The following is a 127625-nucleotide window of genomic DNA, read 5'->3' on the forward strand; positions in this document are numbered from 1 at the left end:
CCCTATCGATGGGGGACCCACCCTGCCGTGTCTGGGGTCTAATTGCGGGCGTGCCCTTTCCGAGGGGCCTTGCCTCTGAAGTGCACCCTGGAGGGCTGGGGGCCGATGGATGCAGCTGTTTGCTCCCACCCCCGCGGCTCCGGGTGGGGGGTCCCCTGAGGTTTTTATTAAGCCCAAGTGTTTAATGAAGCGCTGAAGAGACGTTTGCAGCCAGCCGCGCTCCAAGAATCTGATGGATGGAAGAAGAGAGCTCCTGCCCGGGCTGTGGGACACCCCAAACCTGGGAAGAAGGACGGGAGCGCAGAGCTCGGCCCGGCCACTGTGCAGACGGGCACCGGCCTGCAAGCCTGCGGGAGCCACGCGGCCATGGGGGCTGAGCCCGGGCCCCCCCGGAGCAGGCCCTCAGCCTCGGCTCTCTGAGCCCGGGTCCTGGATATGCTTCTGCTCAGGAAGGTGGCTGCCAGAGGACCCCCAGGACCCCGCCCTAGGTTGGTGGGAGGGGAGGGGACAGTGCCCTTTGGTACTTGGCTGCTTCTGGTCCCTAACATCACGCTGCCATCCGGGCCACTGCCCCCACCAGGATGGGCCACCCTGATCACCACGGCTGCCCAATCCCAGGCCCACCCCCCCAGAGCTAAGGATCCCCAACCTGCAGGCCCAGGGGCCCGGGCCTCCACATTAACATTGTTCAGTTTATCTGGTTGTTGAATAGGTAGTGTATTCACAAAGTTTAAGACTTTAAAAGTAGAGAAGGGCCTAGGTATGTGTCCCACAGAAGCAAATGGCTGTGTACGAGCTTCTTCACAATAGTCAGAGACTGGAAACAGTCAGATACCCACCCACAGGAGAGTGGATAGATGAGCAGTAGTGTATTCACACAGCGGAATACTACACAGCCATGAAAAAGACTGCCCCCCCAAGATCGGCCGGGGACCCCCCACAGCTGCCCGCTATATAGTGATTCATGGGCTGTCTCCATTAGGGGCTTTTGCACATCAACAAAGGCTTATAAAAACATACAGAAACACAGGTGTTGCACAATTAGCTTTTTGGAACAAAAGTACAAAGCTGAGCAAACATTTTCACTTTGTCAGATTTGGCCAACTCTAGTTTGATGTACTAACGGCCCCAAAGGGAGACAGCAGCCACCAGTTAAGGGGCCTGGGAAATGCATATTTTAATAAAACCACATTTTAATAAAAACCACAAGATACTACTTCCCCATCACTAGGATGGCTAAAATCAAAAAGATAATAACAAGTGTTGGCGAGGACGTGGAGAAAGCAGAGCCTCAAACACGGCCGGAGAGGCTGTGAAACGCTCTGAGACACAGCCTGGCGGGTCCTCAAAAGGTTCAACACATTATTCTCAACAGCCAAGAAGTGGAAACAACCCAGACGCCCATCAACGGAGGAACGGATAACCATGATGCGGTCCATCCACACAACGGAATACTATTCAGCCATCAAAAGGAGTGGAGCCCTGACACCTGCTGCAACGTGGATGAACCTTAAAATCGTCATGCGAGTGAAAGAAGCCAGACACAAAAGGCCACACAGTGTGTGAGTCCATTTATATGGAACATCCAGAATAGGTAAATCCATAGAAAGAGAGAGCAGATTAATGGTTGCCAGGGACTGGGGTGGGGCTAGGGGTGGCTGTCAGGGCAAATGGGCAGTGATTGCTAATGGGTACAACGATCTAATTTTGAAATCAGATAGTGGTGATGGTTGCACAACTCTGTGAATGTACCAAAAGCCACTGAATTGTACACTTTAAAGGCGAGTGGCACGGTGTGTGAATTACATCTCAATAAGCTGTTAAGAGCAGGCCCCAGCCGGATGGGTGGCACAGCAGTTAAGTTCACACATTCTGCTTCAGCGGCCTGGGGATAAGTTTGCCAATTCAGATCCCGGGCACGGACCTACGCACCGCTCATCAGGCCATGCTGTGGGGGCGTCCCACATGCAAAATAGACTGGCACAGATGTTAGCTCAGTGACAATCTTCTTCACCAAAAAAAAAAAAAGAAGAAGAAGGAAAGAAAAGAAAGTCCCAGGTCGTGGGGCTGCAGGAACCAGGTCGGGTGAAGGATCTGCCTCTGTAGCAAGTGTTGGTGACCGCCCAGAACTGGGACAACTGCGGCCATGGGCTCAGTCCTCAAGCCCCAGCAACAAACACCCCAGGAGGCGAGGCCTCATAGGGGGTCTCCCTGTACAGACGATGCTGCAGTGGGGTCTGAGGCCACAGGAGCCGGGGCCAGTCCAGACGCACAGCCTCTGCCGCCCAGGGCTCCCCGCATCCCCCCGCTTGTCCCAGCCCCTCCTGCCCGGTCCTAAGACAGCCAGCCTCTGACTGTGCCAAGAATAACCCCGTGGCATTCCGTCACCTGTAGCTCTCACATGTGAGGGGGTCAGCTGGTAAACTGAGTCAAGGAACAACGGCGCAAATGGGATTTAGGAGAGAGGCGGGCGAGAGGGGAGACGCTCCCGCGGGCCCTCAGGGGGCTGTCGGGCGGGTTGTCCCTGAGCCGGCCGACTAAGAAACATTGTCCGTGGCTTGTGGATTTTCCGGAAAACCTCGGAAGTTCCGCTGGGGCTCACGCATGCACGCTGTCTCCAGAAACGTCTTCTAGGATCCAGGGCCGGCCCCCCGCCCCCGTGAGGCCCGGGGCGGAATGAACACGGAGCGTCTCCTCCTTCCCCGGCGTCTCTCCCAAGTTGTCAGAAACTCTCCCCACGATACCAAGAGACTAGAAATAATTTTTTTATTGTGGTAAGAGAGACATAACCTAAAAGTTACTGTTTTAACCATTTCCATGTGCACAGTTCAGAGGCGTTGGGCACATTCACACTGTCGTGCAGCCGTCCCCACCGTCCATCTCCAGGACTTGTCCATCTTCCCAAACTGAAACTCAGTCCCCATTGAACACCAACTCCCAGCCCCGGGCGCCCACCGTCGACTTTCTGTCTCTGAATTTGACAACTCAAAGGACCTCGTATAAGTGGAATCACGCAGTATTGGCCCTTCTGTGTCTGGCTTATCTCACTCAGTCCAGCATCCTCAAGGTCCATCCATGTGGTAGCAGGTGTCAGAATGTCCTTCCTTTTCATGGCTGAGTAATATTCCCTTATGTGGATGGATCACATGTGTTTATCTATTCACTGCTGATGGACATTTGGGTCACTAGCCGAAATATTGGTCCTTTATTCATTCAACAAACATTTATGAAGCCCCTACTGTGTGCAGGCCCCTGTGTCAAGTGCTGGGGCACAGGGATGAACACAATTCTCAGGTGCTCACAGCTTCCTGGGACGACCTGCTCTTCAAGACCCTGCTTTCCAATCTTTTGGGTCTACACCCTGGAGTGGAACGGCTGCATCATCTGGTCATTCTATGTTGAATTTTTGGTGGAAACACCACACTGCTTTCCACAGTGGCTGCACACTTTTACGTTCCCACCGACACATGTTCACATTTCTCCACGTCCTCGCCAACGCCTGTCATTTTCCACTTTGTTTGTTTGCTTGTTTTGATGACGGCCGTCCCAACGGGCCCGAGCTGGTGTCTCACCGTCGGCTTCACCTGCGTTTCCCCAATGATCAGCGACGTGGGGCAGCTTTTCCTGTGCTCATTGTCCATTTGTACGTCGTCTTCGGAGAAATGTCTATTCATGTCCTTCACCCGTTTTCGAATTGGGTTGCTCTTTTTTGTTGTGGTTGAGTTGCCGTTCCCTATATATCCTAGATATTAACCGCTCATCAGATTCATGACTTTCAAATATTTTCTCCAATTCTGTGGGTTACCTTCCCGCTCTGTTGTGTGAACTTCGATGCACAGAAGATTTCGTTTTGATGAAGTCCAATTTATCTGTTTTTTTCTTTCGTTGCCTGTGCTTTCGGCGTCATCTCCGAGAAACCATGACCAAATCTAGTGTCACAGAGTTTTCCTCCTATATTTTCTTCTAAAATTTTTATAGTTTTCGCTGTTGTAGTCAGACCTTTGATCCATTTGGAGTTAATGTTTGTGTACGGGGTGAGGTAGGGGCCCAACTTCATTCTTTCGCACGTGGATGGCCCGGTTTTTCCAGCATCATTTGTTGAAAAGACTGTCCTTTCTCGGTTGAACGGTCTCGGCACCACAGTGGTTTTTACTTGCTGTCGAACGTCATCCTGAGTAAAATCTGATTTCAATTATTAGCACGAATTTTACCATTCCCCTTGACATTGTGCAGGTATCAGTTTGAATCGCAAATATAACGACATTTAACTCACACGCAGAGCCACCCAATCACACAATTCATAGTTCCTCGCTTATACGTCGTGTGTGTTTCCTTACGGGAACAGCGGACTGCATTTCCCAAGGACGGCTGCCATCCCACATGCTCTTCCAGAACCTTCCTCATCAAGAAGCAGAGTCCATGTCCCCTCCCCTCGAACCCGGGTGGACCTCAGTGACGCCTCGACCAGCAGCAGAAGTGACTTCCGAGGGTGGGTCACAAAAATGCCGGACGCTGCCACCATCTCTCGGGACACTTGCTCTCGGGCCCCGGCCGCCATGCTGTGCAGAAGCTCCAGCAGCCGTGGGGAGGCCGACGTGGGGAAGAACCAGGAGCCCCAGCCCACCGCCCAGCTGGGCCCCGGCCACAGCCAGGTGGACAAGCTGACCCAAAGGTGGACCGCCCGGCTCCCCGCAGAGCCACCCCACAGGGCTCTGCTCGGGCCGCACATTCGAGGCAAAGCTAATATCTGCCGTCCTCTGAAGCCGCTAAGTTTTGGGTGATTGGTTATCCAGCCACTAAGAACGGATCCACTGAGGGCTGGGCCCCTGGGACGCCTCAGCCCTGCAGCCATCGCTGCGGCTCTGTGCAGACAGACCGGGGACCGGGAAACTGATACAGGCCAGTCTCCCATCTGTCCACTGGGGACAGGGGACACAGCTGCCCAGTGGAGGCAGGTGGGGTGGGGAGGCCCTTTAACCTCGGACCTGGAGGACAGCTGTGTGTCCCCGCAGTGTCCTCCCCCTGCACCCGGCAGGCGGCACACAGCCTTGCTGAGCGCCAGCACGGCTTCCAGGGGCTGACCGCCATTGCTTGAGCAGCTGCTGTGTGCTTCCCACGTGATGACAAACTTCTCTTCATCCTTCAAAGCCCGGCTCAGGAGTCCCCTCCTCCCTGAAGACTTCCCTGCGACAACTTCCAAAGAGAGGGTAAGACCCCCACCCTCGTGCCACAGGTCCCGTGGGTGTCCTCTTATTTCCCACCGTAGGCCCGTAAATGAAAGGGACAGAGCGACGTGAGGTCGTCCCAGGAAGCTGTGAGCACCTGAGAATTGTGTTCATCCCTGTGCCCCAGCACTTGACACAGGGGCCTGCACACAGTAGGGGGCTTCATAAATGTTTGTTGAATGAATAAAGGACCAACATTTGCGCTAGTGAATTTGGTCCGGGGGGGTCCAGCGGAGTCTCTGAGTTTGCTCTTATGGAGACGAACAAGTCTTCACTTTGCTAAACACAAGGAGAACGTGGCCCATTCATACCCCGCCATGGGCACCTGCTGGACCCCAGAGTCTAAGGGGAAACCCAGGAGGTCTCCCTGGAGGAGGTGATGCCTGCAAACACTCTTTGAAGCACAGAGAGGTTTACCCTGCCCAAGATAAGGAAAAGGAGGCTTTGCAGAAGGGAGCGAGGCGGTGGGGTACAAGCCTGGGTTGGGGGGCTGCCCACCCTGCCAGCTATCAAGCTCAGAACTGGCTCACCCCACCACCTTGAGGTCACTGCCCTCCCACAGGCCCCCATCCTACCTAGTCTAAAGGCTCATTGGGTCCCCACCTTCGTGTGCACCTCACAGGGGGGCCACGGGAGACGGAGGGGTGTGAGTGTGGGCCCTCTGGGCCACCCACCAATGACGCAGCCTGTGGCTGCTCCCCAGCATGCACCTGGGCTGTCCCTGCTCTCAACTGGATGTCCCCAATCTCCCCGGTGACCTCCGGAGACCCTGCTCCAGGCTCTGGACCTCAGCTCCCCATCTGTTCAATAAGGGGTCACACCTGTGCCCTCTGCACCCCTCCCCCCCAGCTCAGGCCCCAGGGGGCAGGTCTGCCTTTCCCCTTGCTCCTCGCCCCCAGGCCCCGCAGCCTCTGTTCAAGCCCACCTGACATTGGCCCGGCGGAGCTGGGATGGGCCGGGGGGCTGGACCGGGGGGCTGGACCGGGGGGCTGGCCTGGGCCGGGGTGGGGGCGCGCAGCAGCCTGTCCCGGCGAACATCCTCGCTCCTCCGCGGGCTGTGTTTGTTTTCATAACCGATTCAATATTTAAGACCCGGCCAGCCGCCGCCGGGGCTCGCGGGCTCCCCCTTCCTTTGTCTCGACTCCCTCCGCCCGCGCGCCTCCTGCACAAACCGCGCGATTCCGCTGGAAAATTCATTAGTCTGGTCTCTCCCTCCCCTGCCCAGCGTTCCCAGGCAGCTCCGCGCCTCATGTGTCAGCCTCTCCATCCTGATTATCTGGAGACGCCAATTTCAAAGAGACATCTTAATAGTGATGTCAACGAATTAATTAGATGTGTTAATGAGCTAAAAGCAACCCAAATTAAATTAATGCAGTAATAAGCGCAGACAGCAAAATTAGCTCCAATTTCTCTAAATGATTCTGAACTGTACACAACACCTCATCTCGCTAGAACATTACCATCCCCCAAAGCTAATGAAGAACCCGGCGCAATTAACTGCTTAATTACAAGCGGGTGCGCGCGCGCGCGGGCGGACGCGCACACGCGCGAGCGCGCGCACGGCGGCGAGAAATTCGGTGGCGCCGAGGATTGAGCCTGGGCCAGCCTGGGGGGGAGCGGGGGGCTGCAGGGCCCCCCCAATAGCACAGATCCCCATCCACACCGCCACCCCTCGCTGTTCTAAACCCGCGATGGAGGGCAGGCAAGGGGGTCGCTGGAGGCTCAGCCCCCGTCCAGTGCAGGATCTGTGTGGCGCAAAGGATGTCAGGTGGCTGGACCGGACCAGGCCAGGCAGCGAGGAAGGACGGCTGGAGTGCTCCCCCAGCGCCCCTGGGCACCTGCTTGGTCAGGGGGTGGGCCAAGGTGGAGAGGAAGGCAGGGAGGAGGAGCGGGAGGAGGGAGCAGCCAGCGCAGAGTTGTTTATTGCTTGCATCAGAATCTGAGTTGCAACTAAAAAGCTAATTGTCCAGCCCGGCTGATTTCCCACCGGGGCAGGGAGAGCCGCTAATAGCTTCGCGAGCGGCTCAGGTATCTGATTAGCTGTAATTGCAGCTAGACACGGGGAGGGGTGAGGACGGAAGTGGAGAATTGGAGGTTGGGGGGGAGCCTGGAGCCAGAGTGTGGCCAGATGGAAGGCGGGGCGGCTCAGGGTACCAGGCAGGTGCAGGGAAGGAGGGGGCTGTGACCAGAGGTGGTGAGGGAGGGAGTGGAGGGGACCTGGAAGGGGCCAGCCACCCCCCCCAACACACACGCACACACACACCAGTGGTGGCAGGATCCCAAAAGTGACTCCACCGCCAGGCCAGGCCATCTCAGGGGAGGCCTGTGCCTCTGCAGGCCGGTCTATGAAATGGGGGCGTAGTCGGCCTAGCTGGGCCGGGCCCGTGACCCAGAGCCCAGGTTCTAGGAGCAGGCCCGGAGCTGTACACAGTCGGTGCCAGCAGACAGGGGCTGGAGCAGCTGCCCCGAGGGCGGTGAGCCCAGCAGCCGCGCGTCTCCCACCCTCCCACCTTGTACAGCCGTGAGTTCGGTCTCCCAAGTCAAGGATGCTTTTTGTTCCTTTCCGATCCCGGTGATTGATTGCGGAGAGAAGGAAAGCACTGATCGATTCGGGCCCCCCTGCCCCCGTGGGGAATGGCTCTCCCCAGAGCAGGGCCAGAGCGGGGACTCCAGGACCAACAGAGACCGGGGCGGGCAGGAGGTGCTGAGCAGCCCCATCAGCCTGCAGCCCCCACTCTTGCCGTCCTGCAGAGCCACCCGCCCCCCGCCTCCTCCTTTCCTCTGGGTCTTCCTTTCTTCCTCATTTCTTTCGGTGTATTTTTTTGCTCACACATATGTTTCTTCGTCCATGTGTTTGCTTTTCAACTTATTGATTCATTTAAAATACATCCATTTCCATCCTCGCTCCAAACAGGAGGCAAGGCAGCGCCACCTCATTAACCCACTGGCCACAAGCTGCGCCCCTCGTGGTGGACGGCAAGCCCCCGGGGGGCCCCGGACCACCGGCCAGGATCCCCGTCCTTGCAGGCGCCCGGGCGCGGTGACACGAAGAAACAGTTGCACCCCGTGACATGTGCGCTAATGGTGTAAGCACAGGGCGCTGGGGACCCCGAGACCCTGGGGGCAGAGGAGAGCCCTGGGGAGGTGGCTTTGGAGGGAAGTAGGATGGAGATTAATGGGCGGGGGAACTGGGGTGCCGGTCATTCTGTGTCAGGAAAGCCAGGGGCTGCCTGAGGAGCCATGGCGGGGTCTGGCAGGACCCTAAGGGACAAGGTTCGTCCTGCTACCAGAGCCACGCCCCTACGGCCCCGGCCGGCACCCCAAGTGCGTGCGAGCACACAGAGCATGGAACCCTGTGCGGGCGGTGGGGGGGGGGCTGCTGACCCCCCCAGCCCACTTCAGGGCCTGCCCCACCCCACCCCGAATGCTGGAGCCCGTCCTCAGCCCCACGGGCCTGTCCTCAAACCGGCAAATGGAGGGGGGGCGGGTCACAGCCAGGCTTTTAAAGAAAGGAAAGGCCTGGGTCTTCAAGGCCCACGGATGGGGCGTCCCACAGCGCCCACCTCGGGTCGGAGCATGTGCCCCCACGGGTCCAAATGCCCAGGCTGGGGCCTCACTCCCTTTCGCAGGTGGGGAGAGTGAGGCTGGGGGACCCAGGATGTGGGTGGGGGACAAGTGCTCAGGGTCGCCGGGGCCCTCTGCTCTCCTCCAAGCCCGGGAGGCCACCTCTCCATGTTGGTACAGGAGTTTATTCCCCAGCAGGAAAAAAAGATTGTTTTGCTCAAGCAAGTGCTCCGGGGAGCCTTCCACTCCCGGAGCAGCACGAGTCCCAGAGGCCCCGGGGCGGGGCGGGGACAGCAGGGCGGGAGGGGCCGTGGGGCCGGCAGCCTTGGAGCTGTGCGCGCCCTGGGGCTGCCAGCCCTGGACACCAGGCGTCCTGGACAATCGGGTGGCTGGAAGTGGCAGCCACACAAGCCACCCCTCGTCTTCCATCCTCTGACACGGGCGGGGGCCAGCGAGTGAGCCGGTGCGGGTGTGCACGGGGAGGGCCCTGTCGAGTGGCGCATGCGCCCCCGTGCACGCGCTGACAGGTGCGTGCGCGCGCACCTGGAGGCCTCCCGGCTCCCGCAGCCCGTGCCAATTAGGAGCTCACTTTACATTATTTTAATTTGTCTCTGGGGCCCTGGAAGGAAAGTCATGCGATTATTATTATTATTTTTTTTTTGGCTGGAAACTCCAGCAGCCATTATATAAATTACGTATAATTGAATCCATCGGAGGCAGTTTCTTTTAAACAATCATGTTTTCCCCTTCCCAACGCTGGGGCCGCCCTCTCCTCACAGCTGGTCCCCGTGCCCCTGATGTGAGAAGCTTCTGTTCCCGGGAGGAGGAGGGGGGCCTCGGGACCACCCAGGCCACCTCACCCATGGGGGACGGACGAGGGACTTCCAGATCTGTTCGTGGTGGAGTCCAGCCCCTGCTGCACCACTGGCTCGCTGTGTGACCTGAAGCAAGTAGGCTAGCCTCTCTGAGCCTCAGTTTCCTCATCTGTGACAGCCTCTGCCTCCAAGGGCTGGCATGAGGCTTAAAGGAGGTAACACCTGGAAAGCCCTCAGCGTGGTGCCCACATGGAGCATCCTGCTTGGAGAACTCGGGCTCCAGCCCCGCCCAAGTGTCCTCTCAGCCCACAGCGCACGGGCCCAGTACTGCCGTCTGCTTTGATCAGGAAGGAGAAGACACACAGACACAGAGATGGGTGTCAGGAAAGAAGTTCGCGTTATCCCCCAGGAGACAGGAGGCCGCACACACGCAGGGCCACACGGGGAGGGACCAGGGTGGCTCACGAGGCAGAGGGCGGGGAGGACGTGGGACAGAGCCTTATTGTGGTTTCCGTGGAAGGAACAGGCGAGGCGGGTGAGGAGACTCTGGGTGGGGTAATTTGGATAATGTCGCCAGCCCTGGGGCGGAGGGGCCGTCCCCAGTTACTGGGGTGCTGAGGGCAGGCAGACAGTGGCCGGAGTGTGGGAGCCCCGGAGAGCAGGGCTTGGGGTGCGGGCTCTGCCCTGGCTGGTTTGTGTTTCGAAATCATGCCCTTGCGGGCAAGTCTGTGCCACCGCTAGGACGTGGTCACTCTGGGAGGGGCAGTCCATCCACAGTCAGCGAGGCCCCAGAGGTCAGAGCACCAAACCAAAGAAAACGTGAAAACATCCTTCATACAGTGGGAATCAATGGATGGCAGCAACCCGTGGGAGCACCGAGGCCTGCCTGGGGGTGCTCAGCCCTCTGGGCCGGCTCTGCGCACATCACAGTCACCAAGAGGCGAGATCCCACCCCTGGAGGATAGGTGAGGACACTGAGGCCCAGAGAGGGAAGCCCCTTGCTTGAGGTCACACAGGGAATAGGGCAGAACCAGGGTGAAGACCAGCCTAGGGCAACCTCAGCCTCCTTGGGGCCGGCCTGGGGCTTCCGGCTGCTGGGAGAGAAAAGAAGGAGCTTGCTGGTGGGCTGCATGCGAGGGTGGATGCTGGCCCAGCCTGGACCGTTTCAGGGTCCTGTCAGGCTGCATCTGTGGCTCAGTTTCCCGATCTGATGCAGTGGTGAGGCTGAGGGCTCAGGTCTAAGATGGCGCACACCCTTCACCTGGCACCCTGGCTTCTGGGCACGTACCCCATCGATAACAGGAGCCAAAAAGTGGAAACAACCCAAATGCCCATCACGGGATGAATGGATCCACACGGTGTGGTCCATCCCTACGATGGAATACTATTCAGCCATATAAAGGAGTGGAGCAGTGACGCCTGCTACTGTGTGGATGGACGTTGAAGACATGATGCTCAGCGAGAGAAGCCAGACACAAAAGGACGCATATTCATTCCATCTCTGTGAATGTCCAGAACAGGCAAATCTGCACAGACAGAGAGCACCGTGGTTTGGGAGGAAGCGGGGAGTGACCGCCAACAGGGGCAGGGTTTTTTGGGAGGTGATGACAATGTTCTCGAAGTAGAATGGTGATGGCTGCCCAGCTCTGTGAATCCACCAACAGGGAATAACGCGCCTCGGCAGGGGGGCTGTAAGGTGTGTGGGATGGCTCTCCTGGGCCTGCCATGACAAAGAACCATGACCTATGGGACCTGGAACATTAGAAATGGATCGTCTCCCAGCTGTGGAGGCCAGAAGCCTGAGGTTGAGGTGTCAGCAGGGCCAGCTCCCTCCAAACACTCTGGGAGGATCCTTCCTGCCCGTCCCAGCCCCCAGGGCGGCCGGCACTCCTGGGCGTTCCCGGACTGGTGGCGGCCTCACTCCCATCTCAGCCTCCGTCCGCACGTGGCCTTCTCCTCTTCTCCTCTTCTCATGAGGACACCGGGCATCCTGGATCAGGGTCCCCCCCAGTGACCTCATCTTAGTTTTATGGCCTCTGTCAAGACCTTATTTCCAAATCAGGTCACAGCCACAGGGACCCAGGGCTAGGACCTCAGCATATCTTCCGGGGGGCACAGCACAACCCATAGCATAGGTGAATTATATCTCAATAAAGCTGTTTTTTTTTTTAAAGTAATAAAATATAAAAGAGAGAGAAGGAATATACCCCATGGCAGGGAGCCCCGAGCCTGCATCACCTCTCAGAGTGACCCGCAGAGTGGACACGAGCTTCCACCCGGGGAGGTCTCCACCCTCCTTGGTTTGCAAGATTCGCTCCAACACTGTTCTGGAGAACAGCGGCAGTAATAACGACATCCCTGGCCTGCATCTCTGTCCCTCCCTCCCTGACCCAGCCGGGCCTTCCTCTACAGCCGGCCCCAGGCCTGGCCCTCCCGGTCCCTTCCTCCCAACCCCCTCCCCGGGCTCCCCCAACCACCCAGGCGGGCCTGTCACGCACCCACGTCCCCAACTTGTAAAGTAACAACCTGTCACATGCACAACCTCTTTGCACCCAAAATGTTCTCTGATCTGTGTAAACTGCAATTGACGCCGCGCCGCTTGATATTAATATCTTTTGTTTGTGTGTCAAGGTTCTGCAGAATCTAATTAATGCGTGTTCGCGGCGCATCCGGGGTGTTCGAACAATTCCGCGGAGCAGACAATGCAAGTTGTTGACCTGCACAGATAAACTGTGCTTACGGAGGATTCGGGCCCCGGGGGCGGGCGGCATCAGCATCCTTTTTGGGGTATGTGTCCTGGCAGAGATGATCTGTATGTACTTCTGTGTATTCACACGTGTACATGCATGTGCACATGTACGCATGAGCCAGGCCTCGCTGGGTAAGCGACTCCTGTCTCAAGAGCCGTTTCCTTGCCGTGTGTGGGGGGTGGGCATCTCCCCGTTGCACAGACAGGGAGCTGAGGCCTTTGGTGCCCCGGGAGGAGGCCTGTGTTAAGGCGGAAGCTTAGGCTGCGTCTGAGCAGCCATCAGGTACCAGATAAACCCTCATCTGGGAGATCGCACCTGCGCTTGGCCCCGGTCAGATAAGGACACACAGAGCCTGAGGTCCCTCCTCCAGGGCAGGCCCGGGTGTAAACTTTCATTCTTCCTGGACAGGTAGGGAAACCGAGGCCCAGAGAGGTTAGGAGCTTGTCCATGACACACACTGGGCTGGTGGCATTGCTGGGCGCTCCCTGACCCTATAGATTACGGCCTTGACTCCCTTTTAAGGGAGTCACCTAAGCTCAGACAGATGAGAGGCCAAGGCAGGAAATAAGTCTGAAGGCAGCTTTGGGATCCCCGGACCGGGGGCCCTGGTCCCACATGCAGGTGGCCTTGGCAAGTGCCCATCCCTGTGGGACCCCACCTACTCCCCTGGGAGGCAGCAGAAACCAGTGGGTTGATGAAAGCATTGCAGCAAGGAGGTCCGCCTGGCAGCTTCCGCCCCAAGCAGTACCCAATAGGGGCACTCTCTTGGAGCTGCCATGACCCCTGCTGCACTTGTCACAGCTCCAGGGTCACAACCCCACGGCCCTGCGCGTGCACGTGCTGTGCAGTGTGCACAGGCATCAGACAGTGCCCTTTCGAGCCCCGGCCCGTGCCCAGGGCCTGCCTGCCAGCTGGTGCTGCCAAAGAGAAATGCTCAGTCCAGGCTGAGGGATGTGTCCCGGGCTTTGCTCCCCATCTGTGAGTTGGGGAGGGGGCTGGACCCTGACGCTGATGTCCCCCAGGCTCTGAGTGCTCTGAAAAGCGGAGGCCACCTCTGCTGCTGAGAGCCAGGTGGGGAAGGCTCCAGGCCCCGGGCTGGCTGCGGGGTGGAGGAGGCCTGCCAGGCGGGAACGCGCAGAGGGCAAAGGCCTCCAGGTAAGCTGAACCCGGGGACTCAAGGTGGAGCCGGGATCTGGGTGGGGGAACCAGGGTCACCGAGGGCTGCGCCCGTGTGCGCATGGACGCCCATGTGTGCGTGACGGATGCGCAGGCACGCGGCTTACGTGGGTATGCAGTCGGGTGCACGTGCAATCGGAGCACCCCAAGTCTGGCCGTGCACGCGGAGCACCTGCCCGGCGCACCCAGAGGGGCCTCGCCGCCCGCGCGCCTTAGGAGACGCCGCAGCGCCACCTGCCGGCCGCGCTCCGAGCCGCACGGAGGGCGCGGGGCTGGACCCGAGGCCCCGCCCCCGCAAGGCCCCGCCCCCAGTAGGCTCCGCCCCTCGCGAGGCCCCGCCTCCGCACGAGGTCCCGCCCTTCAAGACTCCGCCCACCGCATGAGGCTCCGCCCCCGCATGACCCGCCCCTTGTTAGACCACGCCCCTTCCCAAGGCCCCGCCTCCGCACGAGGCCCCGCCCCTCCCTCCCATTATGGGGCGCGGCCCGGAAGACAGACCCCGGAGACCCCGATCCTAATGCCTCGCAGAGGCGTCCAGGGGGCCCTCAGCTTTAGGGGTCCCAGCTGAAAAGCGGGGAGAACTGCGAGGACACTCAGCGCACTTGCTGTGTCCGCTAGCCCTGCCCTTATCTGGCCCCCTTTTGCCGAGCAGGAGACCCAGGCGCCCAAGGTCCCACAAGGAGGAGCAGCAGAGCCGCTCAGAGCCCAGCAGCCTGGGTGGGTGTGCACTCAACCCCCAGTAAGTGAGATGTGTCCTTAACGATTACTAGTTATCTACAAGTAGGACCCCACTGACCCTCACGCCGCTGTGCAGCCCAGGTCCTGCCACCGTTCCCAGGGAGGCAGAAGTGGCAGCGTAGGATGCACCCCGCTTTCTGAGCTGGGGCTGGTCCCTGCCGTGCGCCGGAATGGGGGGCAGAGGGCGAGGATGGTCGGGATTTCAGAGCGGAGTCAGCAGGGAGTCAGGAGTGGGGTGACGAAGGGTCACCTCCTGGGCAGGACTGGGAGGCAGGGACCCCGGAGTGCAGCTGCAACCTCACTGAGTGGCCTTCAGCAAGTCCTTGGCCCCCAGTGGGCCTCAGTTTCCCCAGCTGTATAGCACGTGTATGCGGGGGGCTGGGAGCTAGAAGAGGTATTTCTTCTGATTCTGTTGCCGGCTCTGCAGACAGTGCAGGATTCCAGGGACCCGGAAGGACTGAGGCAGTGCAAGGCCTGGGGGTTCGGGTGGCCTGTCGCCACGCCCAGCCCTCCCTTAGGTCCCTCCCAGTCACCCTGTCACTGATGGGAAGTTGTGAGCTGCCCCCATCTCCAGCCACAGCCCTGGCCCTGACCCCACCCCCAGTTCCTCCAGTGTCCCACTCCCAGGGGTCGCATCTTGGAGGGGAAGGGGCTGCCAAGGGCAGATGGCGTCGGCCCGGGTGCCAGCCCAGCTGGAGCCGCCCGACGAGCCGGGCAGACCCCACTGCTGGGGACGGCCTCTGCCAAGCATGTGGCAGGCCCTGCCCTCCGCTGCACCGGGCTTGGGTGGGGGACACTCATGCCGGGGGACCCTGAGTGGGAGGGGCAGCCACCAGCCTGGCTCAGCAATGTCCCCAACAAGTGTGACCTAGGGCAAGTCCCTCTGCCCAACCTTCTCCTCTTCTGGCCCCCAGGCCCCTGCCCTCTGGACTCTGCCAGCACCAGCTACCATGTCACTTCGGGGCCGTCACATACAGCCCCATTCACACCCCAGCTGTGCCACTGACTGGCTGTGTGACCTTGGGCAAGTCGCTTCACCACTCTGAGCCTCAGTATCCTCACCTGGAAAATGGGCTGACACCCTGGGCTGGCTCTGGTCCAGGGGTGGGGCCAGAGCCAGAGCTTGGAGCAGAGGAGGGCAGATCTGCAGCCCCAGATGTGACCACAGCAGGGTCTCGGGAGGCCCTACTGTGTGCCGGGGCAGTGTCGGACACCATGTTGCTGCTACTTCCTTCCATCCTCACAACCAGCCTGAGAGTCAGGCCAGAGGGCTTTCATCGGCCCCATTCTACAGAGGGCAAGACTGAGGCTCAGAGACGCAATGGGATTTTCCCAGAGAAGTAACAAACGGGAACAGGCCAACCTATGAGTCAGACGTAAGCAGGGCTAGAAGTGGGTCCCTGCATCCTGTGCTGAGGCCCAGGGCTCCCCCAGTCTTGTATCTGGCCTGGCCTGGGTGCTGGACTCTGGGGCCCCCGAAGGGAGGGAGCCCAAATGCTTCACAGACACCTGGAAAGGGGCTCCTCCTCCCTGAGGGCGGCACAGCCGGGCCCTTCAGTCCATTTCACAGATAGGCAGCCTGAGGCCGGCCAGAGCTGGGGCAGTCCGAAGTGAGCTTGCCTCTGAAGACACAGCAGGATGGACTCACCCTGCCCAGGAATGACCCACCACCACTCGGCCCATGGCACACGCAGCCCCTTTCTCCCCCAGCCACACCCCTACATTGACGCACACATGCGCCCCTCTGGGCTCACAGATAACAGCAGAAGCAGAGGGGTCAGGGACCTGCTGTCCTCCACCCCTGGGTGGGGAGGAGTGTCAGACCCCCACAGGTCAACTCCCAGCCCTGCTCAGGGCGAGGAGGCCTGCGACCAAGGGGCTCAGACCTGACAGTGATGTTCCTCCAGGCTGTAACCATATGCCTGATCCCCTCCACACACGTGTACGTGCACACACACACGCAGGTGTGCCCGGGCTCACACCTGCCCACCCACGCACCACAGGTGTGTCTGCCAGGCCAAGCTAAGTCCTGTACCTCTTTTTGTCTGTTCAGATGCTGGGCAGCCAAAATAACCCTACAGATGTCCACTGCAAGGGTTGGATGGGGGATGGATAGATGGGGAGGGAGGGAGAGGTGGACAGACGGATAGTGGGTAGGTGGGTAGATAAATAGATAGATAGGAAAGGATGGATGGATGGATAGAGAGATGGATGGGTGGATGGTGGATGGATAGATAGATAGGATGGATGGATGGATGGAAGGATGAACAGATGATGGGTGGGATGGATGGATGGAGAGATGGATGGATGGATGAATGATGAGTGGATGGATGGATGGATGATGGGTGGATGGATGGATGGATGAATGATGGGTGGATGGATGGATGGATGGAGAGATGGGTGGATGGATGGATGGATGATGGGTGGATGGATGGATGGATGATGGGTGGATGGATGGATGGATGAATGATGGGTGGGTGGATGGATGGGAGGATGATGGATGGATGGATGGATGGATGAATGATGGGTGGATGGATGGATGGATGATGGGTGGATGGATGGATGGATGAATGATGGGTGGATGGATGGATGGATGGAGAGATGGGTGGATGGATGGATGGATGATGGGTGGATGGATGGATGGATGATGGGTGGATGGATGGATGGATGAATGATGGGTGGGTGGATGGATGGGAGGATGATGGATGGATGAGTAGAGAAACTGAACTAGAGAGACTGAGCGCCCGGCGAACACCCCCATTGTTTCGTAGTGATGATGGGTTGCTCTAAGGCCTGCTATGAGCCCCATTTTGTAGACCAGGAAACTGAGGCAGGAGGTTGGAAATGGACCACAGGGTGACAGGGTCACACAGCGAGTTCTCAGTGAAGCCCTGTCCTCACAGGGGCACCTGCCTGGCCTGGATGGCACAGGTGGTGTCAGCACACCACGGCCACCCCGACCCTCAGAGCCCCAGCTGGGGCCCTGTGCAGAGAAGGGGTGTTGGGGCACCTGCACCGCCCGCAATCCTGTCCAGGGGGTCCCCCTCCTCCCCTGGGCCTGCCTATCAGGCCTCAGTGGCCTGGGGACCACCTGCCTCCTCCCCGCCCTGGCTCTCCAGAGCTCCCCTCACAGCCTGGGCCGGACACGAGGGGCTCCGAAGCAGGGCCTGGCAAGACGAGGCCCAGCAATCCTCTCCGCCAAGGCAATTAAAGTGCGTCGTTACACAGAAGTTTGTAATTAAACACTTGAGCATCATCAGACATCCCAGCACGGTGCCCGATGAATTAATTACGAGGACGCCAGACCCCCAGGTGCGCGTCCTCACCACCGAGTGTGGAGTGGTGGCCCGAAGCCTTCAGGTGGGGGAGGGGTTCTGGGCCACCAGGGTGTGGGGGCAGCAGACCCAGCTCTCAGCACCCTCCCCCAGTCCCCCTCCGGCCCCAGCTCTGTCAGCAGCCACATCGCCCACCCAAGCATCCAGGCCAGAAAGGGGAGGGCTCACCCTCCCCACCTCGTGAAGTGCTTGGTGAGTTCCAGACCTGACCCCCCGCCCCTCTCCCACTGTCCTCTGGCCACCCCACTCCTCTCCAGCACCGAGTCTCATCCCCTCCCCCTAAAGTCCCCAGATGCCCCCACCCAGCCCCGACTGGCCTCCGGCTGCCTCTCCAGCCACCTCCCCGGGCGGCCAGACACGTATTCTCAAAACCCAGATCCGACGATGGGAATCTTCCTCCCGAAACCCAGAACCTCCATCTAACCACGAGAAGAGCCTCAGGCAACCCAGATCGAGGGGCTTTCTGCAGAGCCCCTCATGAGGCCTCCTCCATCCCGCCAGAGTCATCAAAGCAAGGACAGTCACCCACAGAGGAGCCCAAGGAGATGCGACGGCCGAATGTCACGTGGCTGCTGGAACGGAGACGGAGGATTAGGGGAAAACTGGGGAAATCGGGATAAAGTGTGGGTTGCACCACCAGGAAGGTCCCGGACGAAGGTCGTGGAGCCACGTGCTGTGTGTCCAGGCCGGAAGGTCTGCGGGTGACCTTGTGACTCTAACTGTCCTAAAAATAAAACGTTTACTTTGACAAGAGAGAGAGAGCACGTGCAAGAGATCTGATGAAAACACGGCGAAACCTTCTCGTCGTCGGTTCAGTCCTGGGGGCGGGGAAATGTTGTCTGTTAGGCTGTTTTCTGTATTTTCTGTGCTTGAAATTTTCACAGTTAAGTCTTGAAGAACAAACAAACCCAGATGGGACAGGTCACCCCCACCTGACACCCCCCGCAGGCTCCCCGGAGCCCGTAGGATCAAGTCCAAAATCCTTCACCCAGGCCTTAGGATGGAGAATGAACCCCCCCCCCCTCCCGCCCCCCTGACGTCACACAGGGCCTGGCCAATCCCGAGCTTCCGGCCCCCTGACGTCACACAACTCCTGACCAATCCCTGGGGCTCGGCCCTCTTCCATCACGTGAGTCCCGTGTGCGCTGTTCTGGCCCCTGGACCAGGCCCTGCGTCTGCAGATCTCACAGGTCCCGCCCTGGGAGGGGTCACGGGTCCCAGCCCCCCGTGTGATCACCTCACTGGACATCAGTTGTGGTTCCTGAAGCCCTCCCAGCCCTGGCTTCCCACCTGGAAGATGCGACAGGGACCAGGAATCCGGCCTCCTGGGCAGCCTGGATGGAAGGAATCATCAGACCCCTGTGTCCTGGGCCCTGTTACCTCTCCACCCTGGGGTCCTCCCCTGTCTACACTCGCTCCATCTGTCACACTGGCCTCCTTCCTGTCTTTCCACCACGCCAACCTGCCCCAGGGCCTTTGTACTTGCCAGCCCTGCCCAGCATGCATGCTCTGTCCTAGAGAGGCACTCCCCAATGATGGCCCCGTGCTGCTCCATCCCCGCTCTGCTGGCTGCTCCCGGGGCAGGACCCACAGTCAGGCTCGCTCTATGCAGCCAGGGAAACTGAGGCCCAGAGAGCAGGAGGAGCCTCAGAGGGGCTCGGGGACAGCTCTACTGTCATCGTCTCTCAGTTTGTCTTGTGAAAGCTCAGTATGCACATACATTCACATTCACAAAAACCCACACGTGTGTGTGCGTGTGCACACGTATAATCACGCGTGCGCACACACCAGGGCTGGGAGTGACCCTGGCCCGGAGCCAGGTCCCCATTACTTATAATGCACGTGTGTGATGTGGCAGGTGTGTGACACACATCCCATGGTGTCCCGTGCACAGTAGTACGTGGATGTGACACGCTCCATGCCATGGAGCATGTTGATGGGCAAAGCGTGCGTGCCGTAGGACATGGTGTGCACGCCATGTGTGCAAAGGGCGTGTCCTGGGCTGCGGAGGGCACATCGCATGGGGCCAGCATTTGGGACGGGACCTGAAGTGCCATGTCCTGGGTATGCCTGCCTGTGTCTAAAAGCTTCTAATGGGATAAATACACAATGGAAGGATGCCATATTAATCGACTGATAAATCAATCGATTAATCCAGCAAAATTTTATTGAGTACCTCCTGTGTGCCAGGCCCTGGGGCTCCGGCAGTGAGCACTTCAGGACCCTGTCCTCCTGGGCCTTGCATTCTGGCGGGAGGCTGAGGTGGAATGAGCAAACACATGGGGTACTGAGTGGGGCAGTCGTGTGTGAAGGAGGTGCCAGGAGGGAAGAGGGTGAAGCCACCAGGGGCCTGGGGGGCCCCACTGAAAACCCAGACCTCAAGGAGGTGGGGAAGCCAAGCAACTCTTCCCGGAAGAAAACCCTCCAGGCAAGTACTTGCAAGTGCAAAGGCCCTGGGGTGGGACCAGAGCACATCGGCCCTGTTTGAAACAGCAGAGGGGCCAGCGTGTCTGCAGCTGAGTGAGGGGCAAGAGGAGAGCGGTGGGGGCGGCTGCTAAACCAGAGCCTCCTGGGTGACAAGCCCCCGAATGGGATGCCCGTTGTCCCAGGACACGAGAGGCTGGGCTGCTGGAGTCTGAGGACTGGCCAGGCTGGCGGACCTGGGGTGCCCCGGGCACCAACCGCACCAGGCTCATCCACCAACTTCTGAGGTCCCTCTGGTTTGGTGAATGTCCCTCCCTGTCATGGGACTGGCTGGGAAATTAGGGGAAGGGGAAGTGGCAGGACAGGAGTGACGGCCAGCAGTCCTCAGAGTCCACACAGCCTGACTCTCGTGGTACCAAAGGGAAACTGAGGCCCAGAGAGCATCAGGCCCGGCTCAGATCCTTCAGTAATGGGACAAGCTGCGGGACCCGCTCTTGGGCCCCCGCCTCCCTGGCCAGGTGTGTCCGGGCAGGTGTGTGGCTCACCTGGTAGGCAGGTGTCCCAGGGTGCGGCAGAGAGTTTTGGGGGAAGAACTTGACCAAACAGCTTGGCTGGCCAACCGGACTTCGAGAAAGGGAAACTGAGGCACAGAGAGGCCCTGTCCCTCGTGTAAGATGTTCCAGGACACCTGGGTCAGACGGGTCCCCACGTCTCCCCACCCTGTCCCCCCAGCCTCGGTGACAAAAAGGAACCTGGACCGGGAGCCGTGTCCCACCGTGGACTCACCCCGCCCCAGCCCCTAAGGAACGATTTACCTTCCAGAGCCCGTCCAAGATATTAATTAAGATAAATCTCCCTCAATTTTGAGATTCTCTTATCACGTAATTTATCAAAATTATGTTAATTATTTCTGTAGGGCAGCAAAATTATTACCTCTTTTGTGTCTGATTTGTATTAATATTCATAATTTAATAATTCAGCATCCTGGCCATCTGGTCGGGGAGCACACTGCCTTCCCTCCCTCGGCCCCGCAAAGCATCCCCACGCCCCTCGGTGTCCCCGCCCCGGCCCGTCCCCACGCCGTCCCGCCGGCCCCCCCTCCCCACCGCGGGTGGCTGATGCCCCCGCCCCGGCCACCCGCCCGGCGGCCCCCGCGACACCTGCCACCCGGGGCCCCGCAGGTTCGCGCGCAGGTACGCGCACACGCCTGCCGCCCCCTGCCTGGCAGGTGAGCCAAGCTGAATTGACATTTTCCACACTTTGTGAGTTTTACACTGTAATTTGACATAATTAATGCCTACATTACTGCTGATAATTTAGCTAGTTAATTAAACTCGGAGGAGATAATTAAGGAGAGGCTACTGCTTGGATTGCTAATTGTTTTTGTCATTATTTCAGGGGGCCGACAGCTGCCGGCTGAGTCATCCTGTTCTGTCAGCTGACGGGTCATGTGACACGGGGGGGCTCCCCTGGGGGCCCCCCCTGTTTCCAGGGGAGGGAGGCGCGCAGCCGGCTACCTGGCTGCTGCCTGGAGCCCCGCCAAGCGCCGCGGGCGGGTCCGGCCCCCTCCCCCCAACTCGGTGGCCTCTGGGGCCCTCTGAGCCCCTGGCTGCCAGCTCTGGCCTGGGGTCACGCAAAGGTCAGCCTCAGCCAGCGGGAGGCCGAGGGGACCCCTCCCAGCCCCACGTCAAGCCCAAGGGGGGAAGTGGCCGCTGGCAACACCCCAGCCTCCTGCAGTGGTCAGACATGAGGGAGGACATCCTGGGCCTGCTGGAAGCCAGATGGATCGTCCCACACACGGAGCAAAGAGTGACAGGGACATTGTGGGGGCGGGAGTGGGGCTGCAGAAGTTCTCCCCATGAGCCAGCCGTCCCGAGGCCCCGTGCCTGCCCCCACCTGCGGCAGGTAGACCTCAGACCCGGGGTAGGAGGGGAGCCGCTGGGCCCCCCCGCACACAGCTTGCCCGTGAAGGGGCCGCCAATCCCTCACCCCCCGGGACCGGCCATCAGCTGCTGCCACCGAACCTTCCGCTCACGGAGCCGGCCCCGCACACGGTACAGCACGCACTGTGTCATCATCGCTGCATCCCCATCTTCTTGGTGAGGAAGCCAGGGCCCTGCTGAAGGGCCCATGACAGACCCAGCGCAGGCCCCGTGGGAGGGCCGTGGAGCAGGCCAGACGCCGAGCCCGGGGCCCATATTGTCCTGCACATGGCAGGACGGGGGTCGGAACGTGTGATTCTGTGGTCAGAGTCCAGTCCTCACCTCCAAGGAGCTCACGGTCTGGCTGGAGGCACAGACGAGTGAGGAGAAAGGGCTGTGCCACATGGATGGGCGTCCACGAGGGAGCTCAACTTGGCCGTCAGAGCTTTCAAGTCAAAGAAGCTCAGAGGATCCTGGTTTATTATCCCTCAGAACAAGAAGTCTATATGTAAGAAGGTTCTAGACTGGCTAATTCAGGGCTCAGTGACATCAGCAAAGAGTCAGTCTCTGCTCAGCAGCTGTATCTCCCCTCACGGTCCCAAACTGGCTGCTGTGGCTCCATGAGTCCCAAGTCCCTCCATGGCACCCAGTGAAGATGGGAGTGTTGTCTTTCACAAAATCATATTATTGTCTTAACAGGAGGTTTGCAGGGAGGCCTAGAAACTCACGGTTTTCTCCTGCTAAGTCTTCTACTTCCTGTCCGCTACTGGCCCGAGCTTTAGCTTCGACCGTAGGAACTGGCTTTCCCACCATGGCCAAGCTCCAGCCCGTGGAAGGCCCCGATAGTTTAGACGTCTGGCTGGAGACGCAGCGCTCTCTTGGCAAATCCCTGATCCCCTTCCTCTGGCCTCAGATTGGCTGCCTCCAACCCAAAGTCGTCTCTCTCTCGTAAGACCTCACTGAAGCCACAAGAAGCGGTCAACTCACCCCGCTCTTCCGACTATTTTCCCAGCCTTGATGACCTCGCGGTCTGGGGCCCAAGGCCCTAAGGGGGAACGGCGGGGCCTAATTTCGCATGAGGCCACATGGCGTCCATTCCACATCTGCAGTTCTGTTACTCATCGCACCCCCAGCCCTGGAACCAAATTCCATATCAGTTGGCGTCGTCTCAAATATCAGAAAACCATGGGGCCGGCCCAGTGGCTCAGCAGTTAAGTGCACATGTTCCACTTCAGTGGCCTGGGGTTCGCTGGTTCGGATCCCGGGTGCGGACGTGGCACTGCTTGTCAAGCCATGCTGTGGTAGGCGTCCCACACATAAAGTAGAGGAAGATGGGCACGGATGTTAGCTCAGGGCCAGTCTTCCTCAGCAAAAAGAGGAGGATTGGCAGCAGATGTTAGCTCAGGGCTGATCTTCCTCAAAGAAAAAATAAAATAAAATATCAGAAAACCTGAGTAAAAGTATAAACGAAAAGGGGATTGTGATTCCATATGCAGGGGGCTGAATGGTGTCCCCACCAAACTTCATGTCCACCCAGAACCTCAGAATGTGACTTTGTTTAGAAAGAGGGTGTTTGCAGCTGACCGAGTTGAGATGAGGTCATTAGAGTGGGCCCTAACCCAATACCACCGAGTCCTTATAAAAAAGGGGCATTTGGACACAGACACGCACACGGGAAGACGCCACATGAAGACGGAGGCAGAGATGGGAGTGACGTGGCCACGAGCCCAGGAACGCCCAGGACCGCTGGGGCCCCCGGAGGCTGGGAGCCGGGCCTGGCACAGACTGACCGTCACGGCCGCAGAAGGAACCAGCCCTGCTGACACACTGATTTCCAACTTCCAGCCTCCAGAACTGTGAGAAGATAAAGTTTTGTTGTTTTAAGTTGCCAAGTTCACGGTACTTTCTTACGGCAGCCCTGGGAAACTCATACACCAGGAGACAAGAAATCCACAGAGAGGGAGGTTTGAGGACTGGCTGAGTCAGTGGGTCAGTGTTGTCACCACAGACCCAGGTGTCTTCACTGTTTCTGCCCTGCCATCTTCAACGTTTCAGCCATATCTCTCCCCCCCACCCCCATGGTCACAAAGTGGCTGCTGCAGCACCGTGCGTCCCAGGCAGGTATGATATCCAGCAAAGAAGAGGGAGTGCCCTCCTGGGGATGGGGAGAATTGTGTCCCCAAAAAGACACACTCCAGTCCTGACCCCGGAACCTGTGAGCGGGACCTTTCTTGGAAATGGGGACTGTGTGGATGGAATTGGCTAAGATGAGGTCACAGTGGAACAAGCGGCCGCCACCCAGGGCCGGGTGTCCTCGTGAGAAGAGGGCACGTGGACGCAGACTCGCAGGGAGAAGCCACGCGAGGACCGAGCAGAGGCTGCAGGGACGCGGCCACGGCCGAGGACGCCCAGGGCTGCCGGCCGCTACCAAGAGCTGGAGGAGCAGGAAGGACCCTCCTGGGGGCCCTCGGGGAGAGTGCGGCATGCGACCCCTTGACCTCGGACTTCCGCCCCCAGAGCCCGGGGAGGACAAGCTGTCGTTGCCCCAACCCCCAGCCGTGGTTCTCTGTCCCGCAGCCCCGGGGCGCTCGGAACCTCCGACGTCCACTCTCCCTGCCTCCTCGGGGACCGACACCAGGCCAGGCCGGGAGCCACCTGCCCTGGGGTCCTCTGAGAAGAGAGCAGGCCACGCCTGACGGTTCTTGAACCCAGGGGGTATCATGAGATCAGAGCTGCCGCCTCCTTGGCCCCCGCTTGACTGTTCACACCTCAACCAGAGCAATCAGATCACACGGTCCCCCACCCAGCAGAGTCCATGCCCCACCCAGAACTTGCTGTTCCCCAGGGCCAGGCAAACCTCCATCCTGCCTCAGGGCCTTTGCACGGCTGCTGCCCCCATCTGTCCCTCTTTGGCTAACTCCCACCCACCCTGCACACTCCTCCTTGGACCCCCGCCCTGTCCTTTCCCCACAGAGCCCCCTGTACTTGCCCACCCACCCAGGGCACCAAAGCCCCCTGAGGACAGGAGCTGGTCCCTCCCTGGCTGTTGGAGCTTGGCGTGTGGGACGTGTCCAGTGACCCTTCGCTGAGTGAACGAGGACGTGACTGTGGACAGCATCCATCACACAGAATCTCCCCGTGACCAGCAAAGGTTTCTGCCCCGGGGCCGGGGTCTCAGTGTAAGGAAGACCCCGGAGGGTGTCCACACACTCGGGGTTTGGGGAGGGCGGGGTCTGGGGGGGGGCGGCAGCGGAGAGGATGTCGTAGACTCAGGAGACGCCTCGAGAAAGCAGACACGGAGTGGACAGGGCGCGGCTGGCGGAGGCGCCCACGGCCAGTAGGACAGCGACAGCCCCTGACACGTGGCGGGGAGGGGGCGGGCAGCGCCATCCGCCAGCAACAGCGCGAGAGCCACAACCCCAGGGCTGCTGGGGAATTTTGAATTTCCTAGTAGACGAGTTAAAAAAATGAGTAAAGAGGGGCCGGCCTGGTGGCGCAGCGGTTAAGTGCGCACATCGCGCTTCGGCGGCCCAGGGTTCACCAGTTTGGATCCCGGTGTGGACATGGCACCGCTTGGCAAGCCATACTGTGTCAGGCGTCCCACATATAAAGTAGAGGAAGATGGGCATGGATGTGAGCTCAGCAAAAAGAGAAGGATTGGCGGCAGATGTTAGCTCAGGACTAATCTTCCTCAAAGAAAAAGCCGAAATTTGTTTTAACATTTTACTGAACCCAGTATACCTGAAATATCACCATTTCCGCGCGTGTTCGAGAGAAAACGTTCCCAACGAGTGAGGTCCCGTTCTTGGGCTGGATTTTGGAAACCCCGCGTGTCTCTTACGCAACCGGAGCATCTTCACTCTGACCGGCCACCGGCAGGTGACTGACGGCCACGTGTGGGCGGCTCAGCGCTGGAGGCCACTGTCCCCGTCCGTCACGGCCATCAACTGACAGGCAGGGGCTTCGTCCTAACCCACAGCTTCCAGGCCGCCCCCAGACCTGCCTGACCTGAAAGTCCCCCCCCTGCTACCTGCTCTTTGCCCCAGGGGGCTGCCCTGGTCCCCTCCAGCCCCGAGGGGGCCCCCTGCGGCCACGCTGGCTTTCCGGCTTGTCCGTGGCTTTGCACCCCACTCCCGCTCTGCCCTCGGTCCCAAACACGGCACCAACGTGGACGCCGAGACCCCTCCTGTACCTTGGGGAGCCTCAGACCCGTCCCCAGCCGCCCCGCCGGCCCCGTGCCTGATCCTCACTCACAAATCCAGTCAGCCGTTTCCAGAAAGTTCTCCGTCACACAGAAATGAGAATGGAGATGGCCCGCGTGGAGAAATAATGTTGTTAAAACCACTGATTAAGTTTTACACGACCGCGCGAGAGCCGACGAACAGGTTTTCGCTTTTTAATTTAAGGGAAGAGGAATATGATCTAATTTCAATTTGCGATAAGATAAGATGTTCCCGATACTGCGGCTCCGATCGGATTACGTCCTAATGCGCTCTGTAACGTGTCAGCGCCGCCGACGGAGGTGGGTGCGTGCTGCCTGAGTGACGACGCGATGGGCCGGTGCTCGAGCCATCCGTCTTCATCAGCGGCCCCGGCCCACCCGGGAGACCCCGTTACTGCAGGATCTGAAACTCCGACCCGGGACCGGAGGGCTAGGAGGGGACCTCCGGGTGGACCGGCAGGAAGGGGCCCCCCCCCCCGGGTGCCTCCTTGTGCCTCCACCCTGAAGGGCACGGCCGGCCCTGGGTCAGTGGCCCGGGGGCACCTGGGTGGTGGAGGAAGCTGGCTCAGGCCCTGGGGCGTCGTGGAGGCCCTGGGCAGACCTCCCTTCCCGGGAAGCCCAGAGACGCTGCGACGCGGGCAATGTAAGGTCACACAGTCTGTGGGCGAGTGAGGCTCCCACCCTGGACCCGGCCAGACACAGCCCTCCTCTGGGGAGCCCCAAACGGGCCGGGCCGCCGAGCCCCTGGGAGGAGCCCCTCGCAGGGGGAGGCCCGGCTCCCCACATCCTCCCAGAGGGAGGCTGAGGACCCTGAAACCCAGGCCTCGCCCCTGCCTGACACGTGACCCTGGGCGCTCCTCCATGACTCAGTTTCCATGACTCAAGTCAGAGGGACAGGGTGCGAGGCTGTGCCTGCTTGGTTTTTGTGAAGGGCCTGTGTGGTGGGGGGCTTCCTGGCGGCCACCCCTTCCCCACCACTTTCCGCTGCCCACCCCCAAGTACCCCCCAAACTTGGACATGGCCAGGCCTCAGCCCACGGCCCCACTGCTCTGAACGGCCTCCATGGCAGGCCATGGCCCCAGACCTGCTGGGCCACAGGGACGTGTGTGGACGTGGGTGGGGGTGCAGCCCAGGGACACCCTCCCCGACCCCCCGGCCTCGAGGAGTGCCTCCTGTAAGCACAGGCAGGAGTACTGAGCGCCTCCTGTAAGCACAGGCAAGAGTACTGAGCGCCTCCCATATGTGCAGGCAGGAGAACTGAGCGCTTCCAGTACGTGCAGGCAGGAGTACCGAGTGCCTCCTGTAAGCACAGGCAGGAGTACCGAGTGCCTCCTGTAAGCACAGGCAGGAGTACCGAGCGCCTCCTGTAAGCACAGACAGGAGTACCGAGCGCCTCCTGTAAGCACAGGCAGGAGTGTGCGGCCGGGAGCCACCTGCCCACATGAGCCTTGTCCGCTCGGCTGCACCAGGTGGCTGTGTCCCCTGGAGCCCGCAGGCCCTCTCTCATTTGGGGTGAAGGCCCCTGGGCCTCCTGGCAGGCTGTTGGGGGCCCCTGGGAGGTGGGACCTGGGCCGGGCCTCCTCGGAGCTGTGGGCAGTGAGGCCAGGCCCCCTGTGCCCCTGGAGCCATGCTCTGGTCCCCAAGGCCCCCCGCTCTGCTCCCGGCTGAATGGACATCACAGGACCTGGAACTCCCGTGTCCCCAAGGATGCGCTGGTGCGTGACCTTCCACGGCGGGGTCGTCTGGGGTCGGCAGCGGCTGGGCCCCAGGCCGGCAGCATGACAGTCTGCTGGCGGCTCAGGGCCAGGGGGACTTGGCCTGCCCGGGGGCTCCATTTACCGGGCACCAACCTGTGCCCACCCAGCACCCCCAGGGCAGCCTCTGGGGCCCCGGGGAGCAGCCGTGATGGGGCGGAGCTCCCTCGCTCCGTGGGGACGCCTCTGAGGCGCGTGTCCCCAGCAGGGCCAGTCCCAGTGTCCCAAGGCCCTAACGGGCTGGACAACACATCCTTCTGCGGAATCCGTCTCAAAGACCCCACACTTGCCCCAGGCCAGCAGGGGGTCCCAGGGCCATGTGGAGGGCGCAGCCCAGGGAGCAGTGCAGACGGGTCCCAGGTTCCCATCCCGGGCCGCATGTACTTGCTGTGTGACATCAGGGGGTGGCGTCACCTCTCTGAGCCTCAGTTTCCTTTTCAGTAAAAGGAGCTACTTTGCTGAGTGGCCCTCTGCCTCCCCCTGGTGGTGAAGAGGCCACACTGCGTGGGTCCCCGCGGGGCACGTCTGGGAGGACAGCGTGGGGGCCGCGGCTCAGCCAGAGGGTCAGGCGGCTTGACCCCGCCTGCCACCAGGTGGGGGAGCGTTGGCGTTCAGCCATTGCCGAGGTCCACCGGGACCACATGACGGGCTCCCGAGGCGGCTGGAGACGGGACAGGAAGACGCGGCCACCAGCCGCCCCTCACAGACGGGGAGACCGAGGCCGGAGGGGACGTCACTCTCCCGGGTCTCCGGAGAGGGGCCAGGGCGGCTCGAGGACTCGGGCCTGAGCGGCAGGAAGCCCCTCGGCCTGCTCCCCGCCACCAGAAAGCAGGAAGGGCGCCGGCCCCCGCTCCCGCGCTTGACCTAGGAACCTGGCCACAGGGCCTTGGTCCGGCCGGCCTCGCCCCGAAGACCAAGGTCGCAGACCTCCAGCTCCAGAAATCCCTCGAGGGGCCAGCACCCGAGGGCACCTTGCACAGGCCCCGCCACGTCCCGCCCCGAGAGGCTCCCGTCCAGCCCGTCCACGCGGCCCCAGGCCGGGCGCGGCCACACCGTGCAGACCGGAGCACGGCCGGGCCCCGGAGACGCGCGCAGGAGAGGGACCCAGGCCACGAGCAGAGTCTCTTTATTAGGGCCACTCGGGCCCGCAGAGAGGGTGTGCGGTCCCCACGGCCCGGCCCCGCCCCTCGGTGCGCCCTGCTCAGCCAGGCGGGGGTCCTGCGGCGGCTCACTCGGGGGTCCTGCTTCTGCTCCTCGGGGACCAGATGCTGGACAGACGGAACCTCGGTTTCTTCCTCTGGGACCCGCCGCTTCTCTGCAGGTCTGCGGGCGACGGGCGCTGCGGCTCGGCTCACCCGTCCTCGGCCACGGCCCCCGGGTCCCTCCCTCCCGCCAGCAGAGCCCTCCCGGGGCCCCTGAGCCTGCAGGATGCCCAGACCCTCCGCCCTCCCCCACGGGAGCCATGGGGCGCCGGCCTTCACAGTGGCCACCCAGACCGGGCACCCCTCGCCCCGCCCACACCAGCTACTTCTTGGATCCTCTCAGTGACAGGGAACTCACTCCCACACCCTGACTGTGTGGTCACCATCTGCTTCTCAGATCCCCAAGCAACCGGGAACTCGATCCCTCCAGGTGAGCCCGCCTGTCTCCAGGTGGACGTGCATCCATGTCCCCAGGAGGCCCAGCCTCGCCCGACCGCCAGCCCGACCCCCAGGCCTGCCCTGCCCCCAACTTACCCAGCTTCTGGATCATGTTCTGGAGCACCTCGTCCTCCTCCCGCTCTCTGAAACGGGACCAAGGGGGCCGTGAGGGGCAGCAGGCCCTGGGGGGCACGTGGGCCTGCCTCAGTCCACCCCACCCCTGAGCCCAGAGCCCACCTGACACCAAGGTCACCGCCAACAGGCCACACCTTGGCACTGCCCTCTCCCTCCCTGGCACTTCCTCAGCTTCCCGGGCCCAGACTCTCATCAGGACACGGGGACAGGAGGGGCCCGGGACGACCCAGGACAGTGACATGGGGACAAGAGGGCCCTGAGATGACCTGAGACAGTGACATAGGGACAGAAAGGCCCTGGGATGACCCAAGACAGTGACACGGGGCAAGGGGGCCTGGGACAACCTGGGACAATGACATGGGGACAGCAGGGTCCCGGGACGACCTGGGCCAAGGCCCCGTCAAACTCAGAGAGTAACGTGTTTGAGTCTCCACCTGGGCCTCTAACCCTGGGTGGCCTGGAAAGGTCCCTTGTCTAGACGCGGGGACAGGAAAGCTCTGTGGGGACAGTTGTGAAGCTGGTGGCCCAGTGCAGCACCAGGGGACACACGTGGCTGCATGCATTGAAAATAAAAATAAAAGTGACATTGCATCCTCTACTGCACGGGCCACAGTGCAAGCGCCCGACAGCCATGTGTGACCCGCGGCGGCGCAGCGGACAGCACGGGCCCGAGAGCAGTCCCACAGTCGCAGAAAGTTCTGTCGGCCAGGGCCCTCCTGACCGTCTGGGAACACGGGGGACTGAGGGGCTTTGTAGGGGGGGGGCCTCTGACAGGCTGCCTGGGCAGGGCCCTCGGCCTTGGCCCCACCTGGGGATGTGCACGGAAGGCAGGGAGGTGACCAATCACAGCCTGGTGGGAGGGGCCTGAGTTCCAGCCCCACTACCTGGGCCCCCCTCACCTGGGCCCTTCTCACCTGAGCCTCCCCCACTCACCTGGGCCCCCACTCACCTGGCCCTTCTCCCCTGCCCTGGCCCCCCTCCCCTGGCCCCCTCACCTGAGCCGGTCCTCGTCCAGGGAGTCGATGATGTCGCTGCGGTCATTCACCGTGTCCACGTACTGGTTCAGCAGCTCCTGCTCCCGTCGCCGGTCCTGGGGTGACTTCAGACCCTCTGCAGGGACAGCCTGCCGTCAGCGGGAACCCTCTGTCCCACCTGCTCAGGGGAGGCGTCCCCACCGCCCAAGGGTCAGGCTCCTGCACTGGAGGAGGCCGCTAGGGCCTCGGGGGCCTGCAGGGAGCTCTTGGCAACTGTGACCGAAGGACCGAATGAGCGAAGGGATGAATTAATGAATGCACGAGTGAACGAGCAAATCAATGAACGACTTGAGTGAACGAATGAATGAGCCAGCGAGTGAGCGACGGAGTGAATAACCGAATCAGAGACCGAGGGTGGCTGGCCCTTCTGGGGGTCGTCTCACCCACTCTCACGAAATCTGCCCACTGCAGAGATGCGGAAACTGAGGCTCGGGGCCTCACCCCCACGGAAGAGGGCAGGGGGGACTGCCAGGACGCGAGCCCCCACCCAGGGGCGCTCTGCCGCGGCCCACGCTTGTCAACACTTGCTTCCTGCACGTTGCGCGCATTAACTCACTTCCTCCTCCAGGCAGCTCAAGGAGGTGGGAGCTAGGCTCCTCCCCACTTTGCAGGGGCTGAAACCCAGGCACAGAGAGGTCAAGTGACCTGGCCAAGGACACACAGCCAGGAAGTGGAGGAGCTGAGATGACTCTGGGCTCCAGGATGTGCCATAACCACGACCCACTGGCCTCTCCAAAGAGTGACCACCCCAGGGAGCCCACTGGAGGGGGCTTGGGAAGCCCATACCCATGCCCACCTCCCGGGGCTGAGCCCCCCACCCCCCGGCTGGCCCGGCTCGGCTGCTCTCCAGGCTGAGGGGACACACCGGGCTTGGCCATCAGCCGGCGCAGCTCCCCCTCGATGTCCAGCTGCTGCTCCTCCAGGCGCTGCTCCCTGGCCCTGCCGAGGGGACGCAGCCGTGAGGCCCGGCCTGCCTGGCCTCCCCACGCCCGCGCCCAGAGGAGGCGGCCGTCTTGGAGGGGGCGGCGCTCAGGGAGGTGGAGGGGGCCTCACTTGTACATCAGCTCCGACTCCAGCCGCAGCAGCAGCTGCTTCTCGTGAATGAGCCGGAACCAGTCCACCATGAGCGCGTCCTCCGAGGCGTCTGCGGAGAGAGCCAGGCTGGGCGCGGGGCGGGCGGGGGCCGCGCGGGGGTGGGCATGGGCGCAGGGGCCGGGGTGTCCCCGGGTCAGGCTGGCGGAGGCGGGGCGGGCGTGGGCTCACCCCCCTCGGCGGCCCGCAGGCGCTTCTCCAGCTCCACGCCGCTGAGCTCCAGGGCGTCCAGCTGCCGCTCGATGTCCTGCACCTGCCGCTGGATCTCTTCCGGGGGCACGAAGTCAGGGTGCAGCTGGGGACGCAGGGCTGGTGAGGGGCGCCTGGAGGCGCCGGGCTGAGCCCCTCACCCACTCCCATCCCGGCCGACTCACCCTGACTGGGGAGGTCACTGCCTTGCCACGTGGAGCCGGGACACTGGCCGGAGCCGGGGGCCTCCCTGGAAAAGGGACAGGACGAGCCTCCTGGACCTGGGGCACCAGGCCCAAGGCGACCCAGACGTGGCCTGGAAGGGGGTCTGACCCCTGACAGCTGGGCCCACCAAGCCCCGCCCCCTGGGACACCCCCTGCGCCCCCGCCTGGCTTCCCTGCCCTGCCCAGCTGGCCCCTGGGCCGCCCCCACTGGTGCCTAAAGGGCAGGAGGTCACAGGCAGATGCAGGCTCCGTCCCCATGAGTGCCCAGTCCACCCTGGCCCCCGCCCTCCTCCAGGTCAGCAGCACCGGGCAGCCCTCCAGCATCCAGGCCGCCCCGTCCCACAAGCTGCCAGGAGCCGACGCTCCCGGGTTGCCAGGTATCTGCAACTCCGGTGGCGGGAGGCAGTGGGGGCCTCTGTCCAGTCCTCCTGTCCCCACCGGGCACCTCCTTCTCAGAGGACCCCAAACAGAAACGGGGCCGGCACCCCTGGGCTGACCTGGTTTGCTGTGAGGGGGCTTCTCCTCCTCCTTCTGGCTCCAGGCTGGGCCTTCCTGCCCCGACGGCTCGGACCGAAGCCAGTTGTCAGAAATGTCCAGGCTGGCAGGGACGGCCAGCTTCCTGCGTCGGGACGGGGACGGGGACGGGGAGGGGGATGCAGCTGCCCAGGGGTGGGAGACGGACCCACGTGTCAGGCCAGCAGGCCCGGTGTCCTGCCCCCTGCCTCGCTGAGCTGGGCAGCAGGGACACCACGGGCCTCCCCAGCCAGCACGGGGCCACCCTCACAACCCTGCACCCACGTCCCCCTGTGAGGGCAGAATCTTGACCCTGGTTGGCACGGGGGGACAAGGCCAGCGGACTAGTGCACACACATGTGCACATGCTTGCACAGGCACACACTGCCCGCCCAGGACCACTGTCCCGCCCCCCCGTGGTCCCCGGCTGGGGAGGCTCAGGCCACCTCGGGGCCCCGGGTTGGGCCCAGCGTTACCTGAGAGGCCAGGTCCGGGGCGGGGCGGGCTCGGCGTCCTTTGAGGCCGCACAGGGGTCAGGGTGATGCGGACGCCCCCCTCTGAGCCACCAGAGACCTTCCGGGGGGCTTTGCCCACCAGAGGCTCCCCTGGGACCTGAGGCTCCTTTGGCTCCAGGGCCCTGGACGGGAGCAAGAGGTCAGCCGAGGGAGGAGGGATGTCGTGTGCCTCGTGCACCTGACTGGCTACGACCCTCTGGAACACCCACCTCCACGGGTGTGAGCGCGTGCTCTGGGACTCATGGCCGACACACACACACGCACAGACACCCCCAGGCCCAGGGCCCCAGGGTGCACCGGAGCCCGCTGCCCGCACACACGCAACATGCCATCCACACATGCAGGGCGGCCACTCTGCACAGCAGGCCCGGACCAACATGCCCAGCGACCAGGCGGGGCTCGAGGGCCTGCCTGCCCCTGGCACCTGTGGCCTCGTGAGGAAATGTGGCCCTGTGTCACTCAGACTGGTGTGAACTGTCTCCTGTCACTCAGACCGGTGTGAGCCGTTCTGTCACTCAGGCCAGTGTGAGCCATCACTGTCACTCAGGCAGGTGGAACTGTCCCCTGTCACTCGGGCTGGTGTGAGCCATCCTGTCATTCAGGCTGGTGTGAGCCGTTCTGTCACTCAGGCCAGTGTGAGCCATCACTGTCACTCAGGCTGGTGTGAGCTGTCCCGTCACTCAGGCCAGTGTGAGCTGGCCTCTCTCACTCAGGCCGGTGTGAGCCATCACTGTCACTCAGGCTCGTGTGAGCTGTCCTGTCACTCAGGCTGGTATGAGCCCTCCCGCCATTCAGGCCGGTGTGAGCCGTCCTGTCATTCAGGCAAGTGTGAACTGTCCCCTGTCACTCAGGGAGGTGTGAACTGTCTCCTGTCACTCGGGCTGGTGTGAGCCGTCCTGTCGCTCAGGCTGGTGTGAGCCGTCCTGTCACTCAGGCAGGTGTGAACTGTCCCCTGTCACCCAGGCAGGTGTGAGCCATCCGTCACCCAGACAGGTGTGAGCTGGCTTCTGCTACTACAGCTGAGATGCACACACGTCCCTGCTGTGAGCATGGTTGACACGCACTGTCATTCGCCCGCAAGCATCTGTTGAGGACCTACTGTGCGGCCCTGTGCTGGCTCAGGCTACATGGACACAGACCCTGAGGCCAGGCGGAGGTGCAGGCCCCTCACCTCTCAGTGTGGTCCTTCTTCTCCACGGGCTTCAGGCGGGCCCTCCATCCTGCCGGCCCATCCTCCTGGCCTTCCTGGGGGCTGGCACTCGGGCCTGAGTGGAGGGCAGGGTGATGGGTTGTAGGGTAAGGGGGAGTCTGCCGGGAAAGGCTGGCTTCACCTGTCCTCTCTTCCTGCAGCCGTCCTGCCCTCAGGCATCCCCACGGCCAGCGTGCCACACTGTGCTGTGTGTTCTGGGGAATCACTCCCCCTCTCTGGGCCTCAACTTCCCTGCTGTCAAACAGGTGAGGGTGTGGCAGGCTGAGCCCCAAGGGCACTGACTGTCTGTGCATCTTTGGGCCCCCTCCCGCATGCCATGGATCACTGTCCCACATTACGGGGACTCTTACCCTTTGCCGGTGGGGCCTCCGGCTTCAGCCTGGAGCCAGCACCCACCCTGCTGACCTCTGAGGACACAGCTGAGCTCTTCCTGCCCAGCTGGGGCGGCGTCGATGCCCGTGAGGTGGTGCTCACACTCAGGGGGGCTGGCAGCTCAGTCCTTGAAGGGGGGTGGGCCTGAGGAGATGGTGACGGTGACAGCTTGGCGGATGGACTTGCTCGTGGCCCTTCAGTTCTGGGATGGGAATTCAGAGCAGGGGAGGTAGTTGGGGAGGGCCTGTGGGTGAGAGAGAGGGGGCATCAGGCACAGGTGGATCCAGGAGCCCCTCCCACCATGACCCCCAGGCAGAAGCCTCAGAGCCTCCCTTGGTGGCTGGTTCCCAATGCCCACCCTCCTGAGGGAGGAAAGACAGCCCCTCCGAGGGACGAGGGTCCGACCATGGGCATCCACGTCTGGATGGCTTTACCCTCCTATTCAACTCCAGTATCGGCTGAGATTAAAATGCCCCCGCCACACACTGCAGATGGGGTGTGCAGGTAGCGGCCAGCCTGGGCCTGCCCAGCTCCCTCCTAGTAACATGCCTGAGGCCTCCACACGGGCTGCATGTCCACAGGCCATCCTGCATCCCCTCGGGGGCACACGCATGCAGAAAGTAAGGCTGCTGGCAGCCGACGGGGCCCAAGGCGGGGACCCTGGACACCTCCCCAAGGCAGGGCAGCTCCTCCACGTGCCCACTCTTCACGGGACCATTTCTCTGCCCTGCTTCCCCCCAAATCTGGGCCCAGGGTGACAGCCAGGTTCCAGGAGGAGCTGGGTAACCCCTAGTGAGACACGCCCTTGCACAGCCTCGGCCCCCAGGTGCCCTGGACACCCTGGTGCCAGAGCGGCAGGGCAGGCCAGCTCTCCCCGGCCCTGGGCCCACCTGGGCGCCCCTGGGCACCACAGGTGATCCAGTGGGGGTCAGGCAGCTCTGAGCTGGGAGTCCCCCTGGATGAGGGGCAGAGGGCACAGCATCGTCAGCCAGCTCAGTGTGGAGCCTCCTCATTCCCTAGGTGACTGCAGCCGGGTGAATGGCATCCCTCCCAAAATTCACAGCCCCCCAAAGCTCAGCACGTGAGGTCATTTGGAAATAGGCCCTTTGCAGGTGTAACCAAGTTAAGATGAGGTCACCCCGGATTGGGAGCGCCCCAAAGCCAATGACAAGCGTCCTTATCCGAGACAGAAAAGCAGAAGACAGACTCAGAAGTGCAGACGGAGACAGAGGTGGAGGACGCGGCCACAGGCCAAGGGCCACGTGGGCCGCCAGGAGCCGGAAGAGCAGGAGGGACCCTCCCCCAGAGTCTTAGGAAGGAGCATGGCCCCGCGACACCCGGATCTCGGACTTCGGCCTCCAGAGCTGTGGGGGAATCAGGGGCTGTCGGTTTGCGCCCAGCCTGCAGTGCTCCGTCCCAGCGGCCCCAGGACACTAACACGGCACCCCGCCTCCATCCCGCCATGGTGTTTGTCCCGCGTGCAGCATGCGGGAGGCACTGGGACGCAGGCAGGGGACCGAGCCCCGCTGGGCTCACACGAGCCGACCCTCGGACCACTCACAGCTCGGTCCTCCTCGGTAAAGCGAGTGTCCTCAGACGGCACCAAGAGGGCGCCGCGCAGCGGCCAGGCAGCAGTGTCCCCGCACCCGCGCCCCGAGCAGGGAAATGGTGGCTGTACAGTGACAACCGTGGCCCCTCCCACAGCCGGGCAGGGCAGAGCCCGGACCCCTCCGGCCTCCCAGGACCCCAGGCCACGCCCCAACTCACCTGCGGGGTGCCGGGGTGCCAGCCTCCCCGAGCCCCGGCAGGGTTTTCCGGAGGAAGCTCCTTGCCTGCTCCCTGCTGCTGTCCCCAGGCGGCGTGGCTGCGGGCGTGGCTGCGGGCGTGGCTGCGGGAGCCGGGGCCCTGGCAGCGGGGCCGGGGCTGGGCGCAGCTCCAGGCGCCTGGAAGAAGCGCTCCCGGGCCTGCTGGGTCCTGGAGGCTGCCGGGGTCCAGGCAGGGGCCTCCGCGGGGCCCGGAGATGCTGGGCTGGAACTGAGCTTGGTCTGGGGGGCTGCCACGTGGGGGGTTGCCCGGCTTGGTGGGGTGGCCGGACGAGGGTCCGGGGCACTCGAGGTCGGGGCAGGACGGGGGCTGACGGTCACCGGGCCCCGTGCCGGCGACGACCACCCTGTCGGGGAGCTGTTGGTCACGCGCGTGCTGGCTTTGCCGCCCAGCAGGCCTGCTGAGGGCCGGGACCCGGCTGGGCTCCCCCCCGGGGCGTGGGAGGAGGTGGTGGCCGGAGGGTCAGCTGCGGCTGGAGCGAAACCTTTGGCAGTCGAGTTGCCCACCACAGGCTCCCAGGTTGCTGGCCTGGCCTTAGGCCCCGCCTCCTTCTGCCCGCTCGCCTCCTGGGCCTTCCGCGGGGCGCTGGGGGGCTTGGAGTCCACAGGGGTGGCCCCTGGCGGTCTGGGGTCCCAGCCTGGCAACTTGGGGCTAGCAGAGGGGGCTTTGGGCTGATGGCTGGAGCAGACGAAGACGCCGGGCTCTCCTGTGGCCCTGTAGGCCCCCGAGTGCAGCGTGTTGGAGCACTGCTGACACCTGGGGGGCAGAGGAAAGCCCCCAAGGAAGCTGCAGGCGTGTGTGTGTCCATCACTCGTTCCCCCCACTGTTCACTCATTCACGCTTTCCCAGGAGCACGCACTTACGTATTCCCGTGTTCACGCATGCGGTCGTTGATTCACTCAACAAACACCTCTTCTCACAGTTGCAAATCATTTTGAGTCACAGCCTCCACCAAGGACACCCCAGGAAGTGTGTGCACACGCACGCACACACACACACAAGCGTGCACGCACACGCAGTCCTACCTGAAGCAGCTACGATGGTAGAGCTTCCCGTCAGCCAGGTGTCGCTGCACGAGGTGCACGTACTGGCCGCAGACCTCACAGATGCTGCTGACGGAGCTGCCCACCGAGGCCTGGCCCTTGGGAGGGGAGGGGGGCCAGCGGACATGTCTGAGCTCCCACCGTGGGCAGGAGACACCGGCGGCCCCAGCGCCCCCTCCTGACGGCCGCCCCATCGATCAGCAGGCGAGAGGATCCCATTTTACAGACCAGAGACTGAGGGAGGCACAGCCAGGCTGGTGCCCAGGCCAGCTGGACGGCAAGGTCAGAGCCTCCAGCCTGGCCCACGGGGAGGGAACTGTGGGGTCCCCCTAACTTTAGGGGTCCCGGGGGCCAGGAGACAGACGCTGGCACCTCCTGCTCCTGCCCCAAGACACAGAAATCCCATGCAGTTCCCAACATCCCGGGGCCACCTTGCTGCAGCTCTGGGGAGCCTGGTGTGACAGCCGGGGACAGCAGGGGGCGCCCAACCACAAGTCACCGCCCGACCGGCGTGGGGACGCCCTCACGCCCTGTGTGGGGCTGGCCCGGGGCAGGGGACACACCCCGCATTCTTTCCCGCCCCACCCAGGAGGGAGGGGACAGAGCAAGAAGCCTGGTGGAGCCCAGAAAGGGCTGGGTTTGGGGTTGGAGCTTGGTCTGCAGGACCTCCTGGGCCTCAGTTTACCCGTCTTTACGATGGGGATCATATCCCCATCACTCAAGGTTGAAGGAGCTGGGGGAGCCAGTCCTGTGGGGGATCTTGATAAACAGCAGCTGAAGGCGCACCCGGGACCCGAGGGGACCCCCGCCCCCCTGCCCCCAGGCACCATGGTTAAGGGGCCATGCTCAGTCCCGTGCGCCCCACTCAGTGAGAGCTGGTGGGAAACCCAAGAACCAGAGGGAGGTGGGCTGGGCGCTTACAGCCTTTGGGGGGGTCCCCTTGGCACCCCCATCCTTCTGCTGGACGATGGGGTTTGTACGAACTGGAGACAGCGGCTGCCCCCGGGCCGGGGTGGGCGAGGGCCTGGCGGGCTGGGACGGGGCCTTCTTCCCTGTCGGTTCCTCATCAGAGCCAGATGGCGGCCTCTTCACACCGGCCATGCCCCCAACTGGCAGAGACACGCAGGGTCAGGGGGCCCGGCCACGGTGGCTCTGAAAGGGTCTGCTCTGGGTCCCCAGGAGGGTCCAGTGCCCGGTGCCCGGGCCGTGGGGTGGGATGGGCGGATCCTGCGGTCTGGGGGGCCCGGGGGAGGGGGCAGCCCCAGCGAGTGCATTCCCGGCAGGGGCCTGGCCTCGCCCCCTCGCCCCCGCCTGGCCTCCGCTCTGAGAGCCCTGCTCCGGGCCAGGGAAGAGGGCCTTTTCTGTTCCTCCACAAACTGGGAACAGGGAGGGAGGCGGGGCTGGCCCTGCGCCCAGAGTGATTCCGGGGATTTCTAAGGCCCCCCCATGAGGGGTGTGGGGGAGGGGAAGCGGCTGAGCCACTGAAGCAGCTGGAATAAAGTCCCCCGGGCCGCCCCTGCCCGGCCCCCTGCTCCCCTCCCCTCCTGCCAGGCCAGCCCGTTGCCATAGGGCCGAATGTCAGGACCAAATTGGGGGCATCCGGGGCCAGGCCTGGGAGCCCCCCCGGGGTCTGCCAAGCCACCAAGGCAAGAGCTGCGGGAACAGCGCCCCCCAGGGGGAGAAGAACAGACCCAGGCCCAGGAAGGGGAGGAGGGGTGGGCCCGCGGCGGGGGGGCGGGTGGGGGTCCCCACTCACTGGGGGAGCGCCCGTGGAAGTAATTGTAGTATTGAGACACGTAGGTCAGGATACTCAGCCGGTCGGGCACCTTCAGGGCCACCATGTCCTCGGCATCCAGCAGGGCCGGGATGCCCAACTGCTCCTCTGCCACGCGGAAGGCCTGGGGGATGGGGGCGGTCAGCAGGGGTGGGCTGGGAGACCCCTCCTCTTGGCCCAGCTGCCAACTCGACCCAGGAGGCAGTGGGGGGCAGAAAGGTCAGGTTCAACATTGGAGCTCTGCTGGCCTATGGGACCTCCCTGGCCTCAGTTTACCCATCGGTACAATGGGGACACATCCGGACAACGCAGGACTGAGGAGCTCAGGGAGCCAGCCCCATCGCAGGGGAGGGCTCTTGGTAAACAGCAGCTGAGGTCGTGCCCTGGATCCCAAGGGGACCCCACCCCGTCTCAGGCTATTTGTTCTGAGGACTCCGGTCCCATGTTACCCTCGAGCCCCCTTGAGCGCCCCACGCCCCCCGTGCCCCTCAGCCTGGCAAACACCAAGCTTTGTTTGGTTGGGAGTAGCTTTCTCCACGGGCGGGGCCGTCTCCGAGGCCAACAGGGGACACAAGGGCCGCCTGTGTCCTGGGAGCCAAAGCGAGGTGGGGGGGCACTCTGGGGCTGGGACAGACGCCCTGGGCTGGGCGCCTCCCAGGCCAGGGGACAGGGCACACCCGCCCTCCCAACCCGGCGGTCTTGGCTCTCCTTCCACCCCCATCATTCCTCCTCTGCCCCCAACTCTGCATGTGGGTGTCGGCGTGTCCATCCTCACCCCCCCCTCCCTTGGCCAGCCCAGCCGGCCTCCTGCCTTCAGTCCCCATCCCTCACTTGAGGACTCCCACACTTCCGTCTCAGAACCTTCCCTAAACTGCCTACGACCCCCACGCGGGTGTCCCATGGCGACACCTCAATCTTCACGAGTCCAAAACAGGGCTCCTGGGCCCTCCCAGACCCGCAGCCCCCGCCCACAACAAACCCTAACACCAAACAAACAAACTCCTCTTCAAAATACGTCCAGGACCTGACTCCCTCCCCTGCCACCACCGGCCCTCCCCTCCCTTGGCCCCTGGCCTCCCGCCCTGAGCACAGGTCTTGTGGAACCCACGGCTCCCAGCACAACAGGCTTCAGGGAAGAGGCCAACCCCTTCCCACAGCCCCAGCCTGCCTCTGTCTTCCCCACTCTGTTCCAGCCACACACAAACTCTGTTCCAACCACACCCCCACTATTCCAGGAACCCCACTCTGTTCCAGCCACACTCCTGCTGTTCCAGCCATGCCCTCACACTGTTCCAGCCGTGCCGCCACTGTTCCAGCTGTACCCCAACTCTGTTCCAGCCACGCTCCCTTGTTTCTCCTACAAGCTGGGCACCCTCTGGCCCCAGGGCCTTTGCCCGTGCAGTGCCCCCCCCAGGCAGCGCTTTCTCCAGATGCCCGTGGGGCTCCCTCAGCTTTACTCTTACCCAGCGAGGCCCTCGTCCCCCAAAGAAACCACATACCACGGCCCCCAACACCCCTCCCCCTGTCCTCCTGGCACTTGTCCTGCTGACAGGCCACACTGTCGTCAGCGCAGTCCAACAGAGCTTTGTGACGCTGGACCTGTTCTGTCCCAGCCGTCCGCGTGTGGCTAGGGAGCGTCTGAAATGCAGCCAGCGCGGCCGAGGAAACGAATTTATCGTTTTATTCCATCTTGAGTCAAATGCACATTCAAATCGCCCACACGCAGAGGTCACCGTCCGTCCCCGCCGGAGGGCACAGCAGGGGCACAGCAAGCCCCCAACAGACGGACGGAGGGACGGACGGACAAGGGGGTGGCTCTGCCTTTCTGCCGTCAGCCCATGGGGACAACGGGGTACAAGGCCCCCGGGGCTGGCAGCGTGGGGAAGGGTCTCAGGGCTGGCCCGGAGGGGCAGGGTCCGAATCCAGGCTGGCCGGCCCACGGGGCTGGGACAGAGTGGTCAGGCCCCTGCCGCTGGCCTATCCCACGACCCACCAGGGCCCCGCCCTCCCAGAGCCGCCCCTGCACCCTGGGGGGAGGGAGGGTCTGGCAGCCCCCCTCTCCGTCCCCCACCAAGAAAAGGAGGGGAGCAGGAGGGCCCCACGCAGGGGCAGAGGTGCTTCTGGGGAGTGACTCCCACGGCCGCCCCGGAGGAAGGCTGGACCCACCAGGGGGCCCGGCGGGCAGCCTCCAGGACCCGGGCTGGGGGCGCGGGGCAGACCGTCCGCGAGGAGGAACGGGGACTCACCAGTTTGTTGTTCTCGTAAATGTTTTCCTTCCTGAGAGCATCGAAGTTTCTGGAAAGTAAAAATACAGCTCAGAGTCCAGAAGGAAGGGGCTGGAGGGCCTCAGAGGTCACTCTGCCTAAATGGGGAAACCGAGGCCTGAATGGGGCTGTGGAGGAGTGAGGTCACACAGCGACCGTGAGGAGGGCAGGGCTGGGCACAGGGATGCCGGCCAGCCCCTCGGTCACCTGGGCGCGGATGCCCTAGGTCGGCCCTGGCAGCCTTCGCCTCCCGTGCTCTGCAAGGCCCAGCCCACACCCTGCCCTGCCCGCATCTGGGTGGCCGCGGGGTTTGGCCCAGAGAGGCAGAGCGCCAGCCCGGGCGGCCCAGCCAGGAATAGCTCCCAGTGGGCTGCTTTCAAACCCTGAGACGCTCAGGGCCCTGGTGGGTCACGGGAGGCCAACGTCCAGGGGTGAGACCACAGGGTGGACATGAGGCTCCTGGGCAGGGAGCAGAGCCGACGAGCAGTGAGGGACAGAGCTCCACGCTGCCCAGCGGTCAGGGCAGGCCGAGCCCTTGCTCCCTCCTCCGTCCGGTCATCACTGTCTTTACCCGGCACCTCCCACGATCGCCCCGGCTCTCAGCTCTACACCCACAGACGCTATCACGCCCGCCTCTCACGGATCAGGAAACTGAGGCACAGAGAGGCTCCGTGACCTGTTGGAGGTCACACAGCGAGGAAGACAGGCCCCGGTGCCAGCGTCCAGGCATCTAAGGTTTGACCAATCGGGGAGTGGCGTTAAACGTCCCTGGTGCCCAGCTCCCTCCTGAGGGGGCACCTCAGAGCCCCCGCCCTGAACACACACTGGCCCACAGAGGCGCAGCCACGGTTCCAAAGGCCAGGAGGAGCCACGCACCCGCTCCAGGCTGGCCCCAGACTCCACACGCCATGGCCACACACCATGGCCGCTGCACCCCAGGGCCTGTGAGCAGACCACACGGCTGACCCCTGCCGTGGCCCGGCCCCGGAGCCCCTGGGAGTGCTGGTTAAATGCCCATCTGTCCGTCTGTCCCCGTAGCATCTGTGGGGTCCTGGACGGCAGCCTTGCCACTTCGGGGTGAATGGATTGTTCCAGAAGCCACACGGCACGGGAGAGAGCTCAGGCCTGGAGCCATGTCCCGACGCACCCAGGCCGCACTGCCTGAGCCCCGATGAGCCCTCTCTCCTCTCCTGGCCTCAGTGTCCCCGTCTGACGGTTCTACTGCAGCTTCTGATAGAGAATTTGGGGACCCTGGCTGAGGCCAGGCAGGTCTCAAACGGGGTACCCAAGACCCCACAGCCACCTGGCCTGGGATGGCCTGGCTCCAGCCCAGACCTGCACTGACCCCACCTCTCTGACCCCATAACAACCCTGGAAGGCCCATCACACAGATGGGGACACTGAGGCCGGGGTGGGGGCAACAGCCGGCTCTCGCCACTGGGAGTGGGGAGAGGACGGGGCAGTGGTCGGCCCGCCGCCCCACGCCCCGCAGGAGGCCCCGCCGGCCCCCCGCCCTGCCATCCGTTCATCAACCTGCCCAGCTCTCCGGGAAACCTCGCCGTTTCCGCTCGGACCCCCTCCCAGGTAACGCGTTCCAGATGCCGAGACCACCCCGTGAGCACAGAGGGTGCTTTTGTGCTGCGGACCAGACAGGGATGGGTCTGTCTGCGGGTGGACAAATGACCGGAAGGAGCGGGAAGGGTGGTGTGGCACCCGCTTGCTGGGTGGTGCTGTCCGCGCAGCCGTTACACCCACCTCCCATCCTGGGTGGACCCCACCAACGTCCACGGGCGGGGAGGGGCCAGTCTCCGTCCCTCGTCCCAGGGGCTCTCTGCACGCTGGCCCTCAGTCCTCTGCATCAGGGGGCTCGGAGCCCCTCCCTCCCTCCCAGCCCCATCCCTCCGAGAGCTCAATGTCTTCTCCAGACCTGCCCCGGGTCACTGACCCAAACAGCAAGATGCCCGGGGCTGGAGGGCAGGATGACAGGCTCTGTTTTGTCTCCAAACAAGCAGGAGAAGGGGGCCCTCCACCCCCGGGGCTGCCTCAGTCCACCCCCCGCGCTGCCTCGGTCCACCCCGGGGGCTGCAGCAGCTCCGTCCTCTGGGCCCTCTCTTCCTCCAGACCCAGGGCGAGCATCTCAGAGCTTCAGGTGGATTGAGGCACCCACAATAAGTGAGCAGGGCTAAAGGGGCGCAGGCTGGAGGTGGCAGAATTGCCCTCCACTCAAGTTCAAGGGCCACCGCCCCATAGCACCACGTCGCAACGGCTCCCCTGGGCCCTCAGGGCCTCCATGGCTGGGCGGGACCGCCCTGGTCAGTCCCACAGCGGCTACACCTCTCCAGACCAAGACCCCTCCAAGTACGTCTCCGCCAGCCTCTGGGCTTCGCTCAGGCTGTTCCCTACGCCCGGAACGCCCTTTCCCATCTCTGCCCAGCGCACCGGCCAGGCCCCTCCCCAGAGGCTCCCCGCAGGTCCCCAGGCAGACACTTCTCTGCCTTCGGCTGGCCGAAGCATGAGCTCACATCCCCCCACAGCATGGGGTTCAGCTGGCATCGCCCTAGTCCCCGAGGGCCACACGGCCCGGAGCTCTGAGGCCAGGCGCTGGCGGAAACCGCGGAGTCGGAGCTGCCTTGCAAATCCCTTCAGAGGGCGCCAAGCAGGGACCCCACCCGTGGCTCTCAGGAAGCCCAACAGGACCAGCCTTCCGCCAGCGCGGGGGCCCTGGGGGGATGGGCTGAATTGTGGCCCCCCAAAAGATGTGCTGGGGTCCTGACCCCAGGACCTCTGAACGTGACCTGACTTGGGAACAGGGCCCTTTCAGAGAGAATCAAGTCAAAATGAAGTCGCCAGGGTGGGCCCGAGTCCAACGTGACAGGTGTCCTTATAAAAGGGGGAATTTGGATGCAGAGATGCCCACAGAGGGAAGATGATGCGAAGGCACAGGAGGACATGGCCGTCTACACCCATGGCAGGGGCCTGGGGTGGACTGTCGCTCAGCCTCAGGAGCCAGCCCTGCCGACACCCTGATCTCGATTCTGCACTGATCGGCGGGACGATGCGTTCTGGTGTCAAGCACCCAGGGCAAGACTGTGTCCCGAAGGCCCGGGAGATGGACAGCCAACTTCGGCTGACGTGCTGGACCGAAACGCGTCAGCTTCCCCCCGGCTCGGCCGAGAACCTGCGCACCGGGTGGGCTGGGGCCCGGGGCACCGTCCCGAGTCAGATCATTTTTTTTTTCAGTCGAACTCCCTTAATTTAAAATCCAGTATATTCTGTACAACTCCTGGGTACCTGCCATGGGGCCAGGCATGCAGCTGGCGCTCTATAAATGCTCGCTGATGAATTAATTCATCCAGTGCTGGCCTAGTGAGGGGACTTTCGTGGCATCCGTCCATCCTTTCAACCTTGGCAGATGAATGAACTCATTGGGTCTATATGTCCGACGTGCGACTATCCTCTCTCCACTGTCTGCCCAGTGCCAACCAGTGCCCAGCCCTGGGGCCGCCTGGCCCGGCTGGGAGAGCCTGAGGCTCAGCCCCGGGTCTGCCTCCTGCTGGCCACAGCCACCCAGGACCCCACAGCCGCCCAGGACCATGAACCCCAGATTGTCGAGCCAGCCAGCCCCCTACCTGGAGGGAGAGGTTCCAGGCACAGGAGATTCAAGACACGAGCGACCTCGGGAGAGGGCAGAGGCCGCCTGGGGTCGAGGCACGGAGAAGAGGTCCCAGTGGGCACAGGGCTGCGTCCCAGGGCCCCACCTTCTTGCCACCAGGTGGGCAAACGAGACACCTCGGCCTCCAGATGCAGAACTGCCCAGACTGGAGCAGACCTGGCCCCTCGCCCCCGCCCCAGAGCAGGGCCCAGCCGGGAGGGGTCAGCCGGGGGTCTCCAAAGTGGCCCGAGAGGGGCATCAGGGGGCCACCGGGCCCTGGGCTGTCCCCAGGGCGGTGGGCGGGCAGCCTCTTTCCAAGCCCATCCTGGAGAGGCTGGCCGGAAGGCAGCAGCTGGGCCTGGGCAGTGGGCCCTTGGGCCAGGGAACAGAAGGCCTCTGTCCCCAGGCCGCTTCCTGCTGACCGAGAGCCCGGCATGGGGGGGAGGGCAGCCCAGGCCCCCCACCCTCTGCTCTGGCCCACCAAGGGAAACAGGGCTGCTCCGAGCTTCTGGGGGGCCCTCTCCTGACCCCCCAGCAGAGTGTGTCTCCAAGAGCGGGCAGGGAGACGCCCCTGCTTCCGGCCCCCGTGCTAGAGGCACAGGTCACCTCACAGTGGACAGAGTGAGGAGGCCCGGCCAAAATGCAGCAGGTCCCTGACTTCCTGACACCCTCCCCGGGCCCCTCCATGACCCCTCCAAGCGGTCCGGCCTCCAGCGCCGGGTGGCTCCCTGGCCACCCTCCTCCCGCCACCTGGAAACCTCAGTCCCTGCAGGTCCCAGGTCAGGCCGGAAGGGGAAAGAGGCACTCCAGCCCTGACAGGCTGACTGCCCAGGGGGCGGGAGGGGGCTGTTTGTTCTGGGCGGTGCTGAGCTCACCTGGCTGCTTGGCAGACGTGGCGTCACCGCGGAAACAGGCCCTGCGGGCGGGCGGGCAGGCGGGCGGGTGGCTGGGCAGGTGCCCTTGAGGTCCCCCTGCAGAAGACCTGCATCGGCGGGGCGGGCATTGCTGGGTGGGCCCCGAACAGAGAAGCACGCGAACTTCCCAGGGTCCCCGTGGCGCCACCAATGGGGGTGGCAAGTGCCTCCCGGAGCCGGGGCCCGAGGAGCAGGTGGAGGCAGAACCAGGAAGTGCGTCCGGAGACCCGAGTCCCCCACCTGGCTGGCTCGGCGCCCGCCAGCTCCTTTGCAGCTGCTGCCCGCGGCCCGGCCAAGAGGAAACAGCCTCGTACAGCAGGAAGCATAGACGAGACAAGGGAAGGATGTCCTGGTGGCAAAGGTGGGGGACCTGGAGACAGGATGTCCACTTTCCTGCTGCCAGAGGCTTGTCCCCAGACGGGGGAGTCGGGGGGGCTCCCCCAAGAAGACAGCCACCCCGAGCGGCCCTTCAGCACCGGGGCTGGGGCACGCAGGCAAGCCTGTACTTGTTTCGGCTGCTGCCGTAATGAATGACCGCAGACCGGGCGGCTTCAAACCACGGCCATGCATTCCCTCACAGCTCTGGGGGCCAGAAGCCTGACATCACGGCTCCCTCCGGAGCCTCTGGGGGCGATGCTGTTCCTCGTCCCTCCCAGCTTCTGGCGGCTCCAGGTAGTCCTTGGCTCGTGGACACAGCATCACTCCAGGCTCTGCCTCCTCTCCCTGCAGAGCCCTAACCGTGCAATGACAACTCCCGAACTCCTACCATATCTACTGAACCCCGAATGCACGACCTCGCCCATAGAACTCCCACTCCATGCTAACATCTACTGAGCGCTGTCATGTGCCGGGCACGCTTCCAGGCACGGGGGACCCAGCAGGGAACAGAGCAGAGACATCCCCGCCCTGCTGGAGCTGAGTCCAGTGGGGGCAGATGACAGGACGATAACCGAGTCAGCAGTAAATAAGATAGCTCGGTGCCCACGTGTCACTGCAGGTGGGAGGGCGGCCTCCAGTCCTCCCTGCCCCAGCCCTCGGACTCTGCAGCTACCTTGAGCTGTTATTTGTGCATCTGTGCGCCCTCTGTCTCTCTGACCACAGCGTCACTCAGTGAGGCAGGGGCCAAGGCCGTCTTGTACGGGATGCAGGGCCGAGTACACAGTAGGCACTCAATAACGGTTACACGGGCAGCTATAGGACGCCTGTGTGTGCCGGCACGTGGACACACCCATGTGTGCCCTCCTGTGCTCACCGCGGGCAGTGCGTGCCAGGACAGGCATGCACACACACACCCAGGCCTCCAGTCCCAGCACAGCTGGGAGCCCCTGGAAGCTCCCGGGGCTCGGAAAGGCCCCAAATCTCCAGTTATACTGTCATGCTGGGGCTGCTGTGCTGGCAGACAGGGTTGCCATCTTTCCCTCCAATCACAGACTTCTGCGGATCCCGCCCAGGCTGCCTGGGCTCTGTCCCCAGCCAGCCTTACCCAGGACCCTGCACGCACCCCTGTGGGACTCAGCCTCCCAACCGCCACTCCTGGTTCCTCTCCCCGTCTCCACGTCCCCAGCTCACCCCCATCAAAGTTCAGCTTCGGGTGCTGAATGCGGAACCACATTCTGCCCCACTGTCTCCTGCCTCCAAGGGCGGCTGAGGCACAGCCCGGCATGGGGAGCAGCAGCTGCTGTCCAGATGCCACGTGGGGGCTCCCCATGGGGCCCCACAGATGCATTTCCCAACCTCGGGCAGGAAGGGGAAATACCTGCAGGCCTCTTTCTCAAGGCTAGAGTCTCCGCACAGAGGGGTGCTTGGGGACAGTCCCCGGGGGGTACAGGGGACATCTGGGTGCAGGGGAGGTGCCCCAAGCACCAGCCCCGGCTCTGCCTGACGTGCTCTGTGACCGAACAAGGGTGACTCCTCTCTGGGACTGACTTGCCCCATCTGTACAGTGAGAGGCCTGACCAAGGCAGGATCTGGAAGGTGTGGCCTCCATCCGGCCTCTCCCAGCCCTGAGACCTCCCCGGCAGGCACACACCCACCCCGCAGGCTCCAGCCGCCACCGCTCTAGACAATGCTCGTGAACACCACACTTTCTCCAGAAGGCGCCTGGGCTGCAGGTAGCCTTCCAAGAACACACTCCCTGAGCCTCCGCCCACCCAGCCCCGCCAGGCCCCCTTGCAGCGGCCAGTTCACAGGAGTCAGGGGACCGGGGCCTTCCTGCACAGAGCTCTGTCTCGGCAAGCCAGGTCCCAGTCACAGCCAAAGACAGTTTGCTGAGTGAATAACAGCTGGAGTGGGTCCAGGGTGGGGACAAGATCCAGCAACAAGGAGGGGCCAGCCTCCTAGCCTGGACTCCAAGACCCTCCACAGGGGGAGATGACCTAGCCCCCTCCCCTGCGCACTTCCCGCCTCTCCCAGGACGCAGGCCCAGCCCCCATCTCAGCCCCATCACCCTCAGCTGTGGAGGCCTGGCTGACAGGACGCTGGGGGGTCTCAGGCTTCCTGCTCTGCCTTGGACCCTCCCCCACAGTGCCCCTGGGCTGCGTTCCTAAAGCTGCCTGCACAGCCTGGGGGAGGCGCAGCCCCGAGTGACCCTCAACCCGGATCCGGTGAGTGGGGAGGTCCCAGGGCAGTGCGGGTCGTAGAGGGCCCAGAAGGGCCGCTCTGCCAGCCGTTTCCCAGGGAGACCGAGGGGGAGGGGTGGCTGTGGCCAGAGCCCAGGACGCTGGCCTGAGTCACGGACTGACTAAGCCAGCGGGGGCGGCCGGACGTCCTGGCTCTGGCCCAGCCCCACTCAGTGGACAGGCAAACTGAGGCCAGGGGGCAGCCTGCAGGGGCCACAGGCGGGCTGTGCCTGCGAACCCGGCTCCGCTCGGCCCCAGCTCGTCCCCCCACGTCCGCCGTCCCGCAGGTCTGACTCTGTGCCCACTCCCCCGGCCCGGAGCAGCCTGGCCTCAGTTTCCCCGCGGGGTCGGGGCGCGGGCGCGGCGAGGGCACTCACATGAGGTCGGGCCGGTGGCGGTGCAGGATGGCGCAGAAGGCCAGGCCGTCGCGGAACGACGTGGTCATGTTGGTGATGCTCACGTCCCGGTAGCCCTCGCACTGCTGCCGGCACCACTGCTGCAGCGCCTGGATGGCCGCCATGCGCGCAGCGGCGCCGGGAGCCCCGCGCTCCCACCGCGCTTCCCAGAGCCGCGGCCGGGCCGCTCAGGACGGACGCTCGCGCGGACCGCAGACCCGCCGACCCGGCGGCCGAGCCCGGCCCGCGCCTGGGAGGACGAGGAGCCGGACCCCGGCGGCCGAGCCCGGGAGGACGAGGAGCCGGCGCCGCGCAGCCGACGGGAGAACGGCCGAGTCCGCCCTCCGAGCCCCGCCCCCGGGCCGAGCCCCGCCCCCGGGCCGAGCCCCGCCCCCGGGCCGAGCCCCGCCCCCGGGCCGAGCCCCGCCCCCGGGCCAATGCCCCGCCCCCGGGCCGAGGCCCCGCCCCCGGGACAATGCCCCGCCCCCGGGCCGAGCGCTCCCCGCCTGGCCCCGCCCCCGGACAATGCCCCGCCCCCGGGCCGAGCTCTCCCCGCCTGGCCCCGCCCCCGGACAATGCCCCGCCCCCGGGCCGAGCTCTCCCCGCCTGGCCCTGCCCCCTGACAATGCCCCGCCCCCGGGCCGAGCGCTCCCCGCCTGGCCCCGCCCCCGGACAATGCCCCGCCCCCGGGCCGAGCTCTCCCCGCCTGGCCCTGCCCCCGGACGATGCCCCGCCCCCGGGCCGAGCTCTCCCCGCCGGCCCCGCCCCCGGACAATGCCCCGCCCCCGGACAATGCCCCGCCCCCGGGCCGAGCGCTCCCCGCCTGGCCCCGCCCCCGGACAATGCCCCGCCCCCGGGCCGAGCTCTCCCCGCCTGGCCCTGCCCCCTGACGATGCCCCGCCCCCGGGCCGAGCGCTCCCCGCCTGGCCCCGCCCCCGGACAATGCCCCGCCCCCGGGCCGAGCGCTCCCCGCCTGGCCCCGCCCCCGGACGATGCCCCGCCCCCGGCCAGAGCTCAGCCCACCAGGCCCCGCCCACAGAAAGAGACCGCCCCCTCCAGACCATGGCCACGCCCTCAGACAGAGCCCGCCCCCGCGAGGCCCCGCCTCCTCTAGGCCACAGCCCCGCCCCCCGGCTGCGTCCCGCCAGAAGCCCCGCCCACCCGCCAAGGCCCCGCCCCCGCCCACCTCCCTTCCTTCTCAGCCCCGAGCCAGGGGAAGGGGCGGCGCCCACCCTGGGGTCCCCGCCTCCACTGCTCCCGCAGGCTTCGGGATTCTCTCGTTTCGACGCGCCCTCCTATCCCCCCTCTAGTCGCCCCCACCCCTCATGGAGAACTGGAAGACAAGGCCACTTTACAGATGGGGAAACTGAGGCTTGCTCGGGGTCACACGGCTAAGAAATGGTGGAGCCTGACCCCAGCCTGCCTGTGGCCCTGGACAGCCCTGGGCTCCCCGGAGCACTCCGTCTCCCTCCCCCAGCACGACAGGAAGGCGCCTCGCTTCCTGGGTTTTCAGAGGACTTTCCCATCTGGCTTCTCATGCTGGCAGGGTGCCAGGCAAGTCAGGGCTCACGCCCCGATTTACGGAGGGACAACTGAGTCTGGACACTGTGCTGCCCGGGGTGGCCCAGCGCATGGGGAGCGGAGCGAATGCCCACCAGGAGTCTCCCCTCCTGGGGTGGGAGACCCCTCAGAGGGCTGAGCAATCTGTTCTGGTTCCTGGTGTTCCACTTTGAGCATCTGTGATCCAAGTCATTCCGGAAAAGTACCTCTTATGGGGCCCTCAGTTACCCCAGGGCCGGCCCCCTCTACACTTCTTATGGAACCCTATCTGTGGCCACATGGACAGAAACGCTGACACCAGAAATGTGACCAACCCCACCTGCCTGGCCACCTGGCCCCAGGGATTGTCGAGCCAAGCCGAGGCCCTCAGGAAGGAGGGAAGGTGTCTTCCCGAAAACAGCTCCTGGCAGGGAGACAGGGCAGCTTCTTTGCGCCCACTTGGAGGAGCAGAAACTGAGATCTTCCAGCTCAGAGCCAGCACGTGGCATTCTGGCTCTTTCCTGTGGCTGGGTCCTGAGGGGTGGTCACTTAGCTACCTAAGAGTGAGTGAGGCTTGTGTGTAGGTGGTGACCTCCCCATCGCAGGGGGTGTGCAAGCAGGTGCTACACAGGGATTCCCCGTGGCCACGGCTGCTGCCCTGATCTGCTGGGAGTTCCCAGCAAGAGGACAAAGGGTGATGTCATTCCAGTTCAGCCAGGTGGGTGGCTGGTCCCGGAACCAGGAACCAGCTGGGTTTTCTTGGCCCCCAGGGCAGCAGTTAGGAGAACTGGAAAAGCCAGTGAGGAAGGGAAAGGCCAAGAAGTGGGGGGGCAGGGGGCACAGGGGTGGACGAGGGTGCACAGGGCGGGGGACCCACCTGCCTGGGAAGGAAGACTGGGAGAGGCCGGAGCTCTGATTCTTAGGCGTTTAAGCTGAACTCTTGCCCCCCAGTCACCACGTGGCCTCCTCTGGGGACAGTGAATCGGGAGGCAGCCTTGTGTGGTGGTGTCCCCAGCAGCACCTCACGCACAGCATGTCCTTCCGTCAGCCCGGCTCCTGTGCAGGGCCCCCCAAGCTAGTACACCCCCGGGGAGTCCACCCACTTCTCCCCACGGCCGCCCTCCCACCCAGGCCACGGTCATCTTGCCCTTGACCGCTGTGCCAGTCTCCCTAAGCTCCCCCCTGCCCTCCAGCCACCACGGTCCACCCCTCCCCAGCTGCAGAGGGCTATTTCTAGAAATAGAAATAGGTCCAGCCTTCGCTGTTTGGCCTCCCCAGCTCTCTGAATAAAGTCCGAGATCTCTTATCAGGCCTCCCAGCCCTTATTGCCCCCGCCGCACCCTGGCCTCACCCTCCCCACCCGCCCTGCCCTCTCTGGCCTCAGAGTCTCTGCCCGGCTGGTCCCCTGCACCAGGCACTCCCCATCCTCCACGACCCCAAACCAGCCCCGCCTGCAGACGGCCCACACCATCACTGATGGCGACTCTGTCCAGCCAGCTGCTCAGGCCAAAAGCCTCAGCTGTGTTCCTTGCCTCCTGTCCTCTCACTGCCCACATCCAGTCCCGCAGGAGACTGACCACTGCCACCACCTCCGTGGCCACCACTGCCTGGGGTGAGCCTGGATTTCCACGAGAACCTGCTAACCACGCTCTGCTTCTGCCTTGCCACCCAGTCTGTTCTCAACACAAAATCTTTAACCACGGGAGTGAGGCCATGCCAGCCACTGTCCACACCCCTTCTCTGGCCCCCACGGCCTCCTTAAGGAAAGCACTGTCCTTATAATGGGCCGTCCAACCCTCCCCACACTCATACCTCTCCCACCTCCCTCCTATAACTGCCCCTTGGACATGCTTGTGTTCCTGCCTCAGGGCCTTTGCACTCGCTGTTTTCTCTGCCTGGACCAAGTTTTCCGGCCTCCCTTCAGCTAGGTGGGGCCTCGTGACTGAGTTCTGGCTGATGGAGGTGATGTGTGCCCCTCCAGACTCTGCATCTTCCCTGGTCTGCTGGCTGGATGCAAAGGACCTACTAGATGCTGGGGCCACAGATGGAGGAGCTGGGACACTGCGGGGTCAGGCAGAAGGCCACCGCTGACCGGGAACAGCTGTGCTGGCCTGTGGGAGTGGGAGAAACGAATGTGGGCTGGTTTCGGTTGCTGGAGTGTTACGCAGTCTCACCCTGACTGACACACACACACACAGATGCAAAATTGTGGGGGGACTCAGTGCCACTCAGTGGTAAAAGGTGGACCCCTGTCTTGGTGCAGAAGGCCGGAGATGGCGTCCCTGGACGGGGCACGTGAGCACTGACACCCGAAGGGAGACTGGGATGAACTGGGCCGCGGAAAGGGAAGGGTCTGCCAGCAGAGGGCGAGGCGCATGCAGAGGCCCCGCGGCCCAGTGGAAGGCGGCACAGCCAGGACTGGGGGCAGATCAGGGGCTGCAGAGGGTGGGAGGAGAGGCACCCCCAGGCCGCTGCCCCAGCCCCTTCTCTCAGTTCTCAGGCCCGTTTTTTATGGATCCGGCAATTTTCTTTCTTTAACCCTTACAGCCGCCCGTCCAAAGTGGGTCGACCCCATCTGTTTTGCAGCCCAAGAAACTGAGCTTCTGAGAGACAGGGGCCCACCTGACCAGCCTGGCAGGACTGGGACCGAGGACGCCCGGCCTGACACGGGGGCCCGAGGAGCTGGGGTCAGCTCAGCCAGGTGTCCCGCTGAGTGGCCGCCGGGGCTGGGGCAGGACTTCCAGGCCGGACGGCCCCAATTTCCCCACCTGGTGCTTCCAGCATGTGCCTGACCCTCTCGGCGACAAGGAGGGAGGAAGGGGAGGCCTCAGCCCATCGGGCGGGCAGGGCCAGTGCTGGGGACCAGAGAGGGGCAGGGCCAGAGCTGTCACCAGCTTCCTCCCAGAACGCGGCCCCAGCTTGCACATCCGCGTGGCTCCTGGAGAATGCGGTGGCTACGGGGCCCCCGAGGAGGGGTCTCAGTGGGGGGGGACCCAGTGGGGATCTTGGAGTGGTTGGCTGGGGTCTGCAGACCCTTTGACCGGCCCCTTGTCCCCGGGCGTTTAGGGACGACGGTGCCAGGGCTGACCTGTGGACAGGCGGCTCCCTGCCCGACCCACGGTAGCAGGAGACGGACACTTGGGGGAGGTGGGCAGAGCCCCCCGAGTGGACGCCAGCCCCCCACCGCCTGCACAGGAAGGATGGGTGGGGGGTCACGCTGGCTTCACAGCACAACGTCCAAGGGCTGCCCCCCTGCCCCGATTCCCAAGGCCACAGTCAGGTCAGCCAGTGGCTCCCTCGGGTGGCCTGGGAGCCCAACGCCACCCCTTCGGCCCCTGGCAGGAGAGGGAGCTGGAAGCCGTGACACCCCATTTTAAGGGGCCACCCATTAATTAATTAGGCCCCATGAATAATGCATGCCCCCTCGGTGTATTAATAGCATATTTATATGGTGCGCTATGGATAGTATATGTCCTCGTCTGAACACCTCACAAATAATTCACGACCCGCTCCTCTCCCGGGCTCCGGGAGAGCGTGGCCGGGGCTTCGGCTGGGGCTCGTGGGTTGCTTCCAACAGCCAAATTTTACATTTCATTATAAATGGCTTTGCTGGGCACGTCGGTAACTTTTACATTTCCATCCACTTTATTATTAATGGCTTTCCTGAACTGTAACAGCCCAACGTCGCACACAATGCGTTATAAATATTTGATCCGGCATCTATAGTCTGCCATTTATCATTTATAACGGGTTACAAAAACATTATAAAACATTTACCGCACATTTATAGATCATTTTCAGCTACCACGACGATGTGTTATAAATACATTATTAATCCTCCTCACGCCATTTATAGAAACCCCTTGTAATGGGGCTCGGCCCTCCCGGCTCCTAGTAAACAGAGCATGCCAGGGCTGGCGGGGGTGGCCAGGCAGCAGGACCAGGGCGGACGAAAGCCCGGGCCTGCCCGATTGCTGTGTATCCTTGGCCAGATCATAGCACCTCTCTGTTCACAAACAGTTCACAGTGACAGATGCCCTCGGTTGAGCCCTTTCTGTGCGTGAGGCGCGGCTTGCAGCCACCCTGGGACTCGGGCGTCACTTTCGTGCCCATTTTACAGACATGGAAACAGGCTGGGAAAGGGCACGATTTGTACAAGGCCATAGCCAGAGTGCTGAGCAGGACTGGAGCCCCGGGGGGTCTGTCTGTGCCTCTGTCACCTGTCCCAGGGCTGGGGGTGAGAGGTCAGACAAGGCTGCCCCAGCCTTTAGAGGAGTGGTGCTGGAGGACCCCGGGGGTTGGAACTGAGACAATTGAGGGTGAGAGGACCCGGGGGTGTGGGGGACCCTGGGGCGAGGAGGATGGGGTGGTCCGGGGGGCAGCACCCCGGCTCCAGCAGCCACGTGCTTTGCCGTCCCAGTGGCTGTCCCGGCTGGAATGCTGTCTGTGGGCTCCTGGGGTGCAATGCTGACCAGGGATGACAGGGCCTGAGGGTCTCTGGGACCCGGCAGCCCCTTCACAGCCCCCCACATCCAACTCTGTGTCCTCAGGGGCCCCCAGGAGGCCGAGGACAGCAGCAGCTGCCCAGATGTGTGCAGAGGGGGTGGCGGTCAGCGGCTGCTCCCTCCATCACGGGCCGAGTGGGGCCCTGGGCTCTGCCCTAAGCCAGCTCCTCTCCCTGCGGGCGGGCGGGTGGGTAGGCCCCACACATTACTGGGGGGCGTGGCTCCCCCCGTCTTCCTCCTGGGGCCTGCTCTCCCTACCTGGAGCAGCTGGGACCACAACACCCCCTGGACAAAGGCCCACTGAGCCCCTGTCTGTGCCGGGCCAGCCCCTTGCTTCCCTTGAGCCCTGCAGTCTCCTCCAGGCCAGACTCTACACCAGGAGGGTGTGGGCGGGAAGCCAGGGCTGGGGGCTCACCACCCACACGGGACGGCAGGTGAGGGCCCTGGGCCTCCAAAGGCAGGTTGACGAGGACAGTCCTCACGGGAGAACTCCTGTTCCTCCTTCAGGACCCACTCGACCTTCCGCCTTCTCTGAACAGGCCTTCCTGACTCCCCAGGTGCAGGCCTTGTGGGATCCGACCTCCTGTGCCCTGGGGCCTGGACCGTGAGAACTGGACTTCCAGCTCGGCCTGCCTGGCTCCCCCGGAGCATCCCCATTAGGTCACTTCTCCAAGGAGGGGAGGGGTGGCTGCCCCTGGGGGAGGCCTCAAGTCACAGCTTCCCCTGCCAAGACACCTGAAATGACCCACCCCCGCCTGGCCTGGCTGAACTGGGTCAAAGCTTTCAGTTGCTCTGAGGAAGGAGACGGGGGAGGGGGAGGGTCCTGGCCCAGGACCCTGAGCAGCCCCGCCCTGCGTGGCCCTGGGCATCTGTCCAGCCCTCGCAGATGAAGGTGGAGGAATGTGCTCTGGGGAGCCCTCGTGGGGAGAGACGCAGGGCCCCAGGGCCCCAGGCTGCCCTCTGCCCGGCCCCGCTGGCTGGCTGGCCTGTTGGAAGGTCAGGGCCCACCCCTCCCCAGAACTGAGAAGGAAACCAGGAGGTGTTAGGAGGCCACGAGGAAGCAGGTGAGCTCATCACCAGGGCAACGCCTCGCCTGGCCCCACCCTCCACACCTGCAGGAGAAGGCCCGGGGCCTGGCTGCCCTTCCCGCCTGCCTGGACTCTGCTCCACGCCCTCCCCTACGGCACCCCTCTCTCCAGAGTCCAGGAGACTGCAGGGCCCGGGGCCGTACTCCCAGAGCAGATGAGCAGGGACCGGTCCTTGCGGTCCTGTTGAGTGTCCCCTCCCTGCAGCCAGTCCTCAAGGCCCCTTGGCCCGGCGGCTCTGTGGGGGGCGGCCGTGGGGGAGGAGCTTGGGGGATCAGGGGGATCCCGGCTGGACTGTGGGGGCCGCTGGTCCTCCCCCACGCTGTCCACCGTCACTGGGGCCACGCTGTCACCTGCCCTGCATATCTTTGCTCTCGGTTCCTCCCTGCCATGCGCCCCACCCCCTCACAGATTCCAAATCTCCAGTCCCCCGTCTGTGTGCCGGGACTCAGCCAAATCTTCCGAGTCTTTGGCCGCATGGCCCCCTGGGAGACAGCACAGCAGATCCAGGCCGAAGTCCCAGCTTGGCCATGCAACGGGCGCCAGACCCCACACCACATCTGTGGCTGGTGCCATCCCCCACGGGCCGGGTGTATGTGAGCATCGGCACTGCCTGCCCCAAGGGCACCCCAACCAGGAGGCACCAAGGGCCTGGCCAGGCATGCCCAGAGCGCCACCCACCGCTCGGCAGACGCAGCCCGGCCACCTACCCGCCCAGCCAGGCAGCGCACATGGGACGCCTTGGCCCAGTCCCCTTTCCTGGTCTGTGAAGTGAGTGCAGCCACTCCTAATGAGAGGGACACAGGCCCAGAGAGGGGAGCTTGGCTGCCCGAGGTCACCCCCAGGCCTGGAGCCCGAATGGGCTTCCACCCCGACCTCCCCCATACTCAAGGATCTCCTTCCCAAACACGGGCCATGACCCGGTCAGCCTCCCGCGACTCGGCCTCTGAGCCCGCCGTGGGAGCCCCCGTGAGCCTGGCTCTGAGGGCTGAATGAGAGGCTTTGTCACGGTGCCCCCTGCCCCCCGGCTCCACCCCATGTCCGGAGCTTTGGGCTCTTGGAGACTGGGCCTCATTCCCTCCCTCACCTTCTCAGCACACCCCAGGCCGGGCAGACCCTGGCTAGGATGATGACTCCGACCACACAGCCAGACCCCCGCCTCCCACACTGGCATGGAGTGACAAGCAGCGAGCACACGCAGAGCCCTGTGGGGAGAAGGCACCTGACCATGGGAGCAGGAAGCCTTCCTGGAGGAGGCACAGGAGCTGAGAGCTGAGGATGGAGTGGGAGCAGCAAAGCGGGTACTGAGAGGGAAGAGCAGCTCGTGCAAAGGCCCTGTGGCAGAGGAATTGTGGAGAGCCTGGGCTTCAGAGGTGACCCTGCTGGGGCGCTGAGCTGGGGGTGAAAAGTGAGGATCTGGAAGGTTCTGGCTTGGCCTCCCCCGTCTTGGCAGCCAAACCCCACTGTAGTCTGCAGGGGCAAAGGCCCCATGTTCAGGCCTGGGAGGCAGCGGCCGCCTGGGGTCTGGTGCGGGGTGGAGTAGGACCCTGGGCCAAGTCCTGCTGGCTCCTGCTCACACTGTGTCGGGCGGGTGCAGGTCAGGCACCCCCGCTATCTGTCCTCTGAGACCCGGTGAGATATGGGACGCTGGAGGGGTGCTCCCGCAGCCCCTCTGTGCGCTCACCAGCCTCCACACAACCCACGCTCATCTGCGCTCCTCACCCACACCCCAGCCCGCATCTGCTGGGCCTCTGGGGGCCCTTCCCCTTGCACAGGCCACGAGATCCTGGGCTGGGGCCTCCACCTCCCCACGCGAGGAGTAGCATGGTCAGTGCTCAGGGGCCCCCAGCCCAACTCTGCTGAGCACCAGCAAGTGGGTGGAGCCTCTGCTTCCCCATGCCTCAGTTTCCCCGTATGTAACCAAGGGCTGGCACACAGCCCCGCCAGCTGCTGTTCACAGGAAGTGACTGTCTCAGGAGCGCCTCCCAGTGGTGAGATGAGCAAGCGCAGCCCGCGCACCCACCTTGACCTCCTCGCGGAATGCGGCGCCCTGCTGGCCCGGCCCCTGAGGGTCACGCTGGCTGCCACCGCGTCCAATGCCCTCACTGTTGTAGCTACCGGCTGGCAAGCGTGGGCTTTGTGGGTGCTGCCCGCTCACCCTACGTGGGGCCGTCCGCCCAGTCCAGCCGCCTCCTGCCCACACCCATGCCAGGACGGCGCAGCCTGTCACCCCCAGGGGAAGGCCGTGTCTCGGATGCAGGAACCCCCTTCCCACTATGCACCTGCCCGCCTCCGCCCCTTCAACCTGCCGTGTTGGTGAAGATGGTGCTGACGCTGCTGTCCTGCCTCGAGGGAGGCCAGGCTCCATCTGGCCTCGGCCCTGGGGTGGAACCGGGCAGGAAGAGGGCCAAGGGGTCCCCCGAGCCTACCTCTGCCTCTGCACACCGGGGCCCCACACACCCTGCTGTCCGGGGGTGAAACGCTCCGCCCATCCTCCCTGACCCTGCGCTCCCACCCCTGACACAGGAATGCACCACCCACCTGCCGGTGGCTCTGGGGCCCTGGGGGAAGCAGGGGCATTCCAGGACACCAGGACACGCGAGTGTCCCAATGGCTGTCACTCGAGCCCAGGAGGGTGGTGCGTGGCATTGTGAAAATGACATGATGCAAAGAGGGCTTCCTGGATGCGGCAGCTCCTGGCAGCCAGGCCTGGGGCCCCACAGGGCAGGGTGGAGGGGTGCCGTGCACTGGCGCCCAGGGTGCAGCAGGATGGCCCTGGAGCCCACCTTTCTCTGACGCTCAGGACTGCAGTGAGGTCGGGGCTGGGACACTAACCCCAGGAGGAGGCATCACATAATCCACATGCGTCCAAACTAGGCACCAGGAGCCACGCAGCGGGGTCTGAGAAACAAGCCCCAGGGGCTGGGGGTCCTCAGACTCCATGGAGGGGCAGCCCATGAGGGACACACAGAATTTGGACACCAAGCGGCCGTCGCATGGCAGTGGCATGGAGGCCGATGTGCCAGGAGCTCAGGGGACCAGGGAGGCTGGGCGGTGGGAGCAGGAAGGCCCTGGGGGAAGGGAGGGACGGAGCATCAGCCTGCTCCAGCCCCACGGTCAGGTGCGGCCGCGGCCGGGGCACGGGGACCAGCTCACACCACCAGGTCCTCGGGGCAAGAGGCAGGACAGGGAGCACAGGGCGGCACCTGTTGGCATGGAGGCTCTCTTGCCCTTGTTGAGGACTGGTCCAGCCTCGCAGCAGCCTGCCACCCACACCCGCGAGGCTCTGGGAAGGGCCAGGGTCTGCTTCTAGCCACAGCGCTCCTGGTGGCCCCAGCTGAGGAGGGGACCCTGCTGGGGGTACACCGGACCCAGGGGCCAGCACCCGAATCCTGAGATCACCCGCGGCAGGAGACCAGGGTGTCTGCAGAGTGCTGGGCCAACGGGGACAGTGAGAGGAAAAACGGGAGACAGCTGCGGGTCGGAAAGACCCTCTGGCTGCTGTGACTGTGTGTCGGGGGTACGGCCATGCCCCAAAGGTGAAGACAGAGGCCTGGAGAACCCAGTGCAGTGGAGGACCCCGGCCCTCACTAGAAGCTGACTTCCTGGGCACCCCCACACCAGCACCTGCAGCCTCGCTGGGGGACACTCACTGCCCCCAAGCTCCTTCAGGCATGCTCCCCTTGCCGGGCCCTCACCCCACAGCGAGCAGTCCAAGGCGGGCCCAGGGGCACTGGCTTCCTGGAGTGACACCCACAGCTGAGGGTCTCAGGGCCCTCTGGTCCCTTTTGGGGTGGCAGAGGGACTGGCCTGCCCGAGCCCTGAAGGGCCGCTGCTCCACAGGCTGACCCCCCGGCCACAGGTCCTGCTCCCTTGTGCAGCCTGAGGCCTCGTGGCTCCTACTCAACAGAGGCTGAGCCCATGAGGAGAGAACTTGGGGGCAGGGACGGCCCAGGGACTGTGGCCTCTCTCCCAATTCTGCCAGAGAGGGAGGGATGGGAGGAGGGGCGGAGACTGTGCGCAGGCAGGGCCCCCCTCCAGACGGACAGGCCCATGTCACCTCCACAGGCCTACTCGGGAGGAGGCTGGCCCATGGGCGAGAGGCAGGCGCGCCAGGCCCGGCAGCCGGGGCTCCCGACGCCCACGTCTTGCTCAACTCCCGGCGTCTGGGGGCGAACCACACCACAGCCGGCACTCAGGGAGTTCACAACGTTTCATTTCAAACTCTGACCCGCAGACATCAGGATCTCCTCCCCGCTGGGCTGTGTCCCCTGTCACTTTGCAGGCAGGGTGACGGCCACCCCCATCGCCTTCTGGCTGGGAGCCATGGCCGTGGGCTCTGTGCTGCCCCCACCCGTGCACAGCGCCCCCTCCAGAAGAGACAGCCAGTGGAGCAGAGGCCTCCAGGGCTTGGCCTGGGGGACTCCCGCTGACGAGCTGAGGCCAGGACCGTGCAGCAGGCGGGCTGTGGCACGGGCTCACATCACCGCCTCCATATGCAGGATCCTCAGGGCCTCGGAGATCTGGGCGCTGGTGTCCACCTGGCCGTACATGCCCACCAGGAAGGCCCTGTGCAGCAGCACGGCCGCATGCTCTGCAGGAGAGACGAGGACCCGTGCCAGGCTGCACCGGCCGGACACCCCGGCTGCGGCACCCAGGCCCCGGGGTTCCCAAGAGCTGGGTCATCGGGCGCCTCAGAAGACGAGCCTCTGGGCTTTGCTTGAGAGGAGAGCCTTCCTCGGCCCTTCCCTTCTCAGCCTGGGGACCGAGGGCTCCAGAGGCACCAGGCGCCGTGGGCGGGTGGGAGACGGACAGGACGGGACCCACCTTGGCAGAGGAGGGTGTACTCCGGCAGGTTCCTGAGCGCCGTCTGCACCACTTCAAAGTCCCGGCTGCCCAGGCAGTACATGAACGTGGGCAGGAAGTCGGCTGCGATGCTGGAAAGGCCATGTGCTCGGGTGGGCACCTCCTCCCCGTGCCCCAGACCCTGCCCCAGGGCGCTAGGTGGGCAGCGTGCCGCCCTCAGCCCGGGGCGTCAGGACACAGGCCGGGGAGCCGGGCTCACCTGGGGCTGTTCTGGATGGAGCGCAGGGCCAGGCTGAAGGCCAGGTTGCGGCTGGATTCCTCAGGTGAGCTCATCAGCCGCTGCAGGTTGGTCTGCGGGGGTGGGGGTGGGTTACACGGCGACCCTCCTGTGGAGGGCTCAAGCTGTCAGCTCTCGGTCTCATGGAGGCTGTGATGGCCGATGGCAATGGGAAAGAAGGCCACCAGGGGACCCCATTCCCCAAGCCCCTACTCCCCATCGCTGGACGGCTCTGGGACCTCAGAGCCCGTAGGAGGGAAGCACTCACTCGCTGTCAGCAAGTTCCGGCCCAGGCAGAGGGTGGCCCTGCCTGGGTTCCGTGCAGAACTGTGAGCAAATGGGGCTGCACTGGTTCAGACATGCGGTGTTCCCACCCCTGAAGCCCGGCTGCTAAGGGCTCTGCAGGGTTCATGGAGGAACGAGGCTGGGCGGGTGGCTTCCCTGCCACGGGATGGCATGGGCTTCTCCATCCCGGCCTCTGAAACACCGTTCCGGTCCCTCTAAGCACGTGGCACGAGCTTCAGGCGCCCAGCAGCAGAAGGCCAACAGGCCGGGCAGTAGGGTCGGCGCCCCCGGCCCCCAGCCCACTCACCGAGAAAAAGCCCAGGATCTCAGGTCTCCGCCGGGACATCTCGTCTATATCGCTCAGAACCTCCAGCAGATCTAGAAGGGGCAGGGGCCCGTGAGGGCAGAGCACAGCTGCTGGGCTTGGGGCTGAACCGCAGCCCCCAAGGACCCACAGGCAGAAGGGCCGACTGCCGGGCTGTGCTGCCCCTCACACCCGCTGGGGAGGTGCAGAGACCGAGAGCGTCGCAGGGACCCCTGGGTGGGCCCCTGGTCTAGACCTCTGCACGGCTCTGGCAGGGGAACCCCAACCCTCGGGGTGCGGTGGCCCATCAGAGCCCTGGCCCAGTGCCTCCTGGAGCTTTCTGCACCAGCTCAGCACTTGGGAAGGCCAGGGCGCCCAGCACCTCAGGACGGAGCGCCTGGGAGCTGCGTGGCTTCCCCTCCCGCTGGCCAGCGACCCCCGACCATGGGCGCCGGTGGACGGGGCAGCTTTCAGAGGAGCATGCCCCCAGTCCCTGCTCCAGGAGACAGGGGGTCAGCTCAGGGGTCTGTGTTTGTCCCACACTCCCCAGATGCTGTCTTGGTCACCCTAGAGCCAAGCTGAGGACACATGGCCCAGCCCCTTGCACCAGGTGCTGCCCAGACCCGAGGCGTTGGCCTCTGGTGAGGGGCTGACCCCCGGGCACTCCCAGCAGCACGGAGCATGCCCAGCAGCCCAACTCCACCCGGCCCTGGACCCTCGGCCCTCCTGCAGACCACCAGCCACCCACCAGCCCACTGCCAGGCCTCTCTCCAAGTATCCCCTCAACTCCAGGGGCCCCCGACCTTCTGCTTCGTCGGGAGCCTGCTCCCCAGCATGACCAACCAGCGTGACGCCCTCCCTGCCGACCCCGAGCCCCCCGACAAGGAGGAAGCCCAGCTCCTCCCACGGCCCGGCAAGGGCCTATGGCCTTCGGGATGTCCCGTGGTGAAAGCCTGGACAGCCAGGGCCCCCACAGAAGCCAGGGTGCCACGGCGGCAGAATGGAGCCCGGCCCCCACGGCGGGGCCAACCTGGCCCGGGAGAGCTGGTTGCCGACTCACCCTCGACCGTCCGGCCCCGGGAAAGCCGCTTCACGTAGGGCGCCATCTCGGCCGCCGTCAGAGGGGTGAAGAGGGACGCGCTGACCAGCGGCAGGGAGCCCGCCGAGCTCTCGTCTGCAAGACAGGAGGCTAGTGCTGTCAGCGGGAGACTGAGACGGCCCAGCCCGGAGCTCCCATCCAGATGGACTGCAGGAGGTCGGCCTGGAGAGCGCGCCACAGCGGGGCTCCAGAGGCTGTGCGTGCAGGCAAGGCAGTCTTTGCCCAACAGCCCCTGGAATCAGGACTCCTGACGAAAGAGGGCCTGGGCCTGGCGTGGTGCCTGTATATAGCAGGCACTCAGTAAACACAGTGAGACCACACGCTGGCTGGGAGCCGCTCGGGGACCTCAGCGCTCGCCCCTCAAGCCCGTCAACTGCTCTGTTCCCTTCCTGTGCACACCTGCCGCACAGTGCAAGCGCGGATTTTCTCTGCAGCCTAAGCACAGCCTCAAGGCAGGAGCCGTGGCCCTGCGCTGCAGCCCCGGCACACAGCAGGTGCACAACAAAGGTGCCCATGTGCCCGACACGGTGCCGAGCGTTCCCACAGACCACCACGAGCCACAGAGGCACAAACGATTTGGCAAAACCAGGGCAGCAAAAAAGTGTCACGAGGGGCCAGGAACTGACCCAGGCTCTGGCCGCTCAGCTTGCTAATTTGCCAACTGTTGACTGGACTTGTCAGAGCAGTCGACAGCCCTGCCTGGGGGCACAGGTCACCATCGGGGTGGTGAGGACCACAGGGCAGAGACGGGGAACCAGACGGAGAATACAGAGGGACTCAGCCAGCTTCCCACAGAGAGGAGGGGGTGCTGTGCGGCCATGCTGGCCATGGCACCGTCAGGGTGTCATGTGTGTGCCATGGCCCTGGGCCCATGATTCCCCAGGGATACCAGGATGGTCCCGAGGTCTGCCAAACCTGCAGCCCTGCCCAGCAGAACCCCGCGGCCGCACTCACCGTCGCCCTCCTCGTCCAGGCCTCGGTCGGCTCTGCCACCCCCGCTGGGAAGGCTCAGCCCCGCAAGGAGGGACTTGAGCATCACCAGGTCGCTGCTGTCGAAGGACAGGTCGCTGGGGAGGAGCACAGGCTCACCGTGAGGACATCATGGCAGATGGAAGAGCGGGGCAGACAGACTAGGGCGAGGTGGGGGACCCCAGGGTGCTCAGGAGGCAGGGAGCCACAACAGGCAGTGTAGAACGTCGCAGCACAGACCCAGCACCTGCGGCCCTCGCTGCGCCCGGCCGAGCGCTGCAGGCAGCATTGATTCCCGGCTGCCACCCCACCTCGGGAGCTCTCAGGCCTGAGCACCGATGGGGCCTTCGCGGGAACCCTCCCTGCAGCCCGCTGGCTGGAGCCTCGCTGGAGAGGCGGCACACGCACTGTGCGGGCCGGCACACGCGCACACTCACTGGAGCGCGTCGGAGTGCTTCTGCAGGAAGGAGACGGCCGCCGGGGCGTTGTGGGTGATGTACTGGTGGGTGAACTGCACGAACTTGCTGATGAAGGGGGCCAGGTGGCGGGAGGACTTCCTGTAGTTCTGCGAGGCGGAAGCCGAGAATGCAGCGTTCAGAGCCGGGCTGTGCTGAAACAGACACCCTGCACCCCACCTGCCCACGCTGCTTCCCCGGAGGCCTCACAGCAGACCTGGGGACACCACAGTGCCACCACCCTCTGCTGGCTGCTGGGCGGTAGGGTATGTTAAGGGGCCCAAAGGGTCAAAAGTGGCCTTGTCCTTGTGAGCTCCCAGCACAGACAAGCAGATGCCCAGCTGGAGCTCGCGACAAGAGGGATCACAGGCTCAGCAGGCGCACGACGACTACGGAGGAGGCCGCACCGGAGCCCGACCAGTCTCGGCTGGGCTCTGAAGATGGCAGGGTCTCCCAGGCAACATCACGAGCCGGGCCTTCCACGAGTCGAGCTGGGCCCCTGGGCGGGCAGCAGAAACGGCCCAGCCTGTCCTTGAGGCAGGCCTAGGGCTCTGCCTTCCTGTGGGGCTCCCAGGAGCCCTGAAGAGCCCCCATCCCGGGTCTGCCCTCACCCGATGGCCTCAGGCGGAGAAGGGGACGGACCCACAGTGCTGATTACAAAGATGGGCCTGGCCAGGGCCGTGGGAGCGGGAGGGGGACAAGCTGAACGGGGAGACATGCGTCCCGGGGTCCCGGCTGCTGCGCCCAGAAGAGGCCCACCACCCAGGCTGCGGCGTCTGGAGGGCAAGGCCAGCAGGACAGGACGGCCTCAGCTGTCCCCCGCAGGGCCGGGCGCAGCGCACGCACCAGGAGCAGGCGGACGAAGGAGAGCAGGCAGTCCCACAGCGCCCCCTGGTGCTCGCTCCGGAACACCTGCGGCTGCAGCAGCTCCAGCAGGCCCAGCACGTGCAGGAAGAAGGCCAGGTGGCTCTGCTGGCGGAACTCCTGGAAGTTGAGGTGCGTGCGGCCGTGGAGCAGCGCGGCCACCATGGGCAGGTGCCTGCGGACGCGGAAGAGCATGCTGCTGTCTCCCCCACGCACACGCCCACGCCCACCCAGGCCCCAGGAGAAACGCTCTGCTGTGACACGGCCCACCCCGGGCTTCGCACACACACAGCGGAGCTCACTCAAGTGCCTGTGCCCATCGGAGGGGCGGGTGCACCCGTCACCAGCCCCAGGGGACACGGAGGCTGCCTGAGGGCTGCGGAAGTGGCCTCAACCACCCACCCTGGGTCTGGGCCTGAGGGGGTGCGATTCCCTGACCCACCCTCTCCAGGGGTCAGCCAGCTCCTCCCAGCAGAGGCTCAGCTCAGTCAGGAAGAAGCCAAAGGCCGTCAATGCCCACAAGGGCTGCCACTTTCTTGGCCGGGCTCTGGCTCCCGCGCCTCGGCTTTTAGCCGCAGGACCTGCTCTTGAAGGAGCATCCGGGGCGGAGGCAGGAGCAGAATGCCCAGCAGTGGGCCTGCCCAGCGGCGAGGAGGAAGGGCGCTCTGCCCCTGAGCCTCTCCCCAGGGTGCCGCCCGGCTGCAGGGGGGGCGGCCACGCAGTACCTGAGCAGCAGGAGGGGGTGGGCCACCGCCAGCTTCCGACAGGCCATGTTGGCGTCAGCCACTCGGTTCTCGGAGGACCGGGAGTCGCTGGTGTCCGCGAGGAGGGTGATAAAGCGGTGAATGAGACCGTCCAGCTGAGAGGAAAGGGTGGTCAGAGGCGGGGGGCCGCCCCAGCTTCACGCCCCACCTGCCCGCTCCACACTGAGCCTGCCACCCACCACTGAAGGGGCCATGACAGGGCCCAGAGGGGCAGTGTGCAGGTCTCTGGGGCCAAGGTCCCCGTCCCCCAAGGACCTGGCATGGCCACAGAGCGACCCAGAGAAATCTGTTCCCCCAGTGCTTTCTGGGCACTTCTGCAGGTCAAACAGGCCACAGGCCAAGTGTCCAGGCCACCCCAAACACGCATATTCAAAGTCAACCTGTCCCAGAGGTAGAAAAAAGCTGTCAATGCCAAACGTGGCACTGATGTGCTGAGCAGGGAAAAAAGCCAAGATCATACAGAGAGTATGACTTCAATTGTGCAAGACAATAAAAACCACACAAAAAAGGAAAGAAACATGTTAGAAAAAGCCAACTTCCCTCCACTGTACCAGGGAGCAGGGAAGGCGGCAGATCCTACTCAGGGCCAGGCCGAGAGAAGGTGGGGCAGAAGGCACGCCAGGTCACGCCCGCGACTCATATCCACCCAGAGCAGTGAAGGCGGGGCCACAGGACCTGCGCACGTGGGCTCGCCGCAAGTCGTCTGTCCACGCCCCATGCTGCAAACAACCCCAGTGCGCACCAGCAGGTGGACGACGAGCGAGCTGGTCTGGCTGCGCAGTGGAACACCACGCAGCCAGAAGAGGAACGTGCCCTCCACGTGCGCTGCAGCACATGCAAATCTCGAAACAACTGCACAGAGTGAAGGATGCCCAACACAGTGCATACCATGCAGGTCCACTGATGGAAAACCCCGGAAAGCGCAAACTGATCCGTGGAGACCCAGCAGCCCGTGGCCGCCTGGGACGGGGCAGCAGGGGGACTACCAGGGGCACGGGGCACTTCTAGGGGGCAGAGACGCCATGTCAGGCGTGCGGTGAATTCAGTGTACACAAACGTCAGAACTGATCACGCTGCGCACCACACAGCTTGCTGTGCCAACAGTCCCTTAAGAAGGGAAACACTGGGGCACGTACGGGACACCCTCTCTGCTCCACGCCCAGAGGGATTTCTCCACGGAGGGAAGATGACTTCCAGACGCTCCAAGAGGTGGGACAGGTGAGGGTGGTGGTGACGAGGAGGACGGAGCGGGCAGCCCAGACGCACCATCGCCCTCCCCAGTTTCCTTCTCGTGTTTAAATTGAGAAGATGCATTTCTCCATTCCTCAGATGTGCTTTCTACCTCACGAGCAAAGGACAGCAGCAGTCCTGCACTCCCTCACTGACGCTGCCCGGGCCAGCAGCCCCTCACCTTGCAGACGCTGCTGCCGGTGGCGCCCGCGCTGTGCAGCAGGACCTCGTGCACAGGGACCCGGAGCTCCGGCCGCTGCAGGTAGAGCTGCACGAGGAGGTCACGGCAGCGCTGGCCCAGCACGCTAGAGGAGAGAGCCAAGAACTGTCTGCGCCAGCTGGCAGAGACGTTGCTCCCCACCTGCCACGGGCCGTGCACTGGCATGGGTGGGGCACCCCTCCAGCCAATGGGAGCCGAGCCCTGACCTGGGCTGACTCCCTTGGTGCTGGCGTGTGAGGGCCGGCCTCCAGGCACGTCAGCAAGAGGACCAGTGGGGCTCCTGCACCCGTGTATCAGCCCCTCACCTGTCGCCCCACTGCTGGATGCAGCCTGTCAGATGCGCCGTCACCTTCCTGACGCTCTCGTCGTCCCCATGACAACAGCTGAGCAGCAGAGGCAGCCGGGCCTGGAGAAGGCTGCAGGCGGCAGCGTCCCCGTCCTGGCTCCGGGCCTCCGCCTCGGCCAGGATCAGTTCCACCAGCCCGGTGAGCTCTGGAGCCTGGACCCGCAGCACCAGCTCCTCCCGCCGCTTCTGGAACAGGCACTCGCCAGTTAGGCCCGGGATGGGGTCGAGCACATGTCTCCCGACCCCGCAGGGCAAGGTGCGCCCCCAAGACGTGCCTGAGGGGTGCGCTGGTCCCTTCCCTGCCAGATCCGAGGAACGTGGATGCAGGCCCAGAGGAAGTCCAGAGAGGCAGACGGGTCGAACCTGGAAGAAGCAAGGGGCTCTGGCTGAGCACGAGAGGCTCGCCTCAGTGTCCAGGCACAGAAGAAACAGCAAAGGCATGCAGACGGAAACAAAACGGGGAGAAGCGCCTAGTGAGGAAGGCTCAGGCCAAGCCCGCCCCTCCCGAGCGCCCTCTGGGCCAGGGCCCAGGTCAGCAGTTAGAGGATGTGGGCCCCCATCCCATCGGCCTGCCCACCCTCTGGGCTTCCTGGCCACAAGGAGGGGCAGCTGGTGTCCCTGCAGCACAGGGTGGGCGACAGCGTTCACATGATCCAAGGAGGAGGGATCGTCCCGTCCCTGACTGTGTGCCCTAGTGGTCACCCAGGGCAGGAACTCGTGGGCCAGGCAGGCTCTGGACCCCTAGGGAGGCCAGGCCACTGCAGGGCCCCTTCCTGGGGCACCAAGAGCCCCCTGTGGGTTGCCCAGTAAGCCCCAGGCACCCGAGGAATGAGGGGAAGGTACCCTCCATGCCACCATCTGATCTCGGCTCCCTGGGGCAGCACTGCAGGGGCGCAGCTGCCAGAAGAGAGCCACACGGCCGCCACACTGCCCGCGGCAAGGCCGCAGGAGCCAGACCTGCCAGGGAGGCGGCGGGCGCTCACCTCTGCTCCCGGTGCTTGCCCAGCAGGATGCGGATGCACTGGTGCAGCGTGGACCAGCTGGACTGATGCGTGAGCAGGGCCAGGAGGTACGGTCGGAAAGACGGCACCTGGGGGCCGGGATGACCTTTGCCCTGGGGTGGAAGGAAACCTGGTATGGCCCCCTGGACTGACTGGCTCTGCTAAACAGTCAGCGGACAACGCCCTGCTCGAGCCGCCAGAAAGCAGAGAGACAGGGCCGTTTCAAGGAAGACCCAGGACCCCTGTGTCCCAGACCAAGGCCCAGCTGGCCGACTGCAAATTAAATGTGCACGGAGCTGAACCCACTGCTCAGTCAGGAACACACACGAGACAAAACGGTCACCCCGGGGCAGAACCACCTCCTGCTCAGAGCCCTGGGGAGGAGTCTTCTCCGTAGGCAGCCAGCGGCTGCGGGAGCGCTGAGGTTTACGGAGGCAGTGGAGCACTGGCTGCTCTCTCGGAAACGCAGAGACACGAGTGCACGGCAGAAACGCGGGCAGGGGTAGCCCCTCCCCAGCAACACGGTCAGTGTTTTCTAGCATTCTCCAGGGACAGACGAGCCAGGGAGCCCCAAGGAGCAGGGCGCCCCAGGCCCTCCCTGCAGGGCGCCAACACGGCTGCCTCGTCAGGGGCACTGGGCTCGGCTCTCCCCCCTGCACACTGCGCCTCCGGGCCCCTCTGCGAGGACCTGGGCTCAGGAAGCGCCGACCCCAGTCCTACCCGCCTGCCCCAGGAACCAGACCTGGCCGGTCACAGTGACTGGCTTAGGGGGGATGTGGGATCACCCCTCCTGGCTGACCACAGTCAGGCCCGGGATTCTGCTTGAACAACAGAAAGAACCAGTCGTCCCCTGGTGGTGCTGGCAGACACGTGGTCTCGGAATGCCCGGGGCTGCTGGAGCCACTGTGAGCATCACGTCAGAGCCCAGCACCAGCCACGCCCCAGGCCGGGCCGCCACCAGGCCTCAGCCGACCACAGCCCACCTTGCTCCGGGAGAACAGGAGCCTCTGCTGCAGGTCCGGGCAGCTGCTGATCACTTCGGGGTCCAGCATCTCCAGCCAGTCGACGAGGAGCCCCGAGCAGGGTCCCAGCCGCACGGCCTCCAGGCTGAAGGGAAGGCGGGGTGGGCTCAGAGACGGCGAGCCAGGGCGGCTCAGCAGGCCGGCCCTGCCCGGCTGCTCACCTGCCCCCGTCGGCATCCTGCTTCCCCGGGGCTGGGGGCTCTTCCTTGTCCTGTAGCAGCAGGGAGCTCACCACCACAATGGGCCTCGAGCCCGCGAACGCAGAGGTGGCAGAGAAGAGGGCGGCCAACAGTTCCTCCAGGTGAGGAGACCTCACCTCGATCAGACCCCGGAGGACTGCGGGAAGGACAGCAAGGGTGTTCCGTGTCACCCCAGCTCGGGAGGGAGACGGGCGAGCCCTCGGACTGCCCGACTCAGGGACCCACACGGCCCCACGCCCCGTGGCCAACAATGCCCGGGTGTGACCAGTCAGGGGCCAGCCAACAGTGAGCGGTGGCTCTGGGACCCCACCCATGTGAAGGGAGGCCGCGGGGGAAGCCAGTCCACACTGGCTGGGGGCTCAGCAAGTGCACGAAATCCCAACAGCAAGCCCGGAGGAGGGCTCGGGGAGCCGCAGAGCAGGGCCCACTTGGCTGGGGTAGGGGCTGCCCTGGGGACAGCATCTTGTTCCCCACATGCACCTAGGAGAGGGACCCCTGTGCAGGCAGCCACACTAGGGGCCTTCACAGTGCCGGGACGCCGAGATACCTTTGCTGACAAGCTCAGGCTCCACACCACACTTCTCCCCAGACTTGAGGGTGGTGACGAGGGCCCGGACAGTTGAGTTGACCACCTCCAAGTCCCCGCGGAAGGTCAGGGCCTCCGCCAGGTGCAGGAAGCCACTCCGCACTGCAGGGGAGGGGCCGTGTGACCTGCTGGCCTGGTTCTGGCCTCGAGCCCTCCCTCGCTCCCATCAGCCCACCCTGTCCAGGGCGTCCTGAACTGCCTCCTCGCGGGAGACACCACTCGGTTCCCACGCGCACTCTCCTCCCACGCGCACTCTCCTCCCTGAGGAAGCTCTCCCAAGCCCTATCCACTCAACCGCTCAGCCACAGCCTCATGGATGCCAACCCAGGGCCTGCAGACCTCCGAGGGCCAAGAGGCCCCTCTGTGCTAACAAGGCCATCATGGTCCCTGAGGATGGCAGAAAGCCCAGACCACACCCGTGGGCGCTGGCTCCCCTCTCCGGTCCCTCACCGTCGGTGATCCTGCGTCGTGCCGAGTACTGGGCAGCAAACAGCTTGAGCTGGGACTGCAGGGGCCCCCCCTCCACTGCGGGGCTGTCCAGCCACTGCAGGATCTGCATGAGCACTTTGAGGAAGAGCGACGAGAAGCCAGTGTCCTGGGGCACGGAGCGCTGCGGGGACAATCGGCAGCACGTGACTATGCTTGCTCAGTGGGGGCCACACCACTGACCCACGGTCACAACTGATACTCTCAATAGTGCTCCCCTGGGGGTGCCAGGACCTCACAGAGATCCTGTCAAACCCCACAGCGGGCGAGGGGTCCAACCATTTGCAACTCATCTTCACGTCTTCAAGGGAAAAAGATCACAGGAACACAAGCACATAACACACAGAAACAAAAAACAGACACATTCACACATACACCTATGCAGATAAGACAGATACGGCAAAATTACTGAACGTAGGAGGTAGACACACGGTGAAAAGCACACCACTGTCACCTTCTCTGAGCGCTGGGAAATTCCCCTAAGAAAAGGCGGGGGCTCTACCCCCAGCTCCGTAGGGAGGAGTTTTGGGAACCAAGAACCAAGGACAACAGGACAGTGTCAAACGCCAGTCGGCTAGGGCCGGGGGAGGCCCAGGGCAGAAGCCCCAGGCCTCAGGCGGGACTAGGGTGAGGACCCAGGCCTCCGCCGCACAGGGCAGAGCCCCACGTTCCAGAGCACACAGAGCAACCTCTGCCCCGTGTGGCCACCCCCGGACATGGGGCCCTGCTGCAGGATGCACCCCGCTCTCTGGGGTCCGCGGACACACCCACCTGGTACTGGCAGAGCTGGCGCATCAGGGGGCAGGTGAGGAAGTGGTGCCGGTGCATGGACATCACCAGGGCCCCGCTGTGCGGGGAGTTCAGCAGGGTGGCGATGGCCTGCAGGAGGCGCACCGCGATGCCCGTCACCTCGGGGCTCCCCTGGCGGACTTGCGCCAGCTCCTGGCCCAGGGCCTGCTGCAACGCGAGGGCCACGGGGCGGGCGCTGGAGCTCTGCCACCGCGGGCCCGGGCTCAGCGGGAAGACCTGGAGCAGAGCACAGGCAGCAGTCAGGCGGGCGAGCGCGGCGGGAGGGCAGCACCTCCGCCCCACCCCCTCTGCGGGATCCCCCTCAGCCTGCACTCCCGACACAGGCAGGCTCCCCCCGTTAGCCTGAGACCCGTGCTGGGGAGCCACCAGGAGCCAGCACCAGGTGCCCAGTCCCCACGAGACTCCCCACCAGGGAGGAGGAGGGTGGGTGCAAGGACGCTGGACAGGGGCCTGCGTGGGGATCCCAGCTCTGTGATGAGGCCACAGGCGAGCCCCTAACCCTGAAACCCCGGCCTCTCCACTTATAACCCAGGGCCCTAGCTCAGAGGGTGCCAGAGGACTGCAGGGCCGGGCCTGGGGCCCAGAGAAACGGTCAGAAAGAAGGCACAGGTGCTCACACGTGAGAACAGTGTGTACACACTCTGGGAGGTGTGCAACGTGTAATGTGAAAAGACAGCACAAGCACTCTGCAGTGAGTGTTGCCGTGTGTGAGCAGGGGATGAGGACATCCTCTTATCCGCGTGTCCACAGAGAACCACAGACCGTGGGACTCCACGCACACACGTATCCAGAAAAGGCAGAGAACGCCACGGAGCAGGAGCAGGGCGGTGGGTGCCCGGGGCCGAGGAGATGGGGAGCGAGTGATCACAGGCCCTGGGCTCCTCAAGGGGGATGCGAACGTTCTAAACCCACAGGGAGGTGATGGCTGCACAACTGTGATCACACTCCTGCGCGAAGCCTACACTGAGGGCCGTGCACTGTACGTGCGCCAAGCCTACACCAAGGACCGCGCACCGCACACTCCAGCGGGTGGACTGCACGGCCTGGGAATCCTCTCGATAAAACATGAACAGCACATGCTAGTCAGCAGTGAGGCCACGTCTGGGAGGGCTGTGTGTGTGAGAACGGAGGCCAGTACGCCTGTTTCCCATAACTGGACACAGGCCAGGGCACGTGCCAACTGCAGCCTGTCCCACAGAGGTCAGGCGACTGCTGCTGAGCCGGCGAGAAGCAAGGATGGTGGTGGGAGTGACGGCCTCTCTGGGCACTGCCCTCCACACAGAACACACCCTACAACCAACTTGAGGTGGGCAAAGGCATGAGCTGATTTTACGGGGAGGAAATGAGGGCACGGGGAGGTGAAGTAGCTCGTCCACGGTCCCCTAACCCCGAGGAGAAGCCAGGGTCTGACCCGGGCGGCCGGTTCCAGAGCCCTCTCTCAACTTCGACGTCGAGTTTCAGCGTAAAACCCCTCTCTGGGCGGGAGGAGGGCCTGGATGGCCCTGGACGGGCCGTCCCAGGCGGCAGTGGTGGTACCTGCAGGAGCATTCCGGCCAAGTCGTCCTCGGGGCCGAGTGCCCGCACCTGCGTCCCGGCCCGGACCCTGCCCTGGCCTGGAGGCTGCTCCGGGCTGCTCTTGGGCTTCGGGGCCTCCGCGCTGTCTGCAGGGAGGGGAACAGGCGTCAGGTGAAAGCTCTCCCTGGCCGGCTACAGCGGGGAACCCTACGAACCAAGTCCAGCCTCCCCCGGGGCCATCACCTGGAGAGAAGAGCTGCCCCCCGGGGACCCCCAGCCCTGCTCAGGCCTGCTCAGGCCCACGAGGAGCAGGGCCTCTAAACAGGTGCTGGGACTCCAGCCAGTGGCAAACGCTTCCATTGGGTCTGGGGAGACCAAGCGGCCGTGTGCCGTGAGTCGGGGAAAGGAGAGTACCTCATCTGGGGAGGCCGAGCGGCCGTGAGTCGGGGGAAGGAGGGCACCTCGTCTGGGGAGACCGAGCGGCCGTGTGCCGTGACTCGGGGGAAGGAGGATACCTCATCTGGGGAGGCCGAGCAGCCGTGAGCTGTGAGTTGGGGGAAGGAGGGTACCTCGTCTGGGGAGGCCAAGTGGCCGTGTGCCACGAGTCGGGGGAAGGAGAGTACCTCGTCTGGGAGGCAGGGAGGCTGTAAGCAGGGAGTGGAAAGTCTGGCCTCCGGACGCCCCTCTCTCGTGCTGAACCTCGACCAGGTGAGCCATGTAATCTGCGGAACAGCGGCCAGAGACTTAAACGCCTGGGTGACGGGGGGGCCAAAAACCTGCACTGGGGACCCTAGGCCAATGCGCCCACAGAGTTCAAAGCTTCCTGAGACTTCAGCTGAGCCACGAGCTCTCTGAGCAGAGGAGCAGCTGGCGCAGACCCCCAAACCCCAGGCGCTGCTGACTCACACCGGGCCAGGGCCTCTCCCGACCACTCCCTGCCTTGACCTTCCTGCTTGGAGCTGCTACCGAGAGCCATCCAGTCTGAGCCCCCAGCCACACATGGGCTGGAGGCTGGGCCAGGGCCCACCGCCCACGCAAGGCCCCCTGGCTCTCACTCTTGTCCATGATGTTCTGCTCCAGCGTCTGGGGGTCGTGGGCCACTGCCTGGTCCAGGTACTGGAGGAGCTTGCTCATGCTGGACACGGGGATGCCGAAGGACTGCACAAAGAGCAGCAGCTGCTGGGGCTCCAGGTCCTGCAGGGCTGAGGGCCACACTCACTCAGCGACCACCGCTCACCGAGCTGGGCCCGCAGGAAGCTGCCAGGGTCCTGGACCACCTTGAGCCTTCACTCGAGCCCGGCCCCTCCCAGCCCCAGATGGCAGCATAAGGTGTGCCTGGTGGACCCTCAGGGCCCACAGCACACGGCTTGCTCTGACACCGCGTGCAAGCCCTCGGCTTCTCTTCTTGGCTCCCTCAAAATCGTCAATGGCTCCCTATGGCTGGTAAGGAGTCCTGCCTCTTCACTGTCCTTCGCTGTGCTTCCTGAGCTAAGCCCATGCTCACCAAACGGCCTTCCACGCAGCCCTTGCCCTGCCCAGGCGCTGCCCACTGCATGCTGCCTGGGCCTTGCCACATGCCCTTCCTCTCACTGCAGGCCCCCCAAACCCCTTCCCAGCCTCCAGAGCCAACTCAGCAGCCCCAGCCCTTCCCTTCTCCCCCCAAAGCCTCTTCGGCCCTTCTCCAGCACCGACTGCTCCCTCGGGGCCCTCAGCTGCACCCTGACTGCCAGGGCTGGAGGGCAGGTCCGCACAGGCGCTGATGCTGCCTGCAGAGTCCGGCACGGTGCCTGGCGCACGCCAGGCACTTCACAAACATCCACTGAGTGACAAATGCCTGGGAACCCACAAGAGCCCACCGGTCTGTCCTCTCAGCTGCACCAGCTGGAACAGGCCCAGGCCCACGAGGGAGGCGTGAGGCCTGGTCCACCCTCACTGACAGCTCCCTGTCGCCAGCCCAGCCCGGGCCCGTACCAGCATCCACCAGGCGCGGGACCTCGGAGCGGATCATGCGCAGCTTCAGCCAGTCGGGCAGCAGCAGCGCCTCCTCCGACGTGTCCACCAGGAAGGCCGTGGGCAGGGGCTTCTTCTCGGGGAACCAGATGTCGAGGAGAGCACGGAACTCGCCGTCACCAGCTTCGGGAGAGACGAGGGTGTAACCAGCAGGGACGGCTCACAATGCCTTTCCAAGCCTCACCATGTGCGGAGCCCCCGACCCATGATGCCCCAACGCCAAGGCTGGAGAGCGGTTTTGTAGGTGGGAAGCGAGGCTCTGGAGGGACAGGGGAGAGCCCCGAGAGCCCGGCAAGCCTCCGTGCCAGGGACTGCGCCGAGTTCACTTATCTGACCCTCACGGTCGCCGCGTCACCCGGTTTCACAGCTGAGGACACAGAGGTGCTGAGCAGCTGGCCACTCCCTGAGGGCCAGTCCCCCCGGGCTCCGTGTGCTTGCTGAGCCAGCTCATGCCAGCCCTCAGGCTCCATAAGGTCCCGTGAAGCCCAGCAGGCCTGGGCCAACCTCCCCTCATTGTCCACATGCTTGGGACTCCCGCCCTCCTGAGGGGTGGCCTCCTGTCTGTGGCGTCGTGTCCACCCAGCACAGCCCACATGGCACCAATCCCAGCAAAGAGACCCATCCCTTCCCACCACTCCTAGACGCCATCGGGCAAGTGGTGGAGCAGTCCACAGCGGTCAGCCGGGAAGGAGAGAAGAGAAGGCTGGCAGGCCCAAGAGGGTCCAGCCAGCTGAGGATTACTGGGCTCTGTACATAGCCCACGGCCAGGAAGGCAAGGGCCACACACCCCAGGCCTGGAGCTCACTGTTCCGGGTCTCCAAGTCCCATCAACGGGCAGCCTCATGTTCACACCTCCACCTCCAGAAACCAAGAATTTCAAGGCTGGGCCACGAGAACAAGGACAGCAAGCTCAGGAAGGTGTCCCGGCTGCCCGTGGCCATCTCATGAGGGCACAGCACCACATGGACTGTGCAGTGAGGCGTCCCGGGAACCAGGCTCGCACCACAGCCCTCCACAGGAGCTCGACAGCACGGGGCTCTGCCACGTGGAGGACGAGTGCTGCCCTCGGCGCTCCGCGGAGCACCTTCTATCTCTACCCTGCAGCAGGGGAGCGGGGCGAGTTGGTCCAGAGACCCGCCAGAACCGCAGCAGGCACGGGGCCTCTTCCCACCTTGCACACCTGCCTGGCAGGGCTGGAGCTAATCGGGCATGATGAAGGCAGCCTGCCTGGGACAGACCCCAGGAGCTGCCCCTTCCACGGCCTGCAGGCTGCTTACCACGGGGCGGCCCCAGGGTCAGGAGGATGACCATGGCATGGACCACCAGGATGTGCATGGTGGCCGTCTCCCCACTGGTCCAGCGAAGGAAGACCTGGTCCTGAGACTCTGACTGGAGAGAAATGAAGGGGTGAGGGGTGAACGGGGCCTTGGTGAGGCTCCAGGGCACGGATCCCGGGAGCCCGCACCCGCCTTACCCAGCTGTAGACCTCCTCCCCTTCCTTGCTCTTGCGCATGCGCCTCACGTAGCGGGAGAAGATGGAGAGCAGGGCCACCAGCACGGCATCCGACTCGGCACCATAGGACCGCTTGGAGAAGAGGTGCGACATGATGGTGGAGCGCTCCACGATGAGCCGAGCCACGTCCTGGGGGCACGAGCATGGTGTCAGAGGGCTCCTGGGACCACGGGAGCGCCTGCCTCCTCTTTTCACACGAGGCCAGCAGTTGACGAGCTGGCGGCAGCCCACCGTGAGCCTGCCCCCAATGCCACGTCACATCAGCACAGCCACGTGCCCAGCCGGGATGGCCACAGGGCAACGGCACACAACCTGCTGACGATGGAGGCAAGGGGACCCCAGTGCTCGGGACCCCCTCAGATGCACAGGGACGTGACCCAACAAGGGGGCTGGGAAGAACAGGAAAGAGGAACGGCACGAGACTCCTGGAGAGGACACGACCTGGCCCTGACAGTGGACATGGCTGTCCACCGGCCAGCACGGAGGAGAGGAGCATGTGGCCAGCAAGAAGGCAGTGCTGACACCATGCCATGAGCAACAGGAGTACGTGATCCTCAGACCCAAAGGTGAAAGCTGTCTGCAAACAGCCAAACACGAGTTCACTTGAACTCTGCAGAAACAGTGCTGGGCACACAGGCCCTGAGCCGTCCCCAGGCCAGCTGCCAGGCTCGAGACCCGGAAGAGTGAAGCCTTGAGGCCTGGCTGTCATTCCGATCCAGTCCCTCGGTGAGGACACCCAGTGACCTCTGCTTGCCTCCCACTTGCTCATCTCACAGAGATCCAGCCGACACGAAGCGCACTAGGTTGCTGAGACGAAGAACAAGCCGATAGGAAGCAAGGCGAAGAGAGAGCCGACCGGAAGGAGTGGGGGGACGGGGAAAGGGGCACGTGCCCCGGGTCATGGCACCCTCCCCACCACAGCCTAGCCAGCAGGGGCGGCCCTGAGCCTCCCCTCCCCCTCTGAGCTGGCACTCCTGCGCGGGGCCCAACCACCCCTGCTCCTCAAGTGCCATCGCCCCATCCCAGGGGCAGAGTGACAGGAACAAACAGACCTCGGTAACAACAGCTACTTAGGACCCAAGTGGCACCTGGGTCTCGCGCCCTCAATGCCTGCTCTGGGTAGGGTGTCACCGCAAAGTCAGCTGGGCACAGAGAGCCCACCCACCTCAACAGGGCGGGTTCACTGTGTCCCCACCCTCCTCACCAGGCTGGGGTCACTTGTCCCCACCCCCCTCACCAGGGCCAGGTCGCTGTGCTGGCCCTGCTCCTCCACGGGCGTGTGCTGGGACAGGTAGACCAGGTAGGCGCTGATGGTCTGCGGGTCGGTCTCCATGTGGATGGCCTGTGGAGGGGCCGTGTGAGCTCGCCCACGGGCATGTGCCGCTCCCGCCCGCCCGCCTGGCCGCGGCATGCCCACCTGCTGCAGCGCCAGGGCGGTGGTGGTCCTGACGCTGTCGAACAGAGGCAGCCTGGGCAGGTCCCGCAGCAGCCACTGGTAGCCCTGCAGTGTCTCCGAGTCCCCCGAGTCCTCCTCCATGGGGGGCTCCTTCTCCTCCCCGTCCCGCAGGCTGCCCTCCGAGAGCACCAGGGACAGGCCCTGCAAGCAGATGCGCGCGCTGGGCCAGCCTCCACACGCCACGCCTCCGCCAGAGTCCACACCCAACCCGAGGACAGGGCCGTGCCCTCAGAGCCCTGGGAGGCCGCAGGGAGGGGCCCGTCAGACAGGTGCTGCGTCCTGTCAGAGCCGCTGGAGCTCTGAGAAGGCAGCGGCACGAACGGTTTCTTTAGGAGACTGTCGTTCGGTTCCCAATGAAACACGGCAGAACCAACGACCAGCTCCTTACTGGGAGGTCCCATCACCACCCGGGAAGGAGGCTTGCAGTCCCTGCGAGTCCCACTGGGACTGCCCCTCCTGTGCACAGTCAGCTCGATAAGTCTGGGGGTGGAACACCCCTCTGAGCAGGGCGCGCAGCCGGCCTCACCTTCATGGCCAGCACCCGGGAGGCCACCTGGGAGGAGCCAAGGCGCCGCAGGAAGTAGTCCAGCACCTCGCACGTGGTCTGCTCGTCGGCCTTCGGGCCCAGCAGCAGGTCCTGCAGGCGGCCCAGCAGCTGCCTCTGCTTCTGCTGCCTCTGTGGGGACAAGGGGACCTCAGGGGGACGAGGGGACTTCAGGGGGACGAAGGGGACAAGGGGACCTCAGGGGGGCGAGGGGGACGAGGGGACAAGGGGACCTCAGGGGGATGAGGGGACTTCAGGGGGACGAAGGGGACAAGGGGACCTCAGGGAGGCGAGGGGACCTCAGGGGGCCCGCAGCGCCGGCAGGGGCTCGGGGCACCCAGGCGCTTGTGGGGCTCAGGGGCACAGACCTGCCGCTTCTTGGCCTTCTGCTCCCTGCTCTCGCCCTCCTCCTCCTCCTCCCCAGAGGCGGAGTCGTCGGCGGCATCATGCAGCAGGAACTCGCACAGGCATTGCACGGGCAGCACGTCCAGGGAGCCCTCGCTGGACTGCACCAGGTCGGCCAGCCAGGGCATGGACTGCGAGGAGGCCTGGGCGGGCAGGGGACACAGCACTCAGCACCTCCTGCCATGAACCTGCCACCCGCAGCCCCTCCCCCGGCCCTCCCTGCACTCCTGGGCCCCACACGCTCATCCCACCCCCCCCGGGGTAAGAGGTCCCAGCTGCCAGCTGATGGGAAGGAGCTACCTGCACACCTAGGAGCTAGGCCCCACGCGGCCCTCAGGTCCCAGCGTGCTCTGGCCTTTTCTAGCTATGGTTCCATTGAATGCTGGAGCCCACCAAAGCCTCTAGAAGGCTCCCAGCCCACCCTGAGCCTCTCCTCCCAAAGCCACAGCAGAGCTCACCTGCCTCTGGATGATGTTGAGGAGGAAGTCTGGGTTTCGGCTCCGACACAGCAAGTGCCCAAGGCGAAGGGACTGGTTGAGGCCTTTGACTTGATCCAGAATGTGAGGGGGAGGCCTCCGGGGCGGCCCCCTGGGAGTCCCAGAGAACAGGAGTGTGTCACAGCCACAGTGCAGCACCCCCAGAGCTACAGCAGCAGGTGTGGGGGGGCAACTGCCTGCCTCCCCAAGGCCAGTGGGCCCCCTCTCTCCCACCCCCGCTGCCCAGCGCTCTCGGCTTGACCCCAGGCCAGGCTCCACGGAGAACTAGGGCGGCAGCCTGCGGCCTGGCCCAGCCCACCCACCACCCAGCAGTCGAAGCTCGGGTCCGCGCGAGCCGTCAGGAGGGGCTGGGGCTCGGGGCCACACGTACTGGGGGTCCAGGCTGGTGAGCTGGGACAGGAGAAGGCTGCTGCTCTCGGTGATGGTCTGCTTGGTGGAAGCAGCCGCCAGGTGCCCCTCGAACGCCAGGATCTCCTGCTTCTCCCGCTGAGCGATCTGCAGCTCCCGATTAATCATCTCTGTCCGGGTCTCCTCGTCCGTCAGGGTGCATGGCGGGTAGGAGTAGTTACTGGGGGTCACACGGGGAGCAAATGGTTACTGCCCCCGTCACAGCCTCATGGGCCAGGCAGGTTCACAACTCGTGGGATGTCCCCCGCCCGGCACACAGCTTGAGCCGTCAGGCCGCGTCACGGAGCCCCAGCGGGGCCATCAGCAATGCTATCACAGTCAGACCGCTGCGAGGGAGCCCTGCCTCCTTCACAGCCCGTGCCCAGCCACCCACACAACGGCCTGCTAGCCACCTCCAGAGCAGGCCTGACAGGTGTCAGAAGCCTGGACCTGGAACTGTGTCCATCCAGGACATTCCACACTGGAAGCCCCTCCAACAGGCCAGATGGCTCCAGTGCACTGAGGGTGCCCCAAGCTGACTCCTGCTTCCTGAGGCCTGGGCAGCCACTGGGAGGCACGGCGGCCAAGCACACGTCCTGAAACCTCACCGATCTTCCTGCAATGGCCACTCCTCTCAGGCCTGTTCCTAAGGCCCCAAGGTCCCTCCACCGCATTAGCTACAAAACAGCCCTTCGGAGGTGTGAAGGGAGCTGGGCCACACACGCCATGGCCTCACACACTCGTGCATATGTATGCGCCACAGCCTCACACACTCATGCACACAGACGCCACAGCCTCACACATTCACACACACACACACGCCATGGCCTCACACACACCACAGCCTCAGACATTCATGCACACACACACACATCACAGCCTTACACACTCGTGCACACACCCACCCACCACGGCCTCACACATTCGTGCACACATACACACGCGCCATGGCTTCACACATTCATGTACACACACACACGACAGCCTCACACATTCATGCACACACATGCCACGGCCTCTCACATTTGCACATACGCACCTGCTACAACCTCACACATTCACGCAAACATACACATGCCATGGCCTCAAGCTCTGCTCCATTCGGCTACTGCCCTCTGCAGGGTGACCCTCGCTGTCCCTCTCAGAGTGCAGCGGCTGACTGAACCCATCTCCTGTGACAATGACAGGCACTGGAGCACGTCACACACACACCATCCTGTCTGGCGCCAACACTGCTTTTTCAGTTCAGCCTCAAGAGCAAGCACACAGCTTGCAGTGAGGCGTAGCCCCAGCAGCCCCGGCATTGGGTGCTCAGACTATGCTTGAGTCCCACGCCCACCGTGGACACAGGCGGTCCCCCTGGTGCTGATCCCAGGCAGCTTTCACATGTGCCCCGGCTAAAACCGCCTGTCCACCTGCCGAGTCTGGCTCCTGATTCTTCCGCTCCATCCCTCCTAGCGTCACGCCACCGTCAGCCTCAACCGTCCCCACTCCTGTCACGGCACGAGTGCAGCCAGGATAACCGGGGGCCTGCAGCCTTCACGGCGCCGCCTCGACCTCACTCCCTTCCTACCCAGAAGGGGAAGAGACTAAAGCTCGGAAGACTCACTTTCAGCAACTCAAGCCCACGACAAAGGAACCTAGGAGGCAGCAGCAAAGAGACTCAGGGCAGCCAGGGGACGGGCGTGTGCGCCCTGCCTCCCGCTGCAGCACGGCCGGGCTGCCCCTCACTGTCCTGGTCCCAGCAGCATGAGTCAACTTACTTGGTCATCACCATCTCCATGAGCATCTTCAGCGTGGGGTACTCCTCCCAGGCGGCCAGGCCTAGGGAGCAAGGAGACATGAGTTGGCAGCTGGGACACAGCACTCCCCTTGGCCACTTACCGGCAGCCAGGGTCCCAGGCCCAAGTCCCACTCTCTTCCCGGCTCATCATCCAGTCCCACGCCAGGCTCTATTCCAGGTCCCAACAAGCAAGGGTCCCAAAAAGTAAGAACCTTCAACACCAAGATGGCCATAAGCTGGCTGACAGCTCACCAATGTTCTCTGGGTTGAAGGCGGCAACAACCAGCAAGAGGGGCCACGCCTTCCAGTAGAGGGTGGAGATGGCGAGGTTCGGAGGCTGATACCTGAAACGCAAACCGTCGAGAGCTCAGCCTCAGCAGCACTAAGGCCAATGATGAGAGCCGGGCCAGGCCAGGCCAGGGCGGCACAGAGGCGACGCGGAGACTGTCCGACTCGGAACGTGGGTGTCTGCACCTCAGTAACTCCCTTCCTGTGAACCGGTCCTCCGCAGCCCCCATGCTCCCTGGCAGTGCACACGTGTAAGCCTGACACTGCACACAGCCCAGCCGCAGGGCTCACCACCAGCCCAGACCCCAGCTCTGCGCTCTGGGGGAGGCCCCAGCCTCTGGAAGTGGCGGTCTCCCACCTACAAAGTGGGGGCAACGGGCAAGCAACACATGCTCACTAAGCGTTAGTCATCATTCTCGTTCTCACATCAGGAACCAGAAACACCCCCAGGTCCACTGAGAGGTAGCTGTGTAATAGCTAAAAGTCACCGAATGCAACTAGAATTAAAGTTTAGTCCTTCCCGGTGATGACACGGAACGCAGCTGTTAGAAAGAACCAAGCGAATCTGAGACGCTGACTTGGAAGGGGGTGCCAACAGGCTGCCGAGGAGAAAGATCAAGTTGGGGAGCAGAACACATACCCATGATGCAAAACAGAAATGAGGAAGTCATGGCCTCTTACGACAGAGTCAGAAAGAAAAAAACACTTAGCCATAGATTTAACAGAAAAAGTGCAAAACTGACTTACCCAATAAAAACTACAAAACATTGTTGAAAGAAACGGAAAGGGTTAAGACCGTTTTCAGGACAACACTCCCCAAACCGAGGCACGTCTTCAATGCAACCCCCATCAAAATCCCAGGTGGCTTTCTGGAAATTGGCAAATTGACTCTAAAACTCATATGGAAATACAAGGACATGAAATAGCCAAAACAACCTTGAAAAAGGAACACAGTTGGGGGCTGGCCCCACGGTGCAGTGGTTAAGTTCGCACGTTCCGCTTTGGCGGCCCGGGGTTCATCGGTTCAGATCCTGGGTATGGACCTAGCACCGCTCATCAAGCCATGTTGCGGCGAGTGTCCCAGATATAATGTAAAGGAAGACGGGCACAGATGTTAGCTCAGCGCCAGTCTTCCTCAGCAAAAAGAGGAGGATTGGTGGCAGATGTTAGCTCATGGCTAATCTTCCTCCAAAAAAAAACAAACAGGAAAAAAAACCAAAAAGAACAAAGTTGGAGGACTCACACTTCCCAATTTCAAAACTCAGCACAAAATACAGCAACGAAGGCAGTGTGAGATGGGCGTTAGGACAGACATACAGAAAAGAGAACGGAATTCAGAATCCAGAAAGAAACCCAAACGTTTCTGGTCAATTGATTACTGACAAGGCAGCCACGACCGTCAGTGGGAGAAGGAACAGTCTTTTCAACAAATGGTGCTGGGACAACGGGACGTTCACATGAAAAAGCATCAAGTCGGACCCGCGCCTCACACAATAGACAAAAAGAAACTCAAAATGGACAACAGACCCAACTGTTAAGAGCAAAAGCGATACAAACTCGTAGGAGAAAACACAGGAGCAGGTCTTCGTGAGCTCGGACGAAGCAACGGCCTCTCAGGGGGGACGCCAGAGCACAAGCAGCAGCAGAGAGGGGGGTCGGACCTCACCGGACGTGAGGTTCTGGTGCTGCCCGTAGACCCACAGAGCGGAGCTCAGAGTCCACAAACCCACACACGCACGGCTAACTGAGCCTCGACAAGGCGCCAAGGAAGTCAACGGAGAAGAAAAGTCTCTCCACTAACGGTACCGGGACCACTGACTCCCACACGCAGAAGCCTGGACCGGGACAGCCTCCTCACCCCACACGTGGAACGAGCTCAAGATGGATCAAAGACCCAAAACCACACAACTCTTGGAAGAAAACAGAGAAGTCAATCTTCATGGCCCTGGACTAGGCAATGGCTTCTCAGATTACCACAAAAGCACAAGACACGGAAGAAAAACAGATAAACTGGACTTCGTCAAAATCAAAACCGTCTGTGTCTCACAGGGCACTATCAACGAAAAGACAAGCACAGAATGGAAGAAATCATCCGCAAATCCTAAACGAGGGTCTAGAATCCAGAACACACAAAGAACTCTTACAACCCAACACAAAAATTCAACAACAAAACCTAGAAATGGGCAAAGGACTCAAATAGACGTTTCTCCAAAGAAGATAATACACACGGCCGATAAAGACACGAAAAGACGCTCAGTGTCAGAAGCGATTAGAGAAACGCAAACAAAAACCAAAATGAGATGCCACCTCACACCCACCAAGACGCTAAAGCAGGACAGACGGATGGCGAGGGCTGGAGAGGGCGTGGACAGACTGGACCTCGGACACTGCTGTTGGGACCGTGAAACAGGGCAGCCACCGGGAGAAAGCCTGGAAGTTCCTCACAAAGCTAAACGTGTGCCCCAGCGATCTCACTCCTCAGCATCCACTCAAGAGAACTGAAGACGCGTCCACACGAAACCCGTACAGCCACGTTCACAGCGGCGTTCACGACAGTGGAGAGTGGAAAGAACCCAAACGCCCGTCAACAGCGAATGACGAACAAAACAGTGTGTTCGTGCAACACAAGGCTACTCAGCCACAAAAAGGAGCGAGGCACAGACACGCCAGGTTGTGGACGGACCTTGAAAATGGGATGCTCAGTGAGAAAAGCCACACGCAAGAGACCACACACTGTATGATTCTCTTTACACGAAATGTCCGCAAAAGTCACATCCACAGGGACAGAGAGCAGGTCAGTGTTGCTAAGGGCTGGGGGGGGCGGTCGGGAAGTGACAGCAAATGGTACGGGCTTTTTAGGCAGACAAAAACGTTCTAAAATCAGACTGTGGTGATGACTACACAACTCTGTCAATAGACTGAAAAACACGGAACCACAAATTTTCAATGGGTGAAGCACACGTGAATCATATCTCAACAAAGCAGCGAAGAAAACTGAGCGTAAACTCACTGTTACCTACCAAATAAAGCGTGCGTGTTAACAAACAGGCAAAAAGCAGCTATGAGACAGAGACATCAAAAAGGAGAGAACGGAGGAGCAAATCACGAAAACCCAGACAATGGCAGGAAAACAGGCGTCGGGCCAGTCACTGAGCACAGGCTGGTCTCCCAGGGGTCTGCGGAAGGCCACTGGGAGCTGCCCTGCGGGGAGCCGGGACAGGGCAGTCAGCTCCAGCCCGGGTGCGGGAGCAGGCGCTGTGGATGGTGAGCCCGAGGCGGGGAGGAGGGCTGTTGTGGGGAGGCTGCGGGCCGCGCTCGTCTTACCCTGCCGGGAGCTGGATGTTCTCCGGGTGGTGGTAGGTGCACAGGTTCAGGACGGCATCGATCAGCTGGATCCTCTCCACCTTCAGCACTTCCACATCTAAGACACAGGTTTCCAGACGCCCGGTCAGACTCACCCAGTGGACACCAAGGCAGACTCAGGCCACGGGGTATCAGGGCAAGAGAAACAGGGTGGGAGACTGACACGGGCACCGACAAGATGCAGGTGAAATGCAACCAGTGTGCCCGAGCAAGGGAGGTGCAAGAAGCCGGCGAGCAGGCCTCCAGAAACTGAGGCAAGTCCTCACTTCATGGCACTTGAATGGGGTTTCAGAACAAGCAAGACCCAGGGAGAGCAGCACAGCGGGGCCCAGGGAAGAGCAGCAATGGGAGGACACACAGCGTGTCTGGAGCAGAGGCCCTGGCATGGCCAGGGTGGGAGGAGCGTGGGAGACAGCAAGCGCTGACCATGGGGGCCTCGCCCACCACACTGAGGGGTCAGACGCTGGCCCACTGGCAGCAGGAGACGTGCAAGTTCAAAAGCACGGCCGCTCTGTGCAGCATCACTGCAGTGGCCCTTGAAGAGGAGGCAGACAGGAACGCCTGACATGGTTCAGCCCCTGAGAACGTACACACATCCCAGGGTGAAGTCCAGAGCAGGGCAAGGACTAAACCACAGCCAAAGCCACACGCTGCCCAGCTCCCAATGCCCCAGACCAGTCAGGCACAGCAAGGAGGGGCCGCAAGGTGAGCTGAAACCAGCTGGAACACGAGAGGCAGGCCCACCCAAGCAGAGGCAGGCTGGAGGGCATGTGCCAGTACCCAGACGGCTTCTGCAAGGGGGGAGGGGGGCAAAGCCCAGCAGGGGCAGGCTGACCCCTACAGGGGGCCAGGACCCAGCCCCAAGGGACCCTTACCATCCGCCTGCACAGCCGCAGCTCGCTTCACCAGGTGGTCAGCAAGTTCCATGGCGTCTGCGGGGCCGAGCGGGAGCTCCCGGGACAGCCCAATGACCAGGATGCGCATCAGCGTGTCCTCCAGGATGGGCACCTCCGAGCACAGGCGGAGGAAGAAGCTGTGAGCAGAGCAGAGAGAGGCTGGGCTCAGGGGGGCCAACCCCAAGCCAGCAGGTGACTTGCTGCACCAAGGGCCACAGGCTGGAGGTGGGGACCATCCAACTCCCGAGTACAGGGAAAGCCCCGGGTCCAAGTCTCATCTGGACAGGAGGATGCCAGCTGCCCCCTCCCACAGCCACTTGCTCCTGATGCCTCTGTGGACAAGGCTCAGCCATCCCAAGGAGGAACGTGAGAAGGCACCTGGGCCTCAGGGGCCTCAGAGCCAGGGGGCAGACAAGCCAGTCCCAGCCCACCCAACTGTGACGTGAAAGGGCAAAGAGCTCAGGTGGGTACAAGATGAGCAAGCTGGACCGGGAGCAGGCACCCAAAGGTGGGTCAGTGGGAGCAAGCCTTCAGAATGCATGGGGCAGGGCGACCCTGGGCTCGGGGAGACAGGGCACGACACAGGCCGAGGAGGGAAGGACGTGTGTACACCACAGCCTGGAAGCACGAGTGGGCAGACAGCTAGTGAACCCTGGGTGTGGAGGTGACGTGGCAAAGACACTGCACACACGCAAAGAAGGCACCCAGGGTTCACGGGTGGATGGGGACGGTGACCATGGAGACCAGACAGAGGTGCTGGGCGGGCTCCAGCAGGCCCCAGACTTGACCAGTCCCTGCAGGAGCAGACGACCCCTGCCCCAGGCACAGGAGCCAGGCCCTACGGGAGCAGACGACCCCTGGACGCCAGGTGTGCTCACTTGCGGTCACTCTCGGGTGGCCAGTTGTCCCACTTGTAGTAGGTCTCCGGCTGCTCCGTGAAGAGCACCTTGTGGAGGCTGCGGGAGGCAGAGAGGACGTCAGGGCGTGGGGTCCCGGGGGCCCTCTCTACTCCGTTAGCTCCAAGACAGAGCATGTCCCCCCCAGGCTGCAAGCCGTGTGCTTGGAGGGACTGCCTCGTGCCTAAGCTCCGAGGCTCCCCGGGGCACCTTCTGGAGAGCCTCCGGCAAGCCCTCAATGAGAGCTGGGGGCTGGCAGTGACGGAGCAGTGTTTACAAAGCCCGGCCCAGCCCGACGAGACCCCATCTGCCCCCAGAGGGGAGGCTCTGTCTGAAACGCTGATGTCACGCAAGCTGACCCTCTGTCACGCAGGATGGGGAACCGCTGCCCACTGCACCTCTGGGTCCTAAGATGCTGGCGTCAGCCGGTGACCCCCTCTAGGGGGACAGGCTGCTGTCAGGCAAGCCCTGCCACTTGTCCCAAGTCACCCAGGGAAGTAGAGAGCCATGTGAGCAGCAGGACAGCAGGGCCCGTACCAGTGCACATAGTCCTTGGGGGCGAGCTTGCTGATGGAGGGCACAACGGTGTGGAGCCACCACACGGCGTCCCGCTGGATGGCAGCGATCTGGTTCTGGAAAGAGCGGAGCACCTCCAGGTCTGCAAGGGACAAGCAGGGTCACCGGCAGGCCGCACGGGAGCCTGAGGGGCCCTCGGGGTGGAGCTCAAGGCTGGCACAGGGAGGGAAGCCCTCAGAGCACCCCCACTCCTGCCCACCTATAATGACAGAGGGACACGCACAGGACACGGGGCACGCCTATGTAGCTGGAACGACACGCTGCTCACCCTCACGCAGGCCCAGGAGAGCCAGGGTGCCGACACCCTCAAAGCCCAAGTGACTTTACTCCAGCCAGTTGCTTAAAGTGTCTCTGCGGCCTGACCTTCCAGCAGGATTCGAAATGACCCGAAACAGGCTGGTCTAAACACACCCGTCCCTTGGCTGAAAGGCCACAGCCTGAAACGCCCCATGATGGGCACCAGAACGCAAAGGAGCAAATGACTCAAGCCGAGAACGGGCCCTGGGCCTGGAGCTGGCGTTCTCAGCCCAAACGGGCAGAAGAGGCAACGGCAGCCCCCAGAAGCTCCCGGCGCCTCTGGCCGTGCTGAAGGACCACCCTTGCCCGCCCTCTGCTGGGGCGAGGGGAGCGCCCACTGCCGCCAGGCCTGGACCCGCGCAGACTCCAGGCTGCTCCGCTTCTTACTCTTCTTCTCTCCTTTGTCCCAGGCGATGCCGGCCTCCTTCACCTGGGCCGTGATGCCCAGCATCATGGACACGGCCAGCACGTCCGTGATGTGCACCACGAAGCGCTCCTGCAAGCACAGCCAGCACAGCAGGGTTTGTGCTCTGGAGGGGCCCGCACCCGAGGGGCCTCGCTCAGGCCTCTCAGCACACAAGCAGCTGGGACAGGAGGACGCCCCGGGACCACCGAGCCAGGAGAGGGCCGGGCAGGAGGAGATCTTGACCCCAAGAGGCAGCTGGCAGCAAGGCTGGGTCGAGCCACAGGAAGGAGGGTCAGCCAAGAGAGCTGGACAAGGCCCACCCTCCTGAGAAGTGGACCACCACCCTGGGCTGTCTGCCAACTCAGCTGCGTGGCACTCGAGATCTTCCTCAACCCGCCCCACCCTCCTTCTCGGCCTCATCTCCTTCTGCACCCTCACAAACCCTGAATTTCCCAGAGCAGACCGCCTGCCCGCCCCTCCACGCACACGCTGGGTGGCCCTGCCTCCCCGGAACCCTCAGTCCCCGGCACCACAGACTCCACACCCTGGGGGCACTCGGGCACCCCTCCTCGGTCCTCGTGCAGGATAGGGCCTACGCCGCCCCTGGGATGGCCGTCACACACACGGGGCGCCAACTACTCAGGCCCACGCACTCAGGGAGGGGCGGTGAGGCACCTTGAACTCCATGTCCAGGTACTGGGGCTCCTTGCGCTCCTGCATGAGCCCGAGGCAGAAGGCCTGAAAGTTGATCTCGTGCTTGGTCTGTTTGATGATCTCCCGGAGCAGGGCCCGTGAGGCCCGCAGGTAGTCGTCCTTGTTGGTCAGCAGGTCCTGGAACACCATGGCCAGGAACTGGGCGGAGAGACCACACGGGGAGCTGCTGGGACCAGGCCGCTCTCCACCGGCTTCCATCCCGTCACACGCCCACCGTCAGGGCCTCGCTCGGCCCCAGAGGCAGCTTTCCCTGGGCCACCCAGGAAGAGGTCCCACCGCCTGCTCTCCTGAAGCATGGCAGGCACGTTAGCACACGAGCGTCCTGCAGCACGACTCACAGACTGACCCACTCCCAGGTGGTGGGGGAGCCTGCCCTCTCCACGGCCGGGCTCTGACAGCGGGGGACGGGCCTTGTTTAACTCTGCTGGCAGCTGGCTCGTGGGGCACCAGTCCTCGATAAACGAGGGGACAGGGTAATGAACAGAGGCTGGCTGCGGGTGAGGGCGTGCACGCTGCTAAACTCCAGGCAGCCGAGCCCCGGGGGATGAAGGTGCGGGCTCGCCCACCCCACCCCAAACCAGACCGCCAACCCGCAACCCCCTTCCTCAAACGCCAGGGGGCTGACCGCGGGAACCGCATCGCGTCTCCCTGGGGTTTCATGTGCAACTAACGGCTTCAGAGCCCAGCTCGTGTTAACGACAACAGGAGTGCTGCTCTCAGCTCCCTCTTCAGAAGGGACCCTGAATCCGGGGGCCCAGAGCTGGGCCCACACCGGGGGCCACGGGCACGCCCGCTTGTCTGAGAAGGCCCACATCTCAGGACGGCCAGAGCAGCCTCAGCCTGGAAGCCGGAGCCTGTCTCAAGGCTCAGCACTTCAACTCCTGACAATTCTGGTTTGCGTTTCCAAGAAAATGGTCACGAGTCGTGACTGCGCCCACTATGCACTGACTGGAAAACAAACTCAAGTGCTACAACAGCTCACGGGCACAGTCCCTACTGGCCCCTTCCAGAGCCTTCTCCACACAGCTCAGCACCACACTACCCACTTCACCTCAACACGGGCACCATGGACGACACCACGCACCCCTCCCCGCCCTGAGCCCAGGGCCTGCCCTCCAGCCCAGAGAGCGGCTGCAGCAGGTGCCAGTGAGCCCCGCCCCGCCCCGCCGCAGGCCCACCTTTGGCGCCAGCTCCGGGCTGTGCTGCAGCACGGTGTAGAGCGTCTGCATGTTGTTTGGGTTCCGCGCGTTGGAGAGCTCATTGAAAATCACGAACTTGATGGTGGTGCCCAGGTTGTCCTTGTGCGCATTCAGCAGTTCCCTGGACACGAGCCGAGCAGACGGGGCGCCTGTGTGGGCCAGGGCCGCCCACCGAGGCTGCGCTCCCACCCGCCTCCCTCCCCGCCCGGCCGGACCTGACGCAGAGCATGTAGTGGTTGAGGAGAACTTTGGGCTTGAGGCGGATTTTGATCAGGTGGGAAATGACATCCATGTCCTCGGAGGCGTGCGTGTTGCAGTTCATGCACACGGACATCAGCAGGTCCTGGGCTGGCCGGGTCAGCTGGGCGGAAGGCCAAGGAAGGTGCCATCAACCTCAGCCTCGGGCCGACGGGGCGTGGGCACCACAGGACCCAGCAGGGTGACCGACCCTGCGTGCAGTGCAGGGTGCAGCACCTCCCTGTGCTCACCTTGGGGTTCTGCAGCCACATCTCTAGCTTCTGCACCGTCATCAGTCGCACCTCTTTATACCCAGAGGTGGAGGTGAGCAGCCGCAGGAGGTTCCGAGAGACGTTATCGATGGGCTGGCGCCGGTTGAGCTGGTCCCGGAGCATGTCGAGAACGTACTCCTCCACGCTCTCTGTGAGGTCATCATACCTAGGCCAGAGGGGGGAGGAGGGGAGGAGGAAGGCAGGCTCTCCCCGTGGGGCCCACCTGCCGCCTCCGCCACACGCAGGGGCCCGCGCATCCGGGAGGCCTGGGTTCACTGGGGCGGCGCGGCACGCCTACCTGGGCATGAGCTGGCCCTCCTGCTCGGGGCTGAGCTTCTCCTCGGCGATCAGGAGCTCTGTCTGGCTGTCCTCCTCCTCAGTGAGGGCAGGGTGAGGGCTGTTCCCTGCAAATCAAGTGCCTCACAGTCACAAGCACCCGCTCCCCCTCTGCTGGGCCCCACGGAGGGAGCAATGACCGCAGCCCTCCCCGCATGTGGAAACCCCGTCCTCTCCCCAGTCCGGCTGCCTGGCATCCTTACCAGCACTGAGATCCCCTCCACTGCGCCCCGCCTCCCCCTGCAAGAGCATGCTCTTGGGGGGCATCTTGGTGTTAAAGGCTGTCTGGACATTGTCCACGAATGTCTTGCAGTGTGGGCTGTCCACCCAGATCCGCTCCCCCAGGGAGTCCTCGATGTACACCTGCATGTGACAGAAGCTGGCCCCTTCTGCCTGTTCTCTGTGGGCCTGCTCCCCGGCCGGGTCACGGCAGGACCAAGACAGGGCTTCCCCAGACCTCCCCAGGGCCACCAGATGCACAGAGAACACACCGTTTGCCTCTTTTTCCTTCTGGGGGTCCAGGGCATCCCCCCTCCTGCATTCAACCCAAAGCAGTAACCTCACTGAGCCTCCCAGGAGAGGTGGACTCACCTTGACGAAGATCTCGGGCCAGTTCTCATCCTCCTCGTATGCGGCCATCAGCAGGTTACAAGCCAGAACGGACACGAGGCTGTTCCCCTTGGCCTTGAAGTTGATGGAGGCGTCCCGCCGCAGGAGGCTGCACAGAGCCTACAGGACAGCGCACATGGCCAGGGGAAGCCCAACCCCATGCATAGGGCAGATGTGCTTCCAGGGAGGCCACCAGGGAGGGAGAAGAGACACAGCGACGAAGGCCACCCCCCTCTGCCCACCCCTTCCCGGGATGAAGGAAGGGGACGCCCAGGCCTCACCTCGATGACACCCTCCGTGGCGAAGATGTTTGGCTTGATTTTGGCCAAGTACATGAGGCTCAGGTACAGGATGCTGTCCGGCTTGGCCCGGGTGACCTTCAGCTGCTTTGCAGCCCCGCACAGCACGCCCTCGATCCTGTCGTCATTGCCCTCCAGCTCCGCAGCCTCGATCTCGTCCAGCAGCACTGTGGGGGGAACTGTGGGTGGAGGTAGCACCCCGTCAGAGTGGGCAGCCACAAGACCGCCTATTGGGGTCCCCCTCAAAGCCAGGGGACAAGCTAGCAAGCTGTCAGAAAGCCAGCAAGCAAGGCTGAGGGCTGCGCCACATGCAGCTAACCAGGCTCCGAGGAGGACAGCAAAATAGGGAGCAGAAGCAGCACGTATTGCCGGCCGCACACGGGAGCCAGTCACCCCAGACCTCTCTGCTGAACCCACACAGCTACCCTGAGGAGTGCGGTCCCACAGCAGCACGTTTATCTTCCTACAGGCTGGTGAGTTTCCCTAAATTTTCAAACGAGCCGGCACGACGCCGCCCTGCCTCACACTTCTCCCTTCAACAGCACCGCCTCTCCGGCCGTCTCTTCCCCACTCCGCGGCCGGGCCTTCGCTCCTTTTCCCATCTACCGCCCAGGAGCTTTGGCTTTAATGGTCTTTGCAAACGACCAAGCGTGGGTGCTGGCCCTCCCGCTAGTGTCCACGTCTGCCCGTCAGCACCTCTCCCTCCACTCCGTGGGTTTCTCCCATCCGCTGTCCCTCCCTCAGCGGGACCTCAGCTTGCCCACCCGCTGGCACTGGCTCCCCCGAACGTTCCTCTCAAGCGCTCGGCCACGTCACTTGTCTCCACGTCACATGCTCAGGTCTACGTCTCCAGTTTTCATCTTGATCTCTTCTTTCACCAAAGGATTTTCAGGATCGCATTTTTAAACTTCCAAACGTACAGAGAGAGGTGTTGTTACTGACCTAACTGCATCAAGGATACGGGACTCAATGAGATGCTCTGAATGCTTTCTGGGCGCCAGGAACCAAAGACAAACTGGCAGGATGGAGGGACTGGAATGACCCAAGGTCCACTTTAAAGAGAGTCCAGATGCCAGACACCAGAAAGAGCTGAACTCAGCCTTTTCTGTTTCGCTAAAAATACTTGTACTTTATCGTCCAGACTGTGCTTTTCACAGTGGTACCTTGTTTAGTTCTCAGCCACTTTTTACAGGAAATGATACTAAACAAATAAAGCACAGCTCGTAACTGAGAAGGTCGAGCCCGAGCCGGGACCTCAGCCCCGGAAGCACTCCAGTCGTCAGCACACTGGCCGCCAGGTGAGGGCCCCCAAACTGCAGGTCTGAGGCAGCTGCCACCCGACTCATCTCCCGCAGCTCGGCTCCAGCTGCGTCCTTGCTCCGTACGCCCCCAGGCTCGCCACTGCCTATGAGGCACGAGCATCTTCCCCACCGCCAGCCCGTCTCACGCTGTGGGCTGCACAGACCTCGCCTGTTCCCTGAGCACAGCGCCATTCTCAGGACATGGGCTCCAGCTTAGCGCTTTCTAATCCAACACCCTCGCCTGTCTGTCACAGTCGCAACCATCCTCCAAAGCCTGACTTCATATCACAGTTCCCTGACGAGCCTTCTCGCTCCCGGCCGCCACGTGGGTACCTAAGTGCTCCACATCCGGACGCTTGGATGTTAACAGATTTGCTCTACGGGACATCGTGCAGCCACGAGAAACAACGAACGGGAAGGTGATGCAGCACAGCGGGGGCAACCTCACACGCACGCGGAATCGAACGCTTTGACACACACAATGGGATTATGAAAACATCATATGTTTAAGGTTATTATGTTATCTTTCCGGCTGAAAAAAAACGAGGCAGGTAAACTCTTTGTCTTCAGTAACTGGAGAGAAAGGATGAACGAGTGCCGAGCTCCTCGTCCCAGGCAGAGAGAGGAACTCGCCAGAGCACACGGCCCGTGGGAACGAGGATCTGGGCTTCACGGTTGCTGTTCCTCCCCAGCACTCAGAACAGAGCCCATCACAACGGAGGCGATCCACAAAGACGTCACCCGAGCAACGGAACGAAGGAGCAGACCCAGACTAGGGAGCGCGGGCACAAGCTTTGTCTGCGGGACTGACGAGAAGCCCACGCGCCGGCTCATTCCACCCTCAAAGTGAAGGCCACCAGGGCGCCCTGGAGGAACTCGCCCAGCGTCAACACTTCCTCCTGCTGCAGACGTGGCACTAGCACACGTGGGCCCAGACCCACCCTTGCCATCTTCCCTGGATCACATTAGTACCCCCCGCCCCTGCCCCCATCACGGAACTCGGAAGCACCTCGGGGTAAAGGTACCTGGGTGCCAGGCCCCCGGAGAAGAGACTCTCAGAGCACTCCGCTCGCCCCTCTGCAAAGAACCTACGCTGCACCCCCGGTGCTGACCGCAAGGGGCCCTGACCCAAGCCCTAGTGGACTGACAAAGTGTCAGAGGGTGATGTCCTCCGGGAAGTCCAGGGACCGACTTTACCTTCAATCGGGACCACAGACGGTTCTTTAATTGAGGGAGAGATAGCGCGCTTTTCTGCCACTGCGGCCTCAGCCAGGCGCCCCAGGGCACTCAGAGGGGGCGTGGAGGAGAGTTTGGGACGCTTGGTGAGGCCGGTCAGGGCAGAGGCACCGGCCAAAGCGGCCGCAGCATCCCGCTTGCGCTCCGAAGGCAGGCCGGAGGGGGCCGGCTTCAGCAGGGTGGAGCCCGTCTTCGACTCACTGGCCTGACCCTTTGAGCCCAGAGCAATGAAGTCTCCTGGCGGAGGGTGCCCTGCAGACAAGGGAGGTGGAGAGACGTGCACGGTCACACAGCGTCCACCGAGACGGAAAGGATGTCGGAGACTCACTTCAATCTCCGTCTGTTTCAGAGGCCGTGGGGAAGCAAGAAACGAGCCTCCCGGCGGGGCCGCAGCAGAGCTCACTGCACACCAGCCCCCTCGGACATCCATGCGCCGGCTCCCCCAATCCGAGTAGATCTAACACAGGCAGCGCTACTCCCGCTTTACAGACGAGATTAAGTCACGAACCCCAGGCCACCAGCCGGCCAGCGGCAGAGCCCGGCTCCGAGGCCGGTCCACGTCCCCCGCCGCCCCCCGGGAACGCCTTCGCTACCGTCCACTGCCTGCCGGCCCGGCCTGGGCCGAGATGCCGCGTCCCGGAGGCAGGCGCGCGGTCCCGCCTCCCCTGGGGCCGCCCAGGACCGAGGGCAGCTGGTCCAGACCCGACTCCCGGAGCAGCGCTGGCCTGGCCGGGAGGCCCGCGAAGCCGCCCCGCTGCCCGTGCGCACCTGAGGGCTTGGCCGCCGCGCTGGGCCGGCGCACGGCGGTGGGCTTGGCCCGGTTCATGCTCGTCCCGGGCCCGCGCCGCTCCTCGCCGCCGACGCGTCACCCGTGGGAAGGCCGGCGCCGGGGCGCTCGCTCATTCATTCGCCCTCGGCTGCTCGGGGCAGGGGGCTCGAGGCAGAACGGCCCCGCAGGGCGGAGCGACTGCGGGGGGCCGCGGGGGCCCCGTCTCGGATGCGCCGCGGAGGGTCGGTGTCGCCCGCAGCCGCAGCCCAGACGCCTCCCGCCCACCGCACCTGGAGCCCAGCAGCAGCCACGGGCGCCCCGGAACCGGAAGCCCATCGCACCGCCCTCGGCGCCGCGACTTCCGGAAGAACCGGAAGCAAAATAGCGTGGGTGGGAGGAGGACGGGCGGCGAGGCGAGAGGGCCCCGCAGCGCCTGCGCCGTGCCTGCAGCGCTCTCTGGCGGCGGGAGGCCGCGGGGCCTCGTTGTATTTTGATACAACGATGGCGGGAGAGGCGGGCTGTGTCACCCTCTCTGTCTGGGGGTGAAGCTGAGGTTCTCTGGTGACGCGCCAGCTAGGAGGGGTAGCATCGGGATTCCCATCCCATAGTGCTGGACTTTCAGAGTCCCGCTCTCCATCTACGGGTCAGAGGGCAGGTTCTGGGGTCCCCAGGAGCAGGGGATGGAAATTAATAAAAGAAACCTCAACTAAACTGGAGTCGGGAAGGCCTGTAGGGGAGCTCTGCCCCGCCCCCATCACACATGGTCACTTAGACCAACAGGAAGAGGCAGGGATTGCATCTCCACAGGAAGTGCAGCTACTTTACTAGGAAGGGAGATTTCTCTCCCACACGGCAACGGCCCAGCCAATGAGAAATGCCAATGCTACAGCTCAGCCAATGAGAAATGCCAGAGCCCAGCCAATGAGAAACACCGATGCTACAGCTCAGCCAATGACAAATACCAAAGCCCAGCCAATGAGAAATGCTGCAGCCCAGCCAATGAGAAACCCCACACCTCAGCCAATGAGAAATGCCAGAGCCCATCCAATGAGAAACACTGCAGCTCAGTCAATGAGAAGCCCCACAGTTCAGCCAATGAGAAATGCCGCAACTCAGCCAATGAGAAATGCCAGAGCCCATCCAATGAGAAACACTGCAGCTCAGTCAATGAGAAGCCCCACAGTTCAGCCAATGAGAAATGCCACAGCTCAGCCAATGAGAAGCCATTGCCGCCCTGAACTGCTACTTTCCTCCAATGGGCTTTCCTTTAGCACAGCCCCGCCCTCTCCCCCTTTTTCTATAAAAGCGGCTCCTCCTGTGTTCCCCACAGTTGCCTATGGTTCGCAATAGCGCTCGTGGTCTGAATTCCAATCATCTTGTCTATTCCCGGATAAACGCATTTTGAGGCTTTTCAGCAGGGGCTGGAAGGGACCCCAGGAGGTGGTGGTGGGCAGGGCCAGCATTGGAGCAGGAGGGACCTGCCTGACTCCAGCCGGTCCCCAGGGGTGGAGGCTGCCCACCCCCTCAGAGCAGAGGGAAGCAGCTGTCTGCTGATGGCACCTGGGTGGCTCTGTCCAGCAGCCAGGCTCAGACCCTGCCCGGAGCCTGTAGATGCTGCCCTGCCGTCCTGCCCCAACCAGCAGGGGCGCCCGTCTTTTGTGGGCTGGGAAAGGGGAACTGAGGGCCCCGTTCCTGGTGCCAGGCCCAGCAGGTGGGCATGACACTCGAAGGGCAAGTGGCTGCACTGTCTTCCAGCCACTGAGGTCCAAGAGCTCAGGGCACAAAAGGGCCTGGCTCTTAGGGTGTGTTCCTGTCCCCTGGCCCACTAGGGAACGCAGGACCCTGGGGCTGGGCTGTCCATGGTGAGCTCTTCGAGGACAAACAGGGTCTCCAGGTGGGCACGGAGTGGGACTCAGAGAGGATTTGCTGACTGAGCACCTGAGGTGGTTGGGGGACCAATTCTCCCCACTCAGACAGACAATAACAAGTGCTGGCAACGATGTGGGGCTGGGGGGGAGCTGCAGCCGCTATGGAAAACACTGTGGCTGTTCATCATATGTTTAAACACAGTTACCCCAGGACCCTGCAATCCCACCCCTAGGTGTAGACCCAAGAGAGTTAAAAGGTGGTGCTCAAATCAATAACCTATATGCAAATATTCACACTTACCCAAAGGTGGAGACAAGTGTCGGTCAACAGATGCATGGATGAACAAATAGGATATTTCCTCCACACAGTGGAATATGGTTCAGCCACAAAAAAGAGTGGAGCACTGACACACGGCACAACATGGGTGGGCTCTGAAATCATGATGGTCAGTGAAATAAGGCAGTCACAAAAGACTAGATTTTGTAGGTTCCATTTATGTGAAAAACCCAGAATAGGCAAACCCATAGAGACAGAAAGCAGATGAATGGTGGCCAGGGGACAAGCAGGGAGGGAGAAGTGGGGAGGTGACTGCTTGACAGGTACGGGGTTTCTTTTGGGGTGATGAAAATGTTCTGGAAATTGAGGCTGGTGATGGACGCACAGCTCTGTGAATATATGAAAAGCCACTGAATCGTACACTTTAAAAGTATGAAATTTATGGTTTGTGAGTTTCAGCTCTGTAAAGCTGTTATTGAAAAAAGAGTGGATGCATGGATGATATATGCAGTGGGGTTTTTTTAGGTGGAAAAAATTATTTTATTTTTTTCCAGTTTTACTGACATATACTTGACAAATAAAAATTGTACGTATTTAATGGGGTGTTTTGATATACATTGTGAAATGATTACAAACCAGCTGGTTAACATTTCCTTCACATCACATAGCTACCATTTGGATGGTGTGTGGTTTTGAAACACGGCTGAAAAAATTCTCTGAGACCCCTCAAGTCCAGAGGTGGGGTCTCGCCACCTCCGTTTGAATCTGGTGCCTCTGAGCGCTTGGCCACCAGGACACATCGGACATGACGCTGTGCCCATTTCTGGGCTCAGGCCTTCAAGAACTGGCAGCTTCCACTTCCTGTCTCTTGGAACGGTGGCTCTTGGAACCTGGCTGCCATGCTCTGTGGAAGCCCAAGCCGTCCCAGGGAGAGGCCCACGAGGAGAGGAGCCCAGGCCCCCGCTCCTGCTGAGCTCCCAGCCCACTCGGCTGCCATGTGAGTGCGGCATCTTGGACGCCATTCCGCCTGACGCAGCCGGAGCAGAGACACCTGGCCCTGCCCACCAGGCCCAAGCTGTAGACTCAGGAGCCAAATGATGAGTGTTATTTGTTTTTCTTTTTTTTAGATTGACCCTGAGCTAACATCTGTTGCCAATCTTCCTCTTGATTTTCTTCTTCTTCTCCCCAAAGCCCCCCGGTACACAGTTGTAGGCCCTTCTGGTTGTAGCATGTGGGACGCCGCCTCAGCATGGCCTGATGAGCAGTGCCATGTCTGCGCCTAGGATCCAAACCGGAGAAACCCTGGGCCGCCAAAGCAGAGCGCATGAACTTAACCACCGGCCACGGGGCTGGCCCGGAGGGTTGTTACTTTAAGTCACTAAGATTTAAAAAAAATTCCTTTGACATAATTTCAAATTTATGAAAAATTTGCAAGAATAGTACAAAGAATTCCCAGATAGCCTTTATCCTACTATTTTTGTTTTATCCTTTTCTCTCTCCATTCAGATTTTTTCCTGAAACATTTAAGAAAAAGTCGTAGAAGGTTCCCCTTTATATCTAAATACTTGAGAGTGTATTTCCTAAAAACAAGGAATTCTCTTACATGACAACAGTACAGTTGTCAACATCAACAAATTAACATTAAAACAATACACTTCCTTAATTGAAGGCTTTATTAAGACTTTATCAATTGTTCCAACCATATCCTTTGATCCACGAGCCTTCGGCGCATTCTGTTGCCACGTCTCCCGGGTCCCCTTTCATCTGGAACGGTCCCTGAGGCCTCCTTGGTAGTTCACAACACTGACATTTTTGAAATGTTCAGGCCTGTCCTTGAGCAGAATTCCCTTCAATTCGGGTTTGTCCGATGCCACCTCCTGGTTAGGTTCAGGTTACGCGCTTTTGGCAGGAAGAGCGCAGTCATGCTGAATTCTTCTCAGTGCCTCTTATTAGAAGGCACGTGATTTTAATTAAACTTTAATTTATCCCATTACTGGTAAGGTTAATTTGATTACTTGGTTAGAGTGGTGTCTGCCAATTTCTCCTTTCTTTCTTCTTCTTCTTCTTCTTTTTTTTTTTTTTTTGCTGAAGAAGATCAGCCCTGAGCTAACATCTGTGCCCATCTTCCTCTACATTATATGTGGGTCACCACCACAGCATGGCTGACGAGTGGTGTAGGTCCACGCCCAGGATCCAAACCTGTGAACATGGGGTGCCAAAGTGGAGCGCACCAAACTTAACCACTACACAGTGGGGGCCGGCCCCTGTCCTTTCTAAAGTTACCCTTTACCTTTGCAGTGAAGAAGCGTACAAGAAATAAGGAGAATGTTCTCTGAGACTAGGAAGTGTCCTGTCACCTCTTAACTTTGACCGCTCAGTTCAGCTCCTGACAGCTCGAGCTGGAATCTGTTCTGATGATGATGGCAGCAGGGGCTTTTTTTCTCCTCCCTTCCCCTCTTCCCTTCAGCTTTCTGAGCTGGCATTCTAACATCAGAGGGGCTGTCCCTTCTCCCCGATTTATTCATTTATGGTTTTCCATGGCTATGGACCCCTGGATTCTTACTTTATTTGGTACACTGCAATCCTTTACTATGTTTGTTTATTTGATGAGCAAATTGTCCTAAATTTGGTCAGCGAGGACCCTGCCAAGCTGGCTGCTGTCTTCTTCTTGTGACATGAGTCCATCATTCTTTAAACATGTCCCGGCTTGGTTTTTTTTTTTCCCCCTTTCCTTACATTTTAAGCCACTAAGGGTTGAGGTTGTTTGTTACACAAGAATAAATAAGTGATACAGATGGCTGGGCGGGAGGATGGAAAGAGTGACGGATGGAGGAATGGGTGGGGCCGGGGAGGGGTGAGTCAGTGAATGGAGGGTGGTACTGAGCCACCTGGGAGGGGAAGATGGGTGGCCGGAGGACAGATGGGTGGAGGGACGCAGGGACGGGTGGACGGCCTGCAGGATGAGTTTGGGTGGAAGCACAAAGTAACACCCTCCCTGCATCCGACTCCTGCCTGTGTCCCCACCCTGCCCCATCGAGGCTGCCCCTGGAAGCGCTGGAGGGCACCCTCTTTTCAAACCTTCCTGCAGGGTGCACGGAGCTGGCTGCTGGCCATTGCAGACGGCAGGCTTCTAGGAAGACAGTGGGCTGGCAGCCATCAAACCGGGCCCAGATCCCAGCAGAGACTGCCCAGTGCTAGGCCTGCCCCGGGCCCGCCAGCAGCCCACAGTCTGTGTAAGCTCCCGAGCATGGGGGGCAGCAGGGCACGGCTGGCCTGACCTCTGACCTCCGACCCAGTCACCCTCCTAGGATTTGATCCCAAATGTGCAGAAATGCAGGCACCTCCTGGAGGCCCGGTGTCCAGCAACTTGGCCTGGTTCAGTGCGGCCATGGGGCATCCAGACGACACACCTCTCAGAAGCTGCCGCCGAAGGACCGACACGAGCCTTCCGTGCCGAAACCACACGACCGGTGGTTCACAGAGCAGGATGTCGGAAGTGACCGCATCCATCTAAAAGTGGAAAAAGTCTGGAAAGAAATCCACCCAAGTGGTTCCCCGTGGTTCCAGGGAGGGCGGCAACACAAGCCACCGCTCCGTGTGTTTCCTTTTTGCAATTATGTGAGTGTCCCAGAAAAAAAGAGTTTCCATTAGGAAATGAAGAAGCGTGCACGTGCCCGTGGGGCTGTCACAGGACCCTCCCTGCAGAGGCCGCCGGGGTCCCAGCCTCCCCGTCTGCTCAGGCTCCAGTCCCTCCCCGAGCCCAGGACAGGAGGGCAGGTCCAGGCCAGCGCTGGCCCCTCCTCTGAATGCTTCCTCCCTTCTCTTCCACTCCGGACCACCTCCTCTTCTTCCTGCAAAACCCAGCCTCCCAGCTCCACCGCTTCCTCCACGAAGCCATCCGGGGTTCCCTCCCTGGGGCAGACAGTGGCTGCTCTTCTGCTGGCGCCTCCATCAGGGCAGTTCCTCGAGTGCCTCCCTGGGACAATTGCCAGGCCCTCGCAGACCAAAGACTACCTGCCGCCAGAACATTCTGGAAAAGCCCAAGATGCTGGGGTCGGGGTCGCAGAGGTCAGAGATCGTGGGGTCAGAAGTACATATCTTTCCCCCGTGGGATTCTGGGACAGCCATGCTGGCGCCCAAGAAGGAGGAAGAGGCTGCAGAGGGCAGCGGGGTGCCTCCTTGGCTGCCGTTTGTGGGGACATCGAGGCAGCCCCATCCTGGAACTTGGAGCCCAGGAGCTGGGCAGGCCCAGGAACCTGCATTCCACAGGCTCCCACAGTGGCTGACCTTGAGACCCTGCTGTCACCCGTGCTGGCTTTCTGGGGCTGCTGTGGCAAACAGCGCTGGCCGGGCAGCCTAATCACAGATGCTTCTTCCCTCCCAGCCCCAGAGGCCGGGAGGCCGAGATGGAGGGTCGTAGGGCCCGCTCCCTCCAGAGGCTCGAGGGGAGGCTCCCTCCTTCCTCTTCCAGCCACCGGGCCCCGGGCGTTCCTTGGCTGATGGCCGCATCCTCCCTCTCTGCAGCCTCTTCTCACAGCCTCCTCTCTGGGTCTGTGTCCCCTCCTTTGTTGTCAGTGGATATAGGGCCCACCCTAATCCAGGATGAGCTCATCTCGAGATCCGGACCTGAATTATAGCAACAAAGACCCAGTTTCCAGATAAGTTCCATCCTGAGGGTCCGGGTGGACCCGCGCCTTCCCTGCGCTGCCCACCCAGCCGCTCAGCCTGCCTGCTGGTTCTGGAAGAGCCTCCCTCCGGTCCCAGGGCTTCTGTTCCCTGGTGGTTCCCTCCCCGATCGGGTCATCTCTCAACACGGCCTTCCTCGCTTGCCCCCATGACCACGGCCGCAGCCCGGTGGCCTGGCCAGCCCCTCACGCCCCCCTTTAGAACACTGTCAGCCCGACATCCTGTCTCCGACCTGTGCGTCTCTTCCTTTATGGCTGCCGCCCTGCCCGCCCTAAGCCCAGAGGCACTTGGTGGGTCTGTCGGCGCCTGCGGGATGCAGGAGGGGCGGCCATGCATGGACAGGAGAGTCCTGCCCAGAGATGCGACAACCGTGGGGAGCTGGGGGCAGCCCAGAGGGATGAGTCAGGCCTCCGAGCCCCACAGTCCTGGGTCCTCTTTGCTGTGACCCCGGAGCCACCAGGAGAATGCTCACCCTCCAGGCCCTGACCTGGCGACTGTGTGGTGGGCACGTGTCTCCTCCGGGCCGCCCCCACTGAGGGGAGATGGGCAAGGGGGCAGGTCTGCAGCTGCCTGTGGTCTAACCGCCTCTGGGCCAGGAAGCAGCTGCTCCCGTCCGCGTGGCCTGTGCCCCTGAGCTGAGCCCCACCTGGGCCAAATCTCCCCGGGGTCCAGGTCTCCCTGCCTGGGTCAGGTGTCCCCAGCCCAGGCCTGGTGCTTCCCGGCACTCACAGGGGACCTCGTGAGATGAGGTGCTCCATGCAGCGACCCCAGGGCGCCCTCGGGGGCTGGTCCTTTCCCAACTACCTTGTCCACTAAATTTAGAAACTGCTTCACCACGCTGGAAGCCCCTTCAGCCTGGTGACTGAGTTTCAAAGCTGTGAGTCAGCGGTCATTAGGACTCAGATGCCCGTGTCCTGGGCGGGGGCAGCTGGGAGCCCATCTACGCTCAAGTGGCGGTTTCGAGAATTTCCTCTGCTAATGAACGTTCCTATGCAGAGCGTTTAACGCTGGAACCTGCCAATAAGAGGCTTCTGGGGAGAGGCTCACTGGCAGCACAGGAGAGGAAAATGATGCCTCTGGCCAACCGGTGCCCAGGAAGGCCGGTGCCCCGGCAGCCCAGGGCCTGAGGCTGTCCCTGGGGGCTGATATCTGAGACTCTGCTGGGCAGCCCCTGGCCAGGGAACGGAAGCCCCAGGGAGGCAGCCTCTTGCTGGAGGCGGCGAGACGCTTTCCAACAATTGTCTGAAAATAGAACCGGCTGGCTCATGAGGAAGTGAGTCCCCTGTCACGGGAAGGGAGCAAGTGCGAGCCGGAAGACTGCTTAGCAGGGAGTGAGGTCTAAGGTCTCTGACCGCGAGACACCCTGGGTCCTCCATTTTCTCATCCGCTGCCATCCCACATGTTTGGGGAAATGGAGCTGAGAAAGCAGGCCTAGGGGCCAGACACCTCTCTCCCAGAAATGCTGCCAGGAGGAAAAGCTGGTCCTCGGAGACAGCATTTCCTCCCAGGCCCTGGGTGTGCAGAGCAGAGAACTGACCAGGGGTGGGAGACTCTGGTTCCATCTGACAACAGTGCCCACCTGGGCTTGGTCACGCCCTGGGAGCCTCAGTTTCCCTTTCTGTCCAGTTAGGGTCAGGCTAGCAGCTCTCAAAGGCCTGTCACACTCTGACGTCAGCCGCCCCCTCTCTGAAGACCCCCACACGGGGCGTCCGTGCCTCCAGGACCTGAGCTGGGCCGAGCTCAGGGCCCAGCGCTGGGCTCCAGGGAGACACAGGAGGGCAGAAGGAAGTGCATTCCACCTTGTTCTGATGCAGCTGTGGTTTCCACACCTTTGAAAGACTGCGGGTGGAGGCGGGGGCAGGATGCTCGTGTCAACCGCAAAGAACAGGGCAGACAAGACCCCTCAGCTCAGCCCAGCTCCTTGGAACCCTCGGGTCCCGGGGAACACAGTTTGAGAACCAGCACGAGGAGGTCATAGGTCAGGAGCAGAGAATCCTACAGCCCAGGTCCGCATTCCCAGCCAGCCCCTCACCAAATTCCAAAAGTCTCCCCAGAGTGGCTGAGGCTGAGGAGGAGGTATAGGTTGACGGAAGCCCCCAGGAGTATCTTACGACCCGTCAGCTATGGTGGGGAGAGGAGGGCAGAGGTCAAGGGCACGAGATGAGTGGGCTGGAGGTCACAGCCAACATCAGGTGGGACTGACACGGGGCAACAGACCGAGCCCCTCGACCTGTGCCCCCTCCTTCTTTCTCCTGTCCTAAGGCTGGGTGGGGGATGGGACGGAAGGACACTGGACCAGTGATCACATCACTCCTGTCCTGTCCAGAGTTGTCCTGACCTCACCCCTCTGTCTCTCTGCCCCTATGCATCATCAAAACGTCCCCGACGCAGTTGGGGGGCTACACGGGATTTTGTTTCCTCGTTTCAGCTCGTTCAAGTTTTCTGCAAAGAATGTATACTGTGTTTGAAATTAGAAAAATGCCCTCACGCACTTTTCTTAAAAATAAATAAATACATTCATGAATAAATGTCCTGGAAATTCCAACCTGCGTCCTGATCGCAGTTCCCAGTGGATGCCACAGGCTCACGCTACATCGTGTGTCCTGACCTTTGGCTCAGAGATTACGGCCAGGGACATTTCCCCCAGGTTGCGTTCGTCGGTCCAGCGTGACATTCTCAGGCCAGGGAAAGGCCAGTGGAGGGAGAGGAGGGTGGAATTTCCAGGTATTTTGACATCAAGTGCAAATCTGCGGTTGTCACGGCGTGGATTGTTCATAGCTGGCTGTGGGCTGGGACGTCGACAGGAGCACCCGCACGCAGCTGGGCCTTTCTCACAACGTGGCGCCGGGTCCCCAGAGCAGGAGGCTGGAGAGACAGAGCCCGGCACAAGCTGTCTTGCTCAGGAAATACAATAGAACAAGAAAGATATATTTGGTCTTCGTCCCAGGCTCCTGGCACAGAGCTCCTAAAACCCTTGAAATTTCTCGAGTGAGAGGAGTGGCTTTCCTTACTCATAATAAGCCCCTTTGGGCCACACCTGAGTTCATGTAACAAGGCAACTTGATGGGGGGGGGGGCCCTAGACGGCTCCAGGATGGGGGTTGGCTGCCAGGGGAACAAGCACGTGATTCGAGAGCTGGCACTTCCAGCCCCTCCCTCCAACCTCCGGGGAGGGAAAAGGGCCGCAATGAGTCAATCAGTCATGCGTGTGTAATGAAACCCCACATAAAACCCTAAACATCAGGGCTGGGGATCCTGCAGGTTGGTGAACACACTGATGTACTGGGCAGGTGGCGCCCCTGGGGAGCGCAAGGAAGCTCTGCGCCCCCTACTCTCTGTGTTTCGCCCCGGGCATCGCCTCCATCTGGCTGTTGTGTCCTTTGTGATACAACCATAATCCTAAGTACAGTGAGTTCTGTGAGTCATTCCAGTGAACTGGAATGAACCAGAGAGGGAGGTCGTGGGACCCTCTGAATGTGTGGCCGAGTCAGACAGAGGTGCGGGTGGCCTGGGGACCTGGGACTTGCAACTGGGGTCTAAAGTGGGGTCAGTCTTGGGGGACACAGCCCTTTCCCCCGTGGGGTCTGCACAGACGCCAGGCGTTAATGTCAGAACGGAATCGACTTGTAGGACACCCCATGGGTGTCGGAGAATCGGAGAATTGGGTTGATGCTCAGGAAAACCTTTCACGACCTGACCTTGACGTCAGCTGGCACCTGACATCACTTCCTCTGTCCTCCTTGGCCAAGACTTTCATGTTCCCAGGAGCGGACACACGCTCCAGCTCTGCATGGGAAGGTATTGTCACAGCCCATCTCTAGAAAATACAGTGTGCCACCATCCTGAAATGGTGACTCGGCTATTGGCCTGCAGCCAACCACAAACATCCAGGGACGAGGCGCGCCTGCCAGCTGGTGGACATGCCGGGTGTCACAGTTTGGGGACGTCACCAGTAAGGCCAGAAGAAGTGCCCATGCCGGCCTCTCTCTTCACCCTGATTTCACCCGTGCACAAATATCCAGGCTGTCGTCCTGGTTCTCTGACCCTCCTTAACTCGGAGACGACGAGGCTGTCATGCTGGATTCTTTGGAGGAGCCTAATGCACACATGCTAGGGACCTAACCCAGTGTCTGGCACAGAAAAGCGACTCAAAATGAGCAGCTGTAACTATCATTCTTGTGGTTTGGGGGCCCGGCTTGCATCATGGCTTGCATCTCCCCAGAGCCGACTTTCTCAACCACAGCACCATTCACGGTTTGCGTCGGACAATTCCTTGTTGCCCAGGGTCCATCGTGCGCGTAGACGTTTGGCAGTGTCCCCGGCCTCTATCCACTAGAGGCCAGTAGCAACCCCCTTCCCTCAATTGTGACGACCAGGAACGCAAGAATGTCTCCAGACTTGGCCACTTGTCCCCCCGGGGGGCCCAGGAGAGTGGCTGCCCTCAAGCATCCCCAAGTTCTGCAGGCAGGAATGGAGTGTCCACGCACAGAGTAAACACCACGGTTCCTGGGGTGGAGGAGAGAAGGCAGCACAGAGCTACCTGGCCCAGAGGTACCCGGGGAGATGCCCAGGTGCAGGGAGGTGGCCTTGGGCCGTTGTCACTGCAGGCCATCTCCTTTGTAATTCACAGGGCTTTGGCTGCAGGCCCTTAGAGAAAGGAATGAGAGGGCTCAGCGAGGCTCGGCGGCCTCGAGCAATGACTTTGCCATTACCTGGGTCTGAGATGTCCCACTGGAAGGGCCAGGCTCTCCTGTTGCATGCAGGGTCAGCGCCAGGGTGGGACGGTGGCCGCGGACACGGATTGCCCCAGGGGGCAGCCAGGTGGGCCCTCTCCAATGGGCCTGCCAGCAGCTGACGGGCTGGAAACGCTAACAGGAGGCGGCAGGAACCCGTCTGGGGAGGCACATTGCATTGCCGGGTTTAGGAAGTTGTTTTCTCCAGGAATCTTGACCGAATCGCTCTCAGACTGTGAACCAACTTTGTTATATAAGAAATAAATATATCATCATCATAACAATGACAGTCTTTTTATTTATTTGCAGTTTACAAACAGCTTCCACCATCTGATCCCCAAGTCAACCCTATTCCCAGGTTAGGGACACAGAAACAGGCTCAGAGATGGCGACTGACCCGCCCCAGGCCACACAGCTGGCCAATAGCAGGGGCTGTTTGGAAGCCAAATTCTGCTTCCTCCCTCCCCAGGGCCGCCCTCCTTGATTTGGAATTTGGCCGGGCCCCTTTCCCCTCTGCTGGAGGGGAAAAGGCTGTTTCAGGACTGACGGTTTCCAGGCTGGCGCCTTCGCGAGCCAACTGACCACCTCCTTCTCCCCAGGAGACAGGTGGGGACAGGCAGTTGGAGGTCCCACAGCCACCATCACCCCGCTGCTTCCTGGCAGAAGACCCAGCCTGCACGGCCTGCCGCAGACAAGGGGGCTGGACACTCACATCTCGAGAGGGGCCTTGGGCTGCGGAAACTTTCCCCTGGGACCCCGGCATGGTGGGAAGCAGAGGCGAGGGCCTGCCATGGGCAGCGGCTCCGTCTCTCCGAGCCTCCCGTCTCCTAAGCTCGGAGGGCGGTCGTGCACAGTGCTGGGCCGGCCGCCTAGAGGCACCAGTCAGTCCTCTCCAGTCAGCACACACCCACCTGCAAAGGCTGCCCCTTGGGTGAGGGGTTAAAAACCCTGACTCAGTTCCAGAGAGCCATACCTGCCCGCCCACGGGGGAGCACACGGCAGGCTGGCCCCACTCCGGCCAATAAGGGTTCCAACCCCCGCCTCCTTCCTTAGGGTCAGGGACCCTGGTGGTGTTTATGGGGACTCTGAGGGTAGTAACTGCTGAGGACCCCTTCGGGGAGACCAGCTGCCCCTCAGGGCCCCTGGCCCTGCCTCTCCTCTTCCCTGCAGAGTAATCGACCGTGGGGCCCTCATTGTCCCTCCCTTTCCCTGGACCTTGGCCAGGGCCACCTGAGTTCCCCCCATGGCGCTCCCTTCCTCCAGCGCTCCGGAAGGAGGGCAGGGCAGCCTGGACCCCGCCCCTCCCAGCAATGCCCCAGGCTCCTCCTCAAACACAGCGCCACACAGCTGGGCGATGGGGCAGGGCCCGGGCCACCCCAGTCCTGGGCCCCTGACGGTCACAGGACTCTTCCCAGGGTGAAGAGGGCAGTTTATTTGACGTAACCGACGCTGCCTCTGCCACAGAGCCACAATAAAAGGGAGCATCTATCAAGGCCAGCCAGGCACTAGGCGCTGAGCAAAGGTCGTCACGGCTGTTTAGAAACTGAACTCTCACGACAGCCCTGCGTGGTTCCCTCTGTTTTATTTCCTTTTAACTTACTCTGATAGTTTTGAACAGGTAATACGCTTCCACGGTCCGACAGTCGAGACGAAATGACACGAAGGGGTTTCGTTTCTGTCTCTGCCCCATCTACCCGTGACCTCTGACGGCTGCCCCTTTCTATTCGCTTCTACTTTATCCTCCCGGCCTTCCTTCTGCAGGTTCAGACATGCACGGATCCGTGTTTTTGTCTCCCTTTCTTCCTTCCCAAAGGCAGCACGCTACATACCCAGTGTTGCTCTTTGCTTGCACACTGACAACATACCCCGCCCGGGGTCTTTCGTGTCTTCTGCGTAGTACTCCATCATGTGACGCCCCCCAGTTTAGTTAGCTGATCCATTAACAATGACAACTTCTTGGTGCCTGACCTTTTGCTCTCACAGCCGATGCCACAGCAATGAGCCTGCACATCCCCAATTTCACAAGAGAACAGGTGCATCTTGTGGCACCGATTTCCAGAAGTGGGATGGCTGGGTCCGAGGACAGGTAGGTTCCAAGACGAGTGTGGAAGAAGCTGCCCCATGGCCCTCCTGCGCCCCCACCAGCAGTGCTGGGGGCCCATTTCCACATCCCCACCAGAGGATGCGGGCTGATTTGGGGAAGAGAAATGGAATTGCACTGTCATTTTAATGTGCTCTTATTATGAACATCTTTTCCTCCGTTTGTCCTTTAGATTTCTTTTTCTGTGAACGATCTGTTCATACCCTTCGCTCCTTTTTCTTTGTTTTTTCCTTCTATATTTCTAGGAGCCCTTTGCATGTTAGGGAGATAGTCCTTTGTGACGTGGGTTGCAACTGCTTATGGCGATTTTTGCCTTAACTCTTTTTCATGCTGCCTGGAATTTTTTTAAAGATTTTATTTTACCTTCTTCTCCCCAAAGCCCCCCAGTACGTAGTTGTGCATTTTTAGTTGTAGGTCCTTCTAGTTGTGGCATGTGGGACACCACCTCAGCATGGCTGGATGAGCAGTGTCACGTCCGTGCCCAGGATTCGAACTGGCGAAACCCTGGGCCGCCGAAGCGGAGCACGCAAACTTAACCACTCGTCCATGGGGCCGGCCCCTGGATTTTTAATCATGATTAGAAAAACCTTTTCCCGCTCCCAAGTTTTAAAGGAAGTCACCCACATTTTCTTCAAATATTTTAATATTTTTTGAATTTATTTTTTTATTGTAAAATATACACGACATGAAACTTACTACTTTGACTATTTTAAGTGTACCATTCAGTGGCATCAAGTACTTTCATTTTCTTGTGCAGCCATCACCCCAGCTGTCTCCACAACCTTCTCTTCATCTAATGGCTTCTTTTAAAAAATGTTAAGTCTTCGATCCATTTGAAACATATAACGCTGGTGTACGGTGTGGTTAGATTATGGACCCAACTTTATCTTTTTCTAAACGGTTATCACGTTGTCCCAATGTCATTTATCAAAAAATCCATTTTCATTCTATTTTATGAAGCCCATTTTAAAGTTGAGGAAACTAAGACTCAGAGGGGTGAAATGAAGAGAATGCCCCCCCCCCAAGGTCACATCATAAGTGTGACCTGTCTCTCACTTCTGCCTGGTTCCAACTGTCAACGTCCTTCTCTCAAGAAGTTAACGAGAATAATTAGACAGTGCTCTTCGCAACTGAATGCTAATGTGAAACGACTGCCATCAAGTCTGGGGAACGGGGACACTCACAAGAAACTAGATTAGCCCTGACCACCTCGGAGTCCTGCAGAGAGGGGCTGCAGAGCGGGCAGCTGCAGCTTTGCACTGGAGGCCAGAGGGTGTTGGCCAGGAGAAAGGGGAAACACCTTTCAAATCCCAGGGGGAAATCCCTCTGAAAACATCCCAGAGAGATGGGACAGCTTGCTACAGCTGCTGCCGATTTGTGTACTGGCAGCTGCTCCTGTGGCGGCCGTCAGCAAACATCAGTGCGCCTGGCTGTCCCCACAAGGCGAGTGCGCCCAGCAGAGCGAGATGGCTCAGAAGGAAGCCCATATTCTCCGCAGCAAGAAGCCACAGCCACTTCCTAAACACTGAACCATGCTGTGCTGCTAACTGCAAACGGAAGACCCACAAGCTTCCTGGCACTTTCTCCTGTTTGTTTCCCAGGATACACCCGAAGGCGCCTGAGACCCGCGAACACCCCTCAGCGGACGCCGCGTGTGCCCGTGGGAGGCCTGCCGTCATTCCAGGGGCCTTGGCGAGTTTCCCTCTCTCTTTATTCGGAACTGAGCTGTGTGGCCCCATGCAGGCAGCTCATTCTTTCTGAGAGAGGGATGCAGAAACCGTCAAGGGGCTCAGCCTCCCACCCAAGTGCTGGCAGAGCGGGAGCCAGGTGCAGGGTGGGCCTGCAGGCCCCGGGTGTGACTTTGGACCCGTCACCTCTCCAGCTTCAGCCTCCTTCTGCTGCAGGAGGCGGCTGCCCCCATGCCAAGGGATGGGCCCTGAACTGAGGTCAGGGCATCTTCCCCCCATTCTGGGCTCACCTTCGCAGGTCCTGTTTCCCCAGGGCAACCGTCAGCTGGGACTTTGGGTGGACACTGTTCCCCAGGCCCTGGGCGCTGAGGCTGTGGGTTAATGCCATTTATCACCATTTTATGTTGTTGGCTGTGCTATGGAAGAGAAATCGGTCTCTTTACCCATTTCTTGGTCCAAAATGGGAAATCCTGGGGCCGGCCCCGTGGCCGAGTGGTTAAGTTCGTGTGCTCCGCTTTGGCAGCCCAGGGTTTTGCTGGTTCGGATCCTGAGCATGAACATGGCCCCGCTCATTAGTCCACGTTGAGGCGGTGTCCCACATGCCACAACTAGAAGGACCCACAACTAAAATATACAACTACATACTTGGGGGATTTGGGGACCAAAAAAAAGCAGAAAAAAAAAAGAAGATTGGCAACAGTTGTTAGCTCAGGTGCCAAACTTTAAAAAAAAAAAAGGGAAATCCAAAGACAGATGGGGGTGTCCGTCGTGGGGGGACGTCAAGTGCCTTTTCCTCCTGTGTGAGCCTGCCTGCCCTGTAGACAGGGTGGTGTGTCCTGGACGCGTGCAGCCAGGTGGTCTCCTCCTGTGATAAAACCACACCACCCTGCAACTTGGATGCAACAGCCGGAGCACCGTCTCCAGAAAGCAAGCCCCAAGCCCCACTCCTTCCTCAGGGCCCGCTCCTCCCGCAAAGACCCCTCCCCGGGAAGCCCTCCTCAATGCGGGCTTCGTCTGCGACTACCGCTGGGGACGGTGGGGTCGCCCGAGGGCTCCGGTGAGTCTGAGGGGATGCCCGAGGGCCCGCCGGGGGATATGGGGTGCAGACAAGAGCCGGCCCGCCCCAAGCCCCGAGAGGGAAATGGGGTAGGAGGGGGGGCTCCGGCTCGGTACGATGAACGGGGACGACTGCCTCCACGTGCGCGCCGGGACTGCCACCACGCGGGGCGCGCAACACCTGTGAGCACAGGTGCAGCCCGCCAGCCCTACCCAGGTGGGCGCGGGAGGCGCGGACGAGGGCCGGCTCCGTGCGCCTGCGCCAGAGGGGCGGGGCCCTAGGGGGCGGGGCCTCTTGTGTGGGCGGGGCGATGGGGGCGATGGCCCGCGGCGGGGCCCCGCGTGGGCGGGGCCTCAGGTGGGCGGGGCGGCGGCGCGCGGTGGGCGGGGCGGCGTGACGCGCGCCGACGCCGATCCCGGAAGCGGTGTCAGATGCTGGGAGCCGGCGGGCGGGCGGGCAGGCTGGCGGCGGGCGGTGGGGGGACTTGTTGTTCTTCGCGAAGTCGGAGCCCGAGCGCGCGGCGGAGGCGGCGGCCCCGGGGGAGCGCGGGAGGGAGCGCGAGGAGAGCGCGTGCCCGCGAGGAGCCGCCGCGCGCCCGCGCCCCCGCGCGACGCCAGGTGAGGAGCGGGCGGGGTGGGGCCGGGGGCGCGGGGCCCGCCCGCCGCTGAGTCACGGCCCCGCGGACCCGCGCGGAGTGGGGCTGGACCGGGATCCCGCGCGCCGGCCCGCGCACCTGCCGTCAGGTGTCCGCCCCGGGCGGCCGCGGGCTGGGGGGGTCTGGTCCCGCCCTTGGGCAGATCGCCTTCCCCTGGGGCCGGGGAGAGCCCCCCGATCCCAGATCCCCGATCCCTGCCTCCCCCGGGGCCCGAGCTCGGAGGCGGTGGGCGCCCCAGCACAGGGCGGGCGGGGAGCCCGGCACCCCCCCACCCCACCTTGCTCTGCCTTTCCCCCCCACCCGGGGATCCGCTTGAGGCGGGAAGGCGGGGGCGAAAATAAACGCCACGTGCCGGGGAGCGCGGGCAGCGCGTGGTCTCGCTGGGCAGACCCGGCCTCGGTCACCTGGGCGCTTCCGCCGGCCCGGCGTGCTGTCCTGCCCGGCCCTGCGGCCACTTCCCACCCGTGTTCGCGGCGGGGGCCACGCCTCTCTGGGGTGGGGAGGGGAAGGACCCCGCAGGGGACTTCGCGGCCCGAGGTCACGTTCTGAGCAGCTGACCTGCCAGCCGTTTCCCGGAGAGAGCCCTGCTCTGGAGGCGTGGGGTGGGGAGGGGGACAGGGCGAACGTGTCGCTTCCCCCGTGGCCCGCGGTCTCATTTTCCACATCTGCGAACGGGGGGGGGGGGGTCTCCGTGTCTTCTAACTCTAAATGCGGCTTTTTTTCTGTGATTCTGCTGACTTTGGGAAACAGATAATGTCTCTGCCTCTTCCACGCGCCTTCCCCGGGACCTCGGAGGGGACGCGGCTATTTGGCTGGGTGCCTAGGTCTGCCCCAGGAAAGGCAGACCGCCTTGCCATCTGTCTGTCGTGGTAGTTTGTGGGGTCTTCTGGGCAACGCAGAACACATGCTGGAGGGGCCCGTGTTCGGGCTTGCTGGAAGTTCCCTGCTGTGTCTTGTGTTAATGATTACGTTCCTTTGACCTTTCACACAGCTGTTGTAGCTGAGGCAGAAATGGGATGTCCCACCTAACAGTTCATTCAACAGTTGACCAACCCTCAGCCACCTCCTCTTGCCGGGTGCCTGGCCTCGGGAACCCGACACAGAATCACTGGGCTCCCACGAGTGTGGCTTGGGTGCCCACCCGCTCTCCCCTGACCCGTTTACTGGCGTTGGTGAGGTTTGCTGTCACGGCGATCACGGAGCAGGTATCTTGAGAAAGTGCAGCTGTGTGTCCTGTGTGCCAGCTCTGGGGCCTGGGCTCTGAGCCTGGTGTCTTTGGTGGGGGAATGGCGCTGTTTAAAAAAAATGTTAGTCTAAGCAGGTGGGAGAGGTCTGGGAAGTTGCAGGTGGGCTGTGCAGGTGGGTGGGGCACACCTGCAACCTGTTGCATTGTGGGTAGCTGACAGGCTTCCTAAGCATGGCCCTTCCTCAGTGGTGACCCAGTAGGAATGTCCGAGTTTGAGCTCGGGAGAGGGCGTCTGCTTTCATAACTTACAACTAGACCTCTCTTTATTCCAAAATAAAATGTTTATTAACTCAAAAACACAAAGCGAGGCTTCTCCCCGGAGCGCATTTCCTTTTGTGCTTGAAGGTCGCTGGACTTTAAGGGCCCGGGTCCAAGTTCAGCGTCGCTTACTTTCAAGGTGGTTGCTAAAAATGGGAGTTGAGTCGAGGCTACTGGGGGAGTCGCTCTTCCTGAGTGCGGGGCTTGCTGCGTTCCAGCCCTTTCTCCAGCGCCCAGGCTGCCACTGCGTGAGGTCGGGTTCCGGTCTGTTCTTTGTCCGCCGTGCACGCTTTCACTCTGCGGAGTTTGTTTACAGTCACAGGCGACCTAGAAGAAGTCCTGCCTGGGTCTAAAGGTTTCTGGTGTGGACTTTCTGGATTCAGGGTCCAGTCCACACGGGAAATGGGCTGGGAGCGTCCACTGTGAAGCTGCTCCCCCTGAGCAGTAAACAGTGACTCACCCTCCCTCCCCCCCAACCCCCCCACGTTCTCTGCAATGGGAGATGCATCGCTCCGCTATTTACTTTTGCTTTTTATAAGTCACGGGCTCGTCGTGTTTCCTCTTTCTTACAGTTTCAGGAAACTGAAAGTGTCACCTTAAAGTCATAGGGTTTCGGAGCAGGTAGAAGTGAACCTAGGTTGGCACACAGTCCACACACACACACACCCCCGCCCCCATCTTAGATGAGGAAACCAAGTCCCGAGGGTTCTCGCCTGGCCTGCGGTGGCAGAGCCCCGGGTCCAGGGTCCAGTGGGGCACCCTGCCTGATGTCTGGGCGTCCTGGGCAAGGGGTGGCACAGAGGTGTGGGGTAGAAGGTGTCCCCTAGGCTCCCTCCCTTCAGTGCAGTGCTGACACACCTGTTTGTGCGGCCCCTGTCACCTGCCAGGAGTTGGGGGAGCGGGTGTAGGTCAGAGTGCCCCCTGCTCTCCGCCCAGTGAGGGAGGCAGGGCTCCAACAGAAAGACCAGGCGCCCACCCATTACAAGGAGGGCAGGAATGGGGCTTTCTGGTGAAGCGAGGGCTGGAGAGGGGAGGGCAGGGGTGACGGGAGAAGGGTGCGAAGCCAGTGCAGATTGCGGGGGGGGGGGGGGGGGCTGCTGTCAGAAGCCAGAGGTGGAGGCCTGGAATGGCGACAGGTGGCCAAGGGAATGGGCAGCTTGGGAGGGACTCTGAGCCAGTGGGTCCCTCCGCCTGCCTGGGGGGCTGCATTTGAGGGACTGAGGCAGGAGTCCTGATGAGAAGCGGGGGGCCAGAGCATCTGCAGGAAGACTCGGTTGAGGCCAGCAGGCTGGGGTCAGCGAGCGGCCGTGGAGGGAGAGGTGAGGCCTGGGGGGTGATGTCTGCGTGAATGCCATGGTGGGTCGTCTGAGCTGGAGACACGGGAGGGCAGCTGCGGGAGACGCGTGTGTCTCGGGCCTGTCGGTTTTTCCAGGGAGCATCCTGGCTACACGTGGAGGTTGAGGCTGACTGGAGCCCTGGGCAGCATGAGATGGCTGGGGAGAGAACAGAACTCTGAAGGGGAGCCTGGAGGCGGAGGGACCACCCGGAGGGGTGCAAGGGGAGCAGGGACTGGCCTGAAGCTGGGGCTGTAGGAGCGAAGGGCCAGTGGGAGCGAGGGGCCAGCGGGAGCGAGGGGCCAGCGCACGGTGGGGGGTGTGGCATTCAGCCTGCTGTCAGCCCGGCAGCCGCCTGAGTCACCTCCGGATGGAGCCAGGATGACACAGCTTCCTCGAACCGCAAACACAAGGTGACCAGACGTCCCCCAAGCCGGGCAGACAGTCTTGTCTTGCCGGAGGGCAGCCAGCCAGGGCCAGCCTGCAGGCTGGGTGTGGGCCGGGCTGGTGGGGTGCACAGCGAGGTGCTGCGGGACACCCCCCACGTTGAGGGGAGCTGGGGTGTGACATCAGCAGAACCCTGTGTCCGGAGGCGGGCAGGGTGGTCTGGAGGTGGTCCCAAGCCCTCCTGGTCCTGGGGCCTGTGTTCAGCCGGTGAGGCAACAGGTCACTGTGGACGAGTCAGCGTTTGCTTGTTTGTCAGGAGCCCGCTGTGTGGGTCAACCCCGCCGTGCAGCCAGCCGGAGGGGCGCTCAGCTTTGGTCACCTGTGAGAGGCCCGCAGCCCTGCAGAGCAGAGTCGGCCACATCTGGGTGGCTTCTGGCTTCAGGGTTTGCACCTGTCAGGTGAAGCGGTTGCTGCTCTGCGGCCTGGAGTGGGAACCTGCTCCTCCAAGACGGAACCCCTCGGCTCCCCTCCTCCCTCTTCCCCACCCTGACAGCCTTGGGGACCTGGGAGGATGGCAGTGGGAGGGGTACCCCACGCCTAGCAGTTGCTGGGAGGCTCCGGAGCGGCCGCCTCCGCTCTCTGCCCGCTGGAACAGGTGCCAGAGGTTCAGCTTCCTGCCCGCATGCAGCTCACAGGCCAGATGAGTGGGTGGGCCAGTCGTTAAGTCAGCATTGGAGCCCTTTGAAACTCAAAATCTTTTCTCCTACATGATGGCAACCTAGGAGATTATCCTTGGGTGGGGCCCTGGCTCCCATCAGCTGCCTGGGCCTGGTGTTATTGGTGGAGAAACCCCCAACCCGGGCCCAGCCCAGAGAGGGCCGGAGTGTGCTGGGGACGGCCAGGGCTGTGAGTTTCCCACACGAGCTAGTGCCAAGCAGTAGGCGTTTGCTGGGAGTTGGAAAGTAAAAAGGAACCCGAAGGCACCCGAGATCCTGGCCTTGGACGCACCTGCTTCTGGAAGGCAGTGGTGGATGGTGGAACCTGGGCCACCTGCCCCGCCCTCCCGGAGCGCAGGGCCGCGATGCCCAGCTCCCCTGGGCAGAGTCGCCCTGCCCTGTTCTTTACGGGCCGGAAGGGGCGGGGCGCCCCGGGCTCCCTAATTTATTCCAAACTGTGCGGTCACTGGAGCTGACTCCATCTGAGCTGCTCGGGTGTTTCCTCTGCTTTTAAAGGAAATTATCCTTCCTTGTTCACCTTGTTTAGATGTACGTCAGAATGAAGTTTCTGGCTTTGGGTTGAAAACCAGCCTCTTCAGTTAGAAAAATAGTCGCCCGAAAGGTGTTCCACGTTCTAAGTGCTGACTGCGCCCGCTCCTGACCAGCAGCCCCCCTCTGGGCTGAAGGGGACGCGCGTGGTCACTCCCACTTGGATGGGCAAGTGGGTGCACGCAGCGGACGTGCAGACACACCGTTCCAGACGCAGCCTGGCACGGGCCGCTGAGCTGCTCGGGTGACTGGAGTGGCATCAGAAAGCCCCTGGGAGCGCGGGCTCTCTGCACACGGCATCGCTAAGACTTGTCGGTCCGTGGACGTGGGACAGCCCAGCTGGAGCATCCTCGTGGGCAGCTGTTGGAGAGGCGTTTTTGGCGCTGACGGTTGCTGATGCGGTAATGTGGCGTTAGACCCTTGACAGGAGGGGAGGCCAGCTTCTGGGGCGCGCGCCTGGCCCCACCGCGCCAGGCTGCAGTGTGTAACCCCGGCTGGGTTCCGGCCGGCTCAGAAGACAGTTCTTCCTGTGTGTGCTCTGGTGCCCGTGGAGGTTGCCTGAGGTTCCGTGGCTTACAAATACCCATTTTAGGACAGTTGTTTTAAAATCACTTGTTTCACTGACTCTTTTTCACTCATCCGAAACTCTCCTCTGAACCTCGCTCCTCTGAACCAAAAGCAGGTTGTCCTTGTTCTAACGTTTGGAGTGTCTTTAGGTCGATAGCACATGTGTTTTGTGTATTTTGGGTAGAGGTAAGGGACAGTGCAGCTCTTCTCTGTGTACTGAGTTCCCAAGAGAAGGGCTCTCTGCCCCTGGACCTGGAGCCTGTGGCTGTGCGATGAGGTTCTCGCGGGGCAGGCCGCTGGGGCGCAGACGGGGCGGGTGGGCAGCGCGTCTCTCCAGCAGTTGGTGAAAACTTCCCAGGAAAGCGGGTCCCTGAAGGGGCCGAGGCAGTGGGGGTCCTGCTTATGAGCACAGAGCTGTGCAATGGTGTCCTGCCTGGGGTTTCCCAGCCTCCCCCCGTCTCTGGTTCCTCAGGGGGCCTCTGGTACAGACCCTGAAGTCTGGGGGTTGAGAATGGAGCCCCCAGCCAGGGTCTCTCTCCTAGCGTCACCCATTGGACCCAGCCGAGAACCTTTGGGAGCTGGACAAGACCCTGGGGCCCCATTTCTGATCCCCTCATTTTTCAGGAGAGGAGATTAAGACCCACAGAGAGAAGAGGGTTTACTGAATTACTCCCCAACTTTGTCTCGAGACCAGGGCAGCCGTCACCTCGGCACGTTCGCTCCTCTAGTCCTCCTGTCACTCTCTTTGGAGAGAAGGTCTGAGAACTAGGGACAGTTCCCTGAGGTCGGACCCCACCATGGTGCCCTCTCTTAGAGAGAGGCGTCCTCCTCGCTCAGACCCCAGGCGGGACCCCAGGGCTGCTCTCCCGTCTCTGCTGAGGCTCCTTGCCCATGGTGGTGGGCCCCCATTAGTCCAGGGGCGCAGGCGAGATGGGCTCAGAGCCCATGAACACGGGGCTATGCCCGGGCAACCTTCACCTCGCTGATGTGGGCGATAGACCCTTATGTGCAGGGGAGGAGGCCAAGCTCGCCGAGCGCTGCGGCCCAGGCCTGTGCGCGTCCTGGTCACCTAGGTGTCCTGCCACGTGATTCCTGGTGGTCAGGTCCCCGGGGGGCATCCCTGCCCTGAACACGGCCCATGACCTGGCTGAGCTGGCATGTCACCATCCCCGGGGGGGGGGGGCCACAGAACGCCTGTGGGGTGTGGTGGGGGGTCTGAGCAGGCCCCTCCTTGGCTGGGGCCTTCCTTTTCCCATCGGGTCCTGGCAGGGTGGGAGGGGCCTCGGGGCTGTGGGAATGTGAGCTCCCAGCTCTGTAAACAGCTGGTGACTCACCGCACAGCTATGCCCTGGCGGCTCCGGGCCCTTGTGTGCTGACGTGCTTGGGAGTGTGAGCTGGAACGGTCCCCGCCGGCCACCCGCCCGCCATGGAGAAGTTTCTCAGGCTCTCCCAGCCGCCGGGCTCCCGCCAGGCTCCTGGAGACTCCTTCAGCCTGGCTTTGACCCCCGCACCTGCAGGGAGGGGCGGGCCTGTGGGGTGCTCGTTGGTGCCCCCAGATGCCAGGGCATCAAGCCACTGTCAGGAAGCGGCTCTTAGCTCCCTGCTAGGGTTGCCTCAGCCTGCTGCGTGTCTGGCTCGGGCACCCGTGTGAAACCTTGCGAGGGGTGCCGAGGAGTGCGGGCCCCCGGAGGCCATACCCGGCTCGGCCCCGCTGCCGTCCTGCTCTCCACCGCCATCATTAGTACCTGGGAGAGCAGCCACGATGCAAGGGGCAGTCGGCGTCTGCAGGCCTGGGTGCCGGCCCCTCTGTCGTGTTGGCAGCCTCTGGGGTGAGGGGCGGGCGGGCCCTTGGCGGCAGGGCCAATGGGTGGAGGCCCAGGCCATGCTGCAGTGAGGGTCCCAGGACTGTGGGCGTTGTGGAGCCCATCCCCCTGAGTCTCGCTCCCCCCAGATGGAGGCTTTGATGCGGCTCCGTCTCTGGGGCCCCATTTCCCCTCCTTGGGCGCGTTTCTCTGACGGTCTCTCTGCTCAGTTCACTTCACGTGGCGTTTGGAACCTGGGGAGCGGACCCTGATCCCGTAAGCTGGCGTCAGTGTGCCAGGTGCCTGTTCCCCTCCTGCCCCCCTGGCTGCCAGGGCACCAAGGGTTTGTTTACTGTCCCGCAACCTGCCGTGTCTGCACCGCCAGCCCGAAGCCATTGTTGCTGTGGGCTTCTCTGTTTCCATGGCGACCATCAGGGGTTGGCTACTTCCCAAGGTCACCATGGCAACTATCAGAGGGGAATCATGCTTGGGATGCTTTGGCTGGCTTTTTCATGAATGATTAGAATGTGTGACACAATGCAGACGCGAAAATGAGAAGGGCGGGCGTAGGGGGGCTGGCGGGCGGCGGGGACGACTCCCGCCAGACAGTCCATGAGCGCGTGAGGTGGTGGCTCCCACCTCCCGGGTCCGGGCTGGCTGGCGTGGGGAGCCTCTGGCCACCGTCTGGGCCTCAGGTCATGGCTGTGGGGCAGTCTAGGTGGCGGCGGTGATGTCACAGCTGCAGTGCCCTTCGCGGAGGTGGGTCTGCCGGGAGGGCGGGGCCGGGCTGGGGCCGACACAGGGCTCCACCCGTCCCTCGTTGGGGTGAGCTCTGCAAGGGCAGGGGCTCCCCGAAGGGGCCCTGCTTCTCGGGGAGCCAGGCTGGGTCGGGGGTGACAGGCTTTTGGCGGGGCAGGGTGCTGCCCCTGGCCGGCGCACTGCTCAAGTGCTGGGCACGGCTGTTCTCGGGAGGGGGCCTGGCCGCTGCGTGCCTCGGCCCTTCACTGTGGCCTCCTGTGCCCCGCAGGTGCGAACGTCGGAGCTCAGAGTGGGAGTCAGAACAGGAAGCAACAGCTGCTCACACCTGGCCTCACCCCAAGGCGCTGGTGCTCACAGCACAGGCCCGGCGGGCAGCGCGGGACGGCCGTGTGGCTACCGGGCACTGGGACAAGGTGGGTCTGGGCGGCTCCCTGGGCTGATGCTGGAGTGGGGGGCGCGGCCGAGCAGAGGCTCAGGCCCGGCCAGGGTGCCCCCCTGGGGAGCTCTCAGGCCAGGCTGGGCTCCTCCTTGCTTTTGTGGGGCTGACTGGATGGCACAGTGCGAGGAGCTGAGCCTCCTCGGAGCGTCTCTGCAGTGGGACATCCCTGCTTCAGGTCACTTGTCACGGCAGCGCAGCCAGGAGCTAACCACGTGCGTTTCTGTTCTGTGATCCTGCAGTGATTTTCCGCAGTTCTGTCCGGGTGCCTGTCCCAGGTTATGACGACTAACCCCAAACCGAACAAGGCGTTAAAGGTAAGGGGCCACCCCGTCTCCACCGCGCAGCCCCCTGTCCCAGGACTGCCCGGACCGTGAGGGAGGAAGGCCTGTCACCTGGAAGAGGGCGGGAGGAGGTGTCCCCGAGAGATGTCGACAGAATCGAGGGTTGCAGCCTTCGGAGACGCAGGCTTACGTCCAAGGACATAACTCCTGGGTGGAGGGGGCGGGAGGGATGGTGCCTCCTGGCCAGGATGTGCTCATCGCCCCGGCACCCTGGCGTGGGCAGTGCGGCCTCTGGTCCCGCCAGGCCCCGGGCAGGGCACGTGTGAACGGTGCTGCTCCAGCTCCCCGGGCCTGGCTCCGGCTGCCCGCCTCCTGGGGCTCTCAGCTTTGGAGGCCAGCGTGTGCCCTTGGGCCGGCCGTCTCCTGGCTCGGGAGCAGAGCTGGGTCCCGCTGGAGCGGGGACTCTCGGTATTTGTGGGCTGTGCCTCTCCAAGCCCCTCCTGAGGCCCTGCAGGTGGATGTGGCCGTGTCCCGCCAGGCCCTGGCTGGGCCTCCTGGGTCCGAGGGTGCGGAACAGTAGGCTGCCTCGCCTTCCCCTCGCTCCCCTGCCCGTGTCAGTCGTGCACCAGGCGCTGGAGACCCACAGAGGGCAGCACGCGTGCAGGCTGCGGCCTCGCAGAGTTTGGGTGGCAGACAGTAACTGGGTAATGGCAGGTGGGGCCAACGGCCCCCATCGGGGACCGTCCTGCCTTACATCCTGTGCACAATGTTGAGTGACCCCACAGTGACCGTCCCCATTCCCTGATGGAGTGAAGGCCAGCCTGCGATGCAGGGGGGCCCTGCCAGGAGCCGGGCTCGTCCACGGCAACGTTCCAAGTGGTCCTCTGGGGTCCCTGCAGCGAGGCCTCCCTCGCCCCGGTCCTGACCCCGTGCTGTGGCCCCGCAGGTCAAGAAGGAGGCGGGCGAGAACGCCCCAGTGCTCAGCGACGATGAGCTGGTGTCCATGTCGGTGCGGGAGCTGAACCAGCACCTGCGGGGCCTCACCAAGGAGGAGGTGGTCCGTCTGAAGCAGCGCCGGCGCACGCTCAAGAACCGCGGCTACGCCGCCAGCTGCCGCATCAAGCGGGTGACGCAGAAGGAGGAGCTGGAGCGGCAGCGCGTGGAGCTGCAGCAGGAGGTGGAGAAGCTGGCGCGTGAGAACAGCAGCATGAAGCTGGAGCTGGACGCCCTGCGCTCCAAGTACGAGGCCCTGCAGACCTTTGCCCGCACCGTGGCGCGCGGGCCCATCACGCCCACCAAGGTGGCCACCACCAGCGTCATCACCATCGTCAAGTCCGCTGAGATCTCCAGCTCCGTGCCCTTCTCGGCCGCCTCCTAGTGCCGGCCCCGGTTGGGCGAGGGGGCCGGCGGTGGGGCCAGAGGGGCTGTCCCTCGTGCTTGTTGGAGGGTCCCATGGGGAGCAGACCCCTGAAACCCCGAGTCCAAGCACAGGCTCCCGTGGGGCTCCTGGCGGGGCGAGGTCACAGGGGCCTGATGAAGAGTTAGGGGCCTGTGAGCCCGTGTGCCGCACGCCTGCCCACACGCCCACACACACGCACATGCACACACACGCACCTCGCCTTCCTCTGGGCCCTGCCAGCTCTCTGCGGACTGTCTCTCTTCCGGAGCCTGTGTCCTGTGCCGGGGGAGTTGGGATGTCTGCAGGGAGGGCCCTCAGCAGGTCCCTGGCCCTGTGGCCTGGGTGGCAAGGGCTCCGTCTTCCACCCCTCCCACCAGCAGCCTGTCAACACACGTCAGCGTGCCTGTCCCCCTGCCACCTCAGAAGAGCACCTGCAGCACCAGGGGCCTGGGAGGAGTGGCTGGTTGCAAGTGGTCCTGGGGGGGCCTGTGGGTGCAGGTGCATGAGTGTTGTGAGTTTTCTCTCTGTGTCGGGGTGGCCGGAAGGAGGTCCCTATTGAGGAGCAGTGGCAGCCTGGCCTGGGGACCCAGCCCCCACTGCGGCCGCCTCGCAGAGCCCGGGAAGGTGGTGCCCAGCATGGGAAGGGGGCGATGGGCCTTGGGGGCTGGGAGGTGGGTGGGGAGCAGGTTCTGTGCGGAACGGCGGGCTGTCAGCGAGGCCTCCGGAGCGGCCATGGAGCTGGGGGGCGCCCGGCTGCCTGTGGCTCCCACTGCTGGAGGAGGTGAGAGAGCAGGGGGCTGGGTGGGATCAGAAGACGAGGCGGGCTTGAATGGGGCAGAGGAGGTGATGGTGGGCGAGGTGGCAGGCTCTGGGCCAGGAAGTCCACACGGACCGGACGGGCCTCCCGGAAGCACCTGGATGGTGTGTCAGCACAGAGGAGACGAGGGGACTCTGCGAGCCTGGTGCTGAGTTCCCTGGAACCTTCACCTGCCCTTTCTGGGGCAGGTGACCTTTGCTGGGGCTTCCCTTCCTTGAGAGCCACCGCGGGGGCTCCCTGTGTGGGCTGGGCATGGACGGCCACTTCTACCCCTCCTGGGAGGATGCTGGGGCCACGGCCCTGGGTCTGAGTGAGCTGCTGAGCCCCATCACTGGCCAGAAGCCGCTGGGCTCCAGCTCCCGGTTTCCTCTTGTGCCCTGCCACCCAGGGAGACCCCCAGCAAGCAGGTGTCAGCCATGCCAGGGTTGGGGGAGGACTGACAGCCCCAAGGGCTGCGTCCAGCTTCTGTGTCTGCTGGCAGGAGCAGACAGGGCACCTGGGCCTCTCCAGCAGCATTGCCACATGGCCTTGTCCCTGTCCTGGGAGAAGGCAGAGGGTCTGGGGCGCTGGATCCTTACACAACCTGGTGTGTAACAGAAAGGCCCGGTGTGTAAGCAAAAGCTGTTGATCGCATAGCCATGGTAGGTAATCCACATTGGATGTCAATAAGGACCATGGGGAAATATTTAAAAAAGAGAGAAAAGTATATATATATATATAAAATTATATACACATTTTATCGTACAGACTTTTCGTAACTCTTTTCCTGTTGGGTACTGTCAGCCTCTTAGAGCAGAGCAGCCGTCGAGGGCAGGGCAGTGGGAACCTGTCGCCACCCCGCCTGGCTCCTCAGGCACCAGCTCGCAGCCCGAGGTGGGAGGCCCGGTCGCCTCCCGCTGCCCTTGGTCTCCCCTCCTGCCCATCTGACTTGGGTCCCGCAGATGGCCTGGGCACCTGGGCGCACCCCCTGCCCACCCTGGCCGGCTGTCCTGCCCAGTGGCCGCCCCGGGTTCACAGAGCGCCCCGTCCCGTGGGGTGCAGGTGGGCGAGTGCTGGCTGGGGCCTCGGAGGAGCTGTCCCCGCAGCTGCCCATTGCCCTCCCGGGATCAGGGGCCAGGGAAGGAAGACTGGCTCGCTCCCTCCTGCTTTTCTTTTTGGATCATTGAGATGTCATTGTCACAATTTTAATATATGGGTTTTTTATTTAAGACAAAAGGCAGGGACGTCTTTGTGGCGTGGGTTTGTCCTCCTGTGCTTCTGACTCACGAGTCCCTGACACCCGCAGGGCCTGGCCCCCCGGGGGACGGGGCCTCCCCTTCGTAAGCTCGGCACCCACCGGTTTTCCCCGCCTCTGCCTGCCCAGCAGTTTCATTTCAATATTTATTTTTGTGCTGCTTTTATCATGATATAAATTATTGAGAAGAGACCTTATGTCGTGGCCCACACCTGCCCTGTCCCCTCACGGCCACCACCTAATTTATTGCTGTACATCTCTGCTGTGACGCTTTTGTACCTTTGCAATAAAGACTTTTCTGGTTTCAGGTCTGTCTCACTGTGTAGTGGGGGCTTTGGGCCAAGACCCCCAGTACAGGGCCCGTCCTGTCCGCTTGGTGTCCTGGGCCGCTGGAGGCCCCCACGTCCTCCCCAATCACCATAGGCCTCTCAGCGCAGGTCGGCTTCCCAGGCTTTAAGGTCCTGTCAGGACAACTCTGGGGTGGCTATCGGGTCACTTTCTGGACAGTGAGTGGAGTTCCCGGAATCCCGTCTGTCCTGACTAGGACCCCCAGTCCGTGGCCACGGCCACTCCTTTCCCACTGGGAACAGCCCCTCCCCTGGGCGATGTGCCCCGGTCACCAGGCAGGCCCCTCACCTGGGTTTGCTGGGCTGGGGCCCGGAGATGAGCTTGCGGGACGCTGAGAGAGAGACGGTCTGCCTGGGGCAGGGGGCAGAGCACCCTGGACGGTGGCCTAGGGTCAGCACACCCCCCCGAAAAGCCAGAGCCAATGGAGGGTCCTGTCCCCTCGGGATGCTGACCCCTCCTTTCCGGGCCTTCCGTGGTGGGCAGCCCCGGCCTACTGTCCCTGCGAGGGCAGGGGGTCAGCACTTGGCCTCGGCCTCGGACGGAAGGCCAAGCTCCCAGGGAGATCTCAGGGCTTCTGAAAGCTGCCGGCCTCCTGCTCCTCCTGTGCCCGAGCTGGCCAGGACTGCGTCGTGTCGTCACGGAGGGGATGTGCATCGGTGCCCTAGCTTCTGAGTGTCCTGGGCCAGTTCCCGGCCCCCTCCAAACCTCACGCCCCGCTTCTGTGAAGTCAGGGTGGGGATGAAAGTGCTCAGCACAGTGGGGTCCCTAGCCCCGAGCTTGTCAATGGCAACCATAGATGTTTTCCCCCAGCCAACCCTGGGAGCACCCCCAGCCCCCGCCCACTCCTCCTTGGGGAGCCCCAGGCGGCGGCGCTGTAACCAGAGCTGGCAGCAAGCCTGTGGGTGTGAGGTGGGGAGGCGCAGACCCCGGCCAGCGCTGGGCTCTGGGGAAGTTGCTGAAGGGCACCCTGCCCCCAGGCTGCCCAGCTGCTCTCTGGCTGCTGCCCTCTGGTGTGGATCACCGGGGCCATTTCACAGATGAGAACCCCAGGGCCACGTTGGAGAACCTGGCCGGAGCACTGGGACCTGCCTGCCTTGGCCATTCCTGGCTGCACACAGCTGAGCCCGGCACTGGAAAGCCCACTTTTTCATCAGAGATGGGGAGATGTCCCTCCCTCCCTCCCTCCCTCCCCTCCTCCTCGTCAACACCCACACTTCTCCTTCGGGAGGTGAGGCTGGCGAGGCCGGGGCAGCACCATTCACCTGCTCCGTGCCTCTGCTCCTCCTGCAGGCTGCAGGAGCACCGGGTACCGTGTTTTGTCCTGACAATTTACTTTGTTTTGTCAGAAAGAAAAACTTTGTCCACAGGTCGAGATGTCTGTGGGGCTGGGGTCAGTGCAGAGAGCTGGCCTTTGTGAGCAGGCCTCACTTCTTGCCGGCTCTGTGACCTCAGGTAAGTGCCTCAACCCCTGTGGGCCTCAGCCACCTTCCCCGGGATGGTCGTGAGGATTAAGTGTATGTGAGACGTGTGGTCCAGTCCTGGACACACAGCAGGCGCTCAGTCAATGCTGACTGCCTCCCTTCTAAAGGCACCGAGAAGGCTGTCCCCGAGCACACAGTCCCGGCCCAGGGGCTCCCTGCAACCAGGAGCCCACACTGGGTCTGAGTCTCCAGGACGGGGTCCTGGCCCGCTTTCCCTCTGTGCACACAGCTTTGGGCAACTCAGACCCCAAAGGGGTGGCCCTCTCGGGGACGAGGGCCTGCGGGCAGCCCCGCCTCCCCGTGTGCACTCCCAGCGGGGCCTGGCATCTTGCCTCTGTCCTTCGGCCTCCAGGAAACCTCCCTCCTGGGTCGGCTGGTCTCCGGGGAGCACCGGGCCCTCTCCCAAACCTGTTGGCTGAGTTGTGTGGGGGCCTGGTCGTGGGTCGCCTGGGGCTCAGGCAGCCGCAGAAGGCACGATAAGGCAGGTGGGGGATGTTCTGGCCGGGCGGCAGGCCGGAGGGAGCCCTGGCGTATCTTATCAGGCAGCCCAGCTGGGCCTGGGAGAGGCTGCTGGCCTTGAGTCCCAGGTCCCCAGGCCCAGGGGACAGGGGGTGACACCTGGCCTGGACACTGTAGGCTAGTTCCCGCCCTGCCAAGTCCCTCTGAGACACTCGGCACCTTTCCTTCTTTGCCTGGTGACCTGGGAGTGGGCGGCCAGGAGGGGCATGAGGGAGGGTCGTGGCTGGGTGGCTCCCGCCAGGCCTTCCTGCCTTCTGTGCTGGCCTGGCCAGCCTGCCCTGGCTCCCCACGCCTGCGGGCTCCCGGGCGCCCAGGCCCCTCTGCCCTCTCCTCTCCTGGCCACAGGAGGCCCTCCAGGAGGCTCCATCACTCCCCAGCTGCTGCTGCTTCCTCCCCTGTGTTTCTGAGGCTGCTTGGGGCCCTTCGCAGCTTCC

The 127625-nt window shown here is 62.7% G+C and overlaps 3 protein-coding genes across 15 annotated transcripts; 1 reads left to right on the plus strand and 2 right to left on the minus strand.

The window, feature by feature from the left end:
* Nucleotides 1–29035: 29035 nt before the first annotated feature.
* MICALL2 (MICAL like 2) lies at nt 29036–49705 on the minus strand. Of its 8 annotated transcripts, none has more exons than XM_070567263.1 (19): nt 48078–48235; nt 46283–46389; nt 45385–45452; nt 41738–41786; nt 39474–39615; nt 38639–38826; nt 37700–37815; nt 36618–37430; nt 34829–35052; nt 34440–34533; nt 33230–33390; nt 32738–32899; nt 32201–32265; nt 31998–32121; nt 31788–31878; nt 31600–31673; nt 30696–30810; nt 29662–29708; nt 29036–29248 (listed from the first exon to the last, which is right to left on the minus strand). In XM_070567263.1, exons 1-19 carry the CDS (start codon nt 48154–48156, stop codon nt 29154–29156), a joined length of 2814 nt encoding a protein of 937 aa, XP_070423364.1. In that variant the 5' UTR covers nt 48157–48235; the 3' UTR covers nt 29036–29153. The 8 variants fall into 8 exon arrangements, with proteins under 8 accessions (XP_070423364.1, XP_070423363.1, XP_070423368.1 ...); XM_070567262.1 differs by having other exon boundaries at nt 34829–35094; nt 48078–48233; XM_070567267.1 differs by lacking the exons at nt 45385–45452; nt 48078–48235 and adding an exon at nt 49317–49680 and having other exon boundaries at nt 34829–35094.
* A 10953-nt stretch (nt 49706–60658) lies between these two features.
* Nucleotides 60659–96363, minus strand: INTS1 (integrator complex subunit 1). Of its 2 annotated transcripts, none has more exons than XM_070567253.1 (47): nt 95991–96363; nt 95184–95474; nt 92668–92864; nt 92369–92506; nt 91981–92140; nt 91740–91845; nt 91421–91607; nt 91148–91293; nt 90912–91053; nt 89695–89871; nt 89001–89109; nt 88278–88398; nt 87723–87800; nt 86824–86981; nt 85910–86006; nt 82550–82641; nt 82278–82338; nt 80498–80695; nt 80089–80218; nt 79594–79773; nt 79208–79357; nt 78643–78822; nt 78463–78567; nt 77187–77354; nt 76990–77101; nt 75674–75835; nt 74758–74904; nt 74326–74424; nt 73724–73848; nt 72149–72403; nt 71342–71501; nt 70853–70993; nt 70267–70441; nt 70067–70190; nt 69066–69196; nt 68358–68445; nt 68042–68268; nt 67698–67821; nt 66248–66381; nt 65505–65697; nt 64641–64768; nt 64189–64301; nt 63196–63309; nt 62139–62209; nt 61529–61620; nt 61291–61400; nt 60659–61057 (listed from the first exon to the last, which is right to left on the minus strand). In XM_070567253.1, exons 1-47 carry the CDS (start codon nt 96046–96048, stop codon nt 60942–60944), a joined length of 6570 nt encoding a protein of 2189 aa, XP_070423354.1. In that variant the 5' UTR covers nt 96049–96363; the 3' UTR covers nt 60659–60941. The 2 variants fall into 2 exon arrangements, with proteins under 2 accessions (XP_070423354.1, XP_070423353.1); XM_070567252.1 differs by having other exon boundaries at nt 91421–91612; nt 91739–91845.
* A 16491-nt stretch (nt 96364–112854) lies between these two features.
* On the plus strand, nt 112855–125150 carry MAFK (MAF bZIP transcription factor K). Of its 5 annotated transcripts, none has more exons than XM_070566119.1 (4): nt 112855–113017; nt 120942–121086; nt 121352–121426; nt 122340–125150. In XM_070566119.1, the coding sequence occupies exons 3-4, from the start codon at nt 121391–121393 to the stop codon at nt 122769–122771; spliced, it is 468 nt and encodes a 155-aa protein (XP_070422220.1). In that variant the 5' UTR covers nt 112855–113017; nt 120942–121086; nt 121352–121390; the 3' UTR covers nt 122772–125150. The 5 variants fall into 5 exon arrangements, with proteins under 5 accessions (XP_070422220.1, XP_070422223.1, XP_070422222.1 ...); XM_070566122.1 differs by lacking the exon at nt 112855–113017 and adding an exon at nt 113605–114260; XM_070566121.1 differs by lacking the exon at nt 112855–113017 and adding an exon at nt 117149–117946.
* Nucleotides 125151–127625: the final 2475 nt, after the last annotated feature.

The sequence above is a fragment of the Equus przewalskii genome, chromosome 12 (assembly GCF_037783145.1).
Source record: "Equus przewalskii isolate Varuska chromosome 12, EquPr2, whole genome shotgun sequence".
Taxonomy (NCBI): domain Eukaryota; kingdom Metazoa; phylum Chordata; class Mammalia; order Perissodactyla; family Equidae; genus Equus; species Equus przewalskii.

Coding starts and splice junctions, on each gene's coding strand:
- MICALL2 (XM_070567262.1), bottom strand. CDS start 48,156: ATGTCCCCTGTACCCCCCGGGGACTGTCCCCAAGCACCCCTCTGTGCG. Junction 41,787..45,384: donor CCTGGAACCTCTCCCTCCAG/GTAGGGGGCTGG, acceptor TTTACTTTCCAG/AAACTTCGATGCTCTCAGGA. Junction 38,827..39,473: donor CTTCCACGGGCGCTCCCCCA/GTGAGTGGGGAC, acceptor TGTCTCTGCCAG/TTGGGGGCATGGCCGGTGTG.
- INTS1 (XM_070567252.1), bottom strand. CDS start 96,048: ATGAACCGGGCCAAGCCCACCGCCGTGCGCCGGCCCAGCGCGGCGGCC. Junction 92,141..92,368: donor GGCCCGAGATCTTCGTCAAG/GTGAGTCCACCT, acceptor TGTCACATGCAG/GTGTACATCGAGGACTCCCT. Junction 70,994..71,341: donor ACGACGCAGGATCACCGACG/GTGAGGGACCGG, acceptor CCTCCCCTGCAG/TGCGGAGTGGCTTCCTGCAC.
- MAFK (XM_070566119.1), top strand. CDS start 121,391: ATGACGACTAACCCCAAACCGAACAAGGCGTTAAAG. Junction 121,427..122,339: donor AACCGAACAAGGCGTTAAAG/GTAAGGGGCCAC, acceptor GTGGCCCCGCAG/GTCAAGAAGGAGGCGGGCGA.